General features: G+C 40.7%; 1 protein-coding gene across 1 annotated transcript; it reads right to left on the reverse strand.

Moving 5' to 3' along the window:
* Positions 1 to 17,295: 17,295 nt before the first annotated feature.
* Positions 17,296 to 98,838, reverse strand: plg (plasminogen). Its single transcript, XM_043696295.1, has 19 exons — positions 98,702 to 98,838; positions 98,473 to 98,608; positions 97,020 to 97,126; positions 83,769 to 83,883; positions 80,686 to 80,825; positions 72,953 to 73,073; positions 69,395 to 69,513; positions 60,979 to 61,141; positions 60,601 to 60,722; positions 54,400 to 54,556; positions 51,822 to 51,988; positions 44,521 to 44,669; positions 34,490 to 34,586; positions 32,112 to 32,232; positions 30,961 to 31,035; positions 30,352 to 30,492; positions 28,486 to 28,592; positions 25,227 to 25,372; positions 17,296 to 17,559 (listed from the first exon to the last, which is right to left on the reverse strand). The coding sequence occupies exons 1-19, from the start codon at positions 98,745 to 98,747 to the stop codon at positions 17,395 to 17,397; spliced, it is 2,394 nt and encodes a 797-aa protein (XP_043552230.1). The 5' UTR covers positions 98,748 to 98,838; the 3' UTR covers positions 17,296 to 17,394.
* Positions 98,839 to 119,851: the final 21,013 nt, after the last annotated feature.

Genomic DNA, 119,851 nt, shown 5'->3' on the forward strand with positions numbered 1-119,851 from the left:
GTTCTAGGATTTTGACCTTATGACAGTGAAGGAACGCCAATATATTTCCAAGTCAGTATGGTGGCTTCAAGGATGACTTGCAGGTGGTGATGTTCCCATGCATTTGCTGCCCTTGTCTTTCCAGAGCAGTTCTGAGTTTAGAAGATGCTTTCTAAGGATCCTTGGCCAATCTTTGCAGTGCATCTTGTAGTTAGCACACACCGCTATTATTGAGTGTCAATGACACAGGAAGTGTTTGTGAATGTGTTTCCAATCAAGCAAACTGCTTTGTCCTAGATGGCATTAAGTTCCTTGAGTGGTGTTGGCGCTGCACTCATCCAGGCAAGTGGATATATTCCATCACATTCTTGACTTGTTCCTTTTAGATTGTGGACAAGCTTTGAGGAGTCAAGAGGTGAGCTACCTCTGATCTGCTACCATAGCCACTGTATTTAAATTGCAAGTCCAGGTGAGCTTCTGGTGGATGGTAACCCCAGGATGCTAGCAGTTGGGGTTTCAGTGATGGTCATGTCTTTGAATGTCAAAAGATGGTGAGTTTGTTTGCTTATTGTTGGAGATGGTCACTGCCTCGCATTTATGTGATTAAAATGTTACCTGAACACTTGTCAGTCTAAGCTTTGATATTTTCCCAGATGTTGTGATGTTTGAATATGGAATGCTTCAGCATCTGAGGCGTTGCGAATAGTGCTGAACGTTGAGCAAAATTCTGCAAACATTCCACTTCAGACCTTATGAAGTAGGAAATATCATTGATGAAGCAGCTGAAGGTAGCTGGGCTTAGCACACTCTCGTGAGGAACTCCTGCAGAGCTGTCCTGGAGCTGAGATGATTGGCCTCCAATAACCACAATCATCTTCCTATGTGTCAGGTATGACTCCAACGAGCAGAAAGTTTGCCCCAGTTTCCATTCATAGAAGTCATAGAATCTGGACTGTGTGGAAGCAGGCCATTTGACCTGAGTCGACACCGACCCTCTGAATAGCATCCCATCCAGTCAGATCCCCTACCCTATATCAGGAATCCTCTATTTACCATGGCTAATCCACCTAGACCTGGATACTATGGGGAACTGAACATGGCCAATCCACCTAACCTGTATATTTTTTGGAGGAAACTGAGCACCCTGATGAAACCCATTGATTCCAGTTTTGCTACAGCTCCTTGATAACACAATTAGTCAAATGCAGCCTTGATGTCATGGGTTGTCACTCTCTTCTCATCTCTGCAATTCAGCTCTTTTGCCCATATTTGAACCAAGGATGGAATGAGATCAATGGCTGAGTGCCCTTGCCGGAACCCAAACTGGGTATCAGTGCACAGGTTGTTACTAAGTAGGTGCTGCTTTATAGCACTCTTAACATCTTCCATCACTCTACTGGTGATCAAAAGTACACTGATGGGTGCTAATTAGCTGTGGTGGATTTGTCTGCTTTTTTGTACAGAACATACCTGGGCAATTATCCATATAATCAGATAGATGTCAGTGTTGTAGCTGGACTGGAGCAGCTTGTCTAGGGGAACAGTAAGTTCTGGAGCACAAGTCTTCTGTACCATTGCCAGAATGTTGTCAGGACCCATTGCCTTTGCAGTATCCACTGCCTCCAACTGCTTCTTCATATTGCATTAAGACTCATATTGGCTGAAGACTAACATCCATGATATTGAAGACCACTGCAGGAGGTCAAGATGAATCATCTGCTCAGCACTTCTGGCTGAAGATTGCTGAGAATGCCTTAGCCTTACTATTTGTACTGATGTGCTCAACTCTTCCATCATTGAGGATGGGGATATTTGTGGAGCCTTCTCCTCCAGTGAGTTGTTTAATTGTCCACTACTATTCATGACTGCACGTGGGAGGACTGCAGAGCTTAGATCTGTCTGTTACTTGCTTCTTATGCTGTTTGGCACGCAAGTAGTCCTGTTTGGTAGGTTCAGCATGTTGACATCTCATTTTGAGGTATGCCTGCACTCTCCATTGAACCAAGTTCATATCCTGGCTTGAAGTTAATGGTTGAGTGGGGCAATATACCATGAGATTGCAGATTATGTTGAAGCATCATCCTGCTGCTGCTGATGGCCCATAATGTTTCATGGATGTCCAACCTTCAGTTACTCAATTGTGTTTGAATTCTTTCTCATTTAGCATGGTGATAGAGCCACACAACATAATAGAGGATATTCCCAATGTGAAGGAGGGATTTTGTCGCTACAAGAACTGTGCTGTGATCACTTTTACTGACACTGTCACAGACAAGGTGCATCTGCAACAACCAGATTGGTAAGGTGAGGTCGAGTATGTTTTTTTCCTTTTGTTGGTTTCCTCACCACCTGCCATGGACCCAGTCGAGCAGATGTGTCTTTTAGGACCCAACCAGCTCGCTCAGCGGTGCTTCCACTGAGCTACTTTCGGGACTTTGAAATCTCCCTCCGAGAGTACATTTTGCACAATTGCCACACTCAATGCTTCCTCCAAGTATTGTTCAAAATGGAGGAGTACTGATTCATCAGGGAGGTTTTATGAAGTTTAAATTATATTTGACTAATTTGCTATAATTCTTTGAAATGTACCAAACAATGTGGATAATGAGGATCCTGTAGATGTAGTACATCTAGGCATGAAGGTGATAAGGTGAAGCACAAAAGTTTAATATACAAGGTAAGGTTGCATGGGGTAAGGGATAATTTAGTAACTTGAATAGAGGATTGGCAAACCAGCAGAAAGCAAAGAAATGGAATAACATGCCAAAACTAGTTGACCCTAACTATTTACAATCTATATTAGTAACTTGGACACAGGAATAGAAAGTACTGTAGTGAAATTTGCAAATGACACTAAAATAAGTGGGAAGGTAAGTTGTCATGAAGAAATAAGAAATTTACAAATGGATATTGGATAGATTACTTGAATGGACCAAAATTTGACAGATAAAGTTTAACATGGATATCCATTTTGATCAGAGGAATAGGAAGGCAACTTACTATCTAAATGCCAGAGTGCTTTGGTGCAAAGGAATCTGTGTGTTCTCATGCATGACACACTGAAAACTAGTTAGCAGGTACAGCAGGTAATAGGAAGGAAAAAGTAGTGTTTTGGCATTTATTGTGAAATGAATAGCATATAACAATAGGGAAGAATTGTTGTAACTATACAAGACATTAGTGAGACTGCACCTGGAGTATTGTCAACATTTTTGACCCCTTTACTTGAGGAGGGATAAAGTTAAAATTTACGCAACACTAGGTCATAGTCCAATAGGTTTATTTGGAAGCATTAGCTTTCAGAGGCTGTTCCTTCATCAGATAGCTGTGGAGCAGGATCATAAGGCACAATTTATAGCAAAAGATTACAGAATCATGCAACTCAAACAATATATTGAACAAACCTAAATTGCTGTTAAGTCTTTCATCTTTTAGAATGGGTGCAGGTTTTGGTTCATTAATATGTAACTACCAGAACTTCATTCAAGTCACAGTCTCTTGATAACTTAAGGTTTTATTAAAAAAAAGTGTCATCTCAGCTCAGACAATGCACTAAAGGTGTGAAGTTAGAGTCTGTCTGTGACCCAATTTTGAGTAACTGTATAGGAGGCAGTTCAGAGAAGGTTCATTAGATTGATTCTAGAGATTAGGATATTGTCTCATGAAGAGAAATTGAGCAGTTTAGACGTATACTCTCTGGAGTTTAGAAGAATGAGAGGAGATCTAATTTAGATATATATATGGTGTTAAGGGAGTGACAAAGTAGATGTAGAAAGGGTGTATTCTTATGTAGGGCAATCTAGAACAGTGCAATCAGTATAAAAATCTCTACAGCCAAAGATTTGGGCCCATTTACCTGGGAGTTGGAGCTGGGGGAGAAGTGCATGGAGTGGTGAGTATAAGAACTTGATATAAATTTACTTATTCTGAAGTACGGAAAGAAAACTGAAGTTATGTGACAGGAAAAGAATGACCTGTTGGCTTTGTATTCTATTCATTGAAGGTTGAGGGTATCACTGGTTAGGACAGCATTTATTGCCCATCCCTAATTATCCAATGGGCAATGGTTTCATGATCATATTAGACTATTATTTCCAGATTATGATTGAATTCAAATTCCATCATCTGACATGGCAGGTTTCAAACCCAGGTCCTCAGGAAATTATCTGGATTAATAGATTAACAGTTCAGCGGTAACACCACGAGGCTGTTGCCTTCTCAATGGGCTGGTAAGGGAACTAATTTTAGGAACACTGCTTAAATTGCAGTTATTTTTAAAAGTGTCAAATTATTTAGTAATAAAGTTAACTAGTAAGACTAGTTATGAAGTTTAAATTATGGCAGGCAATGGCAGCTGAGTGGAATATGTGTTCTGTCATGTAGGGAGTCACAGGTTCTACCACCATGTAGGATGACCATGTGTGCAGGAAATGCTTCCAACGCCACAGATTAGAGCTCAGGGTTTCACAGTTTGAGCAGCGGCATATCCATGAGGCTGAGAAGTAAATGGATAGCACAATTAGAGAGGTGGTTACACCACAACTGAATGAACTGGAGGAAAGAGAAGAATGGGTAACCACCAGCCAATCAAACAGGAACAGACAGGTAACTCAGAAGTCCCTTGTGATCCTGCTTACAAATCCGTCTTCCATTTTGAAAACTGAGGAGGTTGGTAATGCAAGGGTGTGCAGTCAGAGTCAGGCGTCTGGCACCAGAGCAGCCTGACTGCATAGGAGGAGAGGAAGAAGAAAGCAGGAGCATCAGACATCACTTTAGGATGATGGCTTGCCTCCCTGGTGGCAGGGCCAGGGATGTCACTGAATGGCTGCAGGGCATCCTGAAGGGGGAGGTGATAAAACAGAGGTCATTGTGCATATTGGTACCAATGATATAGATAGAACAAGGGTTGAGGTCTTAAATGAAGTCTTCAGAAAGCTAGGCAATAAGTTGAGAAGCAGGACCTTAAAGGCTGTATGTGCTACGAGTACAGAAATAAGAGAACAGACCAGACGAATGCATGGCTCAACATGGAAAATTTTAGATTCCTAAATCACTGGGACCATTTCAGGGGAAGTGGGACCTCAAAAAGCATCTGAACCAGAACAGGACTAACTTCCTTGCAGGAGGGTTTGCTAGTATTGTTGGGAGAAATTTAAATAAATTCAGCAGGGGCAAGAAACACTGTACATTAGTTCAATAGTGACACTGAATAACTTAGAAGAAAAACCTAAGCAGCGCACTTTCAGTCACGTGATGTCTCAAGATGCAAGGTGAAGCTGGATGGCCTCTACTTATAATGACAGGAATATTAGAGGTAAGACAGATGAGTTAAGGGTATAGATTGACACATGGAATTGTGATGTTGTCATTACAGAGACATAGTTGAGGGAGGGTCAAGAATGGCAACAGAACATTCTGGAGTATAGGATCTTCAGGCAAGACAGTGAAGGGTATTGCATTACTAGTTAGGGAGTCAATTACTGAAGTAAGGAGGTATGATATCTTGGAAGGGTCATCAAATGAAGCTTTGTGAGTAGAATCTAGGAATAAAAAGGTAGCAGTCATGTTATTGGGAATGAATTACATGTCCCTAAACAGGCAGCAGGTAATTGAGGAGCAGATATATAGTTAATTCACTAAGGCATGTAAAAAGAATAATATGGTAATTATTTTAGAATATTTCTACTACCCCAAACTTAATTGGAATAATCATAGTGTAAAAGGGCTTAGAGGAGGCAGATTTCTTGAAGTGTATACAGGAGAGTCTTTTAAGTCAACACTTAGATGGTGCAGGGGATGATGCAGTGCTGGACCTATTTCTGAGGAGTAGATCTGTTCGAGGCAACAGTGGAGGAACAGTTTCGTGATAGTGACCATGGCACTGTATATTTTAGGTTTGTTACGGAAAAGAGATGGGTGTTTGTAAAAAGAAAATAATTTTGGATTGGGTAAGGCAGAGTTTTGTTAGAATAAAGCAGAATCTGCCCAAAATAAACCAAGAACAGCCTCTTGAGGGTAAATCGACACAACAGTGAGAGGCATTCAGAAAGGTGCTTCAGGATGAAATGTAGGTGAAAAAGGTCCAGAGAACATTAGATGTCTAGGAAGACACAAGACTAAAAAAAAAGGAACAGAGATATATATATAACAGAAAGAAAGGAAGCAAAACAATAGAGGCTGTAAAGGAATATAGAATATAAAGGGGGGAATGCAAAAAAGCAACTAAGAGAGCAAAGAGAGTGCCCAAAAAGATGCTGGAAGACAAGATTAGAGACAATACCACGATATTCTATAAGTATATCAAAGGAAGAAGACTATCCTGAGAAAGAGTAGGGCTTATTAGAGACCAAGGAGACAATGTGTGTGTGAAGTCAGATGTGATTGGTAGAATGTTAAATGAATATTGACATCTGTCTTTATTCAGGTGAAGGAAGATGTGTCTGCAGAATTCATGAAAATGGACTGTGAAATTCTTGAGCAGATTAACATAAGAAGCGAGGAGGTATTGGAAGTTTTGGCAGATTTAAAAGTGGACAAATCCCCAGGTCCAGATGAGTTATATCTCAGGCTGCTCTGGGAGACCAGGAAAGACATTGCAGGGGTGCTGACCCCAATTTTTAAATTGTCTCTGGCCACAGGGTAGATGTCAGAGGACAGGAGGACAGCTAATGTGGCTAATGTGGTCCTACCTCAGAAGAAGGGTGGTAGAGATAGACAAGGGAACTATAGTCTCTCATTACTGTTAGGGAAACTAATGGAGGAACTAGTGAGGGAAAAATTAATCACTATTTAGAGAGGCAAGGTATGATTAGGGACAATCAGTATGGCTTTGTCAGCAGCAAGTCACGCCTGACAAACAGTTTGGATTTTTCAAGGAAGTGACCAATTATTTAGTAGTTAAGGGTAAGGTAGTTGGTATAATTTAAATGGATTTCAGCATAGCCTTTGACAGGGTCCCATATGGGAGATGGATAAAGAAAGTAAATGCTCAAGGGATCCAATTTAACTTAGCAAGTTGGATCCAAAATTGGCTTAGTGACAGGGGACAAAGGGTGACAGTAGAAGGTTGTTTGCATGACTGGAGCCAGTGACGTACCACAGGGATCAGTGCTGGGTCCCTCTCTATTTGTGCTATTCATAAATGATATTGATAAGAATGTGGTGGGGGGAGATGATAAGTAAGTTGGCGGATGAAACAATGATTGGTTCGGTGGTTGACAAGTGAGGAGGAAAGTCTTAGCTCACCAGAGGATATAAATGAATTGGTCAGATGGTATTTAACCCTGATAAATCTGAGGAGATGTACTTTGGAGGAAAAAACAAGACAAGGGAGTATTCAATTAGGAGAACGTGAGGACTGCAGATGCTAGAGAAGGGCTTATGCCCGAAACATCAATTCTCCTGCTCCTTGGATGCTGCCTGACCTGCTGCGCTTTTCCAGCAACACATTTTTCAGCAAGGGAGTATTCAATGACTATCAAGACATGAGGAAGCTCAGGAAAGAGAGAGATCTTGGGGTGCTCATCCATAGATCTCTGAAAATGACAGGAGAGGTTAAAAGGATAGTTAAGGCATATGGGATGCTTGATTTTACTGGGCATAGTATAGGTCATAAGAGCAGGGAGGTAATGTTGGAGTTGTACAAAACTTTGGTTAGATCACAACTGGAGTACTGTGTGCAATACTATGGGAATGATGTGATTGTATAGGAGAGGATGTAAAGGAAATTCACCAGGAAGTTGGTGCAGAACAGAGCATTTCAGCAATGAAGAGAGGCTGGATAAGCTCAGATTGTTTTCTTTGGAGGAATGAATGTTGAAAGGGGACCCGTCAGAGCTGCATAAGATTATGAGGCACATAGACTGGGCGAATATAAAGTGATCGTGCTGATTCGTCTAAGGATCAATAACAAGAGTGCATAATTTTATTATGCATGATGGCATGGTGGCTCAGTGGTTAATACTGCTGCCTCACAGTACCAGGGACCTGGGATTGATTCCAGCCTCCGGCAACTGTGTGTATGCAGTTTGCACGTTCTCCCTTTGTCTGCATGGGTTTCCTCCGGGTGTTCTGGTTTCCTCCCACCAATTGGCCATGCTAAATTGCCCATCATGCTCAGTGATGTGTAGGTTGGTGCATTAGTCAGGGGTAAGTATAAGGTAGGGGGAATGGTCTGGGTGGGTGACTCTTGGAAGGTTGGTGTGGATTTGTTGGGCTGAAGGGCCCGTTTCCACGCTGTAGGGATTCTATAATTTTAAAGTGCAAATCAGGAGGTTTGGAGGGGATTTGAGGAAAAGCTTTTTCATCCAGAGGGTGTTGGAAGTCTGGAATGTACTGCCTGGGAGGACAGTTGAAGTGGGTAATCTCAACTTTTAAGAAGTACTCAAAGTGTTACAGCATTAAAAGCTATGGATTTAGTTTGGGAAAGTTGGACTAGTTTAAGTCATGGTATAACTTTGACAATGCAGACTCAATGAGCTGAAAGACCTCTTCTATACTCTTAAAATTCTAAAGTTTTAATGTAAGGGATAGATTTAAAACAGAGACGAGAAGAAATTACACTGCCCCAGAGTGTGGTTAATTAGTAACTCAATTGAAGGGTTATGGAGAATGGGCAGGAAAGTAGAGTTGAGGCCTAACTGAGATCAGCCATGATCATATTAAATGGCGAGTAGCCTCAAAGGGCTAAATTGCTTCCTCCTGCTCCCAGTTCTTATGTTCCCCTGAGTTTATCTTCTCCAGCAAGTGATTCCCACCTATCAGTGCAAATATTGCATTTTTTAAGGAGGCTTTCAAGGTTTCCTTTTGTGTTTCCTCTGTTCTCCCAGTGAATGCTTACCATTGTAGAGCACAGAGTAGAGCACTTGTTCAGGGAATCTTGTGTCAAACATGTGGACAATGTAGCCATCCCATCGCAGCTGACTGTGTGTGACCAGTGCCTCAATACTAGGGGTACTGGCATAGGAGAGGATGCTCAGGTTGATAAGCATAGTCTGTCATTGGATTTGCAGGATTTTACAAAGGTAGTACTGGTGATAACTCTTCAGGGATTTGAGGTATCTGCTGTACATGATTCATGTTTCTGATACAAACAGAAGATTGGGGACCACAGCTGTTCTGTCAACCATGAGCTTGCTGGTGGGTTTGAGATCTTGGATATCAAATACTCTCTGTTCCCCAGGTGTCCAAAATATATTGGCACATTGGAGTCACTTTTGGATCTCATTGTCAATGTCTGCTCACACTAAGAGGTTTAGGGAAATGATTCATGTTGCCAGGGTCTTGCTGGAGACATTGATGGTTAAGGTGTAGTGTTGTGTGGCAGGAATGCACTATTAGAGAACCTTTGTTTTCTGAACAATTAGTATGAGACTCATCTTACCATCTTCCTCGGTGAACGTGGAGAAAAGCATTGGTGAGATGATACAGTCCTGCTTGACCCCAGTTTGCACTGGTATTGGATCTGTGATGGATACATTGGTGAGAATCACAGCTTGCATGTCATCACGAAGCAGGTGGAGAATAGCTACAAATTTCTGTGGGCAGACAAATTTAAGGAGGCTATTCCACAAACCCTCACAGTTGACAGATTCAAAGGCCTTTGTGTCTATCGAAGAAGGCCATATATGGAGGTTGGTGCTATTCTGCGCTTTTTCTTAGATTTGTCACGCATTGAAAACCATGCCTCTTGATGAACAGAAGCTGTATTGAGAATCTGAGGTGACAGTTGAAGAGGATTCTTGCAGTGACCTTCACTTTGGTGGACAGTCCAGAAATAGATTAGCTAGGTGACCCGATTGTGATGCAAAGTGATGCCAACAGCGTGGGTTCAATTCCTGCATCAGCTGTGGTTACCATGTAGACCTTGCCTTCTCAACCTTACACCTTTTGCCTGAGGAGAAAGTGAGGTCTGCAGATGCTGGAGATCAAAGTTGAAACTTTATTGCTGGAACAGCACAGCAGGTCAGGCAGCATCCAGGGAACAGGAGATTCGACGTTTCGGGCACAGGCCCTTCTTCAGGGCCTTTTGCCTGAGGCATGGTGAGCCTCAAGCTAAACTCCCCAGCAGTCATCTCTCTCCAAATAGAGAACTACTTAGAAAAAGAGAGCGTCCCGAAGACAGTCAGCACCTCTTAATCAATAGTCTGCTCAAAGACACCCTGTCTGGGTTGCCAGGGCCCCCCAATTCCTGACTTCATTGCAGCCTTGGTCAAACATGGATGAAAGAAATGAATTCCAGAGGCGCTGTGACAGTGATTGTCCTTGACATCAAGGCTGCATTTGACCTCGTGTGGCATCAAGGACCCCGAGAAAAGTTGGAGTTAATGAGAATCAGGAGAAAATCTCTCCACTGGTTGAAGTCATACCTGGCATAAAGAAAGATGGTTTTGGTTGTTGGAGGTCGGCATCTCAGCTGCAGGATATCGCTGAAGAAATCCCTCAGGATTATGTCCTAGGGCACAACCACCTTCAGCCACTTCAAAATGACTTTCCCTCCACAATAACGTCAAAAGTGGGGATGTCTTCTGATGTAGAGCATGTTTCATGACTCAGATACTGAAGCAGTTTGGGCCCAAATGCAATAAGACCATTAATAATATCCAAGGTTGGGCTGAAAAGTGATAAGTAACATTTGCACCACACAAATACCTGACAATAATCATCTAACAAACTAACCATTGTACCTAACATTCAATGGCATAACCATCACTTAATCTCCCATTATCAAATTTGTGGCTACCTTTGCACAAAAATTGAGCTGAACAAGTTATATAAATACAATATCTGCATGTTAATGAGATGTTAGGAATCTTGCAACAAGTAACTCACCTGACTCACCAAAGCCTGTCCACATCAACAAGGCACAAGTCAAGAGCGTGATGGAATACTCTCCATTGCTTGGATGAGTGCAACTCCAAGAACACTCATGAAACTTGACACCATCCAGGATAAAAATGTTTGCATGATTGGCGCTGCATCCACAAACATCCAATCCTCCCACCATTTGGCGCTCAATCGTAGCAGCAGTGTATACCAGAAATTCACCAAAGGTCATTAAGCCGAACATTTTAAACACATAACCACCTGCTTCTAGAGGAACAAGGGCAGCAGATACATGGGAACAAGTTTTCCCATCCCACTCCACCCTAACAAGCAACTAACCATCCAAAATCAGAAATATGATGCTTTCAGGTACATGGGCTGCAGAATATCAATAAGGTAGGTCATTACCATCTTTTAAAGGGCAACAAATGCTGGCTTAAATGAATAAAAAAAGAAGTAATGGTAGTGTCTTTACCCTTGGTCCCAAAGACCTTTGAAATATATATATATGCTGCTGTTGTGCTTTCAGGATAACTGGTCAAGCTTTGTCTGCCTTACAGTTGTTTTTATGTATTGAGAGTTCATTTTATATCTGTAGCAGGGGACCATATTTTCTTCTATTTTGTGAGAGCTCTTTGGTTTTGGGTACTAGCTTACTTTCATCAATATTTTCTGTTGCTGAGTGTTTTCGATGCTTCTTGCATCACTATATTCATGTGAAATCAGTCGGCTTATATAGACTTTGATGTTGGTCTGCTTTCAATAACACTGTTGTGATTTTGCAACTAAGCATGTCAGCTACTTGGTTACAAACTTGCAAGTTACTAAATTTCTGAGTTTATACTGATGAAAGTGATACGATCATCTACAGCTGCGTAGTCTCAACATATGATTTAGATGAAATAAAAATAACCAAATGAAATATGAAAATGTCAATAATTGTGGCACTCCTTCTTGCAGTATACGGTCACGGTGGTTGTAATATATGAGTTGTGGCAGCACAGGCACAGTGGGAGAGCTGTGGGATCCCTGCTTGGAGGCTAAAGCATCTACTCAGAACATGACCTTTGATCCTATCTTCCCACCAAATTTAGGTGAGATAGGCCCAAATCCTCTGAGGCATTTGTCAAAAAAAACACACTGACTGACATTTTTCATGTGTGTCTGCAAATGCAAAAGTTTCAGCACTGTTTATAATTTGAAACTTAATGCAGGAACCCAAATATCTATTGTAAAAAATATCAGAACACTTGGGAACAATTAATAGGATTATACAAGGTCAGCATGGATTTGTGAAAGGGAAATCATGCCTAACTAATCTACTGGCATTTTTAGAATGTAATTAGTAAAGTAGATGAGAGGTAATTGGTGGAAATGATGTGTTTAGATTTCAAGAAGGCTTTTGATAGGATCCCACATAAGAGGATATGGTAGTGGTCAAAATTAAAGTGCATGGCATTGAAAGTAATGTACTGGCAGGGATTGAAAATTGGTTGATAGTTCGGAAACAGAGATGGTTCCTTTTCCGGGTGGCAACTGGTGACTAATGGTTTACCCCTGGGATCAGTGCTTGGGCCCCAGATATTCAAGATGTGTTTAAATGACTTGGATGAGGGAACCAAATGCTATATTTCCAAGTTTGCTGACAGTACAAAACTAAGATGCGCAATCTCAACATTTGAGTTAGATGAAACAAAAACACAAAAATCCTAGAGGAAATATGTTGCAAATTTTACAAGGATGTAAATCTTTTACAAAGATTTACAAGGATGTTGCCAGGGTTGGAGGATTTGAGCCATAGGGAGAGGTTGATTAGGCTAGGGCTGTTTTCCCTGCAATGTCAGAGGCTGAGGGGTGACATTATAAAGGCATATAAAATTATGAGAGGCATGGATAGGATAAATATTCAAAGTCTTTTCCACGGGGTGGGGGAGACCAGAAGTAGAGGTTTAGGGTGAGAGGGGAAAGATATAAAAGAGACCTAAGGGGCAACTGTTTCATGCAGAGGGTGGTATGTGTATAGAATGAGCTGCCAGAGGAAGTGGTGGAGCCTGGTACAATTGCAGCATTTAAAAGGCATCTGGTTGAGTGTATGAATAGGAAGGGTTTAGAGGGATATGGACCAAGTGTTGGCAAATGGGACTGGATTAGGTTGGGATGCCTGGTCAGCATGGATGAGTTGGATTGAAGGGTCTGTTTTCATGCTGTATATCTCTATGACTCAATGACTCTAAGTGGGACTGTACGTTGTGAGGAGGATGTAAGAAGGCTCCAGCATGACCTAGACAACTTTATTGGGTGCGCGAACACATAGAAGATACAATATAACATGGGTAAATGTGTGAAAAATAGAAAGGCAGTGTATAAGGAGCAACACTTATATCTGCAGAATTGTTTTCCATGGTTTCAGTTACCTGCGATTTACAGCAGCCTGAACATAATAGAGAGAATGTTCTGTAGCTGGGGACCGGGGGACTGTTGGGAAGGTAAAATTTCCCATTAACTGAATGGGCTCATTTCTATCCTGCGAATTTGGGCTTCTGCAGTAGGTCTTAGATGGGTAAGGGGGGGTGGGGAATAATGTAATTTACATGGTAATTGGTAACTATGGCTGCACAAAGGAATCTGTGTGTTCTTGTGTACTAGTCAATGAAAGTCAATAGGCAAGTGCTGCAAGCAATTAGGAAGGTAGATGGTATGTTGGCCTTCATTGCAAGAAGATTTGAATTCAGAAGTAGGGATGCCTTACTGCTGTCATATAGTCTTCGTAAGACTGCATCTGGAGTATCGTGTCCACTTTTGATCTCCCTTATTTAAGTGAAGATACACTTGTCATAGGGGAATGTGGATAGGTTCAGGGGATGGCAGGACTGTCATGAGGAGAGTTTAGTTTGAATGGGCCTACAGAAACAGAAACAAAAGTATTTTATAAAATATTGGCTACATTTCCCATCATGCTTCATGTCTACATTTGTCTGTACTGAGCTTTCAACATGCATTTACATTTCAGTATTAATCAATTGTCTAACCACACTGTTTAATCAACATTCCAAACTGTTGTTTAGTTTTTTAATGTAAAAGTTTGTAATAGTTCATATTAGTTCATGTGCTTTTAAAACCAGTTCAAAGACGACAAAGAACTGAAAGTTTTTCCATTAAATTTTAAATGAATATATAGTGAAGAAAGGCAGTTAGTCACTGTTCAATTGCTTCTAATTACAAGGCCATGAATGGCACGTTCAGTACACAGTGGAGGGACCATTGTATCTGACTAACTACTCCTGTTCTGTCTGTGCACAGGTGTCCATGGAGAGGGAACATGTGAGTCCATTGGCATATTAGAGGCCTTTAGGGCCGGGAAATTATGTTTTGATTTCAATTTTGTTACAATTTTCAATTTCTGCTAACCTCTTGACCTTTTGTAACAGTACCCCATCAGGGACTATCTAAACCATTACTGCGAATTTTCTCTGATCCTGAATGCACATTTATAACGGTCAGGATTAGTGATGATTCGGAGATGCCGGTGTTGGACTGGGGTGCACAAAGTTAAAAATCACACAACACCAGGTTATAGTCCAACAGGTTTAATTGGAAGCACTAGCTTTCGGAGCGCCGCTCCTTCATCAGGTGATTGTGGAGGGCTCGATCGTAACACAGAATTTATAGCAAAAATTTTACATTGCACTTTGCTCAAAAACCACATAGATTCATGTCGAACTCTGAGCTCAAAAACTGCATCAATTTATGTAAAACTCCGTTATCTCACTTTTTAGATTGGAATCAATCTAAACATCAGGTCATAGACAGAGAACACAGGGGGCTAACACCTTCAACATAAAAGCTAGTGTGCTTCCAATTAAACCTGTTGGACTATAACCTGGTGTTGTGTGATTTTTAAGGATTAGTGATGTAATTGTTGAATGAACAAATCCCAACATAGATCTTTTTTGAGATATTGACAAGTTAGATGTCATTTTTATGCTAGTCAGCAAAAGGTATTAAAGTCTATTTAAAAGCAACTCTGAAACTGCATAAATACAGGTCAATAAGAGGGAACAACATGCTCAAGATAAGAATCCATGATGACCATAGCGCACTGCTGATGCAGAAAGTAAAATAAGCTGAGAAAGTTTCTCTGCTGGAAAAGTCAACATCCACAACCTTGCATATCTGGAATTCACTGAACAATTTATGGAAGATCATGTCTCGCAAAAATAGTTCTTGTCAGTGACTAGACAGCTCACTGCAAACTAAAAGGTGATTGATATTGGAGACAGCCAGAATATAAAGGAGAAAAGATTTCCTGCAAAATATGAAAACATAGAAGCTATAAGAAGGCTTTGTTTAATAGTTCAAGATATTTAAATTGTCATTAGTAGATATTTAATCTATCAAAGGAAAATTTTGGGATTTTTCTTTGGGTACAATAATTTTAGAGGTAATTTTGTCAAGTTTTGATTGACCATTCAAAATGGAGAAAGTGAGGACTACAGATGCTGGAGATCAGAGCTGAAAATGTGTTGCTGGAAAAGCGCAGCAGGTCAGGCAGCATCCAGGGAACAGGAGAATCGACGTTTCGGGCATAAGCCCTTCTTCAGGCTTATGCCCGAAACGTCGATTCTCCTGTTCCCTGGATGCTGCCTGACCTGCTGCACTTTTCCAGCAACACATTTTCATTCAAAATGGACTCTGATTGTCAGCTAGCCCCAACCACTATTCATGAAAGACTAAACGTATTCACTGAACCTTGCTGGGTGAAATAAAAAACAGTCTTATTATTAGGGCCGTGCCTTTATTCACCAATTCAGAAAAGCAAGGATTGAGAAAAAAAGAGAGCAAAATTTGTATATTTATATATGTTCCTATGATTATGAACAATAACTTAGTGAACAACCCTCCATTTTGTGTTGCGTTATGCAGCTGCACTTAATGAAATGCCATCTTCAAATGGCCAATTACCATCTTGATGGTGGTCCATACAACCCCTGCCATTTGACTGTAGCCTCCTTTGCTTGTATGATAGGCTACAGACACTAGTCAGAAGCCATAACTTCAGTGAGTACCCCATAACTACCAACGTCCAGCCACAAAGGCCATGAGTGATTTGAAGAACTGCCACAATTTGAATTATTTAAGATGTAGGAGTCTTCCCATAAACCTTATACACCATCTCTATGATTAACTTATAGGTAACATGAGCACTGAAGAGGTGAAAACCCTGCCTGTTCTCAAAAGTGTCAGGCTGCTCTGAGGAAGCTTGATGGCCACATTATCATAATCAGTGATTCTTGCACCTGATGGAAATGCAGCTATGGCCCCAAAGTTAACCATCTTCTTTGCCTGAGTGGCCTGATCGGTGGTGGACTCATATATTGTTCAGCTAGCACTATGGCATCTATAACTTTTATTAATGATGACACATTAACTGAGAGATGCCACGTAGATCTCCAGGTGATCCATGGAATAACCACAAACAAAAAGGCTGTTGTCAATGTCACTTTTAATGTTACAATTATTGGGTGTCACCTCCTGCTCCAGTATACCACACAGCTCTGCTACCACCTTCTTGGAGAGACACAGACATCACTGACATTGGTGCTAGGATATCTCAATTAAATTGAGCCTCTAATGGGACAGCATTTGAGTCAAGCAAAGCTTTAGGTTTCACCTTGCTCTCTCCCTGTCCACACTGAATGGGTTTGTCAATTCACTGGAGTTCCCTGGCCACTGCATAGCCACTCATCATGTCTACATCCTCATTTCTTCTGTATCACTCTTCACTGGATGAGTTAAGGTCTGAAGTCACTGAGCCCATGGACAGATGAAGTCCCTTCTTTCTCCCCTAAACTTTGTCCTGCCTCTCATGGTTGTTGTGGACCTGGGAGACACCCTTCCACTTTTGCTGCAGCCTTTGTCTTGTTCCAAGCTTGATCATGTCACTTTTTGAAAGCTCAAACAGTAGTTAGCTTCACGGTATGGCTGCTGGTTTTTTCCATAACTCATCTGCCAACCAAATCTCACTTTATTTCAATAGCTCAGGTTGTGAATTTGCCATTGTGTTGTGGTAAAATTGACAAAAGGCTGGAATACACCTGACAATTTCCTTTTGAATGGCCTTGTTAACCATCTGCCTCTGATTTGCCTAATGTCTGCATTCAGTCAAGTTGGTTACCACTGGCAAAGTTTTGCAATTTTGCAAATAATTTCAATGTTAACGGTTGAATGACAAAATAAATCATTGTTCACACAGCAGGAAAGATTAACAATTTAATTCAGCCTCTCGTGATGGTGTCAGCAACAATTTTTAAAGTTAAGTGACTATCATCTGATGAAGGAGCGACGCTCCGAAAGCGAGTGTGCTTCCAATTAAACCTGTTGGACTATAACCTGGTGTTGTGTGATTTTTAACTTTGTACACCCCAGTCCAACACCGGCATCTCCAAATCATGACAATTTTAAAAAGTCTTCTCAATGAAATGAAAACAATAATTGTGTCAGAGAAGGAATTTAATCGTTCACAGGTGGAATTTACAATCAGAATGCACTGGAAACACGCAATTTTGATTATTGCAGTCAGCTAAGTGTATCTTAACCACCTCCTATAACTTTTTGAATCCAGTTAACAAAATGCGAAACTCGAACGTAAACTCCTGGCTTCATTTGTCTTGCACAACCAAGCCCCCAAGATGTTACTCCTTGGAGAACATATTGGCCCTTGGAGTTTGGACATACCAAAGGACCTCCACTGTCACCCTGAAAGAAAAGCACAATCAAGGGATCAATGACAACAATGGAGACGTCCTCGTTTAAATCTATTTGTAGCACTAATACAGATAAATGGCTGATAGGCTTTTGGCTTGACGAATAAAAGTCATCTCTGTTTACAAATTTTTAAAAAGTTGAGTGTTGGGCAGTTATCAATTGATTTTTTTATTTTTGCACTGTGGGCATTATTACTTAACCCCTGCTTGCCCAGGCAAGTGCTGCCTTTATGCATGACAACTGAGTAAATTACAACAGTAAAGAACCATACTTGTTGATGTGATTACAACAATCCAACAATTCCAGAGTTTTAAAAGTTAAATTCAAATTTTAAAACTGCCACAGTAAGATTGAAACCCCTATTTACTGGACTGTTGGGGACTCTGTTTCTAGCTTGCTGTGATCCCACCTTCCTATTATTGCATATCATTCTGACATATGTTTGGGGTAAGTGCTCATTGAGTCCGGATATTAAAGTTTTTCACACAAGGGCTGGTGAGTTTTCTCACTATATCTTACCACACTTGCCTTATTAACTAACTGTCCCACCCTCTCTAGCAACCCCTTGTTTGATTCTAGCCCTACCTTACCAAGCATTGTTCCTTGAAGAATTTGCCACTGCCAGGATATTGTGGAATTGACTGACATCTCTGGTGCATCTTTAAAAGGCTGTAGTGCACCTAAACAGGTACTGTCAGTCAAAGCTGGCTTGCAATGTTCTTGACATAAATCCTGAACATGGCAGGCAAAGGAAATTTCACATACAGCTTTTTGGGCAGGGACCTGGAGGTTCTGTTGGATGAAGTGGTGCAAAGGTGGGACATTCTCTTCCCCCAGGACCAGCCGAGGAGCCATGATAACAACCAATGTGAGCTCTGGTCCAACTTTGCCACTCAGCTCAACGCAGTCTCAGCAATCTGAAGGAATGCACAGCAAGGTGAGAAGAAATGTAGTTACTTTCTCCACTCCTCCAGGAGAAGTACCTTCATTTTCTCTCTGACACCTTACACTGAATCTACCTTTCTACTCTACCCACCTCCCACCAAGCTCTTGTTCAACCACTCTCACAATTGTCTGCAATATCTTGCTTCACCAAACCTCAGCACCACTAACCCTACTTCTCACTGAGCTGCCTACTCACTTGCTTGGTACACCTCCTCACCTGCCGTAACAGTTGTAGCACATGCTTCTTTTTCATTTCAGGAGGAAAACAGCCCACATTTGGGCAAGAAGAGCCAAGGTAGGTAGTGGGCTGCCTGATATTTGGCTTCTCACAATGCGTGTGGAAAGCATCCTGACTCTGACCATACTGAATGGCTAATGGATCATGTCCAAGCCCCTGAACTGGTATTCGAGTCTGCCATTGACTTACTGAGCCTGAATTCCCTGAGAGCAGGCTACCACCCTTGACTTGATCGAGGACTACTGATAACCATGTCAGGGTTTTCTGTCTTTATGTCTGTGTTCAGCTGCAAGGCAATACAGCAGTACTATGAGCCTACAATCTCTGGCTGAAGGGGTGAAGTGTACAAAGGCAAGGTAATATGAGACAGGAATGCTGTAATCACACAGATGATCATTCAGTGAAATGATAGCAAGTGAATAGCCTGCCATGCAGATTTGTCCAGTCCATGAGATGGGTGAGTGTCCCTGAGCACTCATATCCATTGCAATTATACTTACTGATGCAGCTTTGAAGTACAGGCATGTACTGTAAGTGCATCAGAGATGGTCAATATGGACATCCTTTGGAGCATGTGGTAAGCTGAAGTCACCAGAAATCCATTCTGACTTACCTGTTGAGAGTTCTCAATGTCTATCTTGTTCGGTGTGTTTGGTAAGATAGGACGCTGAATGTTAATAAGGTGAACTGTGGTCTTAATAAAGTGTTCAACAATATAATAATCCTCCGTACTTAGCAACTGCCTAATGAAACAAATCACTATACTGCTCAGCAGATACACACAAGATGGAGTGAGTTTATGAGATAGACGTCACCAGACTTCTCATATAATTCTACCACAAATGTTTTCATAGCCCAAGATGTTCATGCCCCGTAAGATTCTGCCTTGTTTTATAAACTGGAGTGTGCTAAGTAGCAACCACGCTAGCCCCACTGATAAGATATCTCTCCTGATCACCTGTCAATCAGTTCATGAAGAGCTGGAAGGAAGTCAGAATGACTATTGCAGGCCTTGTCACTGTGAAGCTGCCAGCCAATAACAGGTTGGCAGCTTCTGGGCCGTAAAGGGTGTTTGAGGCCTATTCCTTGGGTTCTATTGAGGTGAGAAGGTAAGTTTTCTTGTGGGAAGAGAAGGCTCAGTGGGGTTGGCGGGTAGGGCAAAGGATAACTTTCAGTGGATATCCTCACACCCCCACTACTTGTGCCTCAATTTGACGCCAGATTCAGGCAATTAGAGACCCCTCCTAAACTGGCAGTTGGATCACCATGGTTTTCTGGTCAGGGAAATGAACCACCTTTCTCATCCATCTGGGAGGCCGATGAGAGAGACATATCAATTTGATGCCTTAAATGACCACTTAAGGGCCTCAATGCCGGCGAGTCAAAGTCCTAGTTAGCTTTCTTATTCCAGCAGGTGGAAGTGAGGACTGCAGATGTTGGAGATTAGAGTCGAGAGTGTGGTGCTGGAAAAGCACAGCAGGTCAGGCAGCATCTGAGGAGCAAAAGCCCGAAATGTCGACTCTCCTGCTTCTCGGATGCTACCTGACCTGCTGTGCTTTTTCAGCACTACATTCTCATTTCTTATTCCAGCACTCAATTGCTGAGGGGCAAGAAGTAAATCAGGTCTAAATGGTCCCATTTATTCTCCTTTTTGACATCTCTCTTGCTACTTCTGAGGTAAGGGAAAATCATTGCCCTAGAATGGTTTCAACATGCAAGGAAGTTACAGCCTTTTGAGTTCATTGCAAGAAATGTTAACTAGTTCCACTTGCCTGATCTTTTCCTGCAGGCATGCAGTTTTTTTTTCCCTCTTCAGGCATTTATCCAAATCTTTATTGGTGACAATTCTGCTTAGGTCAAGCTGTTTTGAAACAGTGTCAAATAACATCTACACTGTAGCTGCACCTTCTTAAAAAGATTTGACAACCCCTTTGGTCATCCCTCTTCCCTCCCTCCCTCCTTTCCGTGCTTGCAGTCAGTTTTCTCTACATCCAGTTCTTAGAATTCTTAGGACATTATCAGATTATAACCAGTCTTTTTTTTAACTGCACATGGTGGTAGTGACTGTTCTGTTCTTCTCCTCTAGAGCCACATTTCATTTCTTCTATCTGTCCCATTTGCATCCTTTTGTCTTGTACCAGCACCCCTCTTGCCATTCACCCCACCTCAGACTATAAGACATAGGAGCAGAAGTTAGGCCATTCAGCCCATCAAATCTTCTCCACCATTCAATTGTGGCTGATAAGTTTCTCATCGCCATTCTCCCGCCATATCCCCGTAACCCTTCATCCCCTTGACAATCAAGAACCTATCTATTTCAGTCTTAAATATACTCAATGACCTGGCCTCCACAGCCTTCTGTGGCAGTGAATTCCATAGATTAACCACTCTCTGACTGAAGAAGTTTCTCCTTATTGCTATTCCATTCGTCCTTTTACTCTAACATTGTGCCCTTCGGTCCTCGTCTCTATTACAAATGGAAACATTTTCCCAACATCCACTCTGTCCAGACATTCAATATTCTGTAAGTTTCAATTAGATCTCTCCTCAACCTTCTGGATTCCATTGAATATAAACCCAGAATCATCAAAAATTGCTCATGTGTTAAGTTTTCATTCCTGGGACCATTCTTGTGAACCTCCTCTGAACACGCTCCAGGGCTAATACATCCTTCCTGAGATATGGGGCCCAAAACTGTGCACTACACTGCAAATGTGGTCTGACCAGAGCCTCAGAAGTACATCCCTGCTTTTATATTCAAGTCCTCTCAAAATAAATGCCATCATTGCATTTGCCTTCCCAACTACTGACTCAACCTTTAAGTTTACTTTGAAAAAATCCTGGACGAGAACTCCCAAGTCTCTTCAGATGTTTGAATTTTCTCCCTGTTTAGAAAATAGTCCACGCCTCTATCCTTCCTGCCAAAGTGCATGACCTCATACTCTCCCACATTGTACTCCATGTGATACCTCTTTGCCCACTCTCCGAACCTGTCCAAATCCTTCTGCAGCCTCCCGCCTCCTCAATGCTATCTGTCCCTCTACCTATCTTTGTATCATCTGCAAACATCACCAGGATGCCCTCCATTCCTTCATCTAGATTGTTAATGCATAAAGTCAAAAATTGTGGTCCCAACACTGACCCTTGCGGAACACCACTTGTCACCAGCTGCCATTCTGAGATGGACCCTTTTATCCCCACCCTCTGCTTTCTTCCAGACAGCCAAGCTTCTATCCATGCTAGCACCTTGCCTCTAACACCATGGGCCCTTATCTTATTCAGTAGCCTACTGTGTGGCATCTTGTCAAAGACCTTCTTGAAATCCGGATAGATAGAGTCATAGAGTCATAGAGATGTACAGCATGGAAACAGACCCTTCGGTCCAACCTGTCCATGCCGACCAGATATCCCAACCCAATCTAGTCCTACTTGCCAGCACCCGACCCATATCGCTCCAAACCCTTCCTATTCATATACCCATCCAAATGCCTCTTAAATATTGCAATTGTATCAGCTTCCACCACTTCCTCTGGCAGCTCATTCCATACACGTACCACCCTCTGTGTGAAAAAGTTGCCCCTTAGGTCTCTTTTATATCTTAACCTACTCCTTACCTTCTCAAAAAATTCTAGCAGATTTGTCAGGCATGGCCTCCCCTTGATGAAACCCATACGCTTTCAAGTATTCAGGAATCTCATCCTTCACAATGAACTCCAAAATCTTACCCACAACTGAGTTTAGCCTAATTGGTCTGTAATTTTCCATCTTTTGCCTTACTCCCTTTTTAAACAGGAGTGTCACATTAGCGATTTTCCAGTCCTCTGGGACCCTCTCTGATTCTAGTGGTTCCTGAAAGATTACCACTAACGCCTCCACTATCTCTTCAGCCATATCCCTTTGAACTCTGGGGTGTAGTCCATCTGGTCCAGGCGATTTATCCAACTTCAGGCCATTCAGTGTTTCTAGCGCCTTTTCCTTGGTGATAGCCACTATACTCAGCTCTGCCCCCTCACTCACTTAAACTTTTGGGATACTATTCATGTCTTCCACTGTGAAGACTGATGTAAAGTAATTGTTCAGTTCCTCAGCCATTTCTTTGCTCCCTACTACTTTCTTTCCAGCATCATTTTCCAGTGGTCCATTGCCCATTTTTGCCTCTTTTTTGCCCTTTATATATCAGAAAAAACTCTTACAGTCTTCCTTTATATTACTGGCTAGCTTACCCTCATATTCAGTCTTCTCCCTTCTTTTATTTTTGTACTCTGGTGGTCTTTGTAAGCTTCCCAATCCTCTGGTGTCCCATTGCCCTCTGCCATATTATGTGCTTTCTCTTTTGCTTTTACACTATCCCTGACTTCCCTAGTCAGCCAGGGCTGCCTCATCCCCCCGTACCAGGCTTCTTTTTCCTCAGGATGAGTCTCTGCTGTGTCTCCTGAATTACTCCCAGAAACTCATGTCATTTGCTGTTCCACTGTCTTTCCTGCTAGGCTCCTCTCCCAGTCAGTTCCACCCAGCTCTACCCCCATGCATCTGTAGTTGTCTTTATTCAGATATAATACTGTTACCTCTGATTCTATCTTCCCCCTCTCAAATTGCGGAGTAAATTTAATCATGTGATGATCACTGCCTCCTAAGGGTCCCTTCACCTTAAGCTCCTTTATCAAGTCTGCCCCATTACACAACACTAAATCCAGTGTTGCCTGTTCCCTACGGGCTCCACCACAAGCTGCTCCAAAAAGTCATCTGGTAGACATTGCACAATTTCCTTTTCTTGTCATCCATCACCAGCCGATTTTCCCAGTCCACCTGCATATTGAAATCCCCCATGATCACTGTGACTTTGCTTTTCCTACACATCTTTTCTATCTCCTGGTGTATCTTGCACCCCAGCTCCTAACTACTGTTTGAAGGCCTGGACAGAACTCCAACTATGGGTTTTTTTTCACCTTTGCAGTTCCTCAATTTTACCGACACAGATTCTACACCATCTGACCCTGTAGATGATTTAATTGAATTAATTTCATTCCTTACTAATAAGGCAAACCCACCCCCTCTGCCCACCTGCCTATCTTTTGGATAGGATGTATATCCTTGAATATTCAGCTCCTAATCTTGATCCCCCCTTGCAGCCCTGTCTCTGTCTTGCCCAGCATGTCACACCTTCCAATTTTGAACTGCACCACAAGCTCATTTACCTTATTTCTTATCCTGCGTGCATTCACATATAACTTTAAGTCCTGTATTAACCATCCTTCTTCTCATCGTCATTTGCTTGTCCAGTGTGCTTGACGTTTGCTTGCTAATCCTTTCCAAACACTGTCCTATTTGTGTCTGTGGTGGAGATTTTAATAACCTTTCCTGAGTTCTGCACTCTTACCTTCTCCTGTAATTCGGATTTTCTAATCTCCCCTATAAGTGAACCACCCACCCCCTCCCCTATCTAGTTTAAAGCCCTGTCTGCAGCCCTAATTATGCTATTCACTCAGACTCCGATCCCTGCACAGTTCAGATGAAGACCGTCCCACCAGAACAGGTCCCTTTTTCCCCAGTACTGGTGCCAGTGTCCATGAAATTAAAACCATTTCTCCTACACCAATCTTTGAGCCATGCATTTACCTGCTTAATCTTATTGACCCTGTGCCAATTAGCTCATGGCTCAGGTAGTAATCCAGAGACTATTACCTTTTTTGGTTCTGCTTTTCAATTTAGCTCTGAGGTGTTCATACTCGCTTGGCAGAACCTCTGCCCTAGTTTTATCTATGTCATTAGTACCTACGTGTACCACGACCACTGGATCTTTACCCTCCCACTCCAAGTTTCTCTGCAACCCAGATGAGATATCCCGAACCGAGCATCAGCAGGCAACAAGCAGGGACTCTCGATCCTATCACACAGAACAATGTCTATGCCTCTAACTATATCATCCCCAACTACAACCCAGATTTTGCCTTTGGCTCTTTCCTCTTCTCCACTCTTTTCCTACTTCTGTACGGGTTTCTAGCTTTTCCTAGCACTGATGAATGGTGGCAGACCTGAAATCTGTTAACTTTTATTTCTTTTCCCAAAATATTACCAGAACTGCAGAATATTTCCAAATTTTTTTAAACTTGTATTTCAACTTTCCAACATCTGCAATATTTTGCATTTGTCTCTTTGTAATGTAAGGGTATCAATGGAAATGGAGCAAAGGTAGTTAATGGAGTTGAAATACAAATTTCCCAAATTCTTCTCAAACAGCAGAGACTTAATGACCACCTCTTGTTCCTATATTTCTAATTTGGAGCTACAGGTCAGAACACAATTGTGAAATTATGGACACCTTATTCTGAAGATAATTTTAGCATTAAAACAGTATGATTATTTCTCCATCTCTATTCCCATTTGAGGAGTGTCCAAAGAAATTGCATGTTATTGACTTACCCATTCAGTGCTTTTAACCATTCTATATTTTTTACCCAGCTGAATGATCACATACCTGGCAGCTGTCCACTGCACCTTCAATATTACCAGCACACAGTTCACTGGATTTCACTCTTCCATTCAAATATTCAGGTCGATTGCAAACTTTATTATCTATCACTGGAAAACCTGCTTCTTTTAAAAACCCGGAGCCTCCAGTTCCTAAAAGCAAATGTGATACGCAGAAAAAAAAGTTAATGTCCAGAAATGATCACAACAATTTATGTAATTATGTCATACTTTTTAGCATTTTAAAATATTCTACGATGCATCATTGGAGCATTATGAAATAAAATTGAACACCAAATACACATAATGAGATATTAGAATAGGTGACAAAAGCTCGGTCAAAGAATTGGGCATAAAGCAGAAGAGATAGGTTGTGGTATGCAATGGCTTAGAGATAAACTTCCGTTGCTCAAGATCTATGAAAATTGGATTTCGTTTTCATAAGGACCATTGTTTCTTCCCCTTTCAAATTTCCACATCAGAAAAATGCAGAAATTAATGGGATAGCATCTTGCGCTTATTTCTGCTCCTTTTTCATTGACAGACCATTACATCCACCCACTACAAAGATTGATTCTGATCCTAGCTGACTTTCCAGCAGTTTGAATACAGAAGCACTATGAGCTCTATAGCCAATGGCAGGGACAACTTATAGTTGTGTTGACTGATGATTTTGAAAGGTGTTACTGTGCATAATTTAGATTACATTACAGTGTGGAAACAGGCCCTTCGGCCCAACAAGTCCACACCGACCCGCCGAAGTGTAACCCACCGACCCGCCGAAGCGTAATATTCTTTTTTTAATGTACGCCACAACTATTACACATACAGCCTACAATTTAACTGCTGCAGCAAAATGTGAATCAAAATCTTAGCATTACATTCTCAATGTTAAAATGTGATGAGTATAATGCAATAAGCAACTTCAAAGATGCCAGACAAAGTTAGGGGTCCGAAATATTTGTGTTTTTTAAAATATTTTAGCTAAAGTAGTCAAGTGTCACAGACTAGTTGATTATAAATTGACAAAAATAAAATGTTGTTTCATTTTTCAAGAAAATTGGAGAGAGTATATTTATCAATACCAACTAATTAATCTATAGTTTCTTGCTTTCTGTCTCCCCCCACTCTTGAACAAGAATGTCATCTTAGAGGTTTCCAAACCTCTGGAACCCTCCTGGAATCCAACAAATTCTGAAATATTTCAACCAATGTCTATATTTCTTTTAAAACCCTTGCCACTCATCTGCCTTTCAGTCCCATTAGTTTGTCCAATATTTTGTCCCTTGTGATAGAGACTGATATGAAAACTTCTCTTGTTACTTTGTTCATCTGCTATCTTTGAGTATTTGTTAGTATCCTTCAGCAGGAAGGTTTAAGTTATCTGCCATTTCCCTGCTCTCATTGTTAATCCCACAGTTGCATCTCCGAATGTGTTTTAGGGTTAGGGATTCTTGAACTATTCTCTTTCCGTTTGTTTTTATGGCAGTAAATTGCCAAGAAATATAATCAGTTTTCTCCCTTTATTTGTGTTTTAGTCATCCACTGCTGATTTTAGAGAAAATTCAAAATCTTCTAGCCAACTATTAGGTTTCACCACTTCATACACTTAATTTTTGTTTTAATACTCTCCTTCACTGCCTTTTTTAACCAGATTAAAAATTACACAACACCAGGTTATTGTCCTGGTGCTGTGTGACTTTTAACTTTTTTCCACCCCAGTCCAACACCGGTTCCTCCACATCTTTGTTAACCAGGAGTGGTTCATCTTTCCCATCAAATTCCTTTTTGATCATCATAGTTTTTTTTTTGTTTTAATACTCTCCTTCACTGCCTTTTTTAACCAGATCAAAAATTACACAACACCAGGTTATTGTCCTGGTGCTGTGTGACTTTTAACTTTTTTCCACCCCAATCCAACACCGGTTCCTCCACATCTTTGTTAACCAGGAGTGGTTCATCTTTCCCATCAAATTCCTTTTTGATCATCATAGTTTTTTGCTGAGTGTAATAGATTATCTGTTTAAGTATCTGCCACTGCTCTTCCACTGACTTCATTCTACCTGCTATAACAATCTTTTATTCATGCCTCTGTAATTGGTCTTATTTAAGTTGAGGACATTAATGTGAGAACCATTTTGCTCTCCCTCGAGCTGAATTTGAAATTCTACCATGTTGTGATAGTTAAGGACCCTTTAGGAGATAACAATGAGATGTCTTGATAAATGTACCTCATTACACATTACCAAATCTAAAGTAAGTCTGTTTCTGGGTAGGTTCTGCAAACTACTACTCTGAGAAACAATCTCTGATGCACTCTACAAGTTGTACTCTGTGTTACCCTTTCCCATTTAATTTGTCCAGCTAATATACAAATTAAAATCGACCATGACAATTGGAGTGCTTTTCTTACATGTCTCCATTGTTTCCTGATTTACACTTTGTATAGATTTTTACATGTTAATACTTGTTGCAGTATCTGCAGCTCAGACAGAAGTCATTGATGTACTGTCTAACAATCAGTTGGGCTTTACTTGGGACAAAATATACGGAAAGCTTGGGTTGCACAAATGTCAGGGTTCACTTCTTGACTTACTTATTTGAGTCCAAAGATATGAAAAGTGTGATGATTGACACCAGCTTGGTTGCAGGAACAATGGCATACTTCGATATTACTCTGCCTTTGGACTCCACCACAGAAATGTTTTTGACTAAGGTTTACTCCCAAGATATCCACAAGACTGTGGAGGAATTTAGCTCTTGCTCGGAGTTTCATTCATGACTGCTGGATCTGTCAATGCAGCAGTGGATGTACATATTACCTGTCTGAGAGCCAGCCTTCCTCTGAGTATTTTGAAAATTTAGCCTAGGATACAAAATATCCAGTTTCCATGTATTCGGCATGAGAATATACAACAGAGAATGTGCTGCAGGAGGGGATCTATACATTTGCCTCCTTTTCACATGGCTGATAGACAACAGTGCTAGCTGAAAATTAGAGGCAAGCTAACCCTTAAGAAGTGGGAAATATACTAACTCTCTTTGTTCTCATTCTAGATGCATCCCATCATCCTGTTTGACACTTAGGCTCATACAAGCTAACCATGTTATCAGCATCCGTGGAACAATAAACAACTGCAAAATCAATGCCTACAGGAAAAGATGGATGAGTCTGGAGACAAATTAGCGGAGAAGAGAGGAGAGGGAAAACCAAATAATTAAGGACGTCTAACTTTACTTTGAGAAACGATTGCTTTAATGTGTACCTTGTGTATCACCCCAGCCTGTAACGTAGCACTCAGCTCCACTTGATACTATGTAGCCTTTTGTTGGTAAACAGATCAAAGAAACTTTGTCAGAAAGAACTGCTGACCTAAAATGAAAAATGTGTTTCAAATAATTTTGTTTTAACTTAATTTGCATAAAATAGTTTTTTTAATGATACATTTTTAATTCAGCTTGCAACCTAAGGATAATTCATCAATAGGCAACGCTATATTGAATAGCTTTATTCAGTTAACATTGTCATGTATGTTTTTAAAGGTACTAGATTAGCTGCAGCGGAGAGGACCTTAAAAAAAGTTTCAAATACAGCCCTATTATGCATTATGTTGAGTGCTTTATAAGTATTACGCTAAGGGATGGAGAAAGTCAGTCTTATGAAAGAGAGACTGGACCTGTGAGATGGATGACAATAATTGACTTTTCAAGATGAGCTTTGTTTCAGTCACAAGTTCCAGACAGCTGTGCCAAAATTTCTCCATTTTGTTTGTTATGTAGCTGTTCTGTGAAGAAATTGGTTCAGATTTTGTATCCTTAGCAGAGCTGTAGGAAGGGTTTGTGTGCATAACACCTCTAAGGGGTGCTCTGGTGCTAGCTAATTGAAAAGGTGATGAGCTCTGCTCCCTTGTTGATATCCATCAGAATTATATGCTTCATAACATAATGGCTGTCCAGACACCAGTATCAGTATGCCACTCAACAATAATTGCAGTGGATATTGTGCTTGATTTAAAGCTTTCATACCAAAAGGGAAAGATAATGAAAATAGAATGTTTAACAGGCATTCTGTTACCATCCTGCCACCACTTCCCACTGCAATTTTATCAGCAGCAGGAGAGGCACCAGCTGGCTACTTAAGGGACCAGTGCCAAGTGAAACCTGGTGGTTTAGTGGGAAGGAGGGGAGATGCCCCATTGGGACTTCTGTCTTCATTGTGGTTCCTTTATACACCCCTGATCCCATCCACTTTTGTGGCCCCAGCAAGATTCTGGAATCATCTCAGTTTGGATTACATCACTGAACACTCTTTTTTTGGTGACTGCTGTATCGTCCCAGCTGGTGGTTTTCTGAGATGGGCAAAAAACCTATTCAAACCAATCAAAGGCCCAATGATAATTACTTTGCTACTCAACTAGCTGTCCAAGTGAAGGCATATTTATTCATTTGTGGGATGTTGGCTTCACTGGCTGGCCAGCATTTATTGCCTATCCCGTGTTACCCTTGTGAAAGTAGTGGTGAGCTGTCTTCTTGGACTGCTACAGTCCATCTGTTGTGGGTTGATTCACAATGTTATTAGTCGAGAGTGTGCTGCTGGGAAAGCACAGTGGAAGGGCATGACGAAGGCCATTTGCCCGAAACATAGATACTCCTGCTCCTCGGATGCTGCCTGACCTGCTGTGCTTTCCCAGCAACACACTCTCAACTCTGATCTTCATCATCTGGTGTCCTCACTTCCTCCACAATGTTATTAGGAAGGGAATTCCAGGATTACGACTCAGCAACAGTGGAGCAATGGTAATATATTTCCAAGTCAAGATGGTGAGTGGCTTGCAGGGGAACTTGCAGGTGTTGGTGCTTATTCCCTCCACTGGTGTAAAATTCAAATCTAGATTTCTTGATGTTCCATTTTGCTCATGTTGAGTGGTTGAGAGGGTCAATTCAGGGCAAATTAAGATGGCTTCAATTCCATGTACCATACTTTAGAAGCAAGGGTGTTAATCTTACAAGATTGCAAAGACTCTTAATGCATTGAGGGGACATTCTTCAAAACAACTGCATGAACACAAATGCAAGAGGAATTGACTCATTACAAGTAAAGGCAAATATAAAAAAGAATTGAAAATGAATACCTCTGAAGCTTTAATAAAGCAATATCATTACGATTGGGTTCAATAACAATTTTGTCAATATCAATTATCTGCCTTGATAATTCAGATGCAGATTCTCTGTGTATTCCAATGTAAACTTTGTAGTATGAAGGTCTGGGGTTTCTGTAATGGATGCAATGAATAAATTGAAAATCTGTATTTTTCACAATTATCTTTACAAGGATAATATTTATGTATTGTCTTTAACATAACAAATTTCAAATTGCTGCAGTGCATTTTTGAAAAATATACACTATCATGCCCTATCGATTGTTGAAGGATTGCAGAAATTTGTAACTGAGTAAATGATGTTAAGACACTTCACCAAAAGCTTGGTCAAAGGTAGATTTTAAGGAGCATTTTAAAGGAAGAGAAAACAGTAGTTGGGTGAAGAGGTTTTGGAAGGAAATTCAGGAGTCTAGGCAATACACAACTGTTACTGAAGGTGGTAATGGAGTGAGGTTAGAGTATGGAGGGATGTGGAAAAAGACTGAGAAATTTTAAAACTAAGATGTTGTTAAACAAGGATTCAATGTACGTCAGTAAAAATGAGAGTTAAGATTATAAGCAGCCAATGGATCATTCTCTTACTTTTCTATGCAGTGTTTGGCTGTGAGCACCCAATTGATATCGATAAGAGTTCCTCCACAAAAGTGAGAACCAAAACTGTGATAAACAAGACAATTTAATATGATAATATTAATTGATTGGAAAACTTGTAATGATAACATTCAGAGGTAACGTTAATATTAATAAAAATATCGCAATGCGTAAAAAATGCCTTTTCACATTTCCAGTGTTTTTGCCAAATATTAAAAAAATGCTGTGATCTTTCTTCACCTGATCTTCCTGCAAGTTGAACCAATTCATCTGTTCTTTCAACATTTTCATTTTGAATAAATTTATTATTTCTCCTTGTAACATCCTTTTATCCAAAGAAAACAAACTTAGCTTCTCACGTTTCTCCCTCTAACACAAGTCCCACATGCAGGTTATCGTTTTTGTATTTCTTCTCTGACCCCACTTCAAGTTTCTAAGTATTTACATACTTTTCTCTGCCATTTCAATGTTTGTTTATACTTGCTTATGGAATGTGGGGATCACTGACACGGACAGCACATATTGCCATTCCTAAATGTCTTTGAGAAGGTGGACATGAGGTACCTTCCTAAACTGGTGAATATATTCCCAAAGTTGCTAGTTTGATAAGGAGTTTCAGGACTTTGGCCCAACAACATTGAAGAAGTGGTCATTTAGTTCCAAATCAGGATGATATGTTGCATGAAGGGGAATTTGCACATGGTGGTATTTCAATGAATCTGCTGCTTTTGGCCTTCCAGGCAGTGGAGGTCAGGTGTTCAGGAGGTATTGTTGAAGAAGTTTTTTCCAGTTTTTGTATCTTTTAGAAAATACACACTATTGCCACACTGTCAGTTGTAGAAGGTTTGTATGATGGGGTGCCAGTCAAGTGGCTCTTTGACCCCGAATGATGTCAAGCATTTTGAGTATTGTTGAAGCAGCACTCATTTGGGCAAGTAAGGAGCACTCCATCTCATTCCTAACCTGTGCCTTACAAAAGGCTTTGAAGATTCAGGGAGATATTCACAGCAAATGCCCAGACCTATTCTTGTAGCCACAGTATTTACATGCTTACCCTGCTTTTAAGTTTGTAGCATATAAAACTAGCTGGCAGTGTGACTTCATTTATAAGAAAGTTACGCTCTCTGAGGCAAATCACTTACTGGGTGCGAAGACTAACTTGCCAAGGCCAGGAATGTGGTTTGGATACGCAGCCACCAATAATTCTTCCAAAACATTTCTTGGGCTCAACACTAGATATTCCACACTCATTAGTTTGTTGTCCTAGCATCATAAAAAAGATCAATTAGTTGCAATCCCTTGCAATCCCTGCCACCATTTTCAGGGTCCGAGTGCTAACTCAATCGACTTGATCTCATATAATTTTGGAAGTCAAATAAAGCCATATGACATTGGAACAGAATTAGGTCCCACTCTTCTTACTCTTTATTATTTTTTGATCATCTTTTGTTGGTTTTTAAAACTTTCTTAGTCTTCTTGTTGACCACTAATGTTTGTCAAGTTGTACATTGTTTTCTTTCAATTTGATGCTATTAACTTTCCTGGCTAAGCGTGGTTGGCTTAAACCCTTGTTAGAATCCTTCTTTCTCACTTGGATATATCTTCATTCGACCATAAGAGGTAAGACCATAAGAAATGGGAACAGAAGTAGGCCCTCTAGCTTGCTCCATCATTCAACAGGTTCATGGCAGATCCATCATTCCTCATGTCCTCTTCCCTGAGTTTCCCCCATAATCCTTGATTCCCCTAACAAGACCTGTTGTAAGGCATGAATTATTTTCTTAAAAGTCTACCATTGTTCCTCAACTGTTTTTGCTGCTAAACAAACTCCTTTCCCAGTCCATTCCATCTAGTTCTGCCCTCTTTGGTTTGCCATTACCCTCATTTAAGTTGGAATAGTTGTTTCCAATCCCAAGTTTGTACTCTCAAGTTTGAATATTAAATTCTACCATGGTCACCTTTAATACTTTTCTTGAATCAAGAGACAGATGATGTAAGATGCATACACTGGTTATTGTGGCAAAAAGTTTCTTATTCCCTAGTGAGATGCAACATTTAACTGTTCCATGTTTGTACAGCTTGGGACCTCTGGGAAGGTTCCACAGTTTTGAACAGCTGGTAATGGGGGAATTATATTCTCTGGCCAATTAATGGCCAATTAACTCCTTTGAGAAGGTAAGGGCCTGTCTGATAGCAAATGCAATTTTTAAACTCTTTACTGCATAGATGAACTGTGTCCTGCATGGCAGTATACAGCTGTCAAGTTCACCACAGGACCCAAATAAATCTCTGCTGTTGCCTTGGAAGTTAACCTATGGGGCCAACAATTGCTGGTAGGAGTGCTGGTCCTTACCTTGGTCATGAAAGACTGCTGTGTGCCTTGTTCCACACACATCTTCTACCATTTCTGAACTGCAATACACCCCAACATGATTAGTTATCCTGGCGACCTGCAATCTAAAGCTCCCCCAACTATGATTCAACCTCAACAACCCTCAATAGCTCCCAAACCTGTAGTTTTTCCTGACATCATTAGCCTCCTATGACCTGTGATTTCCATCCAATCTATGGTTTCTCTGTGACTGTGGGATTTCTCCCTCAAAACTGACATTTCCTCATCGTATATATTCCCCTCACCCCTATCCTGTTCATAATCCATTCATGACCTTGCAAATTCCCCACAGCCTTCAATTTTCCATCTGATCCACAATTTTCCTACATTCTATGATTATTTTGTTCCCTGGACCCTACCAACTCTGTAGACACTCTCCCCATGGTCCTGGCATCTTCCCTTTGACCCGATCATCTATTTTCTACACATCTCCTTGCTCTCCAACCATCATGACAAATCATGGCCCAGTCAGCTCATTTCTCATGACTATTTTGCCTCTTGCTCAATGATTTCCTTTCCTGGAATCTTGTCACAGTTCTCACCCTGCCACTGTCTGGGAAATGGAAGAAAAAAAACTCCAACTGTGGTTCTGGTGTTAAATGTCACGGAGCGTCCATAAACCATTATCCCTGCCCCCCGTTTGCTCTGTTCGCCCACCACTGCCAGAAGATTATACGATCATAAATGAGGCAAGAATGGGCCTTTGAGCTTCTTGCACCTGCTGTGTCATTCATTAAGGTCATAGCTGATCTAATTGTAATTAATTGCATTTCCTGCCAGCCCCTATAACTCTTTCCTTCCTTGTAGATCAAACATCTGTCTAATTTGGCCTTACTTCCTACCTTCATTCCAGTATTTCTCAGGCCAATGTGAATAAAGAGTGAAACCATCTACCTTGAAATCAGGAAGGGCAATGGCCTGAAGTAGATTTATAAATAGATTTAAATATGTTGAGCAAATAAATAGTTATAGGCTATTAATCTGTAACAGAAAGTACATCAAAATAATTAAGTATTTAATGTTTCAATAATTGATTTTGTACCTTACTATTCCCTTATTTTGAGATGTTAATACTAGCATACATCTTAAGTGATATGTACACAGAGTTAATACAGAAATCAAACTTACCACATATGGGAATATCATCGCAGTAATCAAACTGTTTCTTAGGATCTGTTGTAAAACACCAAGGGCCATTGAGATCTCCATCTGGATTTCTGCAGTACTACAATTTAACAAGAATATATTGCACCAGTGACAACATATTGTATTTATTCAGCCAGTAACAACATCCCAGGTGCTTCACAGGAGCAGAATCTGTCTAGATTTGGCCACATAACCAATGAAATAGACATTAAAATGTGCCTTAAATGATATGGGAAAGGTGAAGTGGTTAGAGAGAGTTTGACAAAGATTAGGGCCCGTGCACTCTGTTGAGGATAACAAACTTCATATTGTTTGTCAGGTTATTGATTGTTGGCAGTGCATTGTAATATTGGGTGGAATTTTCCAGAAATTGACTAAGTTTCAATTTTGGTGTGTTTCATAGAGGGTTTCTCCCATTCTATCTTCCTAAACTTGCCTGATTACCTACATGCCACACTCTTTTAATGCCCTGCTCATTGTATTCTTCACTTGCCTGAGGTGGAAGTAATCTGCACTGCCAGAATGTCCTGGTAATCCTGGTACCATCGTCATACTTAAAATATAATTGTACACCAGATCGAGTGCTCTCAGTCCTGCATTGCACCACATGGTTTCTGTCTTTTTGCACAATGGTGTCATATAAAATACAATTGGTACCTGACTTTGTGGACCTGAATGTCCTGGTGGATGGGGTGATGCAACAGAGAGGTCGCCCTCTTCCCTGAGGACCAGCAGAGGAGATCATGACACCAGCACTCGTTAGCCTGTTTTGAGATTGCCTGGTCAGTGCTGTTTTAGTGGTCCAGAGAAATGCTCAGCAATTCTGCAACAAGGTCAATTACCTTCTCCATAGTGAATCTAATGAGGTCAGCCTGATGGACCTTACAGAATATGACTTGCCTGATTGGAACTGTTAATCTGGTCCAATCAAAGAGCCTTGGCTGACGGATGAAAAGAGTGTCAGACATTCTGACACTCTAAGAGCTGGCTCTGAGACAGCTGAACCAGTGTCAAAGACTTTCCACATGTAAATAAAGGGTGATTTGGTGACGGAATACTGGCCTCTGTGGAATTATTTCATTCTCCACTCAATTAGGATAAATGCCACCATATTTTCTCTTGTTATTGTCATACTCTATCTCCGATACTGCACACAACTCTGACTAAAGTGCATGGGCTATCACTCTCACTGTTGCATCCAACATCTTCCCTCATTTGCTCCATACACCCAGCTCTCCAGACTAAACATTGGATGGCTTCTGTGCTGCCTACTGTCAATTGAAACACCTCACCACCATTTTTCCCCTACCTGTACCAGTCCTGAATAGCTGTGTGAAACACTTTCATCTCATTCAATCCCTCATTTTGTCTCATTCCAATAGCAAGTATCAACAATAGGACAGGGAGAGCCAGTAGAGCTGACATGACTGACATTCATCTACTCATGCCTGACAAAAAACGGATCTTTGCTTTGACAGGGTGAGGACCAAAACCATTTATGTTGTTATGCTGAAACCTCCATGTCCCAGCAACAAACCAAGAAGCATTGCCCATTGCTATGCTGTTCTTGCATAATCGCCATTGTGAGTGCACTCTTAACATTCCTGATCTTCGATTCCTTGTTCATGGTGCATTCACTCTCTTGTCTCCTGCAAGTATAAGTGGCATCTGCATGGTCTTGATGGCCAAGAAGTTGGCGTCACATACACCTTTCTCCACTTCTGAGGAAGGTTTCATGTTCCTGGCATCTCTTAATGATGAATGTTCAAAGTACAATGCTCCATTTGTAGTATTTTAAATGCTTTGTTTGTCCAAATATATCTTTCTCCTTGGGATTTTTCATAGCTTTAGTGGACTGTAATTTTTCAAGACTGGCATCTGGCCTTGTTTGGATGCCCAGCCAATTCAGCTGTCCAATTAGACTTCACAGTTCCTTTGTTTCAGATTTTGAAGTCACTGTGTCTTTTTGTGAAGTTCTAATTTAGAGTCCTAGAGTCATGGAGATGTACAGCACAGAAACAGTCCAACTCATCCATGCCGACCAGATAGCCCAACCTAATCTAGTCCCACCTGCCAGCACCTGACTCATATCCTTTCAAACCCTTCCTATTCATATACCCATACAGATGCCTTTTAAATGTTGCATTTGTACTAGCCTCCACCACTTCCTCTGGCAGCTCATTCCACACAAGTACCACCCTCTGTGTGAAAACGTTGCCCCTTAGGTCTCTTTTATATCTTTTTCCTCTCACCCTAAACCTATGCTGCCTAGTTCTGGACTCCCACACCCTAGAGAAGAGACTTTGTCTATTTATCCTATCTATACCCCTCATGATTTTATAAACCTCGAGCAGGTCACCCCTCAGCCTCCAATGCTCCAGGGAAAACAGCCTTAGCTTATTCAACCTCTTCCTATAGCACATATCCCCCAACCCTGGCAACATCCTCGTAAATCTTTTCTGAATCCTTTCAAGTTTCACAATGTCTTTCTGATAGGAAGGAGACCAGAAATACATGAATATTCCAAAAGTGGCCTAATGAATATCCTGTACATCCGCAACATGACCTCCCAACTCCTGTACTCAATACTCTGAACAATAAAGGAGAGTATACCAAACGTCGCCTTCACTATCCTATCTACCTGCGACTCTACTTTCAAGGAGCTATGAACCTGCACTCCAAGATCTCTTTGTTCAGCAACACTCTCTAGGACCTTACCATTAAGTGTACACGTCCTGCTAAGATTTGCTTTCCCAAAATGCAGCACCTCGCATTTATCTAAATTAAACTCCATCTGCCACTTCTCAGACTATTGGCCCACCTGATCAAGATCCTGTTATAATCTGAGGTAGCCTACTTCACTGACCACTATACCTCCAATTTTTGTGTCATCTGCAAACTTACTAACTGTACCTCTTATGCTCACATCCAAATCATTTATGTAAATGACAAAAAGTAGTGGACCTAGCACTGATCCTTGTGGCATTCCACTGTCACAAGCCTCCAGTCTGAAAAACAACCCTCCACCACCACCCTCTGTCATCTACCTTTGAGACAGTTCGCATCCAAATGGTTAGTTCTCCCCGTCTTCCATGAGATATAACCTTGCTAACCAGTCTCCCATGGGGAACCTTGTCGAATACATTACTGAAATCCATATAGATCACGTCCAATGCTCTGCCCTCATCAATCCTCTTTGTTACTTCTTCAAAAAACTCAATCAAGTTTGTGAGACATGATTTCCCACGCACAAAGCCACGTTGACTATCCCTAATCAGTCCTTGCCTTTCCAAATACAAGTATATCCTGTCCCTCAGGATTCCCTCCAACAACTTGCCCACCACTGACATCAGGCTCACTGGTCTATATTTCCCTGGCTTGTCCTCACCACCTCTCTTAAATCGTGACACTATGTCAGCCAACCTCCAGTCTTCTGGCACATCACCTGTGAATATTGATGACACAAATATCTCAGCAAAGGGCTCAGCAATCACTTCCTTAGTTTCCCACAGCGTTCGAGGGTACACCTGATCAGGTCCTGGGAATTGATCCATTTTTATGTGTTTGAAGACATCCAGCACTTCTTCCTCTGTAACATGGACATTTTTTTAAGATGTCACCATCTATATCCCTATATTCTATATCTTCCATATCCTTTTCCACAGTAAATACTGATGAAAAATACTCATTTAGTATCTCCCCATCTCCTGTAGCTCCACACAAAATCCACCTTGCTGATCTTTGAGGGGCCCTATTCTCTCCCTAGTTACCCTTTTGTCCTTAATGTATTTGTAAAAACCCTTTGGATTCTCCTCAACACTATTTGCCAAAGCTATCTCATGTCCCCCTTTCACCCTCTTGATTTCCCTCTTAAGTATACTCCTACTGCCTTTATACTCTTGTAAGGATTCATTCAATTTATCTAGTCTATACCTGACATATGCTTCCTTCCTTTTCTTATCCAACTCCTCAATTTCTTTAGTCATCCAGCATTCCCTACACCTATCAGCCTTTCCTTTCACCCTAACAGGAATATATCGTCTCTGGACTCTCGTTAGCTCATTTCTGAAATCTTCCCATTTTCCAGCTGTCCCTTTACCTGCAAATATCTGCCCCCAATCAGCTTTTGAAAGGTATTGCCTAATACTGTCAAAATTAACCTTCCTCCAATTTAGACCTTCAACTTTTAGGTCTGGTCTATCCATTTCCATTACTTTTTTAAACCTAATAGAATTAGTTTTAGGCTCCAAAGTGCTCCCCCTCTGACACCTCAGTCACCTGCTGTGCCTTATTTCCCAAGAGTAGATCAAGGTTTGCACCTTCTCTCATAGGGACATTCACATATTGAATCAAAAATTTTCTTGTACACACTTAACAAATTCCTCTCCATCTAAACCCTTAACACTATGGCAGTCCCAGTCTATGTTTGGAAAGTTAAAATCCTCTACCATAACCACCCTATTATTCTTACAGATAACTGACATATCCTTACAAATCTGTTTCTCAATTTCCTTCTGACTATAAAGGGGGTCTATAATACAATCCTAAAAAGGTGATCATCCTTTTCTTATTTCTCAGTTCCACCCAAATAACTTCCCTGGATGTATTCCCAGGAATATCCTCCCTCAGTACAGCTGTAATGCTATCTTTTATTAAAAACACCACTCCCACTCCTCTCTTGCCTCCCTTTCTGTCATTCCTGTAGCATTTGTATTCTGGAACATTAAGCTACCAGTCCTGTCCATCCCTGAGCCATGTTTCTGTAATTGCTATGATAGCCCAGTCCTACGTTCCTAGCCATGCCCTGAGTTCATCTGCCTTCCCTGTTTGGCCTCTTGCATTGAAATTAATGCAGTTTAATTTATTAGTCCTACCTTGTTCTCTGCTTTGTCCCTGCCTGCCATAATTGTTTGACTCGCTTCTGTTCTCAACTGTACCACTATCTCCCTGGGTCCCAGGCCCTCTCCCAACACCTTACTAGCTTAAATCCTCCCGAGCAGCTCTATCAAATCTCCCTACCAGTATATTAGTCCCCTTCCAATTTAGATGCAATCCGTCCTTTTTGTACAGGTTACTTCTACCCCAAAAGAGATTCTAACAATCCAAAAATGTGAATCCTTCTCCCGTATACCAGCTCCATGGTATTCATCTGCTCTACGCTCCTATTCCTATCCTCACTAGCTCGCAGCACCGTAAGTAATCCAAATATTACTACTCTTAAGGATCTCCTTTTTAAATTCCTGCCTAACTCTCTATATTGTCCCTTCAGAATCTCATCCTTTTCCCTTCCAATGTCATTGGTTCCAATGTGGACAATGACCTTGAGAACATTCTGTACCCTCTCTGAGACATCCTTGATCCTGGCACGAGGGAGGCAACACACCATTCTGATTTTTCATTGCTGGCCACAGAAACATCTGTTTGTATCTCAGACTAGAGAGTCCCCTAACACAATTGGTCTCTTGGAACCCGATATACCCCTCATTGCATTAGAGCCAGTCTCAATACCAGAAACTTGGCTGTTCATGCTACATTCCCCATAGAATCCATCACCCTCTCCATTTTCCAAAACAACATACTTGTTTGAAATGGGGATAGCCACAGAAGACTCCTGCACTAGCTGCCTACCTCTCTTACCCTTCCTGGAGTTAACCCATCTATGTGACTATATCTGTGACTTTTCTCCCATTCTATAACTGCCATCCATCACATCCCCTTGCTCTTGTAAATTCCTCATTGCCTCTAACTGTCGCTCCAACCATTCCATTCGATCTGATAGGATTCAATGACCAACATGTAAACTCTCACTAAACTCCCACGTTCGACAAGAAGAGCATATCATTCTACTAAGGACCATTTTTGCTTCTTTCAATCTACAGACCCAGAAATTAGCACTGTCTTAATCCTATACAAAATACTGCTCCAGGCTAACTTAATTCTTGTGGCTTATATTTTTAAGTTTAATCAAGAGACATATCTCAATAAAACATATAATCAAGAAAGAATCCACTCTACTCACTACTGCAGACTTACTGTAAGGCCACACTTAAAAATATTCACTTATCTATCTCTGTGCTATGACCTCTCCCAAACAGGTTCCTCCAAGATCAGTTGTGTATTTCACTGTTTGTTAATCTTCCCAGACGCACTCCGATGTCCGAAATTCAATCAATTTCTAAATAAAATTGCTAATGAAAAGTGATACTTGATCCATCCTTCCTTATTTCCAGTCCAAGGTACTTAAAACACCAGAAGCTTGACTTCTAATTTCAAATTCTGCTTTAAGCCTATTTATGACAATGTTTTTAAATTCACTGCTCTGATCCACAAAAAAAATCTATGTGCACCATAAAGATGCTTGAATGCTGCCTCTCATGTCAGTAAAACATAGCAGAGTCTGTTTTCAACTGAAGACAGTCCAATTTTAAGAAGACAGACTTACTTTAGATACTCTAAAGTTATCACTTAGGCCAAATTCACATTTAACTTAGAAAGTTGTAGAGTTCTCAAATTACTTAAATTTGTCCTGATTCTAAAATTTGTCTTAGTAGTATTTTAGCCAACCTTTTCCACACATAGTGAATCCATTGTCTGAACCGACACAACTGAAAGACTCTGCCAGCAACACATTCATCATTAGGCGAAAACTTCTTGTGACCAATACAATATCTTGTGACCTCTGTATCTCCATTACTTTCCTCTGAATTTTCCATTTCATGTTTAGTTTTGAATAGTTTATTATAACGTTTAGGGCAGGGCATGGTGTAACGATATTTTGAATCATTCCTGAAACATTGATTAACTATATCCTAAGCATTTTGATGTTCATTCTTTTATTGTACATCCCAAATTATCTTTCCTTCTCAAAATTATTAATAGCACTTTACAGTTACAGTCCCCTTTTGCTCTTTTGAAATCTGTATCTAGACAGTGTTGCCAGTTTGATAACATTATGTCCTGCACTATGTATCACTAATTGCCCCATTTGTACTATGAATGCTTTCCTGGGAACTTTTAATGTAACAAAATGATACTTTCATCATACTAGCCTCAATCTTCCTAAATTTGTAAAAGTCTGACAATGACCCATCGGCAATTAGTACAATCAGTACATCCCCTCCCCACCTTTTTGTGTCTGAGAAGAAGGCCAGCCCTTTTCGCTGGAAAGCTTCCTGAGGCGTTTTATCACTGGAACAGGTTCCTCTGACTCAGCACTCAGCATTGGCGGAGTGTAATGTGCGGGAGCTTGCCTCTTGCGCCAGGTGTGCCTCAGTGGAATTTTGTTCTTCTGCCTGCAAAGGTGTTGAGGTGGGTGCATAATACATGTCCATTTCTGATTCTGAGGAATCATCAATGCTTGACAGAGAGGGTGAACCCACGGGTTCCGGCAGCCTCTCTGACTGTTCCGAGAGTTGGGACACATTTGCTGCCACGTCTGGTGAATTGGCCATGCTAAATTGCCCATAGTGTTTGATGTATTAGTCAGAGGCAAATGGGTCTGGGTGGGTTACTCTTTGGAGGGTCGGTTTGGACTGGCTGGGCCGAAGGGCCTGTTTCCACACAGTAGGTAATCTAATCTAATCTAATCTTTTGTGATTATGTGGTTTTCATATGGTCTACATGCTTGTTCAGCACCATTGCACTGAATTGAATTTAATATGGCATTGGTCCTGACCTCATGTTGACCATGCCTCTTACCAATGTGGGATCATTTCTGCGGTTCTCACACCAAACTTTGTCTCCTGTATTAAACTGACTCTCTTGCTTGGTGGAGTCTTGTATCCAGCATTGGTGTTCCTGACGCTGTTTCACCCTCCCCACCTCATGTTCGGGAAGATCAGACTTAGCCTGGTGCGCAGTCTTCTACCCATTAACAGCCCTGTTGGTGTTATCCCTATAGTTGCATGTAGGGTGGTCCTACAATCAAATAAGAAACATGACAGCTTGGTATTTAGCAAGGCTGTTGACTGTTTCTTCAAGCCAGCTATAAAACAGGACACTTGCATGCTATTCAGCAAAAAGCAGCAAATGATAGACAGAGCTTAGTGATCCCACAAGTAAGAAATCAGATCTAAGCTCTGCAGTCCTATCATACCCAGCCATATGTTGTGGTGGACAATTAAACAATTCACTGGAGGAGGAGGCTCAAAAAATTCCCCGACCTTCAATGATACTGGAGTTAATATATCAGTGCAAAAGGTAAGGCTGAATCATTCACAACAATCTTCTGTCAGGAGTGCAAAGTGGATGATCCATCTTGGACTCCTTCAGAGGTCCCACCTTACAGATGCCAGTCTTCAGCCAATTTAATTCACTTCACATGATATCAAGAAACATTTGGAAGCACTGGATGCTGTAAAGGCTGTGGGCTGTGACAACTTTTGAACAATAGTACTTAAGACTTATGCTCCAAACCACATAGCCACTCCCATAGCCAAGCTGTTCTGGTACATCTATAACACTGGCATCTACCCTACAATGTGGAAAATTGCGCAGGTATATCCTGTACACAGAAAGCAAGACATATGCATCCCAGCCAATTACTGCTGCATCTGTCTATTCTCAATCATCACTAAAGCGATGAAAGATGTCATCAAGCATCACCTGCTCAGCAATAACCTGCTCAGAGATGCCCAAGTTGGGATCCACCAGGGCCACCCAGCTCCTGACCTCATTGCAGTTTTAGTTCAAATGTTGACAAAACATCTGAATTTCAGGGGTGAGGTGAGAGTGGCTGTCATTGACATCAAGGCTGTATTTAACCCTGTGTGACATCAAGGAGCCCTAGCAAAACTGGATTCAGTGAGAAACTCCCCACTGATTGCAGTCATACTGGTGCATAGGAAGATAGCTGTTGTTGATGGGAGTCAGGCCTCTCATCTCAACCATCTTCCACCGCTTCTTCAATGACCTCCATTTCAATATAATGAAAGAAGTGGCGATGTTTGTCAATAATTGCAGAATGTTCAATGCCATTTGTGACTCTTTAGATACTGAAGAAGTCCACATCCAAGTGGTGCAAGACCTGAACAATATCCAGGTTTTGGTTGAAAAGTGGCAAGTAATATTAAATACAGGTAATGACCATCTCCAATAAATGGCAATCTAAACATTGTCTCTTGACATTTAATGGCATAATCATCACTGAATTTCCCATTATTAACATCCTGAGAGTTACCATTGACCAGATACTGAATTGAACTAGCCATATAAACACAAGGGCTATAAGAGCAGATCAGAAAATAGGAATTGTGCATTGAGTAACATATTTCTTGATTCCTCAAATCCTGTCCACCATCTACAAAGCACAACTCAGGAGTGTGATGGTATACTCCCCACTTGTCTGAATGAATACAGCTCCAAAAGCACTCAAGAAGCTTGACACCATTCAGGACAAAGCAGCCTGCTTGGTTAGCACCACATCCAATCCCTCCACCATTGACACTGTGTTGAATTTCTGCAGTGTATCTTGTAGATAGTACACATGGCTGCTACTGCATGTCAATCCTTAAACAGCATCTTCCAAACACATGACCACTTCCATCTAGAAGAACAAGGGCAGCAGATGCAGAGGAACACTACCACCTGCAATTCAACCTCCATCCCAAAAGAAGCCATTCACCATCCTGACTTAGAATCCTGGAATTCCCTCCCTAACAGCATTACAGCACATGGATTGCAGCAGTTCAAGAAGGCAGTTCATCATCACCTTCTGAAGGAGAATCATGGGTGAAGAAATGCTGGTTTAATGAATCAAACATTTGCACTAACATGGATCTAATATTGAGACAATGGGTTGAATGTGTCAGCTTTTAGTCTCCTATAAGATCTACACTTTCTTCTTTGTGTCCCCTTGTCCCTTTGTAAAATTCTCCTAAATAGAGAATGTTTAACAAGTCCAAGGACATGTGATGAAAAGTATAGATGAATTTTGAATAATTTAAAAGCAATCTCTGTAACATTGTACTTTGTAAACTGAATGTTTGTTTCTGTAGCTTATGCAGTCAACTTACATTTCCATCAAGTCCAGCGTTAGGATGTGTTTCTGGAGTGAAGTTACTATGTTCATGAGGGGTCATTGCTGACCAATTTTGGCAAGTCCTGCCACTGGCTGTGGTTGATATTGTCCCGCGATATGTCTCTCCAATACCTGACTGGCAATCTGGCAAAACACAGTTGCAAAGGAGACAACTGACTTGCATTTCTTTTGTTATTATGCTGAGAAACCAAGTCACATTTAATGCAACTATTATTTCACTTAAAAGAATATGAATGAGAACAGTGGATTGTACATGGATGCCAAGCTAGTTTGCTATAAAGAAGAAAGCAAAAACCAGTGTATAATTCATACTCAAGATAATGAGAGAGGCTCAGGAGCAGGATATATGCTTTCACTTGTAGCTGGAAATGAAGAGTAGTGTTGGGGAAACTAACAGGAACGAGTAGATTATAAATCAACACAGTTAAGAAAAGGACAAATATATCAATATGTGTTAAGCAGGATCAGTGTTATTTTGTGTTTTGCTTGTAAACATTATGGAATTCCAATATAACAGTCTGCTATGACCAAGATGAGAAGAGTGCACTCTCTTTCTCTGGTCCCAGAACTCCATGAGTCACAACATAAATTGAATTGTTTTCACTGGTTCCCAACATGGTCAATCACATACTTTGTTTATTTTACACTGAAGCAAAAAAATCTTATACTTTCTTGATACTTAATTAAGACAAGGTTACTTTCTTGATAAAAACATCAGTAGTAGCATTATTTTTCTGTGAAATGCAAACAATATTTAACTGATAAAGATATACTTGCAAACTCCAATGAAGCTCTGGCACTTCTGTTTTTTTAAATTCTTTTTTCACAATGACTAAGTAGAAATCAGCATTTCCTTGTATCTGTTATGGACATATATGTCAAAATGTTGATAAGCCAGTAAAGTTTCCAATTTCTTTCTCCACCCCAGAGTATCTTTTTTGGTGTCAATTTAGCTTTTTAGTTAACTATCTTACTGGTGTCTCTGCGCCAACTGATTTACTTGTAACAGAACTACTCCTACCTAAATCCTTCAGGTCAGTATTATTGTTTGCTACCTTAAAGGGTTTAGTGAAATCAGAGGCAGCAAGTACTGGTGCATTAACAATGACGTTTTCAAAAGATGTCTGGTACTCCATTGACCACTAACCTAAATTTCTTTCGGAGAAAATCTGTTAATAGAGTAGCTACAGTGCAGACATTTGATACAAACGTGCAATAGAAACCAAAGATCCACACAAATCTTCTAATTTAGGGATATGGAGTCCATTAAAGTTTTTACTTGGCCACACTTGGTTTTGCCCTACTACATGCATACTACATATTACATACTACATGTCAATCCTGCTAAGAAGTGTAACATGTTTCAGTATAATGAAACCTGCATTAACCATCCCCGCTGCCCCATGGCTCAACACTTTAACTTCCCCTCCCACTCCGCCAAGGATAAGCAGGTCCTGGGCCTCCTCCATTGTCTAATGCTAACCACCTGACACCTGGAGAAAGAACGCCTCATCTTCCACCTTGGGACCCTCCAACCACATGGGATCAAAATGGATTTCACCAGTTTTCCCATTTCCCCTCCCAGTCTTATCCCAGTCCCAACCTTCCATCTTGGCATCACCCTCTTGAATGGTCCTACCTGTCCATCTTCCTTCCCACTTATCTGCTCCACCCTCCTCTCCGACCTATCACTTTCACCCTCGCCTTCATTTGCCTATCGCTTTCCCAGCTACCTTCCCCCCAGCCTAATTTCTGATGAAGGGCTTTTTCACAAAATGTTGATTCTCCTGCTCCTCAGATTCTGCCTGACCTGCTGTGCTTTTGCAGCACCACACTAATCCTCAAAGTATATCACACAATTAAGAATGCTGTTTATCACTTCATTCCTTAGTATCTGGAAAATGGGTGGAGATTTTTAGCTCAAATGGCATCACTCAACATTAGAAGAGAATGTCTGGTATAACAAAGGATGATATCTCTTCATTTGGGAGATAATCAAATCTACCACTCGGCCTTTAACAAAAATATTTTAGTAATTTAACTTTATTATTTTTAATTTTAGTTTAATTTATTTAATATATCTGTTTTAATTCACATCTATCAATATAGTCTTCCAAGCAAGGATTTGGATAGGAACCTACTTTTGTTTCTGTGCTGACCTTTCTCTAATCTATGCAAGAATATCTTACATCAAAGACATATCAGAAATGATTTCCAGACCCCTTGGCATCATAGTAGCCCACAAACCTACCAACACACTTAAACAGCGACTTATGAAACTAAAGGATCCATTAGATACTACCAGCATATCTAACATCATTTACAAGATATCATACAAGAACTGTAAGAAAACAGCACTAGATCGGACAAGCAAGCAGGAAACATGCCACCAGGATACATGAACACCAACTAGCCACCAAAAGACACGACCCACTATAACTATCAGAGGACACCACTTTGACTAGTACAATATACATCGTAGGACAGGCGAAACAAAGATATGCACAAAGAATTCTTAGAGGCATGGCATTCTAACCAGAACTCCAATAATAAACATATCGATTTAGATCCTATCTACCTTCCCTGGATAAAAAGAACTGGAAATGACATGACCCACCTTAAGAAATCAAGACTTATAAATAGAGAGGCAGGACATACCACCAGCACTTCAAGAAGACTCTCGCTGATGATGTTACCTAGCATGGTGATGAAATGTATGAAAACACATCTCCCAGCTCAGCAAATTAATTTACATACTTATCATCAACCTGAGCTACAAATCTTCTCAAAAATCACTATGCAAGATCTGCTTAAACCATCAGGTTCTGGCAATGATCCAATTGGAGAACTAAAGCTGCTTTTCACTGGATTCAATCAGTTGGTTTTACAACATGTTTTGGACTTCCATTTTCACTTCGTCCTGATTATCTGGAACTGAACAATAAAGATTCTGTTTTATAGCAGAGGATCTTCCTACATCACATATGGCTAAACTTATATTACCTTATTTGTCCTTACAGACTCCTTTAAGTACTATGAGTAGCATTATGAAGTCTCTTCATTATGAAGACATGATGTCTCACTGCCCTAGCAGTTGACTGTTAGCCAACTGGATAATAAGACCATAAGATATAGGAGCGGAAGTAAGGCCATTCGGCCCATCGAGTCCACTCAATCATGGTTGATGGGCATTTCAACTCCACTTACCCGCATTCTCCCCGTAGCCCTTAATTCCTTGTGACATCAAGAATTTATCAATTTCTGCCTTGAAGACATTTAGCGTCCCAGCCTCCACTGCACTCTGTGGCAATGAATTCCACAGGCCCACCACTCTCTGGCTGAAGAAATGTCTCCGCATTTCTGTTCTGAATTTACCCCCTCTAATTCTAAGGCTGTGTCGACGGGTCCTAGTCTCCTCGCCTAACGGAAACAATTTCCTAGCATCCACCCTTTGTAAGGGTGGAAGCATGGAAGGAGGCATGAGGGCGCGATGGGGCATATAAACATGAGGAGTATGGAGAGTGCAAGGAGATATGAATAAAATGGGCAAATGAGAGCCTATGGCAAGACTGTTTAAGAGGCTTTGGCATGACTGTTAAAATTTAAATGTTCAAAGATTTCTTACTTCAGAGAAGGCTTCCCTCAAGGTTTTCAAACTGATTTATCTGGCAGGGTTCACTCAGCATTCAGGAACCTAACCACCTCCACTAAAATGGGAAGAGAATTTGAATTTCAAACAAGAATTTAAATTGTGAACTCAATGGCACTTCAGTGAGTGTTGGGTCGCAAGCCGCCATGATTCCTGACCCACAGAGTCTGTCCCTCCACACAGTGAGATCATCGCTGATCATCCTCAACTCCATTACCTTTTTCCACCTAGTCCTTGATTCCTTTACTGATTAAAACTCTGTCCCTGTCAGCCTTGAACATTCTTAATGACCTAGCCTCTACAGTCCTCTGTGGTAAAAAAATTCCATCGATTCACTATAGAGAAGAAATGCCTTCTCATCTATTTAAAAGGTGACCCCTACTCTGAGATTATGTCACCTGGTCCCAGAATCTCATACTAAAGGATCTAATGTGTCAATCCTACTAAGAATTGTTTCAGTAAGGTTGCCTCTTTTTCTTCTAAACGCTAATGATTGCAGATGCTTAACTTCTCCTCATAAGAAAATCCCTCCATTTTTGTGATCAATTTTGTGAACCTTTTCTGGACTGCCTCTAATGCTCATACATCTTTCCTTAGCCACGGGGACCAAAAGTGTTCACAATATTCTGGGTGTGGTCTATTTGCTAGTGCCTCATATAGTTTTAACAAGACTTCCCTATTTTATTACTTTCAAATCAAAACTACTGTTCCATTTGCCTTGCCTGCACTTGCTGAATTTATATTTTAGCTTTTTGCAATTTATGCATGAGGATCCCCACATCCTCTGCCCTGCTGCTTTCTGTAGTTTTTCTTCATTGACGCTGTTTTAAAATTCATTCATGGGATGAATAAACTAGCATTTATTGCTCATCCCAGAAGGCAATTGAGAGTTAACACATTGATGTGAGTCTGGAGTCACACATAATCCAGACCACATAAGGACAGCAGTTTTTCCTAAAGGGAGTTAGTGACATTTTCCTGACAATTGGCAATGAATTCCCAGACTCTTAATTCCAGAATTTTATTGAAGTCAAATTCTACTAACTGCCATGGGAGGATTTGTACACAGGTCCCCAGAACATTACCTGATTAACACTCCAGCAGTAATACCACTTGGTCAACATCTCCCCTATTCCTAATTGGTTCTTAATTAACTGAGCAGGTTGGCACTGAAAACAAATGATAAAAGCACAGACACACATAGAAAGAAAGACACAGCAGAGTGTTCTGTTGTTCTCCCAAGTAGAAGCTGCCTGTTCTCTACATTAAAAAATATCTTTCTTTAAACCTAAAAAATACTAGTTCGCTTTCCTGCAACCATTGCTGTGAGCTGTGACTTTTGAACTGATAAATCAGAGACAATTTCCAAGTGAAGTAGTCTCTGTGCTTCTTACAAACCAGTGGAAGCTTCTAAAGAAAGACAATTGAACACCAAAGGCCTAGCAGCTGAAGACAGACAACAGCAACATCAGAATTGGAAAGCAAAGGGCTTTCCTGAAGAAGGGCTTATGCCCGAAACGTCGATTCTCCTGCTCCTCGGATGCTGCCTGTCCTGCTGTGTTTTTCCAGCACTACATTTTTCAACTCTGATCTCCAGCATCTGGAGTTCCTCACTTTCTCCTAACCACTGAGCCACCATGCCACCTACTTGCAGCTTGACCATGCTTTCTATCACCTCTGGTCTGAAAGTCAAATAAATTGCAACCTTAAAAAATTTCAATATTTAGTCTAAATCTGGGAATAGTGGGGCTACTCCAGTGGATGTAACAAAACTATGTCACCAAAAATGGCTAGATCATGCCTAGAAACCTTAATGTGTTCCTTTAACTCATTTATTTTGTTCTGAATACGATAAGCATTTAAGTAAAAAGTTTTTTTCTGTCTTTCTATCATTCTCCTCCTCTTGTGACCATGTTTGCTGCTGTTTTTCTATGTTTGTACATTCTGTTTCTTCCTGTCCCTCTCTGGGTATTATTATTCATATAGTTGCCCTGCAATGCTGCCATATCCTTTTGATTTGTAGGCCTAAGTTGCCTTGCTCATAAACCCTTACCATTTTTATTTAGTTTGAAATTCTCTCTTCAGCCATAGTTATTCAATTCAGCAGGCCACTGGTCCCATCGCAGTTCAAGGGGAGCCCTCAACAGCTCTCTTCTACATTAGTGTTGGTGTCTATGCCCCATGAACTGAAATCCATTGCTCCTATACCATTTCTGTATTTAACTCCTTCACTTTATATATCCTATGCCAGTTATTCTATGGCGAGGTAGTAATCCCAAGATTATGGTCTTGGATGTTCCGCTACTAAATTTAGCTCCTAATTGCTCAAATTCTTTCATTAGGACCTCCTTTCCAGTCCTATCAATATTGTTGGTAGCAAGATAAATTCTAACAAATAGATCCCTCTCCCATTCCAATTTCCTCTTCAGCACTGAGGCTATGCCCTTAAAGGTGAGACGAGGCTAGTGATACAGTCTTTAGGACTCATGGTCACTGCTACAGATGGCAGCATCTATCCTCCTAATTATACTTAGCCCTATCACTACTACATTCTTACTCTGTTGCCCCCGGTTGAATTGCTCTTGGTACTGTAGTGCCATGGTCAATTCATTCAATATCCCGGCAACACTCACTCTCATCCGCACAGCTTTAAGAATCTCATATCTGTTGAACAATTGCAGGGATTATGGCTCCTCAAACATCATTCTTTGGGGCTCTATAAGTGCTTGACTTGCAGACACACCCTCAAACCGTATTTGAAATACCTAGCCTGAGGGGTATAACTGCCTTTTGGAACAAAGTGTCCAGGTAACTTTCCCTCTCACCAATTTGGCACAATGTTCACAGCTCAGACTCCAGTTACTCAACTTGGACCTGAAGTTCCTCAAGCTGCGAAAACTTACTTTGGATGAGTCCGCCCTGGATCATCTTGGTGTCTAGCAGCTCCCATATGCTGCAGCAGCCATCACTATCATATTTTACTATACTTGTTAATTAGTTCCTCTAAAAGCCCTTCCTTTTCTGCTTTATTATATATTTTTTAAACAAACACCAGTAGCAATCTTATATTTAAAAACTACTTTTTAAGAAATATGAGGGAGTAAAAAGACTACCAAGCTCAACACAAACTGAAGACTTTACTTTGACTTTAAAAATTAGAAATATTCACCAATACTGCTCATCAATCAGATATTTTCCCAGCACTTGTGTGGTTTATGACGCCACTCTGCTGCCAGTCTCATAGTATATAGATCTCTCAGTTTTACTCTTCTATCTTCTCCCACTCACCTCTTTCTCTGGAGACTCTATTTCTTACAATAAAGCTCACCTAAAGTATCTTATTCAACTTCTGTCCCAAGTTCCTACTGTGAACCAAATTCCCTAATTTATTTCATTTATAGGCTTTTCTTTCACTCACATTCTCCACTCACAAAGACCATGCTGTTTAAAAATCCATTATTATATGGAGTTGAGATGAACCATTTTATATACAGAAATTCAACCATTTAAGTTAATTCGTTGGTCAGTTTAAAAATGTTGAGATTTTCTTTTTAACAAAAACTGCAATGCTTTTGTTTTTGTTGTGACTTGATATATTCCTTCCAAATGAACTTACTTCTATTTACCTGTTTGAGCGTTAGGTGCTCGAGATGGAATTACAGTGGGGGACTGAGGTGATGCTGTTTGGCACTTTGAAATCCTGCAGTATTCCCATCGGACTGAAGGATCAGTTGTGAAGCACCAAGGTGCCCTGTCGTTGTCAGGATTTCTACAATTGTTGTCAACCAGTCCCCTGTAAATCAAAAGTTAAAAGAAAAATAGTCACATGGTGCTAGATTTTTGCCAAATCTAATTCCATTCTTTTTCTTGCCCTGGTTAGCAACCTTTCAATTTTGTAATACAGCTTATCTCAAAAGTGTTTGAATGGGTGTCACCTGCTTTACCAAAGATATTTGGTTTTGAGGCATATTTGTCAAATCTAATAAGGAGAAAGTGAGGACTGCAGATGCTGGAGATCAGAGTTCAAAAGTGTGGCACTGGAAAAGCACAGCTGGTCAGGCAGCATCCGTGGTACTGGAGAGTCGATGTTTTGAGCATAAGCTCTTCATCAGGAATGTATGTGTGTGTGTGTGTGTGGAGGTTGGAGTGAATAGGTAAGACAGTTCAAGAAGGCAGTGCTGAGTTGGAGGGTTGTATCTGGTACAAGGTGAGGGACGGGAGAAGAAGAAATTGACATTGATTCTGTGTGATTGGAGGGTCCCAGGCGGAAGATGAGGTGTTCTTCCTCCAATCGTTGGGTAGCTAAGATTTAGCATTGGAGGATGCCCAGGACCTGCATGTCCTTGGTGGAGTGTGAGGAGGAGTTGAAGTGATTGGCCACAGGCGGTGTGGTTGTTTACTGCGTGTGTCCCAGAGATGTTCTCTGAAATGTTCCACAAGTTGGCGTCCTGTCTCTACAATGTAGGAGGAGACCACATCAAAACCAACGGACGCAGAAGATGAGATGTTTAGAGGCGCAGGAAAATCCATGCCAGATGTGGAAGGAGCTGAGATGTAAAACCTGCATCCATACCTCCCCTCTCACTTCCATCCAAGGCCCCAAAGGATCCTTCGTTATGCTACAGAGACTTGCCCACTGAAACATGGAATCTATTTCATGTCAATCAAGATGATACATCCATAAATATACCAATGAGTCATCACTTGCTTGGCAATTTCAGAGGTTAGAAACAATTCTAGTTTCTGTTTCCAAATCTATAGGGAAATTTGGCTCATTTGATAAGCAAACATTACCCATTCCTAGAAAATGATGTCGCCCCACAATTTCCCCCCAAATGCTTATTCACCAAGTATTATCACTTCATGAGGCCATTTAATGAGTCACTGATACAAAACTCTTGCTTTATGATGTAGTCTACAGTAAAATTGTCAGTGGTCTTGTGGTGTAGTGTCCCTACCTCTATGTCAGGAGGTCCAGGTTCAAGTCTCACCTGCCTCAGTGGTGTCTTGTAACATGTCTCAACAGGTTGATTAATTATATTATGTTTAACATTAAATTGTCTGTTGTTAATTATATTTTGCACTGGTCATTTATGGGGATCTGTGCATTAATGATCAGGCCAGCATTTATTGCAGGTGCACTTGATTGTGATAAACTGGTTGCCTTCTTCAACCATTTCAGCTCATCTGATGAAGGCCCTCCACAGTTCTGTTAAAGTAATAAACTCCTGGAATATGACCCAGTGGAAATGAAAGAATGGCAATTTATGTCCAAGTTAGAATGACTGAGCCAAAACTCAAGTGGAGGTGATACAACTGCCATGCATCCGTTCCCTTTGTCCTTCTCGGTCGTGAGCATTATACGTTTAAAATGTGCTATCTAATTCAGTTATGATGAAATCCAGTCAGACAGCTTGATCATGGAAACATTGCAAATTGTACAAACATCCTGCAACAATAAAAACTCAGCTTTTGTATTCCTGATGTTTGCATGACTCAATGATTAATCTTAGAACAATAAAGAGATACTGAAAAATAATGAGCATTCAAAGGGAATTATGGCACTATTAATAAGAAATTATGGTTTCAGATATTTGGTACAGTGGTATTAATAGAATCTTGTCACAATATCTTTTTGTTTCCTTTGAGGACTGTTTTAACTAAAGTTTTAATATACGGTGCATGATTTATTGATTTTGCCTTGTTAATAATCAAATACTTTTAAAAATAAACATGTACCTTCATCACATTCTCATTTCTAACTCAGCAGGTCATGGGTTCAAATCTCAATTCAAGCATTTGTATGTGTTACTTGGGTGCACCCTCCACTGATGTACTGAGAAAGTTCTACACAGTCAGAGATAGAAATTTTTGGGATGGGAGATAAAACCGAGGCTGTTTTTCTCTTGCCGGCAGATGTAAAACATCCAATAGCAACATGTTGCAGAAAAAGAGAGGAGGCCTCCATATTAAGCTGACCAATATTTATCCCTTCACCAAAATTATAATGCCATATAATGTTATTGTGGGACCTCTCTGCAAAAACTAGCTGGTCTCTTCACATTAAGGCAGTGACAACATTTCAAAAATACATTATCGACTCTATGCACTTTTAAAGTGTCCTGAGTGAAAGTGGTTTTAAAAATGCAACTCCATTCTTTGGGACTGTGATCAGCTAGGTACAAAATTGGCCAATGTACATACGCTTCAGGATAATTGAGTGATGTTTTGCCATGTCTGTGTGGTGTCATGGAATCCCATTCCTGGCATCTTCTTCCTGACACTGTCACGGATGTAGTCCCACGATAGTCATAACCATTTTGAGTAAAGCAATCAGTAGGTCCACCTTCGTACGTCGGCACTAAAAAATAAACAACATAGAAGATTTTGTAGAATGTTTGACATAAAATTTCACAATGTTGAATAATTTACAAATACTTCACAAAGCGTAAGAATGCCTCTACTTCCTCATGAGGCTAAGGGAATTTAGCATGCCCACAAAGATGCTTACCAATTTGTATAGATGCACCACAGAAAGCATCCTGTCTGAATGCTTCACAGTGTGGAATGGCCCAAAACCCCAAGAAACAACAGGGAGTTGTGGAACCCAAGTTAATTTGTATACACTGATTATACATTAAATGATAGCAATTATGTCATTTATTCACAATTAACTGATCAGTTATTATACTTTGTCCATTCTCCTAATCTTGCCCTGGGTAGTAAATATGCCCAATGTGTTTCAGTTGCAAAATTCAGCCTTTTTAAATTTGTTCAGCATTAATGTATTAACATTTTACTCCAGATGAATTTAATTCCTATGTTGGATGTGTTCCTCCATTTGAAGTTTTATGAAAACACTGACATTTGCAGAGCTGAAGATGTGGGCTGAAAGACAGGAATTTCAGTGGGTCTTGCATCAATTGTTTTTAATCATAAATACCCTGGAGTGACAACAACAAAGCAATAAGTACAGAGTCTAGGAAGTGAGAAAACTACAAAGTAGATATGACAACATCTGAAAACCTAGGCTGATATGAAGGCAGTTGAAACTCTGGACTAAACTGTCAGTCTTTATCCAGTAGTAGTGTGCTTGCCTCAATTTACTTCAGATGGTTTGGGGTTTATATTTCAATAAATCCAGGCCAACAGTGCAGTGCAGTAATAGGGACTGCTGCACTGATGGAAGTGGCTCCCTTTAGCAGGAGTATTAAAACAAGACTCTATCTCCTTTCTTAGGTTGATGTAAAAGATACTGTGGTTCTATGGGAGAAAAAGCAAGGACGTTCTCCCTTGTGTCCTGATTAATGCTTAGGCTCTCATTGTGGCCAATGTCACCTGCAGGTGGTAAACTGCACATGCAACATTGAAGCAACACTTGGTGTCTTATCGGAAAAAAATGTGCTGTCAATATCATGCCAGAACAGTTTCAAGTACACACATATAAACATATAATTAAGGAGCAGATGCATGCCATTTGCCCCTTGAACCTTCTCTGCTTTTCAATAAGAGAATGGCTGGTTTATTATAATGAAAACGGAAATAGCTGGAAAAACTCAGCAGGTCTGGCAGCATCTGTGGAGAGAAATCAGAGTTAATATTTTGGGTTCTGAAGAAGTGTCATTGAGCCCAAAACATTTGTTATGGACAGTCCAGACACCCTCAAAACATTTCAAGAAAGTAGCCCAGCCCCTAACTTTGCTCGTTGTCTGAAGCAGATATAAGGTGGGATATTCCAGGAGTGATGCAGCTGGCCCAACTACTCAGCTTTAAACAAAACAGAATTTATCTGCAATGTTACCAAATGAAACACAAACAGAATACTAAATAACTTAACCTATCTGAAAACCCAACAGAATATCCTAACTTAATGATGTTGTTCCGAATTCCTACAACAATCCCCATAAAGGTACCCCAAAAAAGGCAAAATCAAATACAGGGTCTTACAGGAGAGAGAGCGAGAGAGATGGCAGAGAGATTCAGCATGAACAACTTCTTCCATGGAGTTGCCTCTTGGACCAGCAACTACACACTGATTGACTGCTTTCAGTGAACAGCCAGACTGCTAAAAAAAACAAACTAAACCAAACCAAAGAAAGGCTGAGCTGGAAGAACTGACCACTCCCCTTTCATTGTACAAGTATTTTTTATTAAAACCTGAAAGCCTTTTGCCTGAGGCAGTATATGTTTGTTGTAATCAAATGGGCCCTAAAACCCTTCAAACCTAGACTTTTTGGAATCATTGCTTTTACGACTTCTCTGGGAAAAAAAAGCCAAAAACAGCATGACCTTGTTAAAGGAGATGCATTGTCACACATTAACTCTGATCTTTCTCCACAAATGCTGCCAGATTTACTGAGTTTTTCCAACAATTGCTGTTTTTATACCTGATGAAGGTACAACAATTAAACTTGTTGGACTATAACCTGGAGTTGTGTGATTTTTATCTTTGTCCACCCCAGTCCAACACTGGCTCCTCCACATCATAATCTAATCAAGCAGAGCCATCATGGAAAAGGAAATTGTGTCTGACTAATTTATTAGACTTTTGCAAACAAGTCTCAGCCAGAGTGGATACGGGGAACCAGTTGATGTGTTATATTTGGACTTCCAGAGGTGTTTGACAAGATATCTCACAAAAGGTTAAGTCATAAGATAACAGCCCACAGATTTGGAAGTGGTATATTGGACTGGTTAGAGAATTGCCTCATGGATAGGAAACCATGAGTGAAGACAGAGGTCTTTTCTAGGTTGGTGAACCACGATCAGTGGGGTTCCCCTGGGACGGCAAGTGTTTACAATATCTATCAATGACTTGGAGGGAGGAAGTAAATGTTCTTTAGCCAATTTTACAGATTATACTAAATATGGTGGAAAAGCATGTTGTGAAAGGGATACAAATGGTTTACAGAGAGATAGGTTGAGTGAGTGGACAAAAACAAATTGACAAAGAACGTATGGTGCAGTAAAGTTTAGAAGGAAGAACAAAAGAATAATATCATTTAAATGCAGACAAACTGTGAAAGCAATTGATGAGGAAACCCAATGGAATGTTGATGCTTATTTCAAAAGAGTTGTAGTATATGAGTAGGGAATTCTTACTGTAACTGGGCAAGGTACTGGTGAGACCATATCTAAAGTATTGTGTGAAGTTTTGGTCTTCTTAGTTAAGGAACGATATCATTTCAGTGTAGGTAGTTCAGAGCACTAGGGTGATCTGTGGTATGAAGGGATATTCTTCTGAACAAAGGGTTCAGAGGGTTATTACTCTACTCACTCGAATTTAGAAAAATGTGAGGTGACCTCATGAAAACATATAAGACTCTTAATGGGCTAAATGCTGAGAGGATGTATCCCTTCATGGGAGCATCTAGGACCAGAGGGCATAGTTTCAATGTAAAGGGTATCAAATTAATACTGAAATATGGATGAGTTTCTTCTGTCAGAGGATTCTGTGTCTTTGGAACTCTTTGCCCAGAGAGCTGTGTGGACCAGAGTCCTTGCGTATATTTAAGGCTGAGAGAGGTAGATTCTTGATTAGTACAGAACTCGAAGGCACAGGGAAAATGCAGGAAAATGGACGTGAGGAATGTTGGATCAGCCATGATATTACTGAATGGTGGATCAGGCTCTGGGGGCTTACTCTTCTTCCTTTTTCATATCTTATGGACCTCACTTCTATCACCTTCTCTGGCAGAGTTCCAAGTCTCCAAAGCAAGATTAATTGACAAGAGAGGAGGAAGGGACAAGAACATCCAAGGAGACAAGCCACATTATCTCTCTAGGGGAAGATCAGGTTTCCTTACATCGGCCTAAGGGAAGAACAAAGGCAGTTGACCAGCAGCGACCATCATAAAAGGGCACAGGACCACTATGACGTGGTACTGCTCCATACTATACAGTAACACTCAGATGGGTAGAGTGGTCTCATCTATCGTGGGTTGTATATTTCTTTTCTTTGCCTAATTAGGTAGTGTTGAAACTTTATTGCTGGAACAGCACAGCAGGTCAGGCAGCATCCAAGGAACAGGAGATTCGACGTTTCGGGCACAGGCCCTTCTTCAGGAATGTTCAAGAATTCTTCAAGAATTAGGTAGTGTACCATATCTAAATTGCTGACTCTCAATTAGGAAAGTATGATGATACACCCCCTAATTCAAATGTCAAATCAAGGTCTAATTAGGTCAGATTGATTGCCAGATTCTATCTTACATGAGAATAAGGGTAAGTACTTTCCACAGAGGTCACAGGTTTGGTTAAAAGTGCCTGTTCAGAACTTTGCTACAAAGGTTTTTTTTTTCTTTTCCTCTAATGGTATGATATCATGAGTGCAATTATACATACACAGATTGATAGTGGCCAGATTTTATGACAGCATCCTAACTCTTGCATTGGGAACACACACACACACAGTAACATTTATTCCTATATCAATATTATTAAAGTGGATGTTTAGGTCAATATTGTTGTATAATTGCTTTAACAGTCGTGTTACTTTAAGAACTGGAAATGCAGAGAGGCCAAGAACCAGAATGAAACTGCATACATAGTTACGTGCTACTAAAAGTTGCAGTCTAAGTTGTCAAAGAAATCTGTGTTACTTATGAATAAACAAGAATATACAAAATTACCAACAGTGCTGGGAATCTTTCTTCCAAAAAAAACAAGTGGTGTCATCTTGAAACTGGCTTGAACCTTGCCAATTCACCCCTGATACCATGTGACTTCACCTTTTGTACCAGTCTGCCATGAAGGACCTTCACTGCCTGAATGAGCGATGTAAACTGATTCAATGATAACTTGCAAAAGGGAAATGGAAATGTACATGAACAGAAAGAAAATTAAAGGGCTGTGGGGAAAGACTAGGAAAGTGGAATCAGTTGAATAATTTTTTCAGAGATTACTCAAGTACAATTGACTGAATGATCTTCTTTTATGTTGAATGATGATATGATTCTATATTTGACAGATGAAAACATTCTTTGTGACACCAGGAGCTTATCTAAACAATTGGTGTATGGTATTTGGAGCACAAACTAACATGCTAATGTCACACAGTTACTAAAGCAATCCAAAAGACAAAGCAAATTTGCCACAAGGAACTGTTTTGGGAGCACTGCTGTTTGTCATTTTTATAAATGATTTAGGCGCAGGCATAGGTGGATAGATTAGTAAATTTGCAGACGACACTAAAGTCAGTGGAGTAGTGGACAGTTTGGAAGAATGTTACAGGTTGCAGGGGGACTTGGATAAACTGCAGAATTAGGCTGAGAGGTGGCAAATGGAGTTCAATGCTGCTAAATGTGAGATGATGCACTTTGGGAGGAATAACAGGAAGGCAGAGTACTGGGTCAATGGAAAGATTCTTGGTAGTGTGGATGTGCAGAGGGATCTTGGAGTCCATGTGCATAGATCCCTGAAAGTTGCCACCCAGGTGGATAGTGATGTTAAGAAGGCATACAGTGTGTCAGGTTTCATTGGTAGAGGGATTGAGTTCTGGAACCGCAATATCATGCTGTAACTATACAAAATGCTGGTGCGGCCACACTTGGAATATTGTGTACAGTTCTGGTCGCCCCATTACAGAAAGGATGTGGAAGCATTGCAAAATGTGCAGAGGAGATTTACCAGGATGCTGCCTGGTCTAGAGGGAAGGCTGAGGGACTTGGTCTGTTCTCATTGGAGAGACGGCATCTAAGGGGGGATTTGATAGAGACATACAAGATGATCAGAGGATTAGATAGGGTAGACAGTGAAAGACTTTTTCCTAGGATGATGACGTGAGCTTGTACGAGAGCACACAACTACAAATTGAGGGGTGATAGATTTAAGATAGATGTCAGAGGCAGGTTCTTTACGCAGAGAGTGGTAAGGGCGTGGAATGCCCTACCTGCTAATGTAGTCAACTCAGCCACATTAGGGAGATTTACACAATCCTTAGATAAGCACATGGATGATTTTGGGATAGTATAGGGGGATGAGCTGAGAATAGTTCACAGGTTGGCGCAACATCGAGGGCCGAAGGGCCTGTTCTGTGCTGTATTGTTCTATGTTCTATCTTCTAAATTGAAGAGAAGAAATAGACAACAGTGAAAAGATTGTGTCATGACCATACGGGAGTTAGGGTGAGATAGCTGTATATGAAGTTAAACACAGAAAGAGATACATTTACAGAAGCAGAATTAAGTCTACGTTTTATCATTAATCATGTCCTGGGAGATCAATTGCATATTGTAATGCTCTTGTATAAGAAAGCTGCAACTCAGCTGATACATCAACAAGCAATATAATTGCAGATCAGCTAGTGACAATCATACAAATGACAGAACAACAAACAGTTTAGTGGAGATGATATTTATCAATAAAAAGAAACAAACCACCATCTCGGAATGGTACAATTCTTACCTGCAGGTTGAAGGCCACACTTTCGTACTTGACAGTATTCCCATCTTGTTTCTGGGTCAGTGGTGTAACACCAGGGCTCCTTTTCATTATCTGGATTTCTGCAATAATTACGTTCTAGTCCTCTGAAAAACAGTAGTTTTGTTATCAATCAGAAAGAAATATTATACTGTTTTGAGTGTGTGACAAACTTCATCTCATGTACAGAATATATGAAAGTCTGGAGTGTCAAATCCTGATTGGAATTGGCAAAGTTGCACAGATTGAGAACAAATCATCAATCAATCTCAGATGGTCCATACAAATGAATTAAAACTTAATCCCACATCAGGGAGTAGGGCAGAAAACACTTTAAGCCAAGGGCTACTGACATTTACTTACTTGCAGGGGTAGTTCTCTGGAGTTCTTGAATGCACGTGTGGTGTCTGAGTATCCCATCTTTGACAGATTCTACCAGAAACAGTTGTCCTTTCAGTCCCACGATACTTCTGACCCTTGCCTGTGTAACAGACTGTCTCTTCTTCAACAGCAGGAGGCTCTTCATCTTCAAAAGGCATAAAACAATTATCTTAATATTGAGGGCATGTACAGTTATGTTAATGTGCATGTAAGATGGTAGGATAACATGGGTAAACGAGTTTCTAGCTTTCTGAAAAAGGACATGGAGCATGAGAAGGGAAAGGTGGCTGGCTGAAGTGGGAATGAGTGAGCAGTACTGAGGCATTCTGGGTTATAAATTCCAATATCAATTCCACAATGAGCCTCACCCACACCCCTGAGCACAGAAAAATAGATTACCCAATCAGATGCCTGACTGTGGCCAATCCCCTAAACTAATATGGGAGGCAGCTCTTGACATACTGTGCCAGGACACCTTAACAGATACGTGCCTCCATGGACTTCAGTGAAATACGTGCCCCTAAGACTTTGACACAAGGCTACTCGCTCTCTGCATGTCTTGTGCATTTGCCATGTAAGCTGCTGGCACATAGTGCAAGTGTAAGACTGGTGCAGCACACTGGATACACCAAGACGTACACCTCCTTGACTAATGACTACTGAACTTAGAGCACTCTGTCAGCGTATTGGAAAGCTGTCATGATGGTCATGAGGAGTTGGCGAATGACAGATGCCCATGCCCACAGCTGAAGAGTGCACGTGGCTGGTGCCTATGGGTCATGTCCTGTGATGCTGTTTTGTTATACACAGCATGGAAATCCATCAGAGCAAGTGGCAAGCTGAATCTGCCAGGTCCCTGCTCTTTGGTTTCAAATTTTCTTGACTATAACTTGTTTACTGTGTTTAGTAACATGTACAGCTGAGATGAGTTGGAACGTCAACAAAGTCTTTATCAAGCCACTTAATTGGGAACGTATTGAGTCATATAGAATGGAAACAGACCTTTGGTCCAACCAATCCATGCTGACCATAATCCCAAAATAAACGAGTCTCACCTGCCTGTGCTTAGCCTCCAAACATTTCCTCATTGTGTACTTATCGACAAATCTTTTAAACATTGTAATTCATCCACTACTGCCTCAGGAGGTTCATTACACACATAAACCACTCTCTGTGGAAAAAATGTTGCCCCTCACGTCTTTTAAAATCTTTCTTCTCTCACCTTAAAAATATGCCGCCGTAGTCTTGAAATCCCCTAACCTAGAGAAAGGACACCTGCCATTCACCATATCTATACCCTCATGATTTTATAAACCCCTATAAGGTTACCCCTCAACCTCCTAGAGGTGAGGGCAGAACTGCCCAAAAAAAAATCCAGCTTAAAAATAACACATGACAGACTTGCTGCTGCCTAGCAAGAAACTTGTCACATCACTTATCAAAACCTTAAAAGTTGGAGTGAGAGTCTTCTGATGTTGAGCTGAAAATGTGTTGCTGGAAAAGCGCAGCCTGTCAGGCAGCATCCAAGGAGCAGGAGAATCGACATTTCGGGCATGAACCCTTCTTCAGGAATGAGGAAGGTGTGCCAAGCAGGCTAAGATAAAAGGTAGGGAGGAGGGACTTGGGGGAGGGGCATTGGAAATGCGATAGGTAAGAGCTTCTGGTCAGAGGAGATGACCTGGGGTGTGCAGTGAGAGAGGGACTCACTGAAATCCTTGTAGAGGGAGGAAGAGAGCTTCTTCAAGGAAGGCATCCTTGTAAGAGGATTCGCAGTAGGTTAAAATCTTCTAGGAGAAAGTGAGGACTCCAGATGTTGGAGATCCTCTTCTGATGTTGAGATGGGGTTTGCCAAACTTCTCATCTGATTCTCCCAAGAGGGGAGGACAAAGAACAGCATGGCTATAAATGGCAGAGGAATCAATTAGAAGGGTAACAGATAGGCACTTCTGCAAACGCAAAGGACACCCCAGGGTGGTATGTTGCTCCCTGGTGCCACGGTCAGGGATGAATGTTGGCCCTTTGCTGTTTGTGATATTTAGAAACAATCTAGACTTGAATGTAGGAGGATTGATCAATAAATTCAAGGTGAGGTGGTAATTACAGCCCTAGATTACAGAATGATATAAATGGTCTGGTCTGAAGAGCTGCTCAGTGACGAATGGAATTTGATCCTGAAAGGTGTGAGGTAATGCAGTTTGAGAGGATGTACAAGGCAAGGGACTGCATATTGAATGATGGAATCCTAGGAAGCACCAAGGATTGAAGGACTTCGGTGTGAGTTCTTCATATCCGAGAATGTTGAGCCTGAAGTCTTAACTGCTACAGAAGGTGCTTGAGGCCAAAACATTATGTGTTTTTAAGAAGGCAATGTATATAGTCTTGTGGCTAAAGGAATCAATGGATATTGGGATGGCACTGAGCTTGATGATTAGCCATGATCATAATGAATGGAAAGCAGGCTTGAGGGGATGAATAGTCTATTCATGCTCCAATCTTTTATGTTTCTATATTTCTATTCATGTCCACAGGTCCTTTAAGGTAGTGGGACAGGTAGATAAAACGATTAAGAAAACATTTCCAATATTTCCTTTTATTAGCCGAGACACAGTGTTTAAGAGTAGCGAGGTGATGTTAGAACTACATAAAGTGTTGGTTAGACCAAAGCTAGGGTATTGTGTGAAAATCTGGAATCTACATAATCGGAGAAGTGTGACTGCATTGGAGATACTGCAGAGAATCCCACACAGGCTGTTAGTGGAACAAACCAGCTGAGGCCACAGGAAACTAAAGTCACACAGATCAGGAAGAAAAGACACATCCTTCAGCAGAGATGTTAGAAAGTTTAAAATAGAATTTTAAAGGGATAGGTCACAATATATGATGTGTCATTTGGAGTATTTATGAGCCATGTGGCATCTTTGCATGTTCTTTGTTTCATTTCTAGAAGAGAGCAGTAAATAAAATCAAGTCCTGGTCAAGGACAACGGATATATAAGATAATGAATAAGCACACAGACAGATAATCATGCATAAATAGTTTCTATGGAAACAACAAGTTTAAAAATGGAAATTTAAATTTAATGAAAACCTGATAGTCCAACAACATTTATTTTATAGAGTCATAGAGATGTACAGTATGGAAACAGACCCTTCAGTCCAACCTATCCATGCTGACCAGATATCTTAATTTGGAATTGTTTGAGATGTGCAATGTCTATAGAAATTTCACAAGTTACTTTATGCTGAGTGTAAATAAATGTGCAAGAAATGTTAATGCCTGAAATCGAATAGAAATGTTTGATTTCTGCTTTAAGGGTACTGCAAGAATACTTGTTTGGAAAGTAAAGGTTCCCCATAAGTTTCGAAATGAGATAGAACAGTAATAGTGTAGTGCCCCAGTTAGAAGAGAAGTTAGAAATAATTTTTAAGAAGTTATTTTGAGAGCCTGAGATAATTTATCACAGCTTAATTTGATTGAATATGTCAGTTTTGTATTTATGTAGATTATAGTGAAAGGAAAGTGCAGATGAGACCAGTATGTTTAGGATAAAGTTTGGCTTGCTGTAATTAAAAGTTTGAGAATGATAATCGGAATAGAAAGGAATATCTAGCTTGAATACAGTTTAAAAAAAAGAGAACTGCATGATCTTTTAAGTCCATTTTATTTGGTAGTAAAGCATTTATACTAAATGCTAGTAACAATTTTGCAAGAGAATGTGATTCAGTGAAGCAACCTGTAGATGGGCAATACCATAAAGTTAACCAGTGACCATCCACTCTTCAGGAGTGTGAAATGAAGAAATAGAAACTTGAAAACAAATTAAAATGTTTATTGCAGATACCACACTCAATATACGACCGCACTTAGTAGGCTAACACTTATAATATACGTCCTTAGACAAGTACATGATTATATGGTAGCATGGAGTCCACAGTGGATGTATCATCTTAGGGAGGGGGACATGTACAGCAATTAAGAAATGAGCAGAAGCTGCTAGATTATAATTATAGGCAGTGGCCATAAAGGTAAAAATGCTCCAGAAGGGAACAGATCTCATTCAAGTAGATAACCATGAACAGATGGGGTAGGTAAGAGGCAGTACAGGACATCAGCATTGTCAATTGTGCTAGAGGAGCTGAATATGGTAGATTTACACAGATATACTGAAGAGGAGGAAGAATTGCTTTGAGAAGAACAATGTGTACTAAAAGGCACCAGCGGTGTCTAGCAGAAAGAGAAAAGGGTGATATCACCACACTCATTCAGCATAACTTCATGAAAATATACCATGGAAATTCACACCAGGGGAGGGAAGCCATGTTGGTAAGTTGTTAAGGATAAGCAGATGCTGTGGTGACAAGGAATGGGAAGAGACATAATAAAACATTGTTAGAGCTGTTGCTATGTGTCCAGCCTAATCCAGGAAGACGAGTCAAAGTCCACATCTTGTATCATAGATTCATAAAGCATGGAAACAGATCATTCCATTGAACTCATCTGCACTGACCAGATATCCCAATCTGACCTAGTCCCACTTGTCAGCATTTAAACCATAACCCTCAAAACTCTTCCTATTCATGTACTCATCCAGTTGCCTTTTCAATATTCCCTTTACCACATCCTGTGGCTTACATGTGCCATCCTCTGCATGAAAAAGTTACTCCTCAGGTCCTTTTTAATTGTTGCCCCCCTTTCCTTAAACCTATGCCCTCTAGTTTTGGACTTCCCCCCTAGGAAAAAGATCTTAGTTATTCATCCGATCTGTGCCCCTCATGATAATATAAACTTTGATATGGCTACTTCTCAGCCTCTGATACTCCCGGGAACAAAAGCCCCTGCCTATTTAGCGTCCCTAGATAATTCAAATCCTCCAGTCCTGGCAACATCCTTGTGAATCTTTTCTGCACCCCTTTAAATTTAACCACATCCTTCCTAAAGAAGGGCAATCACTAAATGACATTAGAAAGCAATATCAATTCTGTCTGGTCCTTTGGGAAAAAATTCAATCATGTTTGTCCAATATGAGTTTCGCTACATAAAATCATACAGACTGGTAATCATATATTTTCAAAATGGCAGTTAATTTTATTTCAGATTAGTGTCTCCACAATATTCCCAATCATTGTCAGTTGACAGGCTGGTCTGTATTTGCATGGTGCTTCTTCTCTTTGGAGAGGATGTGAGGGAAATTAGCTTTGTGTTGAAACTGCCAACTACTTCTTAACTGTAAGTAGGGAAGGTGTGAGGATCAGAATACCTGATAAGAACAAAGAGCAAAGCAGGTGCCGATTGCAAGAGCAGATGCTTGTAGGCAGTTTCTCCTACAAGGATCCTTTGAGCCATGGATAGAGGTAAAGGGGGAGGTGTGGGTGCTGGTTTTACACCTCATCTGGTGGCGAGGGATGATGCAGGGAGTGGAGGGTGGGTTGATGGGGGAGTATGGACATAACAGGGGAGTCACGGAGGGAATGGTCTCTGCTGAATGCTGATAGGGGTGAGGAGGGAAATATATTTCTGGTGGTGGGGTCTGACGGTAGGTAGTGGAAATTCCAGAGGATGGTGCATTGTATCCGGAGATTGGTGCACTGGAAGGTGAGAACCGGGGGACTCTATCCGTGTTGCAGTTGGAGGGGTGGAGTTCAAGGGCGGAGGTGCAGGAAGTGGAGGAGATGCACTGGAGGGCATCTTTGACCTTGTGGGAGGGGAAAGAAGTAGGAGGCCATCTGGGATGTTCAGGTACTGCTCCTGGGAGACAGAGGATTTGGGAGTATGAGGTCATGTTTTTACAATGACGAGGATGTGGGGGTTGGTGTAGTCCAGGTAGCTGTGGGAGCGGGTGGGTTTAAGGTAGATGTCCGTGTTGAGTCGGTTGCCTGAAATAGAGACGGAGAGGTCCAGGTAGAGGAGGGAGGTGTCCGAGATGGTCCAGGTGAATTTGAGATCAGGGTGGAAGGTGTTTGTGAATTCAATAAATTGTCCAACCTCCTTGTGGAATCATTGATGTAATGGAGGAAAAGGTTGGGAATGGTGCCAATGTAACTACGGAAGTTGAACTGTTCCACGTATCCAATAAAAACACAGGCATAGCTGGGACCCATGCGTGTGCGCATGGCTGCCACTTTGGTCTGAAAGAAGTGGCAGGTTTTGAAGAAGCAGTTGTTCAGAGTGAGGAGCAGTCCAGGCGATTGGATGAGCGTGTCAGTGGAGGGGTATTGGTTGGGTCGATCAGGGTGGAAGGTGTTTGTGAAGTCGATGAATTGTCCAACCTCCTTGTGGAGGCATGAGGTGGCGCCGATACAATCATTGACGTAATGGAGGAAAAGGTTGGGAATGGTGCCAATGTAACTACGGAAGTTGAACTGTTCCACGTATCCAACAAAAACACAGGCATAGCTGGGACCCATGCGTGTGCGCATGGCTGTCACTTTGGTCTGAAAGAAGTGGCAGGTTTTGAAGAAGAAGTTGTTCAGAGTGAGGAGCAGTCCAGGCGATTGGATGAGCGTGTCAGTGGAGGGGTATTGGTTGGGTCGGTGAGTGAGGAAGAAACAGAGGATCAGGAGGCCTTCGCCATGGTGGATGGACATGTACAGCGATTAGATGCCATGGTGAAGATGAAGTGTTGGGTGCTGGGGAAATGAAATTCATGGAGGAGGTGGAGGGTATGGGCGGTATTCTGAATATATGTTTCAGAGAAAATCTCTGGGACACATCACCAAACAATCCCACTGCCCTGTGACCGACTACTTCAACTCCCCCTCCCACACTGCCAAGGACATGCAAGTCCTGGGCCTCCTCCACTGCCAAACTCGAGCCACCCGACGCCTGGAGGAAAAATGCCTCAGCTTCCACCTTCTAACCACATGGCATCAACGTTGATTTCACCAGTTTCCTCATCTCCCCTCCCCCCATCTCATCTCAGATCCAACCCTTCAACTCAGCGCCACCCTCTTGAGCAGTCCCACCTGTCCATCTTCCTTCCCATCTATCTGCTGCAACTTGTCACCATCACCCCCCACCTTTATCTGCCTATGGCATTCCAAGCAATCTCTCCCCCAGCCCCACCCCCTCTCCTATTTATCTCTCAGCTCATCCACTCCTAAACATTCCCGATGAAGGGCTTATGCCCGAACCATCGACTCTGCTGCTCCTGGGTTACTGCCTCTCCTGCTGTGCTTTTCCAAAGTCACACTTTCCATCTTTGATTGGAAAGTGACACACAGCACAGGGAAACAATTTTAAAAATTGGCCACAAATCAGGATTTTCTGCTTGTCTCCACAGGACCAAGTCATAGGTCTCTAAATTTGTTTCCTTTGAACCAGAAAGATTGAAACACGCTAAGCTATGTGTTCTCACCAACAACCACTGGTCCCAGCTGATGTATTAAGTGAAGGCTTGGGTGCAGTCAGCAACTGCAAAAAATCACACAGAAATAAAATTTCTCAGTGAACATCTTCCTAGCAAGAGGATCAAGGTTTCTGGTAGAGTAAAGGAGACGAGAGTGTTGGTGGTAGTGAGCTCCAGCATCAGTTTTGGCTCAAGGATAATGTTCTCACCTCTGAGTCAGGTGTTTGAAAGAATACCTCCAAATCTAGGCTGACATAAAATACAGTAATGAGGGAGTGCTGCATTTGAGATGGTTCCTTTATTTCAAAGTGACATTAAATTACACCAGAGTTGTGTTCTGGTGGATCCTTCAGTCAACACCAGTGAAACAGTTTAATTATTCATGCACCTTATTTGTAGATCTGGATGGGTACATGAATAGGAAGGGCTTAGACGGATATGGTTCAAATGTTGACGAATGGAATATCTGGTTGATGCAGATGAGTTTGATCAAAGGACCTGTTTCCATGCTTTATGAATCTATGACTTTTATTTTGATTTGGTCCTGGGATTTGGGCATGGCTAGCTAGGTATTTTTAATTAACGTGGTCAGCAATATTGTTACACACCTCTGGAGTAAGGTGAGACTTGAACCTGGGTTTCCTGGCCCAAAGGTAGGGACACTGTCACTGTGCCACAAGGACAGAGAGGTCAGTGATTGATCATTACTGGACCACAATATTGGAGCAAACAGGAGATAAGAATTGAAACCTTTTAACGAGATGACGTACTTGTCATTTTTCCTACAGTGCTTCTGACTAGAGCTATCTTGGACTTTTAAAAATATTACTATAGACTCCTTTATGGAAATCTGACAGGGCTGACGTCTAATATCTCATCTGATAGTATCTCCAATAGCATTTCCTCCAAGGTGTGAATGTAACATATTTTAGGTTACCAGAAAGTGATTTCCACACATTGGATTGATTCAGTCAAGCACCGGTTCCTAAAAGTGAAATAGCATTGTTTGAACAGACACTAAAGGACATGTGTGATGACATGGAGAAACTTACCACAACGTGGAATATTGCAGAATGCCCATCGCTTTTGGATGTCAGTTGTAAAACACCATGGTCTGGGTTCTCCATCAGGATTGCGACAGTAGTTCTCCTCGAGATATTTATCTGGAAAACTGAAGGTCATTAGTTTTACATTGGGCTCAAAAATTTTGATAGTAAATAGTTGATGTGCTTGTAAGTCTTGCAAGGTGCATTCAGGAGAATACTGTTGACAGAAATGTCTTTATTTTCCAATATTGCTTAGGTACAACAACCACATTTTGGATTTTACAGGGCATTTTGTATGGTTAGGGGTTTCATAAGTGTGTTATCAGAAAAGAATCAACATCAAGTCACAAGGAAATACAAAACTAGGTTATGTGGTCAATACCTTGGTCAAACTGGTAAGTCTTAAAGGAAGGCAGAAAAGGAAATATAGGTAGAGAAGTTTTAAGATGAAAGGTATGAATCTAGGCTGTTGAAGGCATAGCTGTTTAAGAAAGATAAAATTAATGTGCAAGAGACCAGAATTTCTTCATTTGGAATTCATTCATAATTATTTTAGTTTATGGCTCCCCCACAGGGTTTGAAGCAAAATCTTGCCTTAAACTTCTTTCTTAAACTTCTAATTTCAAAATGAGAATATGATGAAGGCTCTTTAACAGTAGACTAAAATAACTTAGATTGATGCTGTTTTTAGGAATGGGGCTGAGTTAGCGGGCAGTCAATGAAAGCATTTTCAACACCCCCACAACCACCTCATCTCCAATTCCTGATGCAACCATTTTGAATTGAAGGAAGAGGCTTAGTGACATAACAGCAGCAAAACTCTAGCATCAGCATGCTCCTCGCATTCTTAATGTTGCTACAACATTCCCATTTCAGTCTTATTGCTACAAAAGACCTGCTCCAACCTGCTCCAACTGTGATGGAAATCCATTCCTACCTCGATTGCTGGCAAACTGGTCTCCAGAAACTTCCACACACCCCACCCTCCCTAGCACAACCCGAGCAAAATCATTTTCTGCTGCTTCTACTACTTCTACTTTGGTGTAGTGGAAAAATATTTAATGGGATATCTGGTTTAACTATCTATTTAATGGTCTGATGAGTTAAACAGAGAAATTAGGTTCCTCTCACAATAGTTCTTAGGGACAGGTTGATGTAATGTATTCCATACTCTGGAACACATAGCCACAATGCACATCCAAGCATCCCTCATTTTGCATTTGTGGAGCAGGTGGCAACATCTGGTGTGTTTCAACACATTTGGTGAGTCTACTGTGTGAGCCAGGGGCTGTCCACACATAAAAACAGCAAACTTGTGAATTGCAGTTATCTAAACCCAGCCAATATCTTGGGTTGGCTTGAATCAGATCAGCTCCAAGGGATGGTATAAGGTGCAATTCCTTATTTACAAGAAGAATAATGAGGTCATTCTAACAGCGTCCTTGAAGTGAGCCTATCGTGGAAAGACACTGGCTTGTCAGACGAGCTAAAAACCAAAAGAACATTGCACCACATTTTGGGAAGATAAGGAAAAAGGATAAAAATGAAGGATTTCGGCTTGCCAGCTGCAAAATGTCTGGAGACCAACCTTCACAGAGTTGAGGACTCTACGCTTGGAAGTGTGGAGATAACCGCAAGACCTGGGAGAAATCTCCTGGCCTGCATGAGCTTCCATTTTTGGATATTAGCCTTTATTTTTGTTAACTGTTCAGGAGGGGATGTCATAGAAACCAGTAAGGGTGTACTTAGTTTCTTGTATAAACTGCATACCTGCTGTTAAACTTTTCCTAACCAAACAGTGTGAATTTTATTCTGTTTTTAACTAGACTAATAAAGCTGGTGGTTAGCTGATACAGTTTTGACTGTTATCCTCTTTGTGCCAACTCAATAACTGTTGTGGTAACCAGACAACAACTGTATCTGAGCAGTTGAAACTAGGTGACTTTGCTATTGAAGTCTTGGCTCTTTTATGTTGTCCTGTACAATTTTAACCACTTGCTCGATTTTTCAAAATCTTTGAGAATGGAAGGGTTAGTATTGCTCATGACTTTTTCCATCACGATGGTTCCACTTTACGAACATTACATTGCATCTAAAGCACAGAAACAGACTGTTTGACCTTACTGTTCTGTACAAGAGTTTATGCTCCAAGCCAGCCTTTTTCAACTCTCTTCCATCTAACCATAGTAATATATCCTTCTCTTCTTTTGTTCCTTATTTTATCTAGCTTCATCTTAAACATGTCAACACTATTCGCTTCAAGCACTCCTTGTGGTTGTGTATTGGTGCCATTGTTAAAGTAGAGATATTCGCTCCTGAATTCCTATTAGTTATTACTAGATGTTATATGACCCCTTGCTCTGGTGCACAACACAAACAGAAGCATTTTGCCTATATATCTCCCTGTCAATTATTTTTAACGAAACTTAAAGATGTCTACAGTGTCATCCCTCTTAAGTAAAGCATGATAGCTTATCTATCTTTTCCTGAGACATATGACCTCTTATTTCTGGTATCATTCTTTGAATTTTGATTGCACCTTCTCTAGTGCTTTCATATTGTTTATTATATGGTGACCAGGACTGTCTCAGTATTTCAAGTGTAGCCTAAACAAGACTCTACAAGTTCAGTATTCTTCTCTGCTTTTCAATTCTGTCCACCTAGAACTGAACACTAGCACTTGGTTTTCCTTTTTTTCCTGGCATGCATCACTACTTTATTGATGTGAGTATTTGTACACTTGGCTAACATTGGCGCTGTACTCTCATTTAGGCTTCTGCTTTTCAAACACATGGCTTCTTTCTTGTCCCTCGCATAACCCAACATGCTCTGCTTACTATTTTGCAATTAATTTGATAATTATTTGCCTTTTCTGGATGTTTGAATGCCTTCATGGTATTTATTTTATTGCTCCTTTGTATTAACCAAACAATTTGTTGCCACCTAAAAATTTACAGTTTGTACTGACTTCCAATTCCATGTTCATTACATAACTAATGAATAATAGTAACTTCTGCACCGGTCTTTGTGGAATACCACTATACTTTCTCAATCTGAGTAGCTACTCTTAACTTTGTTTCCCATTTTATAAGGGGAATGGGATTCCTTTCCATGCACAACTCCTCCATGTATAGCTAAAGAGGAGAACGAGCTAGGTATTACGATAAATAGGAGAAGAAAGAAGAGGCATTAGAGAAAAAAGCTAGATAAAGAAAAAGAGAGGCAGAGTGCAAACCAAATTAAGAGAGAAAAATGAAGTGAACAATTGCTGAGAGTAGGACCATTGATATTTGGACCTACATAAACCTTTAGGACAAGGAACCATTCAACAGAGTTAAGAGGTGCAAGAAGTTCATCGCAATTTTATTAAATCACCTTCATGTTCCACAGTTTTAGCATTCTATTCAATCCTTTCTCCCTCAAGTGTCAACATTACCAAATTAATGATCGAAGTTTAATATCAGAACCAAACTTCACAGACAAAATATATTTGTTTTTTACTCCAAATGGAAATTAATTAAAGAACAATGAAAGAAAATACAGATAGTGAATTCTCTTACTTACATGCTTGGGCTGTATCCATGAAGATGAGGTGTTTGTAAATCCCAGCGCTGACATGTGGTACCATCCTCTGTTTGGGAAATTTTGCCACGATAATTCTCGCCACTGCAGAACATACACTCCTCTGCAATCAAAATTTCACATATCCCATGGCATTACTGTTATGCAACAAAAAAAGAGCAGAGTTGTGCGAAAACATCACAGAATAGAAAGAACGAATTATTTATTCAAATCTAGAGGTGTGCATTTACCCAGTGCCATTGATGGGAAAACAAGTCTCTCGATTTTAATTTGGGAGAGATCAGTCCAAAGCTTCACAGAGTAGGCTGGTTCTCACTGAACTAAGGGGAGCCCTTAAAGTTCTTGTAAAAACAAAAGAGAATTGGACAGTTCAACAATGTGAACAATGCCAATATCAATTAAATCATAGAGGGTATATTTCTCAATTCAATTTATCTGCTTGATACCAGAAATATTAGTAACACAATCTGCTAATATCAGTTTGAATATTTGAATTAACCCAGTGTCCATAGCTAGTTTGCAGAAGAGAATTCCAGATTTTCACTACTCTTATGTGTAACCTGAAATTATTCTGGAATGGCCAGCTTTAATTTTACGGTTATGTCTCTTGCTCTGTTTAACTACCCGAACTTTGAATGTAACCCGAACCAAGAGTTTGTGGTGATATTAAGATCAAATGCTGGAACTATGCATATGGATATAATGAAGTTTGTTATCATGAACAAATAGAAGGAATAACAGTTTGCAATTGATATTTTTTTCAAGGAAATAATGTGCATTTAAAAATCTCAGTTTTGACTTGCTGGTGGAAAGGGCTGTTGAGAAATGGCACTCACATTCTGGTTTAAAATGCAAGCTTTGTTGCTGAAATTACTCTTTAAAATAATAAGCAGGGTCATATTTATTTGAAGAGTTCTGCAATCCATCACACACACCTAGATCATAAATACACCTCTCAATGCTGACAACCCGATGAAAAATGGAGTCAGGTTAATTCCCTGTCAGTAGATAGGGATTAACACAGAGCCATAGGCCTGAACAGTTGGTGGAACCTGATATCAGGATTCCTGCCTCTAGTCCTGTCATATAGAAGTGTTATAGCCCCAGGATAAATATTGTAGCAGTGACTCTGCACACACCGATCCTGCTCTCACCTAGTGCTTTGCAGAAATAAATATTTTAGAATGCCAATGTTTCCATGGAATCTGGCCTGTTATGAGAGGAGACAAGGCTCATAGCATCTCAGTATATAGAGAAAGCTAGTCTGAAGTCAGAAATATTTTGATAGGTAAATTCAAAACTTGTTGGCAATTTCATATGTCGTTATGTAATTCTATATGTTAGCGAAAAAATCTTTTAATACAGGGATGAATGATAGGGCTTTGATTTGAAAATGATCTTGAAGTGGAATGAGGTGAAGAAACATTTCTTCACTTTGGGAAAGTTGTGACTCTCAGTTGTTCAGTCTTTTCAAAATTGAAATTGTTGTACTGGTGTGCTGGCTCATTATTATATAAATTGCAACACATGATGAAATTTGCTGCCATTGTCATCTTTAAATGTAGGAAGTACAGGGCCTGCATGATCTGGTGTAGTAGGAGAGGAACCATTTTCCAGTCAACTAGAAGAGTCTTTGTGCTTATCAAATTGGAGTTTATTTGATGTTAGCAACTAGTTATAGCGATGAAGTTATTACGGAGACTTTGTGGGGGATAAGAAATTTGTTTTTATTATTCATTCATGGGATGAGGGTGTTGCTAGCTCAGCTAACAATTATTGCCCACCTCAGAAGGCAATTAAGAGTCAACCACATTGCTGTGGGTCTTGAATCACATGTAATCCAAACTGTGTCAGAAGAGCAGCATCCTTCCATAAAAGGCATTAGTGACACTTTCCTGACAATCACCAAAAGTTTCACAGGCTCATAATTCTAGATTTTCATTGAATTCTACCATCTGTCATGGCAGGATTGAAACCCAGGTCTCCAGAATATTACCTGGATCCCTGCACTAACCGTCTAGCAATAATACCACTAGGGCATTGCCTTCTTGCACCTTATCACACACCTTTTCAATTGTTCTACCCACAAGTCCACATGACTCATCATAGTGCATTGTGCTTATGGCACTCCTCAGTATTAGCTCTTTTGGATCTATATATATTTCCCCCAGTTATTTTTCATCTGTATTAAGATTATACATTTGCATATATAATTACATTAACCACTAGCTCATTTCTTCTGATGACTGACTTCATAAACTGAAGCAATCTGGAGGTTTTATTCTGCTCTAAGATGCTGTCATAAAACTTGGAAGACTGCCTTTGATTCCCTGCTTGCTAATCTGAAGACTGCAGATCCTATGAACTGGAGGACATGTAACCTTTTAGACTTCCTTCATGTATCTGCTCTGCTGAAACAGACAATTTTCTGCAAAATCTGTGCAGCATTGATCATTGGTCATCTCTTCTCAGTGATGGCTTTCATGGAGTCTGCAGATTTTCATTCCCAATAGATTTGTGCTGAAGTACGTGAACCTTTTATTTCAACATGTTGTCTGGTTTGGACCCACAACTATTGTGTTGTTGGTGAAACCAGCATGTTCACTTCTTCACTTATACTATTTGATTATTGCACCCAGTTTAGCATAATCTCTGTCACAGTTGTTGAGGATTGCCCTTGGGAAGATAAATCAATATTCATGCTTGAATTTGATTCAGCCTAGTCATCTCAGTTTCTCGTTAACAGATCTGAATCTGTCAAAACTACTTGTTCACAAAGTTGTGTTGGACTCCCCATTTAATCAATTATAGCTTTGTAAATTTGTTCAAGTGGGGCATAGTGTTCATTGACTATCTCATGGTTTTCTCCTTACAAACTTTGTTGTCTCTTGCAATCTGAGTGTTCCTCAGTGTTGATAGCTGTGGAAAACATTTGTGCCAAATTAGTATAGATGCAGGTTACCAAATTATTGGCAGATCAAAACAGTTTTCTTCTTCCAGTTTAACTAATCTCAATGGATTCTGATTTATTTTGTTTGGATTCCATCATGCAATAATCCATACCATTGCTCATCATGTTGTTTACATTCTCTTTATTATCACTCACTAAAGTGTGGATTTGCTGCCTTCATCTTGTTTAACGTGTAAGGGCTGCTTGGCCTAGTCTGGTAGGGGAAAATCATTTGGTCATCTAATGAGAAGAGGCTCTTAACTCAATCAAAATGTAGCTTATTGCATTATAGCAACTATATACAAGATATATTAATATAATAGTCTTTGTATGAATGCCTGTGACGAAAACACATGATGGGCTTAGACTTTTGAGATTTTATGTTGTTCTCCCACCAAGCCCTGATGATATAATCATAGTGATTGGGGCTTAAGGCACTCCTCAACATTAACCCTTTCAGGTCCTTAAACCCTTATACAAACAAAGGAACCCTTCTATCAGGTGTTCTTTGACCATTTTTGTTTTAACTGAGCATGATGGTTGGTTATTCCTTTACTGACTGTTCCTTAACTTATAGTTTAATTCTTTCCCCCATTTGACAAAGATTGAGTCGAAGACATTCAAGCTAGAGAATTCGTGATTGTGAGGTATGTTTAGGTTTTGCACTTGTTGTCATCCTGTTTCTTGGAAAGATGCTTGTGGCATGTCTCTGATCATGAATATTATGGCTTCTAAACAATTGTTTGCATTGTTTTCATCTGTAGATTGTATTTTTAACCATGGTTCATTATCTAATAATGTAGTGACACTTGCCCTGGTATCTATCCTGAACTCTTTGTCAACCTGGATTACTACTCCTTTTTTAAATTTCCAAAACCATTAAGGACTTTAAGCTTCACTCATGGGGCTGCTAATATCTGCTCACTTACCACTGAACATCAACTTTGGATCTCTCCCACAGACCATCACCTTATGAGGCAGGCTGTATCTGATTTGGAGTTACTAATTGTGGTGAGACCACAAATGGAATATTGTGAGCAATTTTGGTCCCCTTATTTAAGGAAAGATATCACTTCATTGGAGGTAATTTCGAGAAGATTCACAAGGATGATCCCTGGTGTGGAGGGTTTGTCTTATGTGCAAAGGCTAAACTGGTTGGGACTCCACTATTGGAGTTTAGAGGAATGAGAGGTGATCTCACTGAGATATACAGATTCTCAAGGAACTTGACAGGGTAAATGCAGAAATGATGTTTCCCCTCATGGGAGTGTCTAGGACCAAAGGACATAGTCTCAGAACAAAAGGTGCCAAATTAATACAGAAATGTGGAGGAATTTCTTCTTTCAGAGGGTTGTGAGTCTTTGGAACTCCTTGCCACAGAGATCTGTGGGGGCAGAGTCCTTGTATATACATAGGGCTGAGATAGACAGATTCATGATTAGTAGGGGGACAAAAATCACCCTGTAAGTAGGGGAGCTGCTGCTCTGAGCACAGGTTGTTTTGTTCTTGTGTTTGCTGCCGATTCACTAGTGAGCGGAAAAGATGGGAAGGAAATGGTGTTGATTGAATGAGCAATGAACAGTTAGTTAAGTAAGTGCTGGCATTGAAGTAGTTGCTGGGGAAGACTTTTGCCAGTGCCACAAGGTAGACCCTGGGAAGGAACTGTCTTTTAACACTAGTTGGTCAGAGTGGGTTGATAGGATTTATTTGCCAGGTCTGGAAGTTCTGTTTACTATGGGATGGGGGAGGTGTCTGGGATCAATGGAACTGGGAAAGGGTGGATGCAAAGCAAAGAGAACAGTTTTAAATCTAGTTACAAGTGGAAGTAGCAAAGTTAACTGGGAGCTAGAAAAATTGGAAATCTCCAAAGTACTTAATTTGTTGTAAATTAATGAAGAACCTCTAGCTTAAAACTAAGTAAGTACAAGAGTTGAATGGAGAAAAACGTAGTAGATGCTATTACTGAACCCTGTGTAAACTGCTAAGTTTAAATCAGAGATTGAAATTTGAGATGCTGTAAGAAGAATAGATGCTGCCTAGTTAAAGTGTTCCAACTTTGTGCATCTGTGTGGAACGATACTTACTATGACTTCGCCAGTCAATGGAAGCATGTTTATGGGGTGTGGGCTGTTTCTGTCCTGGAAGCAAGTAGAGGCAGGCAATAAGGGAGATGAAAATGGAAATACAGCTGTAATTTTGGTAAAGGTGAGGCAAAGTTCTCGGTGAGTGAGTGGGCAGCGCAGAAGGCATATAGGTTTAGTGATGTCAGATGTCGAGGATAGATGATAGTGAGTGAGGAAAGATGTTACTGTCAATAGTGAGAGTGGTGGAACATGGGCCTTGGTAGGAGATGGGTTCAGCAGCAAATATAAAGTGAGGATGAGGTATTGGAGAGAAGATGGCAGCATTTGTGCTGGCAGCATAGAGACAGTCATTGACCTTATTCTTAGATTGCTCTGTGTTCCTCCAGCCAGCTGTGGCCGCACTGACCTAAAAGGCAATCTGGATCGGGCTGGCTTGGTCTGGTGCTACGGCATTTTCTGCAGGTCCAGGGGATGAGGATGTCCCCGGTCTGCAGCACTGTGTGTGTCAAGGTTGACAGATGTCTGCCCACAAAGTGAAGTACGAACTTTCCCTTGCCTTCCATGCTCAGGGAAAATATCAGGTACCATAGAGGGCAGCTCCAGACTGACCATGCTTGTCAGGGTGCACAACAGCCTTTTAAATATGGTGTTGGTGCCGGGGATTCTGGTCCATTTTGTGTTATTCCAGCAATGGCGAGTTGTTCTGGGATAATGAGTGGTAGAATGGAACTACAATTTAGGATGGGTTTGTAGTAAATTAAATAAATCTGGTAAGATATGGTGAGAGATCTTATTAAGCCTTTCAATGAGAAACATTCCACGAAACTTGATGAAACTGACACTAAAGTTAAAAAAAACGTAAAATTCAGTCCATAAAATCTGCATGGTAACATTATCACCTTCTCCACATTTCCACTGAATCATGCACTATACTAAATTGGAAATATATTGATGATCCTGCATCATGGCTGGTTCAAAATCCTGGAACTCCCTACCTGGTATACTGAAAGTTGTATCATTTATATGCATTAATACTATTTTTGGAATCTTGTTTTCAAAATAGCAGCAGTTGGTTACTTTTGTGAAGGTTTTTGTTAAAAAATATTTATGAAGTCCCTCCAGAACAGTAACTACAAATCCTTGTGGTATTACTGCAAAGATGCTTACACTGTTGGGTTTATAACAGGTAAAGAAAATGTGTACATGTTATCCTGGTTTTCAGTTGAAAAGAATCTTGGATGTGCAGTTTTTAAAAAGAACATACCGTTCAGAGGCAAAATTTCCAGTTCAGTTGAAATATGTTGATTTTGTCAGAATAGTTTCCCTCCTTCGAAGAAGGATTTGTGATTTCTTCAGGGAATGATTTCCTCAGCAGAAGGATATGTCATGAAGCTCCCAAACCAGTAGAGTTTGGTCAGAAATCTTCAGGTTAGTAGAACTCGGAAAGTTTAGGTTCTCAAGTTTGTGAAAAGTCTGCAGATTTGGAGAAGACTCATCCAACTGTCTCCATGACCCAAGCAAAAAAACCCGGAATGAGTCAGTTAAGCAGAACTCCAAAGAGTATAACTTCTCTGGGCTGACATCTATGTACTGAATTATATCTGGAACCAGGCTGAAACTTAATTTTAAAATGGTATAAATCAGAAACAAAAACAGACATTTGCTGTAAAAGCTTAGCAGGTCTGGCAGCATCTGTGGAGAGAAATCAGGGTTAATGTTTCGGGTCGAGAGACCCTTCCTCAGACCCCCGTTCTGACCCGAAACATTAACTCTGACTTCTCTCCACAGAGGCTGCCAGACTTGCTGAGTTTTTCCAACAATTTCTGTTTTTGAAACTTAATTTTGCTGTATGTTTTGTAATTTTTAAAATTTGTTCTGTGTAATAAACTTCTGTTAAAGAAAAATCTGCAGTCTCGTATATGTATGTTTCAATGACTAATTACCACATTAATGAATTATACGAAACAAAAATAAATGTATGCAAACTAGGTTTAAGCTTTGGCATCTTATGTATCCTGTAGTTTCAGCCTAGATCATAATATCAAAGCTATCATTTGGGAACATCTTCACAACACAGTGTGCACCAGATGATGAAGGCAGTTTACCAATACCTCAAAAGGCAATTAAGAAAGTTCAATAAATGTTGGTCTTACCAGAAATGGAAACATTTCCAAGAACGTATACAGGACATTCAGACCAACTAATCTAATCCAGTGGTTATACTCTACACTAACCTCTTCCTCCAGCCTTCATTCGTCTAATTATTTCAATGTATTCTTCAATTCCTTTCATTGCAATATGCTTGGCTGGCCTCCTCTTAAATCATCTATGCTTGGGTAAAGAGGTTTTCCTGAAATTACTGAACATATTGAAATTAACCTGCTAACTGTATGAATGTTTGCAAGTTTAATAATTTCTCCCTGTAACTTTTCAGCATTTGCCATTTACAATTTGATGCCAGCTGCAAGTTTAGAAATTGTACTCCTGATTTCAAAGTTCACATTGTCAATGGAAGGGTAAGCAACTAGTGCAATGTCACATTGTTTCTAGCCTTTCAACAGTCTGAGTAGCTTTAATCCTGGGCTGTGTGTATTCTGTAGGCCAGCCAGTTCGCTATTTTTCTTTTGTCATGGCTGAACTTTCAGACATTCTTTCAAAGGTCAAACTCCACATGACAATACCTTCACAGTTTGATATCAGACAGTATTCCCAGCGTTTATTCACATCTTGAGTGTAGCACCAGGGCCCTGTGGAATCATTGTCAGGATTTCTGCAATAGTTTTCTTCCAGGTCAGCATGTGGGCTATTCTCTGGGGTGTAACTAATTGAAAAGAAACAGTGTCACTTTAAAAATGTGTTCATTTGAAGGCAATACATGTTTGGCAATAGACAAATGGAGTATTGAAAATTTAAACACAATGCAGTCAAGATTTTGTACATTTATATATTGTATTTCAAAACTCAGACACATCCTAAAGTGCTTCACAGCCTGCAAAGTACTTTCAAAGTGTAATCACAATTATAATGATCTATTTCAGTTCCTAATTCTTATGGTCTTGATGTGGCCAAAACAGTGAATGTTTTTAAGAAGTTACATATTGTCCTTCGGGCTAAGGAGTCAAAGGGTATGCTCAAAGAGAGAGCAGGAACAGGATACTGAACTCGATGATCAGCCATGAGCATTTTGAATGGTTGAGCAGGCTCAAAAGGCCAGGTGGCCACCTTCTGCTCCTACTCTCACAGTTTCTATAACAATTTGGTCCATTATACGAGTGTTGACGTTTTGAAAGAATTATGCAATTAGCCCCACTTTGGCTCCTTTTTCCATATCAAATGGAAACTTTAGCTTTGACGATGTATATCTAATTTGTTTTAGAAAATTAGTATTGAATATTTCCATCAACCTTTCATGTAGTGCTTCCCAGATTAAAGTAACGCACTAAATAAAACAAATTTCTTCTTATCTCCTCTCTGATTCTCTGGTTGTAAATTTTTGTCGTGTCTTTTCTGAACCCTCAGCCAATGAAATTGTTTTCTCTCTATTTATTGTATCAAGATCCTGTTTAATCTCTCCTTAATATTCTCTGAAGTGAGGAACAATCCTAGCTTCTCCAGTTTCTCTACGCAACTGACATTCCACGCCCATAACCGTTCCAGTAAGTCTCCCCTTTACCCATTCCAAACATTGCTAACCTTTCTAAAACTCGATGCTGAGAATTGGATGTGAAAACGTTTATCATGAATCATGAACATTAGCAATGTCCCTTCAACTGATATTCTGTTTAGCTTAGAGAGTCATAGAGCCATAGAGATGTACAGCAGATGCTGAGAATTGGATGTGAAAACGTTTATCATGAATCATGAACATTAGCAATGTCCCTTCAACTGATATTCTGTTCAGCTTAGAGAGTCATAGAGATGTACAGCATGGAAACAGACTCTTTGGTCCTACCAGATATCCCAACCCAATCTAGTTCCACCTGCCAGCACCTGGCCCATATCCCTCCAAACCCTTCCTATTCATATACCCATCCAAATGCCTCTTAAAATGTTGCAATTGTACCAGCCTCCACCACTTCCTCTGGCAGCTCATTCCATACACGTACCACCCTCTGCGTGAAAAAGATGCCGCTTAGGTCTCTTTTATATCTTTCCCCTCTCACCCTAAACCTATGCCCTCTAGTTCTGAACTCCCTGACCCCAGGGAAAAAAACTTTGCCTATTTACCCTATCCATGCCCCTCATAATTTTGTAAACCTCTATAAGGTCACTCCTCAGCCTCCGATGCCCCAGGGAAATTTCTCAGTAACATTTTCCATCTGTACTATATTAGGAAAGAATAATGCTTTTTCTAAGCATTTTTTAAAATGTAAAGTCAATCGTATGTAACAAAAATATATTGCAGTTAAGATGGTTGTAGTTGTTTTATTTTGCCACTAAGGAGAGCCATTTTACTAAAAACTGTACTTGCCTTGCCAAACAAAATATGGAGTGATTACTCCGAAAAGAGCACCCGTTCATGTGCAGAAACAGGTTGTGACGTGAGCTGTAACAGACTGCAGGAAATATCTGTACATGCCTCACTGACATCAACATCTGCATGGCACCTATTGTGGCTACAAGCCAAGGAAGAGCTGAGGAGGAGACTGGGAACATGCTGGCTGGGGAAGCTGGAAATGAGGGGTCTGGGGAGACAGTGAGGATGCAAAATATTCCCTCCCTGGCAAAATAATTATCTGCCACATTGCCACCCAGCTATCATCTACTGCAGCGGAGGGCAACACACAGATGCAGTATCCAACAGTGCTTGGAGCATGTGCATAAAGTGTGCTGGTGATGGACAGTTCTTTGTTTGTCAGACTCACAAACAGTGAATTTTTGGCCAAGTGGAGGAAGCAACTGGACTGGGCATCTCTGGAAATATATTGTGTAGACCACAAATCCCAGAAAATAACTTCAAATAGGAAACACAGATAACTTTGCAGACAAATGCATCACATTTTGTTTGTTACAGTGACAAGGCACCGCAAATGCATGTTCTTGTACATATGTGGGCTCTCCACCAGTGTTCACAATAAACACAGCCAACAAAGTAAGAGGAGCCTAACTAGATCCAATAATGGATTTTGCTCTTTAAAATAGTTTGTAATAAGGAAGCTAATTAAAATCATTATATTTGAAACAACATGAACAGTTCTGAAGAAGGATCACTGGACCTGTAACATTAACTCTGGTTTCTCTGCACAGATGCTGCCAGACCTGCTGACTTTTTCCAGCAAATTCTGTTTGTAGGTTGTAAAGTTTGGTTACTAGGACCAGAGGATTTATACAATTGCGGCTTTAGGTACACAAATATAGTAATCTTGTCTGCAATGTTCTTGCATTATGTCTGAATAGCAATGGGCTAATTCAGTGTAGTGTTCTGGTGTCTTATTATTAATGCAATAATAACAATTGTTTGGCATGTCATTAGTACACTTTTAGCAAAAAGCAACACACACTTGAATGGAGGCGAGTTCTGAATTCTTCAAAGTCCTTTCGTTTGACCCTATTGAGCTCTTCTTTAAACATAATCTTGCCTGCTTTCAATACTTTTGTAATTGTTTACACATTGAGAGAAATTATGTTAAATACAACAAGAAGCCAATGAATTAAGTACACAATATGGTCCAAATATATTTATCAATTACTTGTAATATTATTTAGTGCGTTTTTAATCCTGAGTCAAGTTAAACATGTTAAATGAAGAAGATTAAAGACTGACTTTGGATTGTGTGGTGTGTTGCTATCCCATCTTTGACAGGCTCTATTAGAAATGGTTTTTGTTGCTGTTCCTCTGTATGTTTCACCGTTGCCGAACTTGCACTCCAACAGAAAAGCTAAGGAAGAAGAAAAGAAAGGAATTGGTAAATTGTTAAATAATGTTAAGCTTTGGAAACATTTGAACCAATAGAGGCTGCAAGTTTGGCAAGATTTGGTAAATCAATGAGTGGAGACAAGGGGAGAGAGAAGGGTATTCACCTGAGAAATGAGAAATAAACAATGTCAGGATGCGATAGACAGTACAAATTCAAAAGTGAATCAACAGGGATTATAGCATTTACTATAATAATAAAAGGAAAAAACATCTTGTATCTGAATTCACATAGCATTCAAAACAAAACAAATGAACTAGTAGTGCATATAGCATCAACGACGTACAATCTGATAGCCACTCGTAAACGCATGGCTGCAGGATTACATAATATGGACCTAAATATGAAAGAATACGTGTCACTTCAGAAGGACAAGACGTTTGGAAAATTTGGAGTGGAAGTCCTGTTACCTAATCATGGGGTTAGCACAACTGATTGGGACGGCCTACGTTCTTGAAACCAGGATGTAGAAACAACTCATTGAGTCATAAAGTTTTACAGTATAGAAAGAGGCCATCAGCCTATTGTGTCCACTCTTGTCATCAAACATCCGTCTATCTTAATCACATTTTCCTGCATTAGTCCACATCCTTGTACGTTATGATGTTTCATCTAAATTGTTCTTAAATGTCATGAGGATTTCTGCCTCTATCATCCTTTAAGACAGTGAGTTCCATAGAACATAGAAGAACATAGAAAAATACAGCGCAGTACAGGCCCTTTGGCCCTCAATGTTGTGTCGTTCCAAGCCCACCTAACCTACACTAGCCCACTATCCTCCATATGCCTATCCAATGCCCATTTAAATGCCCATAAAGAGGGAGAGTCCACCACTGCTACTGGCAGGGCATTCCATGAACTCACGACTCGCTGAGTAAAGAATCTACCCCTAACATCTATCCTATACCTACTACCCCTTAATTTAAAGCTATGCCCCCTCGTAATAGCTGACTCCATACGTGGAAAAAGATTCTCATGGTCAACCCTATCTAAACCCCTAATCATCATGTGACATACATGTCAAAAATGTTGTAAGGACAGTATCAAACTCATTTTTTTTCAATCGTGGACTATTTCCTCTGGTGGATGTTGATCATCTTCGAATAGTCACCAACCGGCAGCTCAATCCCATCCTCATCTTCCTGTAGGAGTACAGCTCCAACTCCTATGTCACTAGCATCGATGGCGACTTTAAAAGGTTTTGAACAGTTTGGTGTTAACTAAAACTGGTTTGGTGGTTAATATTGATTTCAAATGGTCGAATGCCTCCTGGCATGGTTCTGTTCACCGAAACTTTGTCTTCTTCTTCGGTAAATCGGGTCATGGTCCCACTACATGGCTGGCGTTTAGAACAAACTTCCGAGAGAATCCGCAGAGTCCAAAGAATCGAAGCACCTCTTTCTTCGAGGTTGGTTGTGTGTGAATTCCTCGCGAGCCTTTGTCTTTGTGTTCTGTGCAGTCAGCGTTCCATGACCAATGTTCTGACCCAAGAACGTCACCTCTCCTTTCGTGAATTCCATTTTGTTTAAGTTTATCACCAGTTTTGCTTCTCATAGTTGTTGAAAGAGCTCTGCCAACTGTACCATGTGATCTTTCCCGGACTTACTAAAGATCACTACAACGTCCAAATAGACTACACAGTTTGTTAACCCAGCCATAACTCTGGTCATGGGTCTTTGGAATGTGGCAGGTGTAATCTTCATTCCAAACAGCATCACTTTAAACTGATATAGCCCATTTGGGATGACGAACACAGAAATTACTTTCACCGTCTCTGATAAAGCTACCTGCCAGTAAGCACACATTAAGTCCAACTTTGTCACGTAACTGACTTGTCCAACGTTCTCGATACAGACCTCTAATCTAGGAATTGGATGTGAGTCCGATTTTGTAACAGCGTTGACCTACTGATAATCCACGCAGAATCGTTGAGTCCCGTCAGGTTTGGCAACTGAGACAATCAGCTAACTCCGTTTACTCTCTCTTGGTTCGATAATGTCCTTGTCGAGCATGGCCTCCACTTCCATCTGACCTGGCTGGCTTTGAAAGGTTTAAGCCGATAGGGGTGTTGTTTGATTGGAGCAGTATTCCCCACTGAGCTGAAAATTTGTTGCTGGAAAAGCGCAGCAGGTCAGGCAGCATCCAGGGAACAGGACAATCGCGTTTCGGGCATAAGCCCTTCTTCAGCCCTTCCTGAAGAAGGACTTATGCCCGAAACATCGATTCTCCTGTTCACTGGATGCTGCCTGACCTGGTGTGCTTTTCCAGCAACACATTTTCAGCTCTGATCTCCAGCATCTGCAGACCTCACTTTCTCCGCAGTATTCCCCACGTCTACTTCATGTATAATATCATTAGTCCTCCCCATCTGATTCTTACATATGTCCTCATACTGGAAAAGCAAACCTCTCAACTCCATTTCATGTCCTGAGACACATAGCTTACTAACCTATCCCACTCCGCAAAGACTTCTGCATTTTTAAAATCTGCTTTGAGGCACATCAAACTCCACGACACCTGGATTTGATTCCTCACCCTGTGGAACAGTAACTATTACCTGTTTCTCCAGTTCCCTGTCTCTATAAGGTTTCAACATACTCACATGAGCTACCCAATACAGGTTTTTTCCATCAGACATCTTTACCAGATGGTTTACCTGACTTAACTTTTTCTCAGTTTGATAGGGACCATGGAACCTAGCTTTGAAGGGAGCCCCTTCCACTGGTAACAGTACTAACACATCATTCCCACGGGAAAACATCCAAACTTAGGATTTTGTTCTGCTACCTGCTTCATTCTATACTGTGCCCTCTTCAGGTCCTGTTTAGCTAACTCACCCACTTGCTTTAGTCTCTCCCTCACCTCCGATACATAATCTAAGTGTGACATTTCCAACGTTGGTCCTGTTAATTTTTCTTTCATTAATGTCAAAGGGCCTCGCACTTCATGCCTGAATATTAACTCAAAGGGAGTGACCCGAGGAGATTTGTTTGTGGTATCTCTAATGGCAAACAATACAAATGGGATACATTTATCCCAATCATTCGGGTAATCCTGACAGGACACTCCCAACATGGTCTTCAGGGCCTGATGTCTCCTTTCTAAAGCTCCCTGGGATCCAGGATAATACACACTGGATTTAAAGTGCTGTATACCTAAGCTATCTATAACCTCCTTAAACAGCCTAGCAGTAAAGTTAGACCCTTGGTCTGACTCGATCTCTCTGGGTAGCCCATACCGTGTGAAGAAAACTACTAACTCCTCTCCCACCCTTTTCACCGTAATACTCTGTAATGGGATTGCCTCTGGAAATCTAGTACACACACCCACAAGTATCCAAAACGGTATACTTGTTCTTGAGGGGAACGGCCGCAGGGGGTCCCTGCACTGGCTGCTTCCTCCCAGTCCCCCTCACTGTCACCCATCTGTCTGCAACCTTTGGAGTTACTACTTCCCTAAAGCTCCGATCTATGACCCCTTTTGCCTCCCGAATGATCCTAGGTTCATCCAACTCCAGCTCCAGTTCCCTAACACGGTCTGGAGGAGCTGGAGATAGGTGCACTTCCTGCAAGTGTAATCAGCAGGGACGACCATGGCATCCCTCACCTCAAACATGTTGCAAGAGGAACATTGCACTGCCTTCACTGCCATCCCTCTAAAAGTAACTTTTTTAAAAAAAACTAGGTCCAAGAATAGAACAAGCAAAATGCAGCACTTACCTACTTACCACAACGGGTCTTATTATTAGGTTAGAGGAGGAGGGAGGGTGGGAGGCACTACCTCTGTAGTGCCTCGGTTCCTCTCCTGCGCGCTTTCATAGGGAAAAAAACCTACCCAGGTAAGCTTGCGCTACACCAGCTTCCGGGTCCGCGCCGCACTTTTTAAAAAAAAACTTTCAAATTTAAACCGTTAAACAAACGTCACCGAGCCTTCCAGCAGCCACTGCCAAACAGCGCTTACCTGCTCCACTGAGAGAGTGAGTTCCAGATGCCCACAACCCTTAGTGAAACAATTTTTCCTCAACTCCCCTCTAAACATTCTGCTCCTTGCCTTTAAAGTGTTTGTCCTGTTTATTGAACCCCTCTACGAAGAGAATGGTTTCTCCCGATCTACCTTGCCTACATCCATCACATTATACTATAGGAAACCAAATATATTATAGGGAACCTTCCAGAACCAGGGACCAGGAGGATGCTGGGAAGGTACGTTTCCCATTTTAAGGTTTGTTCCTATCTGTGGTTTCAGGCTTCTGTGATAGGTCCTGAAACAAACCCCTCGGGGGTAAGGGGGGACTACTGTATATAGATATTATAAAAAGAACTATTCATGAAGTGAGTATTGGTCCAATAAAAAATACTCTGGTGAATTAGTAATGGAAAATAACGGTATAGCTGAGGAATTGAACAAGAATTTTGTATCAGTCTTCACCGTAGAGAGTACTAATCATTGTATAAGCCAAATAGGACTTGAAACACCTAACTAACATCACTAGAAAAGCTCTTCCATCTGGAAATAAGGGACTTTCTTGAGGGTGCTACCCAGTTTTTGGTAGTTGCCCCTAAGAGTGTTATCAGAATGTTTCATAGAAGTAATACATTCTTAATCTTAAAGTGAATTTGATTTCTCACATGAGGGAATCATGCATTTCAGATGTAATGTAACTAGCTATTGAGTATTTTTATTCACTTGTGGGATGTGGACGGCACAGGCTGACCAGCATTTGTTGCTCATCCCCAGTTGCACTTGAAAAGGTGGCGGTGAGCTGCCGTCTTCAACCACATACTGTGAGTTTACCCACAATGCCATTGGGGAGAGAATTCCAGGATTTTGACACAGCAATAGTGAAGGGAATGCAATATTTTCAAGGATGCTAAATGGCTTGGAGGGGAACTTGCAGATGACGCAATCCCCAGTGTCTGCCCTTGTCCTACTAGATAGAAATGTTCATGCGTTTGTAAAGTACTGTCTAAGGATCTTTGGTAAATTTCTGAATTGAATCTTGTAGGTAATATACACTGCTGCAGCTGATTATCAGTGGTGGAGGGACTGGATGTTTGTAGATGTGGTGCCAATCAGATTGCCTGCTTTGTCCTGAATTGTGTCAAACTTCTTGAGTGTTGTTGGAGCTGCACTCATCCAGAAAAGTGAGACATACTTCATCACACTGTTGACTTTTGTCTTGTAGATGATGGACAAGCGTTGCGGCGCCAGGAGGTGAGTCACTCACTGCAGTATTCCTAGTCTCTGACCTGCTCTTGTAGACACTGTATTTATTCTAGTTAAGTTTCTGTTCAATGGTAATCTTCAGGATGTTGATAGTGGTAACAGCATTGAACATCTTAATTGAGATGGTTTTTGCCTGGCATTTGTGTGGTGTGGATGTTTCTTGCTACTTGTCAGACCAAGCCTGGATTTTATCTGGATCTTGTGCATTTGAGCATAAACTGCTTCAATATCTAAGGAGTTATGAATGGCACTGAACATTGTGTAATCATAAGCAAACATCCCCACTTCTGACCTTATGGTGGTGGGGAGGCCATTGATGAAGCAGCTGAAGTTAGTTGGACCTAGGACACTAACCTGAGGAAGTCCTTCAGAGATGGAATCATAGAACCTTTAAAGAGCAGTTGGAGGCCATTAAACTTGTCTAGTCTGCAAAGACCCTCTGAAGAATATCGCAGCCAGACCAACATCCCCACTATACCCATACTTACCATCTAGCCTGCATAACCTTGGATGCCATGGGGCAATTTAGAATGGCAATCCTCCTAATCTTTGGACTGTGGGAGGAAACTGAAGCACCTGACGGAAATGCATGCAGATACAGGGAGAACATGCCTGAGATTAAAATCCAATCCCTGCTATTGTGAGGCAGCAGTGCTAACCACTGTGCCACACCCCAGATCTGGAGCTGGGATGACCGACCCCTAACAAGCACAATCATCTTCCTGTGTGCCAGATATGACTCTGACCAGTGGAGAGTTTGCCCTTATTCCCATTGATTCCAGTTTTGCTAAGGCTCCTTGATGCTACATTCAGTCAAGTGCGATCTTAAGGTCAAGGGCTGTCGCTCTCACCTCACCTCTGGAATTCAACTCTTTTGTCCATGTTTGAACCAAGGCAGTAATGAGATCAGGCACTGAGTGGCTCCAGCGGAACCCAAGTGGGCATCAATGAGCAGGTTATTGCTGAACAAGTGATGCTTGATTGCACTGTTAATGATATCTTCCAGCACTTTACTGATAATCAAGAATAGCCTGATAGGGCGGTAATTGGCATGGTTGGATTTCTCCTATGTTTTGTGTACAGGACATACCTGGACAATTTTCTATATTGTCGGCTAGATGCTAGTGTTGTTAACTGTCCTGGAACAACTGACTAGAAGTGTGTCAAGTTCTGAAGCGCAAGTCTTTATCACATTGCTAGAACGCTGTCAGGACCCATAGCTTTTGCAGTATCCAGTGCCTCCAACTGTTTCTTGATTTCACATGAAGTGAATCAAATTGGCTGAATGCTTATATCTGTAATGCTGGGGACCACTGGAAGAGGTTGAGATGAGTTATGTACATGGCACTACTGGCTGAAGATTGCTATGAAAGCTTCAGCCTCATTTTTTGCACTGACATGCTTGGCTCTTCCATCATTGAGGATGGGAATATTTGTGGAGCCTCCTTCTCCAGTAAACTGTTTAATTGTTCACCATCATTCAAAACTGGACATGGCAGGACTGCGGAACTTGGATCTGATCTGTTGGTTGTGGGATTGCTTAGCTTTATCTATGACTTGCTGCTTATACTGTTTGGCACGCAAGTAAACCTGTCTGGTAGCTTCATTTTTTTTAAAAGTATGACTTGTACTGCTCCTGGCATGTCTTCCTGCACTCTCTATTGAACCAGAGCTGATCCCTGGTTTGATGATAATGGTTGAGTGGAGCCATGAGGTTACAGATTGTGCTGGATTACAATTCTGCTGCTGTTGATGGCCCTGCTGGTGATGAGTGTCTCATGGATGCCCAGTCTTCAGTTGCTATATCTGTTTGAAGTCTATTATATTTTGCACAGTGATAGTGCCACATATCACTTTATAGAAGATTCTCAGATGGTAGATTACCTTCCCTGAGGAGCATTCATGAGCTAGATGGGTTTTTCTGACACTCAAAATCATATCATGGTCATCAGTAAGTTCTTAATTTGAGACCTTTTAAAAATTGAATTCAAAGTCCACCATCTGCCGTGGTCAGATTCAAACCTGGCTCCCCAGAATATCAGATGAGTTCTGGATTATAGTCTAGCAATAGTACCAAGAAGCTGTACCCAAGAGAATAATAGAGGACTGTTCCTGCATAAAGATGACCAGTTTTTGGTATTTGGCTCTAAGTATTTACATAGACATATTAAGTAATATGTAATGAATAAATTCTATGTCAAAAACAAAATCTATCTTTTATCTAAGATCTCATGCGGGCATCCATCCTCACTTGGTACCAATAACACTGACAGATATCCCACATGATTCCAGCAGAAACAAACACATACAAACAAAGTAACATCACTGAAACAGCTGTAAATCAGGAAATGGAAGCAAGGAACTTAAAAAAACTACAATCAACAGGGATTTGGTACTGAGCAAATTATTCAAGCTGTGCCTGACAAACCCTTTGATCCTGATGGACTTCAAAAGAGGTGGCTGGTGAGATAATTAATTTTCCAATATTCCTTTGACTCAACATAAGTTCCATTCAACTGGAACGCAGCAAAAGTAACTTCTTTCTTCAAAAGGAAAGGAGAGAGAAATCAGGAAACTTTAGGCCAGATAGCTTAGCATCTGGCATAAGGAAGATATTAGAAGTTATTTTTAAAGACATTGGGAGAGATTTAATGGGGAATGACAGTCTCATTCAGAGATCACACTCAGGGGCTCAGAAATGTTGAGCTTTGCTTCCATTCTGACAGTTGTTTTGTAGCGCAGAACAAGTTGTTGGAGATAAGTAGTGTAACTGATCTGGGGAGAAGTAGATTGGGGTGTGTGAGTTGAGTATGGGGTCTGCTTAATATTTATCAGGAGTTAGGTCATGTATTTAATAGTCTAATTTTTCCTAAGCAACTATTTTACATAATTTCATTAGAACCATCGGAAGTCTCCAATTTAAATGGAGAATTTCAGAGGGATCACAGCACAGTGAAATTATCAAATAGAAAATTCAATTTCCTGGGCAATTCCTTCTGAGTGGGCTGTGATGGGGATTCTGCAAGGATCCCATGTACAATTGTGATCTATGCTGGCATAATGGCTGCCTGGACCAGCAGAAAATAACAAGGCACTTAGAAAGCTTCATGGCAATCCAGCAGAGCCAACCTGGCTTTATGAAAGGGAAATCATGTTAACCAATTTGTTGGCATTCTTTGAGGAAATAAAATATGATGTGGATAAAGTGGACTCAATAGATGTACTGTACTTAGATTTCCGGAAGGCCCTTGATAAGATACCACATCAAAGGTTATTGGGGAAAATAAAAGCTCATCTCATAGGGGATCATAAATTGCCATGGGTGGAGGATTGTGTAGCTGGTAGGAAACTGAGAATAGGTGCAAATAGGCCTTCTTCTGACAGCTGAAGTGTGCCAAGCACAGATATATAGCCACATGCCTGGAAGGAAAGCATCAGCAGGCAATGATATAGCGACTGTCAGATCTTGGACACAGTAGCATCAAGGAGCAATATCCTCTGTAAGAAGATTGAATCAAGTGATTGGGAGGGCACAGGATAGGATGGGGGAGCAAGAAGGAAATGGAAGCCAAACACTCAGCATATCATCCACCACTGAAGACCTGGAAATGATCAAAGACGAGTGCCGCAGGAGACTACAACTCCTTCGGTGGACAATCACCAAGATCTGTGTCCTTGCCATAAAACACATTACACCTCCCTCTAGTGGCCACCATCCCATTCCAGTAGCTATTAACTTCACTGGGTCCTTGAATCTTTTCACCTCTGACTCCCTTCAAGAATCAACTGTGGACCTTAATAGCATCGTGAAAACAGCTACACGTCACAACAATTTGCAGGTCACTAATGCTGTCTGGTAGGACTGGAATACACATTTATATACTGAAAGGCATGGCCTTGTAATTGCAGGGAACAGTTGATTCCACCTCAAACACTGGAATCCACAAAACACATTATTGGTTGCACCCACATAGCCTTCAACATAGCCTTCAACATAGCCTTCAACACCTCAATCTTGACCCAATCAGATTCATCAAGAGGGAAGTATTCTTCTCCCTCAACATTCAACTTGTGCTCATCTGCTATGTTTCTGGAAGCTCATATAGCCTTCATCCTGTTCCATCATCCTCAGCTAGTCCAAGCTGCCTCAGCCCAAGGCAGAAAGGCAGTTCACTCTCTGCGGATGTACAAAGGTGATAGAACAGATGCTACCAGTTCATTCTGACAACTATTAAGTAGGGCATTGGATTTCTCAAAATCGGTTGCTTAAATCAACCAGGTGTCACCATCAAATGCCTTTCTCCAAGGATTTGGGGCATTATGGTGACATGTTGTGCTCTCCTTAATGTGGCCTTGGGAGATGTACGTGATTTGAGGGTGGTGAGACCCCTATCAGCAGAGAAGCTAAGAGAGGAAGCAGAGGAGAAAGACGGGAATGAACAGAGACATGCACCTTCTGCACAATTAAGTGACTGCCTTCTGCCATCTGATAAGAAGAGGACCTCTATCTTCTCTCTCATAACCTACCTGCCTCGAGTTCAGACATCCTGCCTCCTGTGGAAAGCTTTAGCAGACCTCTCCCTTAAAACAGCAGCAGTCTCAGTGATATGTGTTACAGAGTTTCTTAAATTCATTCAACTTGGCTTTGTTTCTGTCCCTGGCTCTAATTGGATAGATATCTTGTCTCCATATCGATTAAGGGCTTCCCAACATGAAAATCTTAACATATTCTGTTTTCCACTGCAGTCCCAAAAACAGATCTAGCTACTGTCTACTGCCTCCTTGGTGAAAGTATCGTACATCAGATCTTCTCAGCTTCCTGTGATCGAGAAATGCAATGAATGGAATGAAAAGAAGTTTAAGAAAGACCTGATGGGCCTATAGCTTCTGATGAGTGGTGCCTTCAGGCAGGGAATAATTGCCTTCTATGTTGTTAAGAAACATTGTAAGGAGACCTGGTGAACTATAGACCTATGAGTCTGACTTTGGTTGTGGATAAACTGTTGGACATGATTTATGGGCATTTTGAGGGGCAAAAATTGATTAGGGATAGTCAGTATGGTGTTGTGTGAGGAAAATTATGTCTCACAATCTTAATTGAGTGCTTTGAGGAAGTCACCAAAAAGATTGATAAGGGCAGAGCAATAGACGTTGTTTACTTGGACTTCAACAAAGCCTTCAACAAGGTTCCGCATGGTAGACTAATTAGTAAAGTTAGGTCATGTGGGATGCAGGGTGAGCTTGCCAATTGGATACATAATTGGCTTAATGGCAGGAAACAGAGAGTGGTGGTGGAGGGTTGCTTTACGGACTGGAGCCCTATCATTAGCGGTGGTCCACAGGGATCAGTTGTGGGTCCTCTTTTGTTTGTTGTTTATATAAATGATTCAGATGAGAATATAGAAAGCATGGCTTGTAAGTTTGCAAACAACAGCAAAAACGGTGACATAGTAAGCAGCGGAGAAGATTGTCTAAGATTACAAAGGGATCTTGATCAAATGGGCCAATGGGCTGGAAAATGGCAGATGGAGTTCAATCTGGATAAATGCAAGATATCGTAATTTGATTCAATAAACAAGGGTAGGGCTTATAGAATTATGGTAGAGCCATGGCTAGTGTCGTAGAATGGGGGAACTAAGGCTTTAAGTACGTAATTCTTTGAAGCTTGTGTTACATATAGACAGGTTGGTTAAAAAGGCATTTAGCATGCTTGCCTTCAATGTTCAGTCCTTTGAGTACAGGAGTTGGGGAGTCACTCTGAGGTTGTACAGGGCATTGGTGAGGCCTTTTCTGAAGTACTGTTATATGAAGGACATAGGTTTGAATCATAAAGAAAGGCTGGATAGGCTGGGACCTTATAGACATTTATAAAATAATAAGGGATAAAAATAAAGTAGTTGTCTTTTCCCTAGGATGGGAAATTTCAAGACTAGGGGGCACATTTTTAAGGTGAGAAGAGAGAGATTTAAAAAAGACATGAGGGGCAAATTCTTCACACAGAGGGTGGTTTGCATGTGGAATGAACTTCCTGAGGAAGTGGTGGATGTGGGTCCAATTACAATGTTTAAAAGACTCTGGATTAGGAAAGGTTTGGAGGGATTTGGGGGCCAAGAGTAGGCAGGTGGGGGATTATGTTTAGCATGGACTGGTTGGACTGAAGGGTCTGCTTCCATGCTGTATGACTCTATGACTCTATGTCATATCATTCAAGAGGTTTCCATCTTAACCTCCTCCTAGTCTTCATCATCATCCTTTTCAACCCCAGGAATAGATTGCTGATTGGAAGTACAAGTTCCAGTATCTACCTTCTCCTGACTGTAATTATTGCAGATGAAATGTTGAGTGTAGCACCAGAAGCCTAAGCAGATGTACACATGAAGGCAAAATGAAGTAAACATCCTACTTAAGCAGACAAAATTATTTCCTCAATGTAATAGCTCCCTTGTGGATGTTTTTCACTGTTTACAGTACCATTGACATGGTGACAGTTTTAATTAGAGTCAAGTTTGGTACGAGGCTTGGAGAATACATGCGGGAATATTAACCACGCACTACCTAATCTCATTTAAACATGACAGAGCAGGTTCTTGTTGGGCATTAAAGGGTAATGACATATTTTTCAGGTACTAACTCAGATGGCAGTTTTTGAAGTGAGGGATAAATATACAAAGAGCTGCTCCCCAATAGCTTTATTTTACATCTGAGGCATCCTAATAGTTACAACATTTTAATATCCATGTGTAAAACGAAGCAAACTGTATGAAATTTTGGACTAATATTGAACACTAATGAAAATTCTGGCAGATTCAAAATTACTATTGCATAACGAATAGAAGATAAAAAAATCGGGCCAGTTATGTCAGTGTTCTGTGCCATGAAAACAAAGTGTTTGAAATGCGCAATGTGCTGACCAAACTATTTTTCTATTTGTAAAATTCTATTTCATATTTGCTTAACCTCTCTGTGTGCAAATAGTCACCCTTTGGTCTAACTACAACTTCTGTCTGGTTAAAAATTTATAATCCACTGTGCATTTTAGTGGAATGAGTGGGAGTCAGAGATAAGACATTTCGATGGGGGAAGATGAGAGCTCCCTATATGGATTCCTTAATTTCTTTATCATTTAGAATTCCTGAAAGGGCCTTAAAAATTCTATGCATGGTAAACTTACAAAAGGTACTAAGACCTGTAAAGTAAATCCATATATTTTCTGTCTCGACTATATTTCTGGCCCTGTGAAATGAAGTGTAAAAGATATCCTTAATGCATTTTAATCATACTGTTAATCCCAAAAATATCTAGGACACATAGCCTCCACATTGACAGTGGATGCTATGAGTTATTCCATACACACTGTCAATAATATTTCACAAGTTCATTAATTTTCTCAGCAGTAGCACATGAACTCCAGTTTAAGTGACCTGGTGATATTGGACTGTTCATACAATCCTTTACATCCATCACAGAGGACAAACAGATAAAATATATTCTTCTAGATAATATCTATAAGACAGCACAACCAGAAATGCAGCACTCCTTCAGTATTGCACTAGAATTTCAGTCTGGATTATGTGCTCAGGTTTCTGATGTTTGGTGTAGACCCAGGGTCTTCTGACTCAGTGAGCCATAGCTAACGGTGAATTTGAAACATTTTTCCATTTGAAGTAATTAAAACGGCTTTTGTGCCCATTTCTAAACATTCACAGAACACCACTATTCACAGGACTTTACAAATTTAAATTTGTTTTTGATTAGATAAGATACCCATAATTTGGATTTGGTATTTTTGCATTTCTAATTGATGTAACATTTAACAAGATTGACTGTATCACTCTCCTAATCCTTTACTTAAATGAGTTAAGATCTTAAATTACCTTGTTTCTCATAAAGAATGACATTTGGTTTTCTCACCACTGATTGTGTATGACTATTATCTGCTGTAGTGATACATTCTTGATTCTTCTGAGTGAAGAGGAATGCTCTGACAAATAAAACATACAATGAGAAATATTATGAGATAAAATGCAATATGAATAATTCTGACTTTAGTGTAAAAAATGTGATATTGGATCAGCACCCATCATACGTCCCCTGGTTTCACTTTAAGTGAAAACAAACAATCGGCTCTTGACCCAATATTAACATTCATGAAAACGACTCCCAATAATATAGCTGAGGCTAAACCAATCCAAGCCAACATAATTAGATAATGAAGGAAACTTAAAATTATCAAATTTAAAACACTATTTAGCAGAAATCAAAAATTAATTTTAAAGCACTAGTATGAAAAGCAATAGGTTTACTTGCTAGTTCAGAACTAAGTTTACTAGATTTGCAATGTACTTATTTTCGCAAGATATACTTGAGGACTAGAAATGACTCCATTTTAATAGTCTGCTGCTTAGCACCAATTTTCAGGGAATTTCCATTGCTTCAAAGTAGTGTTTGACTGGCTTAAAATTAATAGTTTCAAATGTCTCCATTAAGAGACAAAATAATGATACAGAGATGTGCTAAGTACTAGTTAGTTTATATTGGTAAATCATCTTAGTCCTTCACTCTCAGTCCAAGAATTTAGGGCTGTTATGTCCTTTTTTGGTGACAAAAATCTCTGAAAGTTTGGAGACAAAATGCTTATATTTACTGATTAGCCCTTTCAAAAGCATGGTTCAGTAAACCTATATAGGTTACTTGATGAAAACAGGTCATTAAGCAGTGTCTGGGTAACATTTATCTGCCATGTTTTAATAACCAATCTAAATTTCATGTAATGCAGAGCTATGTCAAAAACTAAATGAACAGTGGACTATTCTGCTTGGTCCCAGTTCAGACAAGACATCTACAATCTAAGTATGAACCTGGTTTCTGCTTTAAAGAAAGACTTGTTCCTTTCATCTCATGAAGTACGAAAATGCATTACAGCCAATTAAATATTTTGAAGTGTAGGCAGTTGCACAGCTACTCCTGCAAGTAGCAATAAATTGCCAGATAATAGATTTTTCTTGAGGGAGATTGTCAGGACATTGAGTAAGAACTCACTTGCTGCACAAAATTTGTGGCAAAGACTGTTTCATTAATCTGAGAGTAAAGATGGAGTCCTGGTTAAATGAGTCAACAGAAAGGTGACATCTCTGACAGTGTAGCACAACGAAAAACTGGACTGGAGTGTTAATGTAAGATTTTTGTGTTCATGTTTCTGGAGCAAACCCACAATAATTTGAGTCCCAGGCAATAGAATAACAGCTAATTTTTTTTTACAAATATGCTGATAGTCCGTTATGTACTTCAATCATTATCTATATTCTATCAATAAAGTGAAAAATATACCTGCAAAGAAATTGGCTTTCTGAATTACATTTTTGTGCACATTTCTCTACATTGACTGCTGGATATTTTGACTCTCGTGCAGAATAAATCCAGGCCCCTTGTGTTTTTACATATTCAGTCAGTATATTACTTCTTACTGTACAAAAAAAAAGACATTTTGGTAATATGCTTTCTTTATAAAAATATGCATTATACAAAACCATCCGAACGAATTATTAGTTTCACTTACCAAAACATAAGAAACTGAGAAAAAGGAGCCCTGTGGAAATCAGCATTTTAATCCTGATTTGAACCACTTTAGAAACCCCTGGTATGGCAATGGGTCTTATTTACTGACTGAGGACTTTGCATCACCAAATAAATAAGCTTGGGCCAAAAGAGCAACTTTACATGTTGAGGTAGTAAATCATTCTCTAAGCAAAGGTGGCAAATACTTGCCAACATTACCTGAGAGATTCAGAAAACTTTCAGAAATCTTGCTCATTTTAGGAGAAGGCATTAATGTTTCAGTTTGATTGTCTTGTTATTTTCATTTGACTTTCATTAATTCAACAACATCTCTTCTTTTTGAACACTTTTAAGAGCAAATAGAGACAAATGGTCATGATGTACATGCTGATTGGGTAGCATTGGACCTAAAGTCCTACCTTCATTTCATAAAGGGAAACCACAAAAACAAAGCTGTACCATGCCAGTGGTAGAGGTAGATACATTCTCATAAATCTGTGCAGAGATATTATTACACAGCGCTGGGGGAGGTGGGTCTCAAAGCCAGGCTTCCCAGCTCAGAAGTGGGGACACTACCACTGTGTCACGAGAACTCCACCTGCTGCTGCTACTACTTGAAAAGCCTAAAATGGCATCATCTGTGCTTCCAGTCACTTTCAACCTCCTGATGTGAAGAACACTAATGCAGGAGATGGCACCTGTGCATCAGAAGTAAACAAAATGGAGAATATGTTACAGCCAATCCAGCTGATGGTCTGTTTATTCTTAACTTGGTCTATGCAAGTTTACTGAATACCAGTGCTAATCACTTACAACAAATCATGTATTCAGCAGCATCAGGAGTCTGCCACCAATATTGTTTACAGGACCAATTATCAACTTGTAGGTGACGTACTTCTGATATATTGATGTTTAGGCAAAGATAATGGAAGTATCGTGGATTGTATTTCGAGCTTTGTTGATGAGCTGCTGCATGCTTTTTGGGAAGGCAATGGGTTTTGGTGGTTCAACTCTGCATGAAGTATGGGGACTGTATTTCCAGTGTCTCTGGATCTGGTTGGAGGAGCTGGACTCTCCACAGAAGTCCCTAGCTACTAAGAGTTTATCAAGAATCCTTCTTCTACCGTCACTTGACACGGGAGCAATTCCTCAGGCATCTCAGGTTTACTAAGGAGGTGGTTGCATAACTGTGTCATTTTGGCAAGTTGCTGTCTGCAAGGTTATGCTAGCTTAGCAAATTCACCTCATCACCCATGCATCACATCATTATGGTATCCTAGTCATCCTATTCTCCCACTCACCGTTATGCAAAATATTTACACTACCAGGACATTCCAAGATCCCTGGTGCAAGGAGCCTGTTTGAAGACCAGTTGTGCACATAGTCTAGTGTTGGCAGTCTGGAATTGCCCTTCACTCTGCATGTAGTGGGAGACCAAGCATAAACCAACACTTCTCAGGGCACATGGGTGGGATGGCCAAAGTTCCATTGTGCACACAGTCCTACATCTATCTCTATTTAGGAACCAAACCGCATAGATTACACGGCCTTAGCCATATCCTAACTCACAACCCTAAGTCAGAATTATTCTTTGTCCAATGTCAGTTGTGGTCCAGTATCAACTCATTGTTCAATATGGAAGCGTCACATATAGAAAAGCCTTCAAACAGTTCAGAAAGAAATAATATAACAAACAGAAGCTACTTTAGGGAAGAGTCAGGGTCCACTTGCCCTTTCAGCACCAACAAATTTACCATCAATGAGTGATCACTACACCCAGCTCTCAGGTGTGTGGTGCAGGCTCAAAGGGCAGAATGGCCTACTCCTGCACCTATTGTCTATTGTCATCTATTGGAATTGGCTGTCAATTCAACCCTGTTTGGCTTGTGCCTGAAGTTGCTGCGTTGAATCATATTGAAAATAAAATGTTGACAAGATTTCACAAGGTAAACTAATTAGTAAAGTTAGATCATGTGGGATTTAGAGAGAGCTTGCCAGCTGAATACAAAATTGGCTTGACAATAGGAGGCAGAGGCTGATGGGGTGGGTTGTTTTTCAGACTGGAGGCCTGTGACTAGCTGTGTTCCATAGGGATCAATGTTGGGTCCACTTTTGTTTGTCATTTACGTAAACAATTTGGGTGAGATTTTAGGAGGCATAGTTTATAAGTTTGTGGATGACACCAAAACTTGTGGCGTAGTCAGTAATGAAGAAGGTTATCTAAGTTACAATGGGATCTTGATCAATTGGGCCAATGGACTGAGAACTGGCAGTTGAAGTTTGATTTGAATAAACATGAAGTATTGCAATTTGGTAAAACAAACAAGGGCAGGATGTGTATAATTAATGGTCAGGCTCTGGGTTGTTGAAAAGAGAGATCTGGGGGTTCAGGTACATAGTACTTTGGAAGTTATGTCTCAGGTAGAAAGGGTGGTTAGGAAAGCTTTTAGCACACTTGCCTTTATTGCTCAAATCATTGAGTGTAGGATTTGGGACGTCATGTTGCATTTGTATAGGATGTTTGTGAGACCACTTTTGGAGTATTGTGTACAGTTCTGGTTGCCCTGCTATAGGTCAGGTATTATTAAATTTGAGACAGTTCAGAAAAGATTTGCCAGGATGTTGCCAGTTCTGCAAGGTTTGAATTATAAGGTGAGAATGAAATGCTGGGACAGGTTTTCCACTGGAGTGTAGGAGGTTGAGGGAAGACCTTATAGAGGTTTATAAAATTGTGAGGGGCACAGATAAGGTGAATAGCATCGGTCTTTTCCCTAGGTTGAAGGAATTCAAAACTAGGGGGCATATTTTTAAGGTGAGAGGAGAAAGATTTACAAGGGACTTGAGGTGCAACCTTTTCAAACACAGGATGGTTCTTATGTGGAGTGAAATACCAGAAGAAGTGATAAATGCAAGTACAGTTACAATATTTTAAAAACATTTGGACACGTACATGAATAGGAAATATTTAGGGGGATATAGACCAAATGCAAGCAGGAGGCACTAGGTTAGTTTGGGAAACTTTGTCGGCATGGATGAGTTGGACTGAAGGACCTGTTTCCATACTGTACGATTTTATGACTCTATTAAGTGAATTGATTGAATGATTTTTTGTCGACTGCGTTTTACAGTGAATAATACAGCAACTGTTGCTCAATCGGATACCATTTTAAATTGTTTAAGAATAAAAAGATTAAAAAGATATGACTGAAAGAGAGTCTATCTTCATTCTACTCCCTCTGACAATGGGTTCTGAGCCAGCTCACCAACAACACTTGCGCCTCCAGTCTTTCTCCAATGCCTCACTGCTGCCTGCCTCTGACCCAGCAAATAGGAGACACCCCTGTTTAGACACCATCTCTTCACCACTGGACCCACTATGCTGTTGCTGCTGCTGATGCTGGGTCCCATATCAATCCCACACCTGCCTTGCAATCAGGAGTCTCAGGCACTATTGTCGCCTCGCCAATACTTAGTAGTTATCAACTCTGGGCCTACTGCAACCAGGAGCTACTATCACAACCTCGCCAATAATCAGATGTTCCCTGGCTCCTCTGCCAGACCAAGCCAGGCTGCCGCCTTGTCAAGAATCCCGCTCTGGCCGCCCTCCTCCATGATGTCACTTTGCCAACACACTGCCAGCTTGAAAGGTCCACTGCCACCACTGGGGCCTCCAATCTTTGGAGAAGCTTTACCACTGCTGCCGCCCTCCAAGGCTGGGAGGACATCCTTGCTGCCACTGTTGCTGCCACTGCCTCCAATTTCTGGGAGGAGCCGTGTCTGCCACCATCATCTCCAACCACTGGGAGGCTGCCCCATTCGGCACATGGCCTACTCTTGCTGCTGTGCCAAAAATAGAAAAACAAACAAGAAAATGAAAGAGAAAAAAAAAGGAGTAGAAATAAAAGAATAAAGAAAGAAAGAAAGCAGACGGGAGTGGATGAGCCCTGGACTCAGAGCTCACACACAACCCTGCTACTCCTCCACCACCTTGAACAGGACAGAAATGTCTATGACTAGTCTGACCAAGGTCATTGGTTCCAATGTGAATGGCGACTACTGGAACCCTCCCTTCCCTCTCCAAGACCTCCTTCAGCCCTGTTTAACTCTGACACTGGGAGAAAGTGAGGACTAGAGTTGGAGAGTTGGAATCAAAAAGTGTAGGCCTGGAAAAGCACAGCAGGTCAGGCAGCATCCATGAACGTTAACTCTCCTGCTCCTCGGATGTTGCCTGACCTGTTGTGCTTTTCCAACGCCACACTTTTCGACTCTAACTCTGGCAGTGGACAGGCAATGTAGCTTTGCGATTCCTGTTTACCATGGCAGAAAACATTAGCTATCCCTTTGATCGTACTGTGCCCAAATACAACTACACTCCTATTCTCTGCTCCCACTTGAATGGCACCCTGCCTGTAGTTCCCACTCTTGACCACACAATTGTATTGGCCAAGTCCCCTCAATTTTTACCTCCTGTGCCCTCATATCGACTTCAGACCGTCCTGATCCTGATCAAAAACAAATGTTGAAATGACGTAAAGTGCAGGGTGTCACCGTCCTCTGGAGCAAAGTGACCAGGCAACTTTTCCATTCCCTAATATCACACAATATCTGCAGCACCAACTCCAGCTCCTTTTTATAAATTACAAGCTTTGGTAAACCCAGATCTGCTAAAAATCGGTTCACATGTGTTACAAATTCCTAAAGGTCACTGTCTAAATTAGTTCCCTCAATGAGCAGGGCCCAGTGGGGTCCCTTCTTGCAGACAGCATGGTGGCTTCTTTCCAGCCAGTAACTGGGCGGGGGTCCAAGGCACACTCTTAACAATCACCTGACTTAAGATCCCAGAATTCATCAAGCTCCAATTTCAGTCATGTGACAAAGAAATACATTGTAGATGCTCATGACCTCCTGGCCTCCCATCACCCCTTCCAAGCCAATTGGAAAGTCATTAAGATAGTGTGCTATTGCTTCCTGTATCATATCAAAGTTTCCATTGCGAAAGAAGGAGTTAAACTAAAGCATTGGCACCCCTTCTTATCATAATGAGTCTTGATGTTTATTCTTCTGTTCAGAGCTGGATGGAGGCTGAGCCATTTGTCAGCTTTAGCTGGGATAACTATACAATATGTGAGAGATCAGAAGCTTCTGGAAATATGATCCTGTAGTTAGCTTTTGCCATTTTGAGTCCATCAAGATTGCCCATTTTTAAAAGGAATAGGACTTAAGCCTGAAAATATCGAAAAGAATACATTTGTCTTTGGCATTTTCCTTTGTGCCCTCTGGCCTTGATAAAACAAACTGAGTACAAATAGAAATAACTTCAATCTGGTCACTTATACAGACATAGCTGCAGGATGACATGGAGCGAGACCTGAATATTGAAAAGGTATAGGACATAAAGCAGGAAAAGGAAGCTTGGAAAAGTGGAGGAGTGGCTTTGTTAATGACATTAGAACATTGGACAGAAATTACCCAAGTTCAGGAAACTAGGATGTGGGAATAGGTGTGGGTACATATGAGAAAGGAAGGCTATAACTCACTGGTAGGAGTGAATTGTAGGCCCCTAAAAGTAACGATATCGTACATATAATATCAATAGGAATAATGAGAACTTGTCCGAAACGAGGTGATAATCTTTTGAGATCTTAATCATTTTGCAGACAGTGATCATGACGGATTGTTATGGAAAGGGACAAGGATGGGCCTGAAATCAAAGTTCTCAATTGAGGAAGGCTGATTTAATAGGATCAGATATGATTTGAGATCAAAACAGCAGAAGTTGTACAAGAGGGAATTTAAAAAGATGATTAGGAAAGTTAAATGTGATCATGAAAGGATATTGCGGGTTAAATAAAGGAAAATCTTACGCTATTTTACAGGTACATTAAGGGTAAAAGGATAACAAGGGAAAATGTAAGGCCCATTAAGAACCACAGCAGTAATTTGTGCATGGAGCCAGAGGATGTAGGTCGGGTTCTAAATGAATACTTCAGGTCAGTGTTCATTAGTGAGACGGATGTTATGGGTATAGAAGTCAGGGAGGACTGTGATATAATTACAGAAATTAGCATAGACAGAGAGGAGGTTCTGAGTGTTCTGGTAGATTTAATAGTAGATAAATCTCCAGGGCTGCATGAAATATATCTCAGAGGTGACCAAGTGTGTAGATGACAGCAATGCTTTTGATGTAGTCTACTTGGATTTCAGCAAGGCTCTTGATAAAGCTCTGCATGGGAGTCTGACTGCAAATGTAAGAGCAAATAGGATCCAAGGAAATAGACAAACTGGATCCACAAATGGATGAATGGCAGGAAGCGGATGGTGGTGGTTGAGTGAATTATTTCTGACTGGAAGTCTGTGCTTATGCCCGAAACTTCGATTCTCCTGTTCCCTGGATGCTGCCTGACCTGCTGCGCTTTTCCAGCAACACATTTTCAGCTCTGATCTCCAGCATCTGCAGACCTCACTTTCTCCTCCAGTGAGATCACACAGAGAGTGTGAGGACACTCACTATTTGTAGTTTATAGAATTGATTAACACTTGAATGTCAGAAGGTTGATCAGTAAGTTCGCAGATGATACAAAAATGGGTGGGGTAGTAATAATGAGGAGGATAAAGAGATGGAAATGTGTTGCTGGAAAAGCGCAGCAGGTCAGGCAGCATCTAGGGAACAGGAGGGGAGGGGAAATGAGGGAACTGGTGAAATCCGAGTTCATCCCTTGTGGTTGGAGGGTTCCTAGCCGGAAGATGAGGCGTTCTTCCTCCAACCGTCGTTTCGCTGTGTGCTGAATTTGATGGATTTGACTGAGACAGGCTGGGGGGAGGGGAAATGAGGAAACTGGTGCTGAATGAGGAGGATAGCCTTGGATGACAAAAGGCTATAAATGGGCTTGTCAGGTGAGCTGAATAGTGGCAAATGGAATTCAGTCTACACAAATATGAGGACACTTGGACTTGGACAAACAAAGGAAGGGAATACATGAAAAACAGTAGGGCCCTGAGAAACGATGAGGATCAGAGGAATCCTGGTGGCATGTACACTGGTTCCTCAACTTGTCAGGACAGCTGGATAAAGTGGTTATGAAGGCATATGGGATCCTTGCCCTTAATAGCTGAGGCACTGAGTTTAAGAACACAAGGGTTATGCAGGAATCGTACAGAACATTAGTTAGGCCATGGCTAGCACATTATGTGCAGATCTGGAATCCACATTATTGGACTGATGTGATAGCATTGGAGAGGGTGCATGGGAGATTTATCATGATGTTCTCTGGGCAGGAGAGTTTCAGTTATGAAGAGAGATTGGATAGACTGTGGATGTTTTCCTTAGAGTAGAGGAGATTGAAAGGAGACATGACTGAGATGTATAAAGTTCTGAGGGCAGAGATAATGTAGACAGGAAGAAAATATTTCTTTTGATGGAGGGAACAATGACAAGAGGCATACATTTTAATGTAAGCTGCAGAAGGTTTGGAGGAAATTTGAGGAAAACGTTTTCACCCAGAGAGTGGTGGGGATCTGGAACTCACTGCCTGTAAGGGTAGTGCAGAAATTCTCATAATATTTAAGAAGTATTTACTTGTTCACTTGCGATGCCAAGATAAACACAACAAAGTGCTGGAAAATGGGATCATAATCATTAGATGGTGGTTTTTGACCAGCACCAACTCAATAGGTCAAAGGGACTTTTTCTGGTTGAGAGATCTCCAATCCACGTAGACATTGTAAAAGTAAGATGGGCAAAAATTGGCCTAGATGAGAAATGCATTGAGTGTATTTGGGATCGTTTCTTAAAAGGGCATCTTCTGGGCCAACCAGAGAGCTGGTTACATTTAAGTTGTTTTATGCAGTAAGTTAGAACTAATTAATAACCTCACGGTGAAGTCACCCCAAATTAAAAGTAACTGTAATATGATTGAATTTTACATTCAGTTTATGGGAGAAAAGAATGTGTCTGAGATTATTTTTGAAAATTTAAATGAAAACAATTGTGTGATTATGGAATCAGAACTGAATGAATGGAGTATTAGGCTAATTGGGTTAAAGAATAAGTCCGTACAGATGCAGATATTGAAAATAATACCTCAGAATACTTATATGTTCTTGATGTAATGAAAAAAAAGTACTTTATATGTAATCATCAGTAGATATAATTATATATTCATATATTTCAAAATGTAGAAATCTTTGAACAGTATTCAAGATACTTTCAAAGAGTAAGAAAAAAATTCCCCAGAGGTCAAACTGTAATTGTGCAAAACAGGTGGCAGGTCAGAATAATAGACAGAATATAAAGATAAAAAGAAAATAATTAGGAAAGGGGGAAAATTAAATTGCAAGTGAAAGCTAACCAGAATACTCAAAATGTACAGTAAGCATTTCAATAAACGTTTAAAGAAAAGGCAAAAGCTGACTGAATGTTATATAAAGTGAGATTGGAAAATTAATAATGTTAAGTGAATTGAACAGGCATACTATATCAATCTTTATTATAGAGGATGCAAGTAACATGTTAGAAGCAGTGATAAAATAGGAAGTAGAAGGGAAGGAATACCGCAGGACAATTATAATCACCAGATAGTTGGTGCTGAGTAATTGATTGGAGCTGCAGACTGACAAGCACTTGGGCTGTGATGAACTTCACAATGGAGTCTTAAACTAAATGGTCAGTGACATAGTTGATGAATTGGCTTTAATTTTCCAAATCTCTTTATTTGGGAATGGGTTGAAACTTGGAGGCTGGTACAATTACAGCATTTAAGAGGCATTTGGATGGGTATATGAATAGTTGAAACTTTATTGCTGGAACAGCACAGCGGGTCAGGCAGCATCCAGGGAACAGGAGATTCGACGTTTCGGGCACAGGCCCTTCTTCAGAATCATTCCTGAAGAAGGGCCTGTGCCCGAAATGTCGAATCTCCTGTTCCCTGGATGCTGCCTGACCTGCTGCGCTGTTCCAGCAATAAAGTTTCAACTTTGATCTCCAGCATCTGCAGACCTCACTTTCTCCTTATTTGGGAATGGTCCAATTAGATTTGAAAATACCAGAAGTAGTACCTTTCCTTAAAAAGAAAGGGAGCTGGAAAGTAGGAAACTGCAGGCCTGTTAGCTTAATACTGGTCAGAGGGCAAATGTTAGAAATTATTATGAAGGATACAACAGGAAACTTAGAAAGTTTCAAGGTAATCAGATAGAATCACTGAGGTTTTGTAAAAGGGAAATCATGTTTAACTAAACAACAGGAGTTCTTTGAGGAAATAATGTGCCATGGGTAGGAGAATTGGTGGAAGTACTGCAATAGGATTCCCAGGTGGCATCTGATAAAGTGCCACATCAAAAGTTATAGTAGAAAGTAATGGATCTGTGGATGGCACACAGTCGATAACATTTGTTTATTCACCAAACCAGTGATGAATTCTTGCATTAGTTTTGACATTAAGTTTGATCACTAATCAAATTGTACTTCCATTAGTAGACCATAAGTAAAAAACAGAGTTTTTCCACTACCAGTTTAGCTCTGACTGTTCTTAAGGGAATTTATATCATGATTTATATAAATTATTTGGATGTGAATATAAGAGGCATGGTTAGTAAGTTTGCAATTGACACCAAACTTGGTGGTATTGCAGATGAAGAAGGTTACCAAGGAGTACAATGGGATCTTGATCAACTGGGCCTATGGGTCAAGGAATGGCAGATGGAGTTTAATACAGATAGATGCATTTTGGTAAAACAAATTAGGGCAAGACTTACACAGTCAATGGCAGAGCCCTAGGGAGTGTGGTTGAACAAAGAGACCTAGGTTTGCAGGGACATAGTTTCTTGAAAATGGCATCACAGTTAGCAGAGTGGTGAAGAAGACATTTGCCATGCTTGCCTTCATTGATCAGTATTTTTTGGAGATACCGGTGTTGGACTGGGGGGAACAAAGTTAAAAATCACACAACACCAGGTTATAGTCCAACAGGTTTAATTGGAAGCACACTAGCTTTCGGAGCGACGCTCCTTCATCAGGTGATAGTGGAGGGCTCAATCCTAACGCACAGAATTTATAGCAAAACTTTACAGTGTGATGTAACTGAAATTATACATTGAAAAATTGATTGTCTGTTAAGCCTTTCATCTGTTAGAATACAGTGATAGTTTCACTTCATGAAAGAAGTGAAACTATCGCTGTATTCTAACAGATGAAAGGCTTAACAGACAATCAATTTTCAATGTAAAATTTCAGTTACATCACACTGTAAAGTTTTGCTATAAATTCTGTGCGTTAGGATTGAGCCCTCCACTATCACCTGATGAAGGAGCGTCGCTCCGAAAGCTAGTGTGCTTCCAATTAAACCTGTTGGACTATAACCTGGTGTTGTGTGATTTTTAACTTCATTGATCAGAGTATTGAGTACAGGAGTTGAGATGTCATGTTACAGCTGTACAAGCCACTGGTAAGGCCACATTTGGAGTACTGTGTGCAATTCTGGCCTCACTGCTACAGGCAGCAGTTATTAAACTGGAAAGAGTGCAAAAATGATTTATTAAGATGTTACCATGACTGGAAGGTTTGAGTTATAAGGAGAGGTTGTTTAGGTTGAGACTTTTTTCCCTGGAGTGTAGGAGGTTGAGGGATGATCTGGTAGAGGTTTTATAAAATCAGAAGGGGCAGAGATAAAGTGAATTTCCAAGGGACTTTCCCTGGAGAAGGGAAGTCCAAAACTAGAGGACACAGGTTTAAGATGAGAGAGAAGATATTTAAAAGTGAGGGTCAACTTATTCACACAGAGCATGGCGCATATGTGAAACAAGCTGGAAAAGCAAGTGGTAGCAATGGCTACACTTAGAACATTTAAAATACATTTGGACAGTACATGGGTAGAAAAGATTTAGAGGGATATAGGTTAAATGCAGGCAAATGGGACTAGTTCAGTTTAGGAAACGTGGTCAGCATGGTGTTTCCCCAGTGTCTGACTTTATGACAAAATCAAGTAATCATATGCATAACTGTAAAGAAGTGTTTATTTCCTGCTTTTTAAAAAAATGATGGTCTTACAGAATCTACTAGAACACGACCGAATGGCTCCTCAAATACTGATAGAGGAATCAGAGATGCTGGTTTAATCACATGTTGAAGTTTATCTAAACTTGACAAGTATGACATGTTTTACAAAACTGTACTACACCTTTATGTTCAGGTAAAATACCCGTTTATGGGCATCTGAGTTTTTGAAACCCCCTCCCATGTTCTGCCCGAGGAATCTCATGAGCTACTCAGAATATCTCTTCATGATAGCCGGATCATGCAACTATCTGATGTACAACCACTCATTCTTTATCTTTGGTTCACTTCTTCATCAGCACTCCATTCTTAAGAACTAGTGCTTTGTAATTCTTTCAGCCTCTATCTCAGTTTGAGATGACTGTGCTAATTTATTTAATTCAGGGTCTGCTTTTTGTGCCATAATTGGGCACATCATAGCAAACACACCACCTGGATTATCTTCACCCTTTAGGAAAGTATCAGTTACACTTTCACTTGGTTGTGGTGTCACATCAACCCATATTGATGGATTTTATTTAACCATTGCCCTGGTAACCACACCAGGGAAGGAAAAATACCAGGAAGCTGTTCCTGTAACTGTCCTGCTTCTTGCAGTTCCTTTTGACATTCTGTAATTTTGGGTGAAGCTACTAACTTTAGTCCTGCCAAATCATTATCCAGAAGTAAGTTTACTCCTGTAACATTAATGTTTTTACTACTTCCCTTGATAACAAATCACATTTTAGTTGTACTTTATAAAATGGCATCAGAATATATTCTCCATCAATCCCATTTATTAATACTTTAGCTATCACTGCAATCCCTTTCTCCAGTGAAAGTGATTGTGTTGCCCCTATACCTTTTAGTATGGTTATGGGTTTAGCTACCTCACCTGAAGAAAGAGCAGTCACCTTCTCTTTTTACAAAAATCCTGCATCCTTCTCATCTACCTTATACATCTCTTTTGTAATGATAGAATTCACCAGGGGCCTTTTTGTTATAGTTACAATCTGGTCTGTGGTGCTATCCTTTTATGTTCCTTGTTTAACTCATTTTTACTGACTTCTATAGTCCCACCTGAATGCACATGGCCCAAATTATTACAAGAGAAATATTTAAGCTTCTGAACTTCACCTCCACTCTCAGCCATTTTCTTTCTAATCTGAGGAGGAGTTCTTGGGACACTCCCTACTGTCCCCTCCCTCCCTGCCTTCCTTTCATTCTCCCATTTTTTATTCCTCTTGAACATCTGAAGATGATGGAACAAAGGTTCATGGATCAGTTCATAATCATCAGCTGTTTGTCTGGCCTTTACTACCCTTTGACCTTTTACATGAGTTCTGATTGCAGAAGGTAAGGAAGGTTTAAATTATTTGAAAAGAATAATTTCCCTGACACTCTTCCCAGCCTTTAACATTCATATCCACATATAAAAATTATATTCTGTTTAACTTTTTCAAACTCACTATAAGTATGTCCAAGTTGGTCCCCTATGTTCCGAAACCTCTGCCTGTACGCTTCTAGGACCAACTCATATGCACCTAGAATTGGCCTTTTCGTTTCATCGTAATACCCAGAATATTCTTCTGACATGGATGCATTATTCTCTTGTGCTTTACCTTTCACTTTTCATGGGCAAGACCTAATCTGCTTTTGACCACCTCATTTCTGTTGCTATATCCTCAAATGACATGGATTAGCCGGGCCACTGCACAGAGAGGAATCAGTTGGAGACATGCTTCTGAAAGTGAGATGTTAGCCAGGAGGCTGCAGAGACATGGAGGTACCAGTTGCTGACAGGGGCTAGGAATGGTCAATATATAAAAAACTGCTAACATGCAGGGGAAAACAGCTTGTGAACTAAAAATGAGCAGAGTCCAGGTACTGTTGGATGCCAATCATATTGTTGAGAAAAAAAAGTAAGAAAGGAGGTAATGCAGAAGCCTTATTTGGATGAGGGGCAATGAGGTAGTGCTCCCTAGCTCCTTGATCCAGAGTCAATAAAGTAAAGACAAACAAAAGTGAATGAACCCTAGTCAATGGGAAAAAGACACCATGACTCGAGAAAGATAAGGAAAGAGGATAAAAGAAGACCCTCGAGGTATACAGGCAGCGACAACTCTGGAGATCCACCATCGGTGCGGTGCGGTGTGAAAGCAGCCTGTGGCCAATGTCAGTTCTCCTCAGCAGCAGCCAAACAGTTATCCAGATCGGGTATCATCAGGTGACTACTGAAGGAGTGTCAGGGGACTCGAGAGGGTGTATAAATAAGTTTTTAATACAGTTTGTGTGAAAATATATAAGCTGCAGTTTGTAAGAGAGCATATAAAGAGTGCATAGTTTAATACATTAATAACGTTACTTACAAAGCTAGAAGAATTGACTCTTCTCCTTTGTGGCTGCACACACCAGTAGCTGCAGCCAGCTCAAACAGGCATCAACGCATGAAAAAGGTTTCCATGTCATTCTGTTCAAATTTTGGCAAAGCCTGCACAACCTTAAACATCTCCAGACTGAACTGTGGATTTTGACTAAAAGGTTCCTCTTCCAAGTCTTCCCTATCATTTGGTTTAGCTTACCCAAGCTACATCATTTTAAATTTAAATTCCTGTTCTCTCTCTCTCTTCTTCCTCTCTTTCTTCTCTTCTGCTCTTTCTCTTTTTCTTACCTCTCTTTCTCTTTTATGTACTTTGGGATTCCAGTTCTTTAAGTTCTAACTCTCTTTGGAATTTCATTCTCAATTTTCTAATTTCCATTTGCCTGAACTGCAAGTCAAGGTTCATTAATGCATCTGATAAACTATCTGTCCCACTCGGCCTCTCTACTTTCACTAAACCCAACTGTCCCATTATTAAATGTTTTTGGCTTGATCTGTCACCTTTAATCGAGTCTGCTGGCTATCTTTATTATTTTATCTTTAGTTAGACTTTGCAACCGCACCAGGGAAATTTCTGACATTTTCAAAAACACTTTAACAATTTCCAGTGCCATCTTAAATCTGGGTACAAACCTGATGTCTCATTACCCACCTTATAACCAAAATCCAAATCCAGACCTACCTTGTCTGTGTTTCAATATCCTGGACTGAAACCCTTAATGTATTGTGACACAAAGACAGACACCCAAACTAAATCAGCCTTTCCATTTCTCTATTCACAATGCAGTCAAATTACATGAAAACTGAAAAAAAACTGTAGATGCTGTAAATCAGAAACGAAAACAGAAATTGCTGGAAGAGCTCAGGAGGTCTGGCAGCATCTGCAGAGAGAAACAAAAGTTAATGCTTTGGGTCCAGTGACCCTTCCTCAGAAATGATGGCAGCTAGGAAAAGGATGGCTTCTGTGTAAAAGCTGGGATAGGGGAAGGGGATAAGGAGTAAATGATAGGTGGACATAGAGCTTAAAGGGAATGAGGAACAGTTGGACAGACTAAGGAGTGGATAACATTCAAGCTAGAAGAGTGAATAGCTGTTAGTGATTGACAATCCCAATTAACAGCCATTTACCTGTCTAGCATAATAACCCGATAATCCTTATCCATTCCTTTGTCTGTCTCTCCTCTCCTTTCCTTCTCTCTCTTTGGGCTCTATACCCACCTATTGTTTATGCTTTTCCCCCTTCCCCGTCCCATCTCCTGCATAAAAAGTAATATTTTCCTAGCTGCCATCAATTCTGAGGAAGGGTCACTGAACCCAAAATGTTAACCCTGATTTCTTTCCATGAATGCTGCCAGCCCTGCTGAGTTTTTCCAGCAATTTCTCTTTTTGTTGCAATAAAATTAAAACCTTCAAAGTTCCTCAAAATTGACCCCAACTGTTCCTCACCAGACATTTGAATAACTGCTCCCAGCCTCTGCAAATAATCAGTTTCAGACACTGATATGTATCCGAAACAATTGGCTTAGCAATTTACTAACAATAAAGTAGCTTTAGCAGAGTAAAATTAAATAACAAAGTAATCTAATTGGTCCATGTTATAAACCCAAGAACTTTTGGTTCCAGCACCATTCTCACAAAAGGCAGACTGACAAACACTGGTAAGAGATAAATAAAAGAAAATAACAAAACTGTCCAAAGTCTATTTAGGTGGTCTTCGTAATATGTTCTTCCACAGGCATAAGTAATGATTTCTTGGTTTATTTTCTGAAAGTGTTGATCAGGTCACCTGTACAGTTCACCTAGATAAAGGCAGTAATGCTTAAAATGTAATTCTTTATTCTCTGAGATTCTAAGAGATTCATGGGAAGTAGGCAGGGAGCTTTCAAATCTTCATGCTGTAGCATTTACTGCCAGATTCCTTTTTGTTTCAGAAAACATGGTCCAAAACCCAATTCAAAGTCTGACCACTCCCTGACCTACTGACTGTTGTCTTCACTGGATTCCAGTTACCATTCAACATCTGTCATCTATTTGAGCATTAGATCTTTTCCAGACTTGCTGGAACCAATTCCCAGAGACTGACCTTGTTAACAGCCAGCCTCTGCTAAAAGTCAACCGTAGTCCAAAAGTTCAAAAGACATCTTTAGCTCACAGTTCCCCGTTCACATCTCCAAACCAAAATTGGTAAAAGAATCATGTTGGATGGTGTGGTGCTTGTCATTTTAATCCTCATCCTTTATTAGATTACTTACAGTGTGGAAACAGGCCCTTCGGCCCAACAAGTCCACACTGACCCGCCGAAGCGTAACCCACCCATACCCCTACATTTACCCCTTTTACCTAACACTACGGGCAATTTAGCGTGGCCAATTCACCTGACTTGCACATCTTTGGACTGTGGGAGGAAACCGGAGCCCCCGGAGGAAACCCACGCAGACACGGGGAGAACGTGCAAACTCCACACAGTCAGTCGCCTGAGTCGGGAATTGAACCCGGGTCTCTGGCGCTGCGAGGCAGCAGTGCTAACCACTGTGCCACCGTGCCGCCCATACTGTGCCACCGTGTCGCCCATACTGTGCCACCGTGCCGCCCATACTGTGCCACCGTGCCGCCCATATGAGGAGAGGATTCTGACAGCCCTGAACAGAGATTGGACTGCTATCAGAGACTGCCCTTGACTTACTGTGCTAGTCTCCACTGAATGAAGACTATATCCCTTCACTTGACGGAGGCCAGCTGTCAACTACAACAAGTTTCCTGGTTTGTGTCTGCATTAAATGGCACGAAGCTACAGCAGTGACCTGAAGTTGGTATTTCTGGCTGAGAAGACAAAGTGCAAGTTGCTAAGTCAAGGCAGGCATACTTTGAGCATTCAGGTAGGCTCACAGTGATTGAGCACCATGAGAGCAAAGAGCCCAGAGATGCAGCCGGGTTCAGCCCACGAACTGGGTGCACATACCTCAGCATAGCTGCAGCATTATAATGAAAGCCTGAGGTGCATTATTAATTGCAGAATTATCCTGAATGAGGATTGAAGTTGTGCCATGAAGCTGCTTAAAGGCTAGCATGTGTTAGGTATCAATCTCCATGGACAGGCAGTATTGTAAGGCAGGTCCTTATGGATCATGTCCTGAGATGGAGATGTCCAGTTTCAATTCAGATATTGTTGGGAACCTGGGGTGAGTTGATCTGCTGGGTGCTCACGCTGGTATCCTTGTTGCATTTTCCTGCCATTGAGCTTGTTTGGTGAGTTGGGAAGATGGGAGACTGAAGGGCAAAGGATGTTGAGGGCTATAATGACAGAGAGATGGAGGCAGCACCACAAGCAGAAGACTTGGGAACTTACTTGTGGGCATTGCTGGCCAGGGAGATGGGGGAATGGCAGTTGTGAAGGAGAGTAACTGTATTTGTAAGGGTGAAATATGGTAATGCATAGATAAGAACAAAGTCATGTGGGGAGTGAACAATGTATTGACCACACCTAGCATGGTCACTATGTATGCTAGGGCTAAAAATAGACGAAGGTGGGCAGGAGCAGGTTCACGGAGATGGTTGGACAGGTGTGGAATCTCTGGAATGAAGAGTGGCTGTTATTCACTCCCTGCAGGAGTGGCCCCATTCTTTTCCAGCAAGGGGCAGTATGCTCTCCTCGTTGTGGGTGAGGAGTCTGTTGTCAGTCCTGGCCCTTTGATTGTGAACTGTCCTCTCCTGGAAAGAGAAAAAGGGAGGGATTCAGAGAGTGGCACAGCTATTAGTTCTGGTAAAGGTAGTCAGAATGTGTGAGGTGGCCCTGGTGAGTGAGTAGGTGGCGCAGAGGCCATAGAGGGTTAATGGTGTGGGAGGTTCAAAGGGTGATGAGTTTGAGTGAGGGAAGATGTTGCATGCAATTGTGAGAGTAGCAGAACAAGTGCCTTAGTGACAGAGAGGAGCCTTAGCAGGTACAGTGGGAATGTGTGGTAGCAGAGAGAAGAGTGTAGTACTCACACTGGCAAAGCAGAGGTTGTTGACCTTCTGCTGTCCATTCCTCTGCACCATGGAGACTGTACTGAACTCAGACTGGGCTGTCGAGATCTGCTGTTGTGGTCTCCTCTGCCAGTCTTCCTGAAGGATGGCTCCTTCTCCACATTACCTTCTTCATCAGGATCTTCAGATCCTTATCAGAGAATTGGGTTGTCACCTTCCTGTTCTCTGACACCTTGACAGTACTTGTCAGGGTGCAGAATGGTCTTTACAATAGGGCAAAGGCACCAGGAATACTCCTCTGTTGGTGGATATCTGCTGAGTGGTTTAGTGAAATACAGACTTTAAAAGAAATATGATTGAAACTTATAAAATGTAAGAGGGATACTCAGTCTTGATAAATAACTTATTTGACTGGGATAGGGACAGTCAGACTTTAAGTCATGTCTACAAAGTCCAATGGCAAATGTTGGTTTGCCTGTCAGAATTTTTTTTTTGTGACTGGGATCACTTTCTGGAACAAACTGCAGAGACATTTAGTAATCATAGAATCATTACTTTGAAACTTGAGATTGCATTGCCAGTTAGAGTAAGTGACATTCAGTAGCAGTTATAAGAGCAATGTGGAATTGCTGACACCTGGACCTTGTTTAGTTGTCTTGGGAAGTTCCTGAATTGGCTCCATAGGTGATAGTGCTTTTAATAGCTCAGGAAGCTGATGTTGACCAGCTGAGGTGGGCTTGAAATGTTAGATTTTAAGGCTAGTTGTTGAAATTTTAAAATGCAAAGTCTCTGTACAGCCTGAAAATGTGGGAGACATGTACTTTATAACCTCCATGAACTTTGTTTACAAAAGTTAAACTTGTTTGCAGAACTGAAATCACTGAAACAAACTTTGGCTCGCTCACCTTTACTGGAAAAGTTTTATCAATAAAATTGATAAGCGGAGTAGATCAACCACTAAAGTCTCAGCAGGATGTTGGTCTTCGAGGGGTGGAGGTTCTTCAAAGCATTTCATTGCAAAACTTGGAGGCAGACTCACACACTCTATTATTTAAAGAGTTTCCAACACAGAATCACAATATATGTTCCCTATCCAAGGGCTTTCCAGCTCATTGTAGGATTGTAGTTAGTAATTGTTAATTGTTGATTTGCGGCAACATTTGTAATTGCTTTACAATTGCTAAATTAGCCATTTAACATGGTTCCATGACAGTATGAAAGATCAATAGCAGATCCTATTCGATAAGGTAGCAGAATAGTGTCATCTGTGATCAGGTAGTATTTGTTTCAAATATGATAGTTAGATTTATGGTGCTATGTTTTTAATGTATCATAAAACTAAAGCTGTCATGCCACTTTTCAGCATTCTGTCAAGATCAAGCCTGGATAACGTGTTTGCTATGGATTTAAGGTGGGGTTGATTGGAGTGTGGGGACACGTGTTATTTTACTGGGAAGATTTTGTAAGGTGCTCACACTTGTAGATAATAGCAGAAATATCTCAGTTGACAGTAGATAAAGCTGTTAGTCTCCCAAGTGCAGGGAGATATTAAGAATGCCAGATCGTACTTTAAAACATTAATTTGTTTCTGAGATAGAATAAAGATACCTAATGTAGCATCGGTGAACACCCCCGACCCCCTGCTAACATTTCTATCTGCATACAAGACCCATATGATTCATATTCCCATGAAAATGGGGATGCAATACCCTAATGGTATTACTATTAGATTAGGAGAAAGTTAGGAGATTCCTGAAGAAGGGCTCATGTCCGAAATGTCGATTCTCCCGCTCCTTGGATGCTGCCTGACCTGCTGCGCTTTTCCAGCAACGCATTTTCAGCTCTTACTATTAGATTATTAAAGTAGACAAGGGAAATTGGGGACTGCAGATGCTGGAGATCAGAATGGAGTGTGTGGTACTGGAAAAGCACAGCAGGTCAGGCAGCATCCGAGGAGCAGGAGAATCGACATTTTGGGTATAAGCCCTTATCAGAATTCTTGATGAAGGGCTTATGCCCGAAATGTCAATTCTCCTGCTGCTCTGATACTGCCTGACCTGCTGTGCTTTTCCAGCACTACACTCTCGACGATTAAAGTAGACACCCAGGTAATGTTCTGGTAGAATTTTGAAATTAAAAAAAATTGGAAATAATGTTCTAATGAAAACATGAAACCGTTGTCAATTGTCGGAAAATCCATTTCATTCACTAACATCCTTTGCAGAAGGAAATATGCCATCCTTACCTGGTCTAGCCTACCTGTAACTCCAGACCCACAGCAAAGTAGCTCACTCTGAACTGTCCTCTTTGCAATTAGGGATTGGTAATAAACGCTGTTCTATCGAGTGATGCCCACATCTGTGAATTAATTTTAAAGCATATGCCTAAAGGGGAGGTTGCAAAGGATAAAATTACTAGATTTTCCTAAAATAAATCCCTGATTTTCACAGACAAGGCAGCCTGCCAAAATTGAAGAGAAAGGGAACAGATAAAGATGACATGTTTCTCTGGTTCACCAGGCAGGAATGAGAGTGAGAGGTTGGCTCTGACTGATCAGACAAAATTCGAGAGGATTGAAAATGAGGCTGGAACATTCACTTAGCTTGAATGAGGGGGTGCTTTCAAGAAAATTCTTATCTTTTAAAAGAGTTCTGGAGTTACCATTCTGGATAAGAGTAGAAGTAAACCATCAAGAAATATTATGAATGGTTTCAGATTGATTCTGGGAGAATTCAGTTTTACAGTCCAAGTGGAATGCAAGGTATTAGTTTGTTTGAATTGTTAATCGACAAGTTCTGTATTGTAATTTTAAAGTATCTGTTTCCAACAAAAATGGTGTGTAATCATCAGTGAACACACTCCACCCCACCTCCCCGGTTCTGTTCTTGTGATACAGGGAAGGTCATTGATAAAACAGGCAAAAATGGTTGGCCCTAGGACCTACCAAAATTTTTTTTAAAAGATATGGAACTCAAAAGAGAGGAAAAGAAAATGTGGAAATTTGAATTAGTACACCAAAGAAAGCAATTTAAAAAAATTCTTGAATTTCAAAGAGTAAAAGAAAGGCAAATATTTGACTGCATGGGAGTATTGCATTTTGGTAAACAAGCAAGAGCAGGTATTATAGAATTAAAAGTAGGGCCTTGGGTCGTGTTGTAAAACAGAGAGACCTAGGGGTTCAGGTACATATTACTTTGAAGTTTGGATCACATGTAGACAGGGTTATTCAGAAGGTATTTGTTGCCTTCATTGCTCAGACCATTGAGTATAGAAGTTGGGAAATCATGTTGAGGTTGTACAGGATATTGGTGTGACCACTTCTGGAGTACCTAGGAGAAAATGAGGACTGCAGATGCTGGAGATCAGAGTTGAAAAATGTTGTGCTGGAAAAACACAGCAGGCCAGGCAACATCCGAGGAGCAGGAGAATCGACGTTTCGGGCATAAGCCCTTCTTCAGGAATGAGGCTGGTGTGCCAAGCGGGCTGAGATAAAAGGTAGGGGGTAGCGGATTTGGGAGAGGGGCGCTGGGAATACGATAGGTGGAAGGAGGTGAGGATGAGGGTGATAGGCCAGAGAGGGGGTGGGGGCGGAGAGGTCGGGAATAAGATTGCATGTCAAGAGGGTGGTGCTGAATCCGGGGCGCTCATCTTCCGCCTAGGAACCTTCCAACCACACGGGATGAATGTAGATTTCTCCAGCTTCCTCATTTCCCCTCCCCCCACCTTATCTCAGTCCCAACCCCCGGATTCAGCACCGCCCTCTTGACCTGCAATCTTCTTCC

This window comes from Chiloscyllium plagiosum, chromosome 9 (genome assembly GCF_004010195.1).
Source record: "Chiloscyllium plagiosum isolate BGI_BamShark_2017 chromosome 9, ASM401019v2, whole genome shotgun sequence".
NCBI classification, from domain to species: domain Eukaryota; kingdom Metazoa; phylum Chordata; class Chondrichthyes; order Orectolobiformes; family Hemiscylliidae; genus Chiloscyllium; species Chiloscyllium plagiosum.

Excerpts from the sequence above, each read along its gene's own strand:
- plg (XM_043696295.1), bottom strand. The coding sequence starts at position 98,747 with ATGCTGATTTCCACAGGGCTCCTTTTTCTCAGTTTCTTATGTTTTG. Across the intron at positions 73,074-80,685 it reads TCTGATATCAAACTGTGAAG|AGGAGTGTATGTTCTGCAGT; the intron begins GTATTGTCATGT and ends TTTTGATTGCAG. Across the intron at positions 51,989-54,399 it reads TCACTCAATTATCCTGAAGC|GGGACTGGTTGACAACAATT; the intron begins GTATGTACATTG and ends TTTGATTTACAG.